General features: G+C 42.0%; 2 protein-coding genes and 1 pseudogene across 2 annotated transcripts; all 3 read right to left on the bottom strand.

The window, feature by feature from the left end:
* LOC139064854 (collagen alpha-1(XI) chain-like) overlaps nt 1-12,160 on the bottom strand; it is a 34,687-nt pseudogene extending 22,527 nt beyond the window's left edge.
* A 19,053-nt stretch (nt 12,161-31,213) lies between these two features.
* On the bottom strand, nt 31,214-82,778 carry LOC129161115 (collagen alpha-2(XI) chain-like). The gene is given in 67 exon segments (XM_070547837.1): nt 31,214-31,498; nt 31,581-31,817; nt 31,888-31,956; nt 32,036-32,142; nt 32,251-32,536; nt 32,602-32,655; nt 32,738-32,773; nt 32,845-32,898; nt 32,967-33,128; nt 33,219-33,272; nt 33,352-33,459; nt 34,328-34,381; nt 34,479-34,532; nt 34,608-34,661; nt 34,739-34,792; nt 34,872-34,979; nt 35,055-35,108; nt 35,194-35,247; nt 35,353-35,406; nt 35,475-35,528; nt 35,636-35,743; nt 35,824-35,877; nt 35,967-36,020; nt 36,947-37,054; nt 37,161-37,268; nt 38,207-38,260; nt 38,368-38,565; nt 38,648-38,701; nt 38,773-38,826; nt 38,929-38,982; nt 39,077-39,121; nt 39,280-39,333; nt 40,037-40,081; nt 40,205-40,258; nt 40,333-40,386; nt 41,450-41,557; nt 41,671-41,724; nt 41,809-41,853; nt 45,242-45,295; nt 45,428-45,472; nt 45,556-45,609; nt 49,801-49,845; nt 50,104-50,157; nt 50,778-50,822; nt 51,260-51,313; nt 52,029-52,073; nt 52,179-52,232; nt 52,357-52,410; nt 52,544-52,597; nt 54,566-54,619; nt 54,696-54,749; nt 54,979-55,035; nt 55,359-55,445; nt 55,697-55,771; nt 55,906-55,968; nt 56,101-56,142; nt 56,445-56,498; nt 58,446-58,661; nt 60,020-60,139; nt 61,216-62,223; nt 64,064-64,159; nt 77,163-77,285; nt 77,417-77,579; nt 77,745-77,955; nt 79,495-79,656; nt 80,289-80,340; nt 82,473-82,778. Coding segments are annotated over 67 exon segments (6,660 nt in total). The 3' UTR covers nt 31,214-31,351.
* Nucleotides 82,779-98,661: 15,883 nt separating this feature from the next.
* On the bottom strand, nt 98,662-141,885 carry LOC129161114 (collagen alpha-2(XI) chain-like; the record flags this gene model as incomplete). The annotated part of the gene is given in 67 exon segments (XM_070547852.1): nt 98,662-98,946; nt 99,028-99,264; nt 99,335-99,403; nt 99,483-99,589; nt 99,698-99,983; nt 100,049-100,102; nt 100,185-100,220; nt 100,292-100,345; nt 100,414-100,575; nt 100,666-100,719; nt 100,799-100,906; nt 101,773-101,826; nt 101,920-101,973; nt 102,049-102,102; nt 102,180-102,233; nt 102,313-102,420; nt 102,496-102,549; nt 102,635-102,688; nt 102,794-102,847; nt 102,916-102,969; nt 103,077-103,184; nt 103,265-103,318; nt 103,407-103,460; nt 104,371-104,478; nt 104,585-104,692; nt 105,624-105,677; nt 105,787-105,929; nt 107,612-107,666; nt 107,750-107,803; nt 107,875-107,928; nt 108,029-108,082; nt 108,177-108,221; nt 108,380-108,433; nt 109,135-109,179; nt 109,302-109,355; nt 109,429-109,482; nt 110,539-110,646; nt 110,760-110,813; nt 110,898-110,942; nt 115,459-115,512; nt 115,645-115,689; nt 115,773-115,826; nt 117,158-117,202; nt 117,461-117,514; nt 118,135-118,179; nt 118,617-118,670; nt 119,386-119,430; nt 119,536-119,589; nt 119,714-119,767; nt 119,901-119,954; nt 121,926-121,979; nt 122,064-122,117; nt 122,347-122,403; nt 122,727-122,800; nt 122,803-122,812; nt 123,064-123,138; nt 123,273-123,335; nt 123,468-123,509; nt 123,812-123,865; nt 125,821-126,036; nt 127,389-127,508; nt 128,587-129,594; nt 131,463-131,558; nt 139,341-139,463; nt 139,595-139,757; nt 139,926-140,136; nt 141,657-141,885. Coding segments are annotated over 67 exon segments (6,366 nt in total), but the record flags the coding sequence as incomplete, so codon positions are not given.
* Nucleotides 141,886-144,179: the final 2,294 nt, after the last annotated feature.

Here is a 144,179-nt window from a genome sequence, read left to right as displayed (position 1 = left end):
GAAGAAGTGCATAGACAAAAAACATAGAGAGGGTAGAAAATGACAAAGATACACAGAGGGATTGGGAGGGAGATGAAAAGCACAAACAAGGGATTGACAGAAAGAGAAAAAGACAAGAGTGGATGTTTTGAGACACAGTGACATAAAGATGGCTAAGGCTTGGACGATTTGCTGAGACTGTGCAGGCATTACTGGATACAGCAGACGATCAGGTTTTAAAATACATCTAAAATAAACAATATTATGAAAAACAAACCTATAATGCACAATAAACAATACAATTTCATTACTTTGACTTAAGTTCTAAACTGGTATTTTTGCTGTTCTCTCCAGTAATGCCATTCCCACTGTCACATGATAAAGCAGCATCTTTGTTCAGTTAGGAACTGGGCACCATGGTTTAGTAGAGGCACTGAGGATGTGAATGGTCAGGTAAAGGTGGCTGTTTAACACACACACACACACACACTAGTCACACAACACAAAAAGCTCACAAATTATTCACCTGTTGGGTAATAAAGCATGAAACAGTTGAACTGGAAAACAGAAAAGGTTCCAGCTGTTCAGCCATGCAAAAGAAACAACTCAGAAGACATGCAAACACGTGCTTTATAAAATGATAAAATGTGGGAAAAAAGACCATACACAGGTATTTTTTGTAAATCATGCCACTACTAATAAAAAGATAATATAGTTTAAGATCTAAACAAGCTTTCAAGGTGAAATGACAACCCATAGATGTAATACAGCACCAATGGATTTTTAAACTAGTATATAAGCATTCACAGTCCATCATACAAACCTTTGATGTAAAACTAGGCATTGAATATATCTCTATTTTGAAATCTATAAAAAAGATAATCAGATGATGCAAAACTAAAGTAAGTGCATGCGGTGTTCTTAAATCTCCGTCACAAACATGCAAGTAGCAGGACAATAAGGATCCTTCATTAAACAATCGTGCAAAATTAAGAACCCAAACAGAATAAGTTTATTTTAAAATAACATGCAAGGAAAGCAAGTAAAATGTGTGAAACACCAGAAAGAATCAGAAAACCAAAAGTATTAGTGTCTTCTTGTGTGGTTATGAAATGGTATTTATGTATAATGTAAAAAGGAAGATCAAATAACTCAGGTTTTCTAAACTTAGTTGTATTTGCATATTCTCTTTTTATATTACATTATATGATGGAAACTGTAATTATATTTTCTCAGAAATTTAATTTCAAAGACTTTTAGTTTAGGTCTAAATTGTAAAAGAACAAAATAAAATAGTTGGACAAATTACTTCTACAAGAGGGAGTAATAAAAAAACATAGAAAGTGTGTGTGTGTGTGTGTGTGTGTGTGTGTGTGTGTGTGTGTGTGTGTGTGTGTGTGTGTGTGTGTGTGTGTGTGTGTGTGTGTGTGTGTGTGTGTGTGTGTGTGTGTGTGAGACACAGCTGGACCTTCAGTTCCCCAGTGCCCTCACATGGCCACGTGTGAACACACATACTTAAAAGACAACATGTGGATGACATAAGGACAAAAATATCACAAGGTGCAAAAGTAATCCTGTGTGACACAAGTAGATGAAATAAGGCGAATGTGTAGGAGATCATTCTTAATGAGGAAATGAGACATTAAATAAAAGGGAAGTATGAAGTGATGAGAGGCTTTCAGAAGTTAAATTTAAACAACTTTTATAAACATTTCCAAAGAATTTTTTTCAGCAATTATGATAATTTGAATTATATTTAAATGATCAGAATGTGTTTTTGTTTGAATGCTCCTCTCATTCTCTCATTGCCCTTCCCTTCCACAAACCCAACTAGTGTCTTCCCTCTCTCTTGCTCCCACTTTACCTGCTGCTTGTGGTCCCCTGGTTGGGGAGAGGGGGATGAAGATGAGGAGGGAAGGCCTGTGGTTTCCTCATAATAATATGGATATTCATGGTCATCCTGCTCCTCATCAAAGTACCAAAAAGAAAGAAAAGGTGGAGGTTTTGTTTGGTTGTAAGCAAACAACCAAAGCAGTGGGTTGAATGGGGCAGGAGGATTCATGAAAGCAGGTGAAAAGCAGAAAGAATGAGAGACTGCAAAGGCCAAAGGTGAAAGACCAAAGTCATGTGTTGAAAGACTGCACCAGACAGCAAAATAGACAGACACAAATTAAAGCTGTAATTTCTCAGTTCATCAGAGTCTGCACAAGTAGCTTATAGGTGTTGACAAAAAGATGTCAGCAGAAAATCAACCCTGATGAAAGAGAAAATCATAAACAAACAAAGCCAATGAATATAACCACACTAACTTATATCCATTCAAGAAGCAGTCATCTCAACAGATTCAACATGACAGAGTAAGAGTCCTCTAGCAACCAAACGTTTATACTGGGTGTTTCTCAATGTCAAGGCGCCTGGCCTTGCGAGGCGATGTCTTGCGAGGGCAGGCGCCTTACTTACGAGGACGCTGCCCTTCCTTGGTCAACGAAAACGGTTAAATGGAACACAGTGTTTCCCTTACATAGGCATAGCCGTGGCAGCCTGCCATGGCTGAAATCCCAGCGCCACTCCTACAAGATCCTAAGTTTTATTGAAATTTTTTTGCGCTGTTTCCCAAAGAAGCAGCGGGAACTACTCTGTTGTTGCTTGTGATCACAGCCGGCAGGCAGCAAGGAGGAGGAGGCAGGGCAGGGTGGTTACAGCTAGGGATGAGCCGGATCCGGTATGCTCTAAGTGTTTTTCTCCCCAGAAGAAGCTACAGTGATGTTCTACTGAGCTGTGGTGGCCTCATGGAGGGGGCCATCGACTAGCACACTGCTGCTAACCACTTAAACATTCTCCCTCTCCTGATGATAACTTTTTGCTTTCCTTGACGTTGGATGTGCTACTACTAGTTTACCCGTTTAATTATAGATTCACTAGGATAAATACAATAAAGTTTATCTCTCACCAAGTAGAATATTTACTAAGAAATCACAATGTAACCACAGACACATTGTTTGGTGTGTGTGTGTGTGTGTGTGTGTGTGTGTGTGTGCGCGCGCGCTCTGTCTTCTCGATCCCCAGTGAGTCGTGGTGGATGGCTGCTTATACTGAGCCAGGATTCTCTGGAGATTTCTTCCTGTTAAAAGGGAGTTTTCCTCTCCACTGTCGCTATATGCTTGCTTAGTATGAGGATTGCTGTGAAGTCACTGACCCTAGTCAGTGACTTGATGCAATTTGCTGGGTTCCTTATATAGGAAACATTTTTTCTGATTGGCTTAATGAACTGACCTGGATTGGAATGTTTATTATGTGAAGAGCCTTGAGACGACTCTTGTCGTGATTTGGCGCTTTATAAATAAAATTGAATTGAATTGAATAAAGCATTTTTGACGAATACGAGCATTAAACAAGTAAAACTCGTAAAAATCTGTAACCGTGCTGAAGGAAAATCCTGATTGGGTAACTGACTGTCTTCACGCTCTGTGATTGGCCAGTCACATCGAGCGCCCGCCACGCACGCACACAGACAACGGATCTCTCTGCGCTTGCTTCACTGTTGCACATGTTTCTTCTGAACTCCCTAGGTTTTCTTCAGCTCGCCTCTTTTTCGGTTGAATATTTAAAGCTACTTTTTTTTTTGTAACGTATGTGGTGCATTTGACAAGACAGAGCTAAAAACGGATTGCGTCGCGTCAGTCACTGCCTCCGCTCCGGTCGGGTTTTTTAAATTTTAACTCTCTCTCTATCTCTCTTACACACACACACGCACGCGCGCACACAAACACACACACACCTTAATAAACATTGTTTTGTTTAACTGTGTGTGGGAAAAATGCCAACAACGTTAGGAAAAACTTCTGTTTAATCAAATTAAAATAAAAACAAAATTAAAAAGTTGTGTCTGGTTCTAGTATTTCATATTTCCTAGTTCCTACTGCATGAGTTCAGATGTATTAATTCATGCACTTAAATATTAATGTTCTTATTTAATTGAAAAACTTGTTCTGTAATAGTTCCTTTACTATTGTGATAAAAATGTTTAATCTCAATTCTGAGGCTGCTCTGTAAACTCTGTAAATAGTTTTCAAATAAACAATAGCTTATAAATAAACAACTTCTGATCAATCCATATCAATTTCAGATTTAAAATAATGTATTGATGTATACCACACCCACTAATTTCCAAATTATAAATAGGAGGTGCATTCATCGATGTCCTTTGATCCGCATTAGTGATGTTTTCAGCACCAGAACAATGAAGCAAAGAAACAGATTCCTGAGTTTGTTAGTTGTTAGTAATTTTATTTATTAGGTGCATCTGACCTGTTCTATTTTTCTCTGAAATGAGAACAAATCAGTGCTTCTATGGGTTGTTTCCTCTCGGCACTAGAAAAATGTACTTTATTATAATGTTCACTGTTATGTATCTTGATGTTCTTAACAAATAAATTAAATCAAAGGTATTGGTCAATAATGCCTAGGGCTGTAGCGAAGCCTTGACGAAGTCGACGGCTCGATTCTAAAAATTTGTCGACGTCAGATCCGGAAGTCGACGCACCGCGCTCACTTGTTGCATCCCCAGGAGTTTGTAAATAGAGGAGGAATCTGCCTGTTTTTCCTCTAGTTCGCCCTCTTCTCCACCTTCACTAACATCTCCGCCAAATACAGAAGACCCGGAACAACGTCCGTCCACTACTAGATTATTTTCCTGTTTTGCCCCTTCGTCTCCCAGCAACGGACAACTTCCGGGGTCAGATGCGCTGCTTCGTGTCTACCGCAGATGTAGAAAATCACCGGGAGTGCTTCTCCCTTCATTAAGGAGCTTCTTTCAGACACGAGGAGAGCTGTTTTGGTGGTAGCAGTCTCTCCTCCGTGCTGGTCTGTTTGCTGCCGGGTGTTTTTGGTTTATTTAAACTTGGTAACTTGAACTTAATGTTGGTAAAGCTACTGTTAGCATCTTCGCTAACAGCTTCTTGCGTTGGGATAAGCTGTTACGTTTTGGTTTAGAGTTCATCTTTTTTGTGGTGTAGATCTCCCTTTTATTACATTTAGAGTGTTGTGGGTTTTCGGTTTAGTGTAAAATATCACCTGAGTTTGGTTTAACCCGTAAGACCACTCGCCTCACGCACATAAGTGACCAAAACAAAGCAGCATGGAGACACTATATCTTCTACCACCTCTCAGGCAGCAGCCTGCACTCCCAAGTTCTACACGTCATCAGAACATAACCAACCAACACAAAAAAAGCAGTGTTATACAAAATGGAAGGCCTGTAGTGTTTATTCTCTTACAGTAAGAATTTATCAATTTTTTTGAGGAATTTATTTGAGATTTTCTGGTTTTTGTTAATTGTGCAATAGAAAAATAATCATTAGATTAATTTTCTAAATAGTCATTAGAATAGTCGACTATTCGATAAAATAATCGTCAGAATAATCGTTTTAAAAATAATCGTTTACCCCCAGCCCTAATAATGCCAAACATGTACATTTGTGTTTCAGTCATTTTTATACTGGCTTAAAAATACTTCATTAAGTCTACTAAGCATGGGTGTAGAAGGTTTTTAAGAGGGCCAGCCCAGTAATGATCTTGGACCAAAATAAAGGGGGCAGAAAGTCAAATAAAGGGGGCAGAAGGAGATGTTTTTCCCGACACCAAGAAAAATTAAACGCCAAATCCCCCTGCAAAGTGTGTCACAGAGTTTAAAACAAAAATTATTCTTGTGCAAATATTGGTGTAATCACCTTTAATACTAGTTATTAAAATGCAGCAGTTGCTGGATTGGTGCAGTTCAAAGTGGAGTGCATCAAATAAAACAATATTAACATAAAGGTGAGACGTGTCATAATTTCACCCCTCCCACCACCACCACCACAGCTGGAAAAATTCCTAGGGGAAAGACTAGAAAAGACTTGCATCACGTGACCGCAGCTTCCACAGCGGTCACGTAAAGTCATGTGGCACAGGAGATTACATTATATTTTATACGTATTAGTTTCAATATAAATATATAACGACTCGAGCCTTTTACTTTTTAAATTGTGTATATATTTGTTAAATAAAAAATATAAGTGAGTTACTAACTGCTAGCCACCGAAGCTGCAACTACTAAGCAACTAACCAACCATAGATAACTTCTTTGTAGGGCTGCTCGATTATGGCAAAAATAATAATCACGATTATGGTGACTGAAATTGAGATCACGATTATTTAGGACGATTTTTCAATTTATGTTGATTTTATTTGTTTTTATTCAGTCATAAAATTGCTCAGGGCACAATCAGGACAAAAATAAGAAACAAGATGATCACTAAAATAACTCCTGATTCCCAGTATAAAAAGACCAATATACTTATAGCTCATAGTTTATGACCCAAGGTCTATAGACCTTGGTTTAACTCATTTAAGTCTAACCAGTACAGACCCAAATACCAATATCTTGCAAATACTGACAGCAAGAATTATACAGTGGCATTTATAACAAATAAACACAAATAAATTGATGTTCACAAAATGTTGCATAATACGTTTTTAGTCGTGTCAAGGTGCTGCTGGAGAGTGCACTAGCACCGTGTCCTCAGAGAGATTAGTTATTATTTATCAGCGTGAGGAACTTATTTCTATCTATTTCTACCTTATTTATAAACTATTTATTTACAAGTCCATCAATTAATGTAATAATTGTCCCAACCACAGCTGCACCCCCCACCCCCCAACCCGGTCTCACAGCAATCAGGGCAAGCTGCTCGTGTGTTTAGCACGCCGCACGCGCACATTTAGCCGTTTTAGTGGCTCAGGAGTCCGCAGGTGCGGTGTGTGTGTCACTCGCTCTGGTTACTCCAACAGGGAGCCGGCTCTGAGAGCCGTCTCTTTAGCGACCGACACATCACTACATCATTCCCTTTCCTAATGTCCTGAAGAACGGTCCGGAGAGCAGGCGGAGTGTTTAGCTAACCTGCAGGAAATGTCGACGACAGTTATCCAGAAAGTAGCTAAGGGTTACCAGAGATGTTTCTGAGGTTTTCGCTAGGTACTTTTAAGTTAAAAAGTCAAGAAGGGGGTCTGAAAAGCTGCTAGAAATAGCGTCAAAGTCACAAAGTTGGCAACACTGTGGGAGGAGCGCTTAATTTGCAACTCGGCGCAGCGCAGGCGGGAGGAGCAAATAATCGGCTTGTTTTGTTTTTTATAATCGTTCAAAACTCAGATCGTAATCGTGATTAAAATTCGATTTATTGAGCAGCCCTACTTCTTTGGATCTAAAAAAAACATTTAAATTAGCGGACTTACTTTTAAATTTGAAAATTGTCCCTGAAGTAGCTGCCGGCTTCTGGTCCGCCGTCTTTTTGAAAATGCAGAGGTGTATTGTGGGCAATTTTTGACCAAGGCTAGGCTACAAGACACCTCCCGTGTATCCTGCTCAACTAGCGGCTAACAAACGGAGAACACACGCCTCGGTAGAACATGAACATTGGAACACGTCTTGGCGGCCGTTGATCAAATCAAATCAGATACTTTATTAATCCCAGAGGGAAATTAGAGTTTCAGTACACACAGTTCAAAGAGTTGGTGACTGTGGTCATTCGCAACCCTGAGTCGCGCTACCTTTCTATCTCCTAGGCAACCGGGGCGGGGCCAAGACATCAAGGCAAGGTTCCTTGGCATTGAGAAACACCCACTGATTCAGACCAGGCATGCAAGCTTGGAAACATGTATTTTGAATGAATGAATGCAGATGAAATTTATTTGTTTACATAAATCTGTGATAATGACGATGAGGAATGTCGACTCTGGGAAAAGCTTGCAAAGCCTATTATGCATGTGATGTGCACAACCAGTCTCAGAAGACCCCTCCTACATCAAACTTTAGCCAAATTTTATGTCACAACTTTACCAGAATAATCATCTGAATTTAATTTCCATAAATTATGTGTTCAGCTGGTTCTCTTCATTTCAATCTATCAGAATAAAACAAGGAGGGGTTCATGTTTTATTGTATCATCCTTTTCCCCTACCTTTCTGTGTTCCATTGCAGTAGAGCGGGAAACAGTGACAGCTAGTCCACTACTGAAAGTGTGTATCGTGATTAAAATGTCCATTATAGTGGGAAAAGTTTTGTAAGGAACATGACTATCCGGCTTTTCTAAATATCAGGAGCAAGCTTGTTTATGTGCAATATTTCAGTGATTACAATCTCAGATGATGTAATCACTGAAATATTGCACATAAATTCCCACTGCATGTTGGCAGTGTGCAGGAGTACTGTTCTGCCTCTTTGGATCTAGCTCGATCTGCATCTATTTGAAGTAAACGATGAGCAACATAAGTTTATTCTAAATACCACAGGACACACAGATTGTGATGGTGAGGGGAAAATCGGATGGATACAACCTGTTGCTGCTGATGAGACGAGGATGCACGAGGAAGACAGAAAGGGTGAGCAGGACTTTGATGATGTTATCAGATGACCCAATCTGAGCCTGAGGACCTTTTAACCAGCCTGTCCATCTGCTGAAGCTTTGTTACTAAATATAGTTAATGATAAATAAAAAATCTAAACAATTTTCCTTTAAAAAGGTAAAAGGAAAATGGCAAAATTACAAATATTTTTTTTTGTAATGGGAAACGTGAGTAAAAACCACTGGACCACACCACCAGTGGCAAAAAAGTGAATAGAAATGTCTACGCTGTTGGGTGGCCTCTGGTATTTTGTTGGACTTTTAACTTATTGTAAATATTTCTCTTCTTTTTTTTCCCCTGATCTTCCCTGGGGCCACACTGGGGGCATCAGTGGCGCTGAACAGCATCAGAACGTTGCAAATTCAAATATAATCCATACAGTCTATGGGTTTGATCCAAACTGGCAATGGCACCCAACTTTTCAGGTGGTGGTGTGCTGCTAAATGCATGACAGGGTTATATTTTAGCCGTGGGCCGCTTTTTGGGATGCGTCAATTTCAGCAAATAACACAGGGCTAGACAGGAATTCACACTTGGTATCAGTGTAATACGTCCGGTAATTTTCAAAATAAAAGCCTATTGCAGAGATGTGCTTTCTTATCTATGTAGATAAGATAACATCTATACGTGTGATCTCACGGCTTATTTAGTCCCAGTATCTTTCAAGAAGCGCAACAGCGTGTTTTTCTTCATGGATGTGATGTCCTTTTTCCTCTTCCTGCTTTAATGGTGAATTAAGTCTTAAGGGATTTGATGACTTCACAAGCCCAGCAAGGAGGACGTTAGAGATGCCGCATCGCTTGCAGTGTGGATTAACGCACCTAGTAAAAAAAAACGTCTTGCTGCAGTTTTGTGCCGCTGATGCCCCCGGTGTGGACCCAGGGTTACGCTACAAAAGCAGCCATTTATTTTCAAGGGAAAAAGGTTTAATAAAAAAATCCAATCTAGATGCAGTTAATTTTTGTCCTTACATTACTTTGTCATTCAAGTCTATGGAGAACATGACCCTCGTAAATAAAGTCCCCAGACTCTTATTGGGTCAGCTTTACTGGAGCTATAAATGAGCCTAAAATTAAAAGTGTACAGCGTACAATATCCGTCTGAGGATTTTTACTTTAGGTCAAATTACTCATTTGTCTTGCTAGTTCTAATTAGATTTCCATGTGGCTGTGTGACATTTTGTAACTACATAAATGTCGATCGAATTTGGGAAGAATAATGGTTATTCGAGCTATTCTACCTTGGTGAAACTTATATTTGCATGGACTTGTTCTGTGGTGTTACTCACGTATGTGTTTGGGTCCTGAGCCTGGGTCTTGGGAAGAGGGGAGTCACAGTCAGGACTGTAGTGTTCACAGAAGTCATAGGCCGCCTGAGGGTTGGAGGCAATTAACAGCTGCTGGATGTCTCCCTGTAAAACAAACAAAAACAATTATAATTTATTGATGATCTCAGACTCAACAGAAATGTTTAAACTTTGTAGAACCAGTGGAAGTGCTTTCAGTCACCTAACAATAAGGTTTACTTTCTCAAGATTCTGACCTGGAAAACCTCCTCATCAAGCAGACGAGCTCCAAACACTGTGATGCCATTGGTGTCAATCACAGCATTGTTGCCCCGGGGAAGAGGACGGGTCATCTTCTTCTTGCAGTCCAACAGCAGAGTCACGTTTTTCTTGGAAACGGAGAAGGCAATGCGATGCCACCTAGTGACAGAAGAAGAATCCGTGAGCAAACATTTATGTCAAATAAAGAATAAAGAAACCAACCATCTCCTACATCATGCAGATCATACTATTCCTAACCACCACCACCCACATAACCACAAATAACTCATCTCAATCAGTCACAAACTGGTGTTGCTGGTTACTGACTTGCCATCAGCCAGGTTGATGCCTTTGAAAAGCGGGTAGTCCTCAGGAGCTGGCTTTCCATTCTGGTCTTCGTACAGAAAAACAGGCGAGCGTCCCATTTCAATGCCCAGTTGCTGAATGCCCTGCTCACTGTAGATAGAGAGGAGGAAAGCTTGGAGACCAGCCTGGGCCTTTATCAGAGCCATGATGGAGAAGTTCTCTGGGAAACGCCCTAAAGGTGGAAGGAAAGATAAAAAACTTAATAAATATTAGCAGAAAAGGTAGAAATGCCCCAATAAAAAGATTTAATAAATCATATAAATGTGCCCTTTAGAAAAAAGTGTGTTTAGATTACCCATACCCTGTGTATAAAATATAGTGGCTCTCTGGTGCTGTGAATAAGTGACTATACTGAATACTTGAATAAGGGAAATAAAATAGAAAGAACTGATCAAAGATACAGGTAACATCTAAATGAGAAGTGATAGTTCACAAAAAAGTAGACAAGACACTAGGAGCTGTGTTTGGTGGCACCGCTGAAAATAAAGCAATGAGAGAAATTCACCCACACTAAAATGCATCAGAACGAATCAAGATGTGAGCTAATAATAACAGGCTGTACAAAAAAATAACAAACATAAAAAGAGCTGGAAATCATTTTGTACTTAAGAAGATTTTACTTAACATAAGTGAGGCTTTTTATTTTCTATTCACAAGTGCAGAATCACATAATTATCAAATTAACAAATCAGAACAAAGCACAAACTTTCTCTCTGAAATTTAAAAGGCTTCAAAATTAATTCAAAGCTAAGCTAGTTAGCAAGCTGCAATAATTACGTTTCACATTATAAAACAATCCAAATCAAATGTACGTTATTAATCCCAGAGGGAAATTAAGAGTATTCAAAATACTCTAGCCTCGAATTTATAAGCAAACCTTTGCTTCACAAAACAAACGTTCATCGTATCTTTCATCTAAATATATCATCATCATCAAAACTTACATGAATATATTAATGGGAGAAATCAGGACAAAGAAGGCGGAAAGTCGTTTAGCGATAGATAGCTAACATTAGCTGCTCGTTAGCTAGCTAGAAAGCATAAATGTTTGTATTCGCTACTATTTCCTGTCCTTTACTTAATATTACGCAGTTACTCACGGTAAAACAACAAAATAAATGTTAAAAAACCGCCAACTATCTATTATGACAAATATCTTGGCTTGTATCCGTGCCCATAAAAGCTAGCTTAGCCCTAGCCTGAAGTTGTCCTGAAGGTCACGTGCGCTTCCTCTGAAGTTCAACCAACGAATGAATGATTGAATGAATGAGGCGTTTTGATAAGATGTTTTTCATAATTCTTCTTACAAAAAAGTAAAGCATTACTGCACGTCTTAATGTTTATAAATATTAAATAACTTTTATTTTGACTCAAAAATTTTTTACTTAACAAAATTTCACATTTAAACTGGAATAGCCAGGTAATTTATGTTTTTCTATTTGTCATCCGTTCATATAAAGCATAAAGATTTGTTTCTATGACATTTAATGAGATTCACTACTTTGTCCACTACAAAAATAAAAATTCCATAAAAATTTTTACCATTAGAAAATATGAAGAAAAAACCATCAATTTAGTATCTCTTTATGTGAAATCATGAAACCTATATTAAAACATGACTTAGTATATACAAATAAATATCTTTATTGTGAAGCAGTCACCTTAAATACTATGCATCAGTCTGAGAACTACCTGAGAAGAGCTGCTTGGTGGGGGCAGAGATCTGGGCCTTCTTGGTGATGCGGTAAGCATGATCAGGGCTGCTGGAGCGACGGGATGTGCAGAAGCCAGGGACTTTCTTCACACCCTCGGGGAGAGAGGGAACCTGCAGAGCCCGCAGCACATCAACTGGATCTGATAAAAGAGAAACAAGTGAAGAAATTAATTTTATTGCTAAATAAACAAACAATGAACACTTTATCAAATGTTATGTAGCTTAAACTTGACGTACAATTACAATTTCATATCATACATACCATTAAGCAAGCTATTTAGTAGTTTGATGAATAATGTAGTTATTGTTTCCAACAACTTTACAGCTCTACTGACTCTGCTTTCAATAAAGTTGATGTTAAATGTTTCAGCTGTACTAATGTGATACGGGATGTAGTATAGGAGGTGTTCACTGAACATTTAGGTAAACTATAAGAAAGGATGCTCTGTGCTGGAGGAGATGGGCAACAGTCCAACCACCATTTATGAGCGAGTGCACGGTGGGCACAGCAAAGCTCAGCTTCCATCTGAATGAAGACGATCTCGTCTGTTAGCAGCTGGGACGAGTGGCTGTTGATGTGATAAAGTACTGAGTCAAATTAATATTTATTTGGTATCACAGTCATGTTACTGATTCATATCACATAAATATGGGATCTAAAATGTTGAAATCCACACAAACTCCAGTGATGCTCTAATATAACACTAATACAGAGTTAGACAGTGAGCCAGTCTATCATCCTGTCACACACTAAACTAGTTTGCTTACCCACCTCCAGTCTGAGCTGCAGCCTCCTGACACACTTCAAATAAACAATACCGACTCTTTAAAAAAGACAAATTTTATTTACACACAAGTGCTGACATAAAACAAATCATGCATCTCAGAACTAACTTGAACACACATTCCCATATTAACGCTGTTTTTTAAATAATTGCTCATTCTAACATGAATAGTTTCATCAGTATCTCTTCATGGCTACTCTGCCCTGCTGTCTAGGAACATCACTAATAACTAAAGCAAAATCAACAAAGGTTTAAAAACCAAACACTGGCATGCATTACAAAAGTTTGACTTAGGTCGTCGTCGTCTTCCTCCGCTTATCCGGGTCCGGGTCCGGGTCCGGGTCGCGGGGGCAACATCCCAACTAGGGAGCTCCAGACCGTCCTCTCCCCGGCCACCTCCACCAGCTCCTCCGGCAGGACCCCAAGGCGTTCCCGGACCAGATTGGAGATGTAACCTCTCCAACGTGTCCTGGGTCGACCCGGGGGCCTCCTGCCGGCAGGACATGCCCGAAACACCTCCCCAGGGAGGCGTACAGAAGGCATCCTGACCAGATACCCAAACCACCTCAACTGACTCCTTTCGATCCGGAGGAGCAGCGGTTCTACTCCGAGTCCCTCCCGAATGTCCGAGCTCCTCACCCTATCTCTAAGGCTGAGCCCGGCCACCCTACGGAGGAAACTCATTTTGGCCGCTTGTATTCGCGATCTCGTTCTTTCGGTCATTACCCAAAGCTCATGACCATAGGTGAGGATTGGGACGTAGATCGACCGGTAAATCGAGAGCCTGGCTTTCTGGCTCAGCTCCCTCTTCACCACGACAGATCGGCTCAGCGTCCGCATCACTGCAGATGCCGAACCAATCCGCCTGTCGATCTCCCGATCCCTCCTACCCTCACTCGTGAACAAGACCCCGAGATACTTAAACTCCTCCACTTGAGGTAGGACCTCTCTCCCAACCCAGAGTTGGCAAGCCACCCTTTTTCGTTCGAGAACCATGGTCTCAGATTTGGGGGTGCTGATCCTCATTCCAGCCGCTTCCCACTCGGCCGCAAACCTACCCAGCAAGAGCTGAAGGTCAGAGCTGGATGAAGCTAGGAGGACCACATCATCCGCAAAAAGCAGAGACGAGATTCTCCTGCCACCAAACTCGACACACTCCACACCACGGCTGCGCCTAGAAATTCTGTCCATAAAGGTAATGAACAGAACCGGTGACAAAGGGCAGCCCTGGCGGAGTCCAACCCTCACCGGGAACAGGTCCGACTTACTACCGGCTATGCGGACCAAACTCACGCTCCTCTGGTAAAGGGACTGAATGGCCCTTAACAGAAAGCCACCCACCCCATACTCCTGGAGCGTCCCCCACAGGGTGCCCCTGGGGACACGGTCATAAGCCTTCTCCAAATCCACAAAACACATGTGGATTGGTTGGGCAAACTCCCATGCCCCCTCCATCACCCTTGCAAGGGTATAGAGCTGGTCCACAGTTCCACGGCCAGGACGAAAACCACATTGCTCCTCCTCAATCTGAGATTCAACTATCGATCGGACCCTCCTCTCCAGTACCTTGGAGTAAACCTTTCCAGGGAGGCTGAGGAGTGTGATCCCCCTATAGTTGGAACACACCCTCAGGTCACCCGTCTTAAAGATGGGGACCACCACCCCGGTCTACCACTCTACAGGAACTTCCCCGATGACCACGCAATGTTGCAGAGACGTGTCAACCATGACAGCCTTACAACATCCATAGCCTTGAGATACCCAGGACGGACCTCATCCGCCCCCGGGGCTCCGCCGCTGTGTAATTGTTTGACTACCTCAGCAACTTCTGCCCCCGAGATTGGACAGTCCATCCCCAGGTCTCCCGGCTCTGGTTCCTCCTCGGAATGCGCGTAGGTGGGATTGAGGAGCTCCTCAAAGTATTCCTTCTATCGTCCGACCATAGCCCCAGTTGACGTCAGCAGCTCCCCATCCCCACTGTAAACAGTGTGAGCGAGTTGCTGCCTTCCTCTCCTGACAGTTTGCCAGAACCTCTTTGGAGCCGATCGATAGTCTTTCTCCATGGCCTCACCAAACTCCTCCCACGCCCGAGATTTTTCCTCGGCAACTGCCACTGCTGCACCCCGCTTGGCTATCCGGTACCTGTCTGCTGCCTCAGGAGATCCACAGACCAGCCACGCCCTGTAGGCCTCCTTCTTCAGCCTGACGGCTCCCCGAACCTCTGGTGTCCACCAGCGAGCACGGGGGTTGCCACCACGACTGACACCGGCCACCTTGCAACCACAGCTAGCAACAGCCGCCTCAACAATCGCAGAGTGGAACAAGGCCCACTCGGATTCGATGTCCCCCACTGCTCTTGGGACACGGTCAAAACTCTGCCGGTGGTGGGAGTTGAAGACCGTCTTGACAGGTTCTTCTGCCAGGCGTTCCCAGCAGACCCTCACTATGCGTTTGGGTCTGCCAGGTCTACGCAGCATCTTCCCCTGCCATCTGATCCAACTCACCACCAGGTGGTCAGTTGACAGCTCCTCTCTTCACTCGAGTGTCCAAAACATACGGCCACAGGTCAGATGATACGACTACAAAGTCTATCATCGACCTGCGACCTAGGCTGCCCTGGTACCAAGTGTACCGATGGGCATCCTTATGTTCGAACATGGTGTTCGTTATGGCCAAACTGCGGCTTGCACAGAAATCCAATAATGAAACACCACTTGAGTTCAGATCAGGCGGGCCGTTCCTCCCAATCACACCCCTCCAGGTCATGCTGTCATTGCCCACGTGAGCATTGAAGTCCCCCAGCAGCTCTAACCACTGTGCCACTGCGCAGCCACTAAATCTAATTATCCCAGTTAAACCAGTTACGGACAGGTTTAAAGTGAGGCATCCATAGAACTAAAACAGGAACCTGTATTCACATTTTCCCAGTTTTCCTCCCTCGGTCTGTGTTCGAGCTGCAGCAGAGAGCCAGTTTAGTTTTTAACAGTCAATTAAATCCATTTGCAGCCAGCCCTGCTGCGGCACTCCCCATAATAAACTCACAGGGTCACTGATGCTTTTCTCTGGTTAAATCAATGCAAGATCTAAAGCCACAATAATAAACTCTAGTGCCCCAAAAAGCTAAATATTTATATAGAAATGAAGTAATTTGACCTTGAGATGTGTAAAATCACAGCTAGCACAGCTGTTAGGGACCCCCTTTTACCACAGAGGACACTGCTGGGTTAATTATAACAAACTCTTGTAGAAAGTCAGAAATTTAAAAGTGAAAATCCACCAAACTTATTTTAGCTACAAAACTTAACTCAGGATTTCTTCAAAGCAGATTCTGAAAAAAGAGTTGAACCCACCTGCAACCCTGACAATAAAAGATGGATGAACGTAGTAATGCTATAACATCGGATGGAGTGAACATTTTACAGGAAAATAGGATAAAATTTGATGCGATGTTTCCTTGTTTTTGTTCTCATTTCCTGCAAATCCCTTCAGAGGTGCTTATGTTTGGGTAACCCCCAGTGTTTCAGAGCTAACAGTTATTCAGATGGGTCTGCAGATGATAATATTTACCCAGAGAGGCCAAATGGTGCAATGGGTGCCTAGACCTCCGCCAAATGTAACTCTACACCAGAGAGAAAAGGGGAGAGAAGCATCAGCGAGGGGAAGCAGGTAGGGGGAAAGGGAGGGTGCAAGATGAAGAAATTAAAATTATGCAGGTAAAATGGGTAATGTGAGTTTAAATGAACAAGCTCACGCAGAAATGTGAGAAAAGGTTGTCTGAATGGGTTTTTTAACAGAAGACTTGGTAGAGAGTGTGGAGTTATGATCAATGGAGATTTTATGTCGATTTAAAATCTGTTTTGAAACGAATTTTTAAGAATTTTGCAGATTTAGAAGAGAACATCATGTCTGAAGCATGGAAGGAAGGAGGTGTGTGTGTGTGTGTGTGTGTGTGTGTGTGTGTGTGTGTGTGTGTGTGTGTGCGTGCGTGTGTGCGCGCGTGCGTGTGCGTGTGTGTGTGCTGGGGTGGGGGGGTGAGGCAGTGACAGTAGACAGCATGGTTCTGTGATGGCAGGATCCTGGATCAGGTTGCAGCCTGAGCTCTCCCAGTATGTCCAGTACAATGTGCTGCTCTGTTCCCGCTCCCAGCCCAGCTCACATCTGCAGCTGAGGCCCTTCCTGCCTGGAGGACCACAATCACCACCAAAAATAACACTCAGAGCTGCAGAGGTGCTCACAGCGCAGCCAGGGTGAGGTGCACCTCTACGCCTCGTGGGACGAGGACGTGACACAAATGGAAGTAGACGAGGTAGGAAAGCAGACAGCTGAGGGCACAAACTCACTTTAACTCTCTTTTTCCTTCCTCTTCCATCTCCGTCATTTTAAGCATTCCCAGATGGCTCCACCCTTTTGATGTAAGTGTGGGCCAATTACTCTGCTGTTATTAAGACAGGAAACAGGCTTCCAGGTCCGCTGTGCCGCTTCAACCAGAGCTGTAAGGATTCCAGTAGCAGTCCAGTTAGAGCAAACGACAGCCAGACTGGCGAGAATCCAGTAAAAAGACAATTTCCCCAAGAAAATTATCAAAGGTAAATAGAAAGGATTTCAAGAACTCCGCCTTTCACACTAAAAACCAAATTCACCCGTTCACACAACATTCTTTGTCCCACAGTCCAGATGTGGTTTTTATATATTTTACAAACAATCATCACTACCTATTTCATATTCAGAGTCATTGTGGAAGGTTTCAGAAATATCTGAATAAAGCCATTAAATAAATGAAATGGGCTCACATTTAATTTAAACAGATTCTAACATTTTATTTGTTCATTTAGGTTTATTCTCATTCAGCTGAGCTATTAATAAAAATAGCTTTAAAAGGTAAAGCTAAATTATGACGTGTTGGTGAATAATAGAACACTAAACTATGGGATTAGCTTAATGAACTGACCTGTACCGGAATGTTTGCAGTGTGAAGTGCCTTGAGACGACTCTTGTCGTGATTTGGCGCAATAGAAATAAACTTGGATTGAATTGGGGTCAGTGAGACTTTAAACAATGTTTTCATGACTGAAGTTATCTCAGAGCTGTTCTCCAGACAACACCAGCCACATAACAACATTTACACATGGAGGCAGGTTCCTTATAAAAGGAGAAACTACTAAAGTTTGATGTTTATTTAACTGAAATTCGTCAAAATGACCGCTATATGGCAGTAAAACTGATTTAATTAACCCTTGTTGCATGGAAGGTTGCAGCCACACACACACACACACACACACACACACACACACACACACACACACACACACACGATGCTTCTGGTTAAATGACAAAAGTGTAAATTTAATAGCAAGAACATGTCAATAATTTAGATTAGCGCTCCATCTAGAGACAGGTTTGATCGATTATGTAAAAATGATCAGAGATCATCAATTAAAACAGAAAATAGTCATACCACTTTATTTGTCGAGCACATTTCAGTACAACATGAGAGACAACCAAAGCGCCTTACGTACAGAAGTACTAAAACATGGATCATATCAAAAACAGAGCAAAGGATAAAACAAGTAAAACTGCCAGAATGGCCATTCTAAAAAATGAGTTAAACCTAATAAAAATATGAATGAAAAGAACTAAAAGTAATAATTTAACAAGGAACAAGTCAAGATGTAAATAAAAGTGGGTTTTTAGTCGTGACTTTAAGGCTTCAATAGAAGCTGACTGGCGGATCGTAAGGTAAGACGTTCTAAAGAACAGGCGCCGCATGTAGAAACAAAAGGGGATGTGGCTATCCATCATCTAACATCTCAACATTCCTAAAATTATGAATAGAAGAGTGTAAAGAGGCTAATTTCATTCATAATAATGATAATGTCAATCTGCAAATCTTATTATCTTAGAGAACTTCTTCGTCCGGCTCTTGGAGAGCACATACGCTTTTTTCCTCCTCTCCTCCCTATCTTATCTTACAAGGCTCTTTGTCTGTCTTTGGGTGGACGGCGCTTCTGCATTTTTTCTGGAATCTGGAAATTATTAAAAATGGACCTGGTCAGTTGGTCTCTCAACGCGATTGACAAGATTTTTTCAACGATGAGAACGGGAGAAGGGGCTCCCAGATGCCCCTCTGGGACAGAGCCAGCTGGGCATATCATGGACTCCTGGAAACAGTGGAACCTGATCTGCCTCTCTCAACTGTCTGTAGAGGATTCTGAAGACGTCTGGATATTCGTGGTGTTGGTGTCAGGTTTCCTGCTTTTTGGCCTGAGTGGTTACCTGGCTTACCGGAAAATTAACGAGCTTTTGAGGAATATTGGCTCAATCCTGGAGCTCAGGGATGGATTGCACAGCGCTGTGAACGCACAAACTCAAATAATTGTCAAAATGAGTCATAAGCTTGGAACTTTGGCTGAGATTCAGGCTCTGGCACAGAAGGTGAATTCGATCAAGGAGAAAGTGGACGGATCAGCACGGATTGGGATAAATTAATTACGCCATTATTGGATTTAGAGGGGTTGAGGACCAACAGAACTTTAAGACAGAGAGGAAATTATCTGTCTGGCCCAAAACAAGTTCTTATCTGAATCTGGTGCCCTTGAGCCTGCGAAGCTGAAGTGATTACTCCCCCTCAGAAGAAATGTGGAATGCTGCCGTCGCCATGGCAACTCTGTCTCCCTATCCCAGCCTGGGCGGGACTGCGACCGGTGAAGGCCGTTGAATCGTTCCAGGAGTCACTGTGCTCTCTAAACCTAACGACCTCCCTCCCCTGTCCAAACGGAGGTGACGAGCGCTGCTCACCGCGGCTGCATGCACTGATGTGTGGAGAGTCCACAACCCTACCTCCCCACCTAGTGGACACTTCTTTTGTGTGATGTCTGAAGTCTGTTGCATTTCTGTCTGAGGTGTTTTTTTCATAGCAAAGCTGCCCTCCCTGTGGAGGGTAACTCTGAAGTGCCTTTTTTTCCTCCACCTGACCCAATCCTCATGTAAACCCCTCTGATCTCTATTAAGGTAACGCGACTCGGGTTGCGAATGACCACAGTCACCAATTCTTGTCATGTGTCTTTGCCTATGCATGTATGTCTAATCTCAGACTATAGTGTACTGAAACTCTAATTTCCCTCTGGGATTAATAAAGCATCTTTGAATTGAATTGAACAACTGGCCTGATGTAAAAAAGACAAACAAAAAACAAACCTGGAAAATTCATGAACAAATATTCTTGTTCATGACTTCAATAATTAGAGTTTAGTTTAAAAATTTCTTTAAAAATGTTTTATGCTTTCCAGTTTTAACATTAAACTGAGGTGTGTGTGTGTGTGTGTGTGTGTGTGTGTGTGTGTGTGTGTGTGTGTGTGTGTGTGTGTGTGTGTGTGTAGCGTTGTTGTAAATATAACACGTTCTTCCTGCTCTGTGTGAATGACAATATGGTTGTTGTGTAAAGGTGAGAGGTGACGAGGTCAACGTGTCAGCTGGAGTGTGTGTCTGGTATTTGGCAAAGTTCTGCCAAGAAAAGACGTGTGAGTACACACAAGCACACACACACACAAACACACACACAAGCACACACACACAAGCACACACACACAAGCGCACACACACACATGCACACACACACATGCACACACACATACAAGCACCCACACACAAACACACACACAAGCACACACACATGCACAAGCACACATGCACATGCACACACACACGCACGCACACATACACACACACAAGCACACACACTCGTACATTTGCAGGTGCACAACGACCTCCCTAAGCTGTAGCACGGAGCATCTCAGGCCCATCAGAGAATGCAGAGTTTTTTCTAAGTGAACTTTGATCTCAGCTCTGCCTTCATCCTCCCAGCCGACCACAGCGGTAAAAGTATGAGCAGCTCTCAAACTGCAGGTTATAATTTTCTAAACGGATTCTATAGTTATGACTTATTTATAAAGCCTCATACACACAGACAGCAAAGCTATTATGAGTGTCCACGCTGGACAGAAGGAGTTATTAAAACTTACACGACTTAAACCAGGGTTTGGTTTGTCGTTGTGGCTTTAATTATCATGCAGACGTTCCACCATGTAACAAAAGCTTCAGATTTAAGCAGGAGTTTGTCAGAAAGCCTCTGTTGTTTCATCTGTATATAAATAAAGGTTGATCTGACTAATTTACATATTATTGCTTTTCATCAGTTACATTAATGTTTAAAGAAAATACATTTGTAATTTTTTTTATCTAAAAAAACGTATTTAGTTACTAACTGTGTTTGCGGAATTATTTGTCACTTATCTTCCTCGGGGGTTTTTTTTTGCACAAAATATAATGTACAACAATTATAACAATCTCTACAAAGAATCAGTTTTACCAACATGAGATAGTACCAGAACAGGCTGAATTCCAACATATAGAAGAAGGATAATGAACAGGAAGTACTAACAACAACATATAAATAAACAAAATAAAAACAAACCCCAAACAGAACAAATAAGCAAACAAATGAACAAAAAGACTGATAATTAATTAAATCTTCCTCGGGTTTCATCGTGTCAAGTTAAATGTGTTACTTCCTGCCAGTAGTTTCAAAATAAAACTGGCAGACCGGGCCGGTGGTCGCCTTGGGCGCCCTCTGCTGGAGGGAAGCTGTCAGTCATCCTTCGTGACGTTGCTCTCTTCCTTCAGGTTAAAATAATAAATAATATAAATGACAGCTGAGACACGTGAGATTTAAAATATGTATTTTTAAATTATTGATTTTCTAAAAGGATATTAAATAGAAATGAATGGTGAAACTGATTTATTATTACCCTCTGGCGGGCCGAATTAAAAGCTAACGTTTATGTTTTATTAGCTAAATAAAACAGGTGAAATGTTTTACAAAAATCCGTGTTTGTTCAGCCAAAATGTATTTGTTTAACTAAAACAAATATAATTTTATTTATCCGTCTGCTTTTCCCGGTTGAGCCTCAAATTACCAAAACGTATTAAAATTACTTTACCAATAATTGAAAAACCTTTAGGATGGGAGTGTTTAAAGATCAAACCATTTCCATCTAGTTTGCACAGCCCACATTAACGACACAGGACTCCGAATATGGACATTCGTGTGGGGATCAGGGGTTTTCTGCCCTCTTGTGGCGAGAAAGGAGAACCGCAGCATTGATGTCAAGTTGGCCAAGACATGTAGAAGGTTCGCTTCCTGTTGGTACCTTCAAAATAAAACAGATTTGATGCGAGAGTTGAGACATTTTGTTGACTTTAACGTTGTTTATTTCACTTAGTAAGCGGTAAAATATGCACACATTAAATAAAATACGATGACTAGCCTTCACCAACCTAGAAAACCGTCGTACCAGACTCATAGGAAGGTTGACAAGGATTACACAGGTTAGTTTGTAATGTTTAATAATTTTATAAATGCTTGTTTCCTGGTTTTATATCGACTCAGACCACAGTAAAAAATACCAGAGAAACTACCGGCATGGTCCATCAAACTTGCAGAAAAAAAATATTTTCTTGTTTCCAAAAAGCCTTCAGTATTTTATAAAACCTGAAATTAAAAGTTTATAAAACTGTCAAATATTTGTACTTATTAGATCTACAGAAAGTTGAGTTAACAGGATTTCTTTTTCTCCATAGCTGAAGGACGAAGAGGAGTACTACCAACAAACATCCGCTAGATGGCGCCAATCCGCTGGATATTAAAGGTGAGCAGTAACGATTCCATACATTTTTACATGAACATGAGTGACTAATTTATTTACTTTCCTTCTGACATAAAACGTTGTTTCTCTGACTGAAGTAAAGAATCTTTTATTGTCATTTTTACAGCTGGGTTAACTTTAGTTGTGGGTTTGTTTAGCTCTACCTGTGTAAATGGTACAGTCTAAGGGAACCCACCTGGGTCATTAGGATAATTACTTGAACCTGTGCAGGAAGGAGGAAAAGCAGGTTGGTGTAGCTTTGTGCTTTTCATATTCGTATTTGTTATTTTAACTTTATTTGTGTCGAATGAACATTTAAATTAGGATCTTTCTCATTTTTTAACATAGATTGTTGGTTTAGTTGTAAAACTGAACACTTGTTTCACTCCGGCTAATTCACCACCACTTTAGTCGAGTTGCTACGCTCCATGATCACAGTTAGATCAAAAACAGGAAAAATAAATGATTTGAAGTTACACTAGATATACAGAACAGCAAACATGTCTATTCCTAACATCTGTGAGTTGATTTGAGCAATGATGATAAAATATAGATAGATAGATAGATAGATAGATAGATAGATAGATAGATAGATAGATAATCTTTATTGACAGACTCTTAGTTCCAGATAAAATGTATATAAAACAACAGATCAATGAAACAAAATAGATAAAATAGAAATAAAAAGATAACAGCATAAAACTAAATTAAAATCTAAATGTAATTTAAAAACTTTACTATACACTGTTCCACACAAGGTTAACCACACAAACACTTCAACCAGTGTTTCCTTATACTGGACAAATAGCGACAACTGCTCACAGTAGGATCAGTGATTGCTGAAATTATACTGCTGGCAGAGCTATCCAGTCAGCCTGTAAAAGTGCTTTAAAAGTACAAACGCCTGCTGTTACAAACATCTGGCTGGCACTGCCCCCTCTGGGTATTTTAAGTATGATCCTTAAGGCATCGTTGTGTGCAACTTGCAGCTTATTCATGCTGCTTTGATTGTAGGATGACCACAGTTGGGCTGTGTAGAGCGGAGTACAATATGCTTTAAATAAAGCCACCTTAACTGGAGGTGAACAAAAACTAAACTTACGTGCTATAGTGTTAGCTTGTGCATACAGCTTACAGCACTGTCTGTGGATGTCAGCATCATCACGCATTTGATCAGTTATAAAGTGGCCAAGGTATTTCACATTCTCACACACATTAAGATCACTATTAGACAGTTTGAACACAGGAAAGTTTAACTTTTTATCTGCTTAGTTCTACATATCAAGATAGCACTTTTAACAGCATTATACTGAATATCGTACTGCACACCATATTCAGAGCAGATATTTAGGAGCTGCTGTAAACCAGTATATATATATACTGTATATATATAATAATAATAATAATGATGATAATAATGATAATGATAATATTGCACATATTCAGTAACTGAATGCAGAACATAAACAATCCCAGAGGAGTTCATGTCTGCAGACCACAGAATAAAAGTAACCTGGTTAAACAGGAACTAGTTAGTTAAATGAGATTAAACTGGTGACTGTTCTCACCCACTTTATGACATGGTCTGACCCAGTCTGAAGTCTGAAACACATCAGATGTTTAACAGGAAAAGTGGAAGTTTGGGGTTTACAATAAAATATGTGTGTTTAAACATATTCTGGATTATTCATTTCCAGTATGTAGATGTAAAAACTGTCTTGGGGCAGCAGCAGCTCAGCAGGTAGAGTGGCTTGTTCAGTAATCAGAAGGTTGCAGGTTTGATCCTGACTCTGGACAGAGATTTCTGCTTTTGTGTCCTTGGGCAAGACACTTAACCCGCCTTACCTGCTGGTGGTGGTCTGAGGGACCGGTGGCGCCTCTGTCAATGCGCCCCAGGGCAGCCGCGCTACAACGTAGCTCATCACCACCGGGGTGTGAATGGATGAATGATACTCTGTGTAAAGCGCTTTGGTGTCCTCATTCTAGATATTGTGTGTGTGTGTGTGTGTGTGTGTGTGTGTGTGTGTGTGTGTGTGTGTGTGTGTGTGTGTGTGTGTACACCAGATATCCCTCAGGATGACTTCCTGCTCAACACGACAAGGAGCAAAGGGTCAACCTGAAGATAGGAGAGCTTTGAGACGCTCCACTGAGTGTCTAAAAAAACAGACTCAGAATTCAGGATAAAAGAAATTTAACATCAAAACACAGATTTAGATTTAACATCAAATCTAAAAGTACAACCAGTGATTAGAAACAACACATTCATTTCCTCATCTTTCCTTTCAGGGTTCATTCTTGGTGGCTCCGGCTCTGGTGGCCCGTGGAGCTCCTAAAGCATCCATCATTACTTTGGGCAGCGTCGTTGCACAGGCGAGGAACCAGCAGGTGTGACAAGTCTTGTGTCTTTACTCCACATTCAGTCATAATTAGATGTGTTTCTGGTTATGGTTCAGAGGAAAAACAAAACGAGTTCTGATCCGTAGTAGTGCTGGAGCTCAGTAGGGCAATAAAAATGTCATCATGAAGTTTATAATAAAAATTCAAATAAGTTATTTCTTTATTTGTCCAGATTTAGGATTTGTTCTAACTGAGCTGTGTGAAGTTTCAGCATGGTCCAACAGATGTAGAAAAATAACTGTTTATAATAATAATATTAATAAAAATAAAACAATACTATTATTATTATTGTTATTATTATTATTGAGTTATTTTTCTACATATGTTTGTTGGACCATGCTAACGACTTTACAATAATTGTATTTTTTTATTATTATTATTATTATTACTGATTAAAACTGTAAAATGGTTTAATCGGTTCACAGGACATTGTTTTGATAGATTTTTAATCAATCAAATCTAAAAATGTGGTACAAATATTGTACTTTAGGTCTGGTTTCACTAAACTTGTCATAAAACCAGACAAGAGGAGAAAGATCAGTTTAGCAAGCTTCGGTGCAAACAGAAAACAAGTGTTACTCTGCCCCCTTGTGGCCACGATGGAAATATCAAGTTACCAAGAAAAGTAAAGGGCTCATTTCCTGTTAGTAACTTAAGCATGTTTGGTTGGAGTTGAGACCTTTTGTTGATTTAAGACTTGTTTGGATCTCTTTATAACTAGCAAACTATAAACATATTAAAGTAAAAAATAAACAATAAAAAATGGTCGTAAAGGTAACAGACGCCCTCTAGCGGACAACTGAATATTACATAAACCCCAAAAAACTGTCATGGCGGCTACCGCCAGGCTGACTGGTCGCCGGTTAGTTTAAATTTAACAGAGGTGCTTTTATTAGATCAAGAGCGAAATGGCTTGAGGAAGGTGAACGCAATACCGCATACTTTTGTGGACTTGAAAAAAGACGACAGGAGAGGAATTTAATTAATTCACTTATCATCAACAATGTAGAATGCACGGATACCAAAATTATTGCTGAAGAAGTTTATACATTTTATAAAGACCTCTATTCATCATCTAGTGGCAATGAATCAAACCTATTGGATAATATTACACATCTCATCCCAAAAATCAGTCAGGAATTTAAAATGATATGTGATGCAGAGATTGAGATTTTTGAAGTAGAGGCAGCAGTCAAACAACTTTCCGTTGGGAAATCCCCTGGTCAAGATGGTCTGACATCTGACTTTTATAAACATTTTTGGAATAATATTAAAGATCAAACAAGGACTCATCTCTTTGATTCTGAAGAATGGCAAAGATAAAAAAAATTCTAAGCAATCTAAGACCAATTACGCTCCTTAATGTGGACTACAAAATACTCGCTCATGTTGTGGCTAATAGGCTCAAAGAAGGTATTTTACAAATCATCAGCGATTCCCAATCTGGGTTTATCAGGGGTCGCTCCATACATAACAACATTAGGTTGGTCCTAGATTTGTTAGATTACAGGGACACAATTGAGGATGATGGCTTTGTTCTTTTTTTGGATTTCTGCAAAGCCTTTGACCGAGTCAACCATTCCTTCATGTTAGACACGTTACACCATTTTGGCTTTGGAACAAAGTTGTGTGAAATTGTTCAAACCTTATACAGGGATATTAATAGTACTGTACTGTTGCCATCTGGAACCTGCAAACGTTTTAACATTGAAAGAGGCATCCGACGGGTGTCCAGCCTCCCCTCTTCTTTTTATCATGGTCGTGGAAATTCTCAGCATCATGATTAAGAATAGTCAGATAGAGAAATTAGATGTTTTTGGTAATTCGTTAGCTATAATTCAACTGGCAGACGATACTACGCTCTTCCTTAAAAATAAGGAACAGATCCCAATTGCTTTACAAGTAGTTAGTTGTTTTTCAGAAGCCTCAGACCTTTATTTAAACATAGATAAATGTGAATTAATGGCCATTCATAATCATCCTCAAATAACTGCATGGCATACCTGTTAAAGATCAAGTCAAGTATTTGGGGATTACAATCTCAAAAAACTTAGAAACGAGAGAAAAATGTAATTTTGAGAGCTTAATTAAAAAGAGTAAAAGTATTTTAAACATATGGCTACAAAGAGATCTCTCAATTTTTGGTAGATTACTTCTATCCAAGATGGAAGTATTGTCAAGAATTATCTATCCGGCTTATTCTCTAAGAATTCCTCAAAATATTATTAAAGAAATTAACCAAAACAATTTTAACTTTATATGGAAAAACAGACATCATTATATAAGAAGGAATGACATCATCAAATCAATAGAGGAAGGGGGTCTCAATGCAATCGATTTTGATATAATGAATGGTGCACTTAAGTTAAAATGGCTACAAAATTTTATAAAGAATATAAATAAGTTGTGGTTTAATCTTCCTGCTAAAATTTTCTCCAGTGTAGGCGGAATCCAATTGCTTCTTCAATGTGACTTTGAATTATCCAAGCTCCCTATTAAGTTATCCAAATTTCACGAGCAAGTTCTACAATATTGGAAATTAATGTATACACATAACTTCACACCGCACAACACGCCAATATGGAACAACCGTTATATCCTGATTAAAAGGAAATCTTTTTTTTTTAATGATTGACATCTCCATGGAGTATGGTCCATTTTGCATTTGATGGACCAGAATGGAGAATTTCTTAATTTTACGGCTTTCAATCGCAAATTTAACCTAACTTGTTCTTCTAAGCAATATGCCGAGGTAATCAAGGCAATCCCACCAGCTATATATGCTAATTTGAAAGGCACTTTGTTGTACTCTCGCCTTATTCCAATAATGCCTCCTTTAACAATTAAGAACTGTTCTTTTGTGGACAGGAACTGCAATAATAAAATCCTTAGATGTTGGCTCACTGACGTCCTCTTTCCCTTACCTCTTAGAAGACAGGAATTAGTACGTCAATTTAGTAATTCTGATGTTAAAAACATTAGATGCAACTATCTCAAATTCTCAATCCCTCCTAAAGCCAAGGAAGTTCATTTTAAAACTATAAACAGTATTTATCCTTGCAAAGATTTCTTGCAGTCTAAATTTAATATTGGAAAGAACGACTGTGCCTTTTGCACTTCTAATATAGAAACTGAGATACATTTATTCTTCACATGCATCTTTACCAAATGTTTCTGGGATAGTTTTCACTCGTGGTTAACGCATAACAATTTCATTATACGCTCCTTATCTTTTTCTGACATCAAGTATGGTATTATTTTGGAAAATAAAATGCAGCAATTCACTGTCAATGATTTGATTATTTTCGCTAAATTCTTAATACACAAATGTAAATTTGGCAATATCAAACCGATCTTTATTGTTGTTTTGAAAGAACTTGCATACTTTATGGATTCTCTTAAATTATGTAGTTCCAAGAAAGCCATTTGGCTCTATAACAATTTGGTGAATGTTTCCTTTACCCCTAATGTTGTTTGATGTAATATATAATTTTTTTTTGGTTATGATTTCTGCAGGTTGATATTGAGCTAGGTTAATATTATTGTTTCTGTTTGTACACCTGCTTTTTTTTTTGTTTTGTCATGCTCAGAATTCAACTGTAAATACTGATTCTTATGTAAGCCTGTAAGCTTCATTAGTTAAATAAAACTTGTTTAAAAAAAGTTTATATTTAACTTTATTTAAACAGCTTGTTTCCTGGTTTAATATCGAGTCCAATTACGGAAAGAACAGCGAAAGTAATCAGCAAGGTCTAAAAAAAACAAGTAGAAAAATATTTATTTGTTGTGTTCAAAAAGCTTTTGGTTTTTATTAAGTTTTGAAATCGCTAATTGTAAAATATGTAAACTACCATATGTATTTACATCTTAAAGATTAACAGAAATATATTTGATCGTTTTCCACTGTTTTTACAATTTTTTTTTATCAGCTCCAACAAATTGAAACAAGGAGCTGTGCCGCTGAATGTCCACCAGATGGCGCCGTTTCACCGTCTAGTAAAGGTAAGCAGACCCTTTCAGCCAGTGGAGACATAAAAATCCCTTCAGGACAATGAAGAGCAGTAGAAACTAATGTCGAGGAAAAAGCTAAAGCTAGCTTCTGTGTGATGAAGGTGAGTTTAACACTCTAGGCTCGTGATTTAAGACTTGTTTGGGTAACCTAAAACTAGTAAACTATAAACATTAAAGTAAAAAATAAACAATAAAAAATTGTCGTAAAGGTAACAGACGCCCTCTAGCGGACAACTGAATATTACATAAACAACAAAAAACTGTCATGGCGGCTACCGCCAGGCTGACTCTGGTCACCGGTTAGTTTATATTTAACTACTTTATTTAAACAGCTTGTTTCATTGTTTAATATCGAGTCCAATTACGGAAAAAACAGCGAAAGTAATCAACAAGGTCTAAAAAAACCAAGTAGAAAAATATTAGTTTTTTTTGTTGTGTTCAAAAAACTTTTGGTTTTTATTGTTTTGAAATCGCTAATTGTAAAATATGTAAACTACCATATGTATTTACATCTTAAAGATTAACAGAAATATATTTGATCGTTTTCCACTGTTTTTATCATTTTTTTTATTTATCAGCTGCGACAAATTGAAACGAGGAGCAGTGCCGCGGATGTCCACCAGATGGCGCAGTTTCACCGTCTAGTAAAGGTAAGCAGACCCTTTCAGCCAGTGGAGACATAAAAATCCCTTCAGGACAATGAAGAGCAGTAGAAACTAATGTCGAGGAAAAAGCTAAAGCTAGCTTCTGTGTGATGTGAGTCTAACACTCTAGGCTCATGGAAATTACACATTACAAATTCTTTAAAGTACATTTTCTTAAATTGACCCAAATTTAGTCAGAAGTTTTGATAAACTCAAAATAGCAACACTTAAAATTTTATCACTTCCACATTAAGTGTTAATAAAAACAAGAGTCAAGCAGCTCTTTTTAAAAAGATGATATATTACAGAAACACGATTTTAAAATTACTTACAGACGTAAAATACTTTTTTCTTCAGCACCATGTTTGTGTTGAAATGTCTTCAACACAATGAAAACAAATAGTTGAGGTCATTTTCTTTAAGGGACAGATTCTTTATGTTCTGACTGTCCCACCAGTTAATTATATAAAAAATTAAAACAAATAAAACTAAAACGGCCCCATAGAACCAGAAATCACTTTTCACTCAGTCCCTGCTGACGGATGTTCATCTCCACCGTGTCACTGCTCTTCTCTCACCCTCACTCCTCTCTAAATATTAAAATAATTAAGATTTTATTTAATAAATGTAGTTCGGTTTCACTAAACACAGGAACAAACCTGTTGAGTCAAACTGCAGCAAGAAAACAGGAATGTGAGAAGTGGAGTCACCGTTTAATCATGGCAGTGGAAACAGCACAGTACAGATGAAACTAGATAAGGGAGGGATTACAGTTTTAGTCACGGCCAGATTCTTTGGTTGGTGGAGGTGTGAACAGAAGCATCACAGCTGTGCAGTCGAGCTGCATCAAATAAATACAACTGAAAGTCACGTCTGCTAGAAATAATCCTCGGTTCTTATTTTAATCTCAAAGCACCCAGTTGGTTTTAAATAAATACAATAGAATATCACTATTTCTGTACAAATGTAATGCACATTTCCCTAGAAGAGACTAAAATGGAGGACTTTATTTTATAGAATTAGCACCTTTCCACAGTTTCACTCAGTAACGTGTGCATTTTTATTCTCTGCTGCAGGAACAGAAAACACCGGGTCTGGATCAGCACCGGAATACTGAAGTGGTGTCTGGAGGCCACTCAGGTACGTGATGGCTTTAGTCTCGCTTCACCGTCTCTCTGGTCTCACTAACCTTTAAAAAGCACCACATATATATATTCTAATGATCCGTTTGAGCTCTGAGGCACACTGTTAGATAATAAAGCTTTTAGAGCAGAAAGACGACTCCGATCAGAGCCTGATGGTGGCATGTGGTCCGTTCCCTGCTTGCTTTATTAGAAGTGACAGGATGTGACGTAACCGATGCTTAGATTAGGACAAATCTGGCTTTAGAAGAATAGATTCGGGAGTGAAACTGTTGGTCCTGTTGCTGCATGTGGGAATTACAGAAGTAGGGTAACGTCTGATCGTGGACCTTTTCTTAAAGAGGAGGGGAGGTGGAGCAGGAAGTGGATGAAGGTGTCAGCAGGGAGGAGTAAGCCTGGGTCCAGGCCCGTTGAAGAACACTTTGTTTGATTCCCAGGAACGTCGTTCTTCCTGTTTATTTTCCTCCCAGTCGATGTTTCCTCTGTTTGGTCCATGTTTTGCTGGGAGGGCTCCAGAGGCACGTAGGCGAGTGTGTGTGTGTGTTTATATCATTTACAAGTTAATTTACAAATTACTGGGCCTGTATGTTTATCGTGTGTGTGTGTGTGTGTGTGTGTGTGTGTTCAGCCTTGGAAACAGACAGGTCCAACTTCAAACCCAAACTGCTGGTTGCTCTCCCCAAAGTCTGACACCTTGATGTCCAGCAGAGGGAGGTGCTCCACCTGAGGCGTGTTGATCTCCAGGACCGTCCTGTCGAAGCCTTTCCGGTACTGTGGAGAGAGACGGGGACACGCGTCAGATTTCCAGGTGAACCCGCCCAGAACACACACTCAGAATCAGCTGTGAACTCACGGAGCAGCCGTCCACCAATGCTTTGATGTAAGGGCTGGTCTCGTAGCTCAGCTCTTCCTCGTTGGCGCCTCTGAAGTGCAGCGCCCTCTTGTGGTTGTTCTTGGCGCTTCGGTCGGCCCAGGCCACGGAGCGGTGGCAGTGGTAGGTGAGGTTCTGACGGGCCTGGACACTCAGGAGGCGCAGGAAGCCCAGCTGGACCACGCCCACGGGCTCGCCGTTCAAATCCACGTAAGAGAACTGAGATCAGGAAGTAAACGAGTGAAGGTCATGGCGGCGGCCATTTTTAACCTCTCCGAGTGTTACTGACCTTGCTACCAGTGGTGAACTGACTGTACCACGACCCTGGAGTCTCTTTGTCCCAGGAGCTCATCTTCACCTGCAGTCAGAAAGGTTCCCGTGGCATCAGTTAAACCAGTTTAGTTTGATGTTTCTATGATGATTTAGGTCTGACTGACCGTGTCGACGTCTCTGGGGTACAGGCACGTCTCTCCTTTAGTGAAATTACAGAAGACCTTGAAGGAGTCTCTGGAGCAGCCTTGGTTTGGGTCAATCCAGTACTCTCCTGCAGAAAGGTGAGAAGTTACAGAAGCTCTGGTGGTGTTTGTGTTGGTGGCTTTTACTCTAAAGGAAACCGAAAACAACCCGGATAAGCAGCATGTGATCCTCTCACCATCCTGGAGGTCCGGCTGGCTGAGCTGCAGGTCCTGGCAGGTGCGAGCCGGACTGTCCCGAGTCCCCAGAGGGAAACGCATCGTCTCGATCTCCTGCCTTAGTGAGTTCAGGGATCCGAAGATCTCCTCCATGCCTTCACTGCCCATCAGGAACTCCGTACCAGCGGTGTCGGAGGCTGGCGCGTCGGGGTCGAACTCAGGCAGCAGCTGGCTGGCATCGATGGAGCGTTTAGTCTTGGGACTCCTCAGAATGGGCAGAGGCTGAATGGCCTCGCCTGGGGGACCCTGGCACAGAAGAATCTAATTTAACTCAGACTTTTATGAAGTATTTAAACAAGTATTAAACTTACAGGAGGCCCAGGAGGTCCTTGCACACCCTTCTCTCCCTTTGGACCTGCTCCTCCCTAAAGCAGAAAGATTTTAGAATCAGCCATTTAAACAGTTTGTTAACACGCCTCAACTAAAGCCGTGCAAACACCAACTCACACTGGAGCCCTTTGCTCCTTTGACACCTTGCGGACCCTGAAAAACAGAGCAGACGTCAGTTTTCCAACAATGACAAGAAGATCTGAATAAGATGGTAAAAAACTCACAGGAAGCCCAGGAGGACCAGCAGGACCCAGAGGTCCAGTACCTCCAGCCATCCCCTGTAGGGAGACACGTTTTATAATAAATGATAACCGGCGTGGAGCTGCTGCTCATGACGTTAACTCACAGGTTCTCCTTTAGGTCCGGTGGATCCATGAGGCCCAGGCATGCCCCGGTCTCCTTTCTCTCCCTGCTCTCCTGAAGGTCCGATCAGACCGATGAGACCCTGGTGACCCTTCTCACCCTTTGCACCAGGATCTCCACGCAGGCCAGGTAGACCGGGAGGTCCCTGCAGCACATCAGAGGAGGAGGTGAGGAAAAGGTAAACTCACATTTAACCAACCAGCTTTAGTGAATAGTGATGATGTCATTGACTTACGATAGGTCCAGGTGGGCCCGTCTGTCCAGCAGATCCTGGAGATCCTTGCTCTCCCTGAAACATCAAACAGGATCAGCTGCTGGATTCTAACTAAATGCAAACGCTGCCGATTCTGATTCCCAGGAAAACCCACCACTGGTCCTGGAAGTCCTCTGAGACCTTCTGTTCACGGTTTTCCCGGCTGACCCTGAGGACCAACAGGGCCGGTCTTCCCTGGGGGCCCGACGGCACCTGGATCCCCCTAAAGGTGACGAGAACCATCAGCGTGTTAATTTTCCACTTCTGCATGAGAAACTCTGTAGGCTTAAAGTGTGTTTTATGTTGTAATCCAGGTCCTCCGCTACCCAGCATGTTTTAGTTGTTTCTCTGCTCCAACATCTGATTTTAGTCAGCAGGGAAACACCTGAAACACGCTGGTTAGCAGACCTCCAGGAGCAGGAATAGCCATCACTGCTTTGGAGGCTGATCTGAATCTAAATGTGCTGAAATGTATAATTTTATTTTGACGTTAGAGTTTGAGTAATAAAATCACAAAATTAATGTAATTTATTAATTTGACTGAAGCTTAGAACAATGAAGCTGTTTAAACAAAGCTCATAATTCCCAGCTTTACTTTTGTAAATGTAAAATTACTATTTTTATGGATGGAAATGATTTAACGGGATCAGGAGACTTGTCCTCTTTAACTCATTCACTGCATGTTTTTACTGTGTGGGCGTCGGACGAGCCCCCGCTCCGTGAGAACAAACATCTCGGCTCTAAAGCCGATCTTCATCCGCGTACGTCACACGTCACGTGATCAGGAAGCAGAACATCCATGTGTTAGGAGATCGTTTTGGGCCGCTGCTGTAAAAAAAGTGAGGCACGAACCGGAAAAGCGTCTGCCGATCACAATTCAACAACGGATCATGAAAGAACGGGTAACGCGCGGATTCTTCCTGATGTAAGAGGCGACTCTCCGCTTTGTTTTGGTAGCTTTGGCATCGACATCATCCTAGCGCGCAATGTCCTGTGACTCTTAAAAAACGGTGAGAAACGCCGGCAGCGAATGAGTTAAGGGTTTTCTAGTGTTTAAATCTGCATGTTGATCATCTGTAAAAACGACTCACTTTGGTTCCCTTCTCTCCTTGTCGGCCCTCCGGTCCTCTGGTCCCAGCAGGTCCCTGATGAATAAAATAGTTTAGGAATAATTTATCTATCGGATGCTTATTTAAAAGCGATAGGCGGATACATCCATCCATCTGGGCTATCAAACTTTACCCTTTTTCCTGGAGGACCAGGTGGTCCGTTCTCACCGGGAGGTCCTGGAGAACCCTGTAACAGGAAATGGATCCATGAGATTTAGGGGACAAACCGTGTTTGATGTTCCTGTTGCATCGTTTTACTCACCGACTCTCCTGCTTCACCGTCCTCTCCTCTCTCTCCTTTGGCGCCATCTTGACCCTGAAGTCAAAGCCGATCAGGATTAGATGAGATGTTCGGTGGTGCAGAAGATGGTCTGTAAAACTAAAGACACTTACTCTGGGTCCAACCTCACCAGGAGCACCAGGATCTCCAGGGGAACCAACTGGGCCCTGAAATTACAAAACCAGTCACGATAAGTGACAGGTCTGGGTGTCTGGATGGTAGAAGAACTGCTTCACTGCGTCTTACTGGGTTTCCTTTGGGTCCATCATCTCCAGGTCGTCCTCGTCCTCCAGCAGGTCCAGCAGTTCCAGGTTGTCCAGCTTCTCCCTTCTCTCCGCGTTCTCCACGAAGACCCTGACAACGAGAACACGGCTGTTGGCTAACCGGTCAGCGGGGCATCAGAAGACTTTGGCTCACTCAGGTACTCACCTTCTTTCCTGGTTCTCCAACAACTCCAGGTGCTCCCGCCTCACCAGGCTCTCCCTGTGGAGCAAACACTGAATGTCTTATAGCAGCTATTTTATGAGAGACTATTAAAGTCATGCAGGAAAATCCTCCAATGCTGCACCTTCTCTCCAAGAGGTCCAGGATTACCCAAACCACCAGGAGGACCTTGAGGTCCCTGAAATGCAACCATGAAACAAATGTAATGAGAGACAAAGTTCCTACTAACAGACCTGACTTGGTAAAAACTACAGAAGCAACTAGAAGAGCTCCAAGCACTCACGTCGGCTCCGTTGGGTCCAGCAGGTCCGCGGGGTCCCGGAGGTCCAGGAGGACCCTGGAGACATAAAAAAGTTGTATTGCTGTAGAAGAAAGAAGCCACATCTCCAGTTGTTTTAAGCTCACCAATGGCCCAACGTCTCCGGTCTCTCCCTTCTCACCCGATGGTCCAGGCAGGCCCTGTAGACCAGAAGAAGTTTAACCAAAAACTGGTTAGCAGCTTAGCGCAGGAACCTAAACACGAGCGACTCCAACAGAAAACTGTTTATTGGTTTTTCTTCTTTCACCTGAAGTCCGATAGGTCCCGGAGCTCCCGGGAATCCTCGAGTTCCTTCGTCACCTTTAGCTCCAAAAGGTCCCTGCTGCCCCCTTGGTCCCAGCTCTCCATCTGCCCCCTGCCCCACAGAGGAGATAAGAAATGGTATGCAGCCCACATCCAAGCACCAAATCAGCATTTTGATCTGTTTCTACTCACAGCAGGACCGGGTTGGCCAACTGGACCGTTTGGGCCAGGTGGACCAGGAGGACCCTAACATGAAAACACGCATTTTAGCTTTAAAACATGAATATTATTATTAATAATAATACGACACACGAGGGCTTCACTAAGTCACTCACATGCTCTCCTTTCCCCCCCTTGGCTCCCTTCTGACCGTGTTCTCCAACTTCACCCTGAAGACACGTTTTATCAAAGTTTGAGCACATACGACTATTATTGGTCAGGATAATAGATGCACGTTCATTTAGAATATTTAATAAGGAATATTAGAGGAGGTTCTTTTTGCTTCGGACATGAAGGTGTTTCTAGTTACCTTTACATGTTTCGACCGTCGTCTGCGGTCTTCTTCAGAAGTCTCACAGATGTTTGTGTGACGCGTCTTTATCAGCTGTTCTTCCGGTGGGCGTGGCCAACCCGGAGCTGGCTGGTCTTTGGAGAAGGGAATCCCAGGTGCAAGACAGCTGATAGGCTCCCTCGTCTCTGTTCATGCTCCCGTTTCCTCATTTCTATTGCCTCCCTGACCCAACGTTTGAACCGGTTGTTCTCGGTGTTGATAATTTTCCCTTGATCCCAGTCCATGATGTGATTATTTCGTTTGCAATGATCTGACATGGCTGACTTGAAGGTTTGCTCCTCTGCTTTTTTTTTGTTGTTGTCCTTGTGAGGCGACAGAAATAAGGAAACGGGAACATGAACAGAGACGAGGGGGCCTATCAGCTGTCTCGCACCTGGGATTCCCTTCTCCAAAGACCAGCCAGCGGAGGTGGGCGTGACCGACCCGGCGGATCTGACAGATCCGGCTTGGCCACGCCCACCGGAAGAACAGCTGATAGACGAGTCACACAAACACCTGTGACACTTCTGAAGAAGACCGCAGACGACGGTCGAAACATGTAAAGGTAACTAGAAACACCTTCATGTCCGAAGCAAAAGGAACCTCGTTTAATATTTAAAAAGAGGACATAATGAACATTGTAAAGGATTTAATAAGGAATATCTATAATTAGGATCTAAAATGTCCCATAACTAAAATAATGTAGAAGTCGGTTTTGTGTCGACTGTGACTAAAGTCTTGGGACGGTCATGTGGAGTTACTCACCTTATCTCCATCCTCTCCAGGTACTCCAGGTGATCCAGCAGGGCCGGGCAGACCCACTGGACCCTGGACTCCATCCCGCCCTGCTGGGCCAATGGGGCCTTTCTCGCCCTGTAAAGGAGAACGTCTGAAGTTATTCCGTCTTTAGCTCGCCACGCCGAGTTAAAGGATATATTTTAGGTTTGTGTTACTGATTAAAAACGTCCTGATAACTCACTGGAACGCCCTTCTCTCCAGCTTGTCCTGGTGGTCCTTGAGGACCTGGTCTGCCAGGAGGTCCCACAGGTCCAGCGGTTCCAGCAGAACCTCTCTCACCAGGAGAACCCTAGAAAGTACACATGTTGGTACACTTAACAGTGAGCGAGTACTTCTACCTTTGATTGGGTCTTCTGACATCAACATCAGCCTGACTCTGACAGAAATGACCTTAACCCTCAGGCTTCACTTTAACTTTCATACAAAAGAGTCATTAGAGGGCAAAAACGTCCGCTTGTAAGGGTTTTTAGCTTTCTCGCCTGGGCAACGTATGGAGAAATGACAGAATTTGGGAGTGAACAGTAAAAATCATAAATTTGACTACCTTTGTCCAAAATGAAACCATAACATCACAGAAAGCATGATTACTTGCTGCAGATGATGCAGGATCAAAAACTGTGGTTTGCATTGAAGTCAATGGGACGTTTTTGCCTCTAATGGCTCGAGTGTATAGTGAATTTTAAATCTGTTGCTATGTAAAAACTATAAATGCAAAAAATTCAAAATTTTAGATATTTCATAACATAATCAAGACTGATTGGAACTAAACACCCCCAGGCAAAAAAAAATGTCTTTTTTAGAAAATAACTCAGTTTTAGTGTTTTTTTCTTCTTCATAAATTACATCAATGACTGAGTATTCAAACTGGCATTTCAAGGGTTAAAAGCCTCAAAATGACTGATTTTTTTTTATGTTTGAGCAGGGCTGAAGTTGTTCAACAGATGTGTGAAAAAAAAAAAAAAACATTAAAAAAATTTTTATAGCCACTTTTACAAGCGGATGTTTTTGTCCTCTAAAGTCTCAAGTGTTTCTTTCATAGTGTTCCCTTGGTCTATTTTAAAAATTCCAAATTTGTCCAGAGAGCGGTTTTGCGACAACATTTTTTTACCGTATGCACAAACGGTGGTGAAATGGTGTCAAAACGAAAAACAAAAAACTGCCCAAATGGACAAAAAAGTCCCTAACGAAGCCTGAGGGCTAAGTTTCATAAGATTGTTCAAAACATACAGCAGGTCCAGGAGGTCCAGCAGGTCCTTCGCTTCCCTTCAGTCCTCCACCACCCTGGAAGGAAACATCAAAAGATCTCATCAGTTTCACCTGAGCTCCACTAAACCCTCTAGAGAAACATAAAGCATCAAACTCTGATGGTCTGAACTCGTTTCACTCACAGGGGTTCCAGGAAGTCCTCTCTCTCCAGGGAATCCTCTCAGACCAGGAGGCCCATCTTTACCAGGGCCTCCTGGAGGTCCGGGGTCTCCCTTGGTGCCCTCTTTTCCTGACGGACCAGAAAGTCCCTGCTCTCCTGGAGGACCTGGAGGTCCAGGGTGCCCACGCTCACCCATGGGGCCCGTTTCACCGGATGGACCCTAGGAGGATGGAGGGAAAAAAAGACTATGACTGCGTTGTTGCAAAAGCTGTGAAATGATGGAACCGGATGGATTAACCCACCTGAGGTCCTACAACTCCCGGAGGCCCAGGTGGACCCACTTTACCTTGGAACCCCTGTAGAAGAAGACTTGGTGAACCTAAAGATGCAGCAGAACACCTTTAACTAAGTTTATCTACAAACTTACGACTTCTCCTCTCTGTCCAGGATGTCCAGGCAGTCCGTCCTTTCCTGGAGGTCCCTGTGAAGTATTAGTTTACCTTAATTCCCCAAAAACTTCAGCTCCCATTTCAAAACAATAACCTAAAAGTCTTCAGCAGCAAAAAGCAGAAACCAGACTTACTGGAGGTCCCTTTGGTCCGGGGAAGCCGTTGGCTCCTTGAGGTCCGGGTAATCCCTGATCAGACCATGACATCGTATAAAATTAGAACATAAATTATAACCTAATTAAATCGTTTCATGATTTCCTGTAGCAGCAAATAAGAACTCACCCTCTCTCCAGGAGGACCAGGAGGGCCGTCACTTCCAGACGTTCCCTATGAGGAAATATAATATTTTAGGTCTGTTTGACACACAAAAATACTTTTAGATTATTGTATAAATAAGAAATTATTCATATGAAGATTTGATAAAAGGGAAAAGCGTACATTTGGAGAACGTTGCTAAGCCTGGGTGTTTCGATGTTTAGACAAACCTTTGCTCCTAGTTTTCCTGTTGATCCCCTCGGTCCTCTCTGCCCTCGAGGACCCTGGTGATCACAGACAAGAGTTAAAATAGATTTCCTGATCCAGAAAAAAATTTTATAAATGCAACCAAATTAACACATTAAACCATGATGTGCTACTACTAGTTTACCCGTTTAATTATAGATTCACTAGGAGAAATACAATAAAGTTTATCTCTCACCAAATAGACTATTTACTAAGAAATCACAATGTAACCATTGTGTGTGTGTGTGTGTGTGTGTGTGTGTCTTCTCGATCCCCAGTGAGTCGTGGAGGATGGCTGCTTACACTGAGCCAGGATTCTCTGGAGGTTTCTTCCTGTTTAAAAGGAGTTTTCCTCTCCACTGTCGTTGCATGCTTGCTTAGTATGAGGATTGCTGTAAAGACTCTTGACACTAGTCAGTGACTCGATGCAACCTGCTGGGTTTCTCATATAGGGAACATTTTTCTGATTGGCTTAATGAACTGACCTGGATTGGAATGTTTACTGTGTGAAGGTCCTTGAGACGACTCTGGTCGTGATTTGGCGCTTTATAAATAAACTTGAATTGAATCATTATAAGCACAGTGCAACACCACCTAAACTGTTACTGACCAAAGGTAGTCTCTGCTGACCCCCAGTGGTTATAATTGTAACTGCACTGGTGCTAAATGATGTCGACACAAATCAGCTTCTGTTTAGTTCCTCTGGTCTGACTAGGAGCTCTGAGTAAATGAGAACTTTACCGTTGGTCCTCTTTGTCCTCTTGGTCCTTGTTTTCCAGAAACACCCTGATTTAAAAAAGAAAACATGTTATAAACTAATAAAGCACAACTACGCCTGGGTAAAATCATCACTAGTTTTAATGTTTCAGGAAGGTAACTCCTGCTTTGATAACAAGTATAACAGCTCACCCGCGTTCCCTTCTCTCCATTAGAACCAGGAAATCCAGGGAATCCAAGAGATCCCTAAAAACAAAAATCTTTATATCAGTAATTATAGAAAACATTAACTAACTTCTGATGTACAAGTGTTTATTTACCTTGGGTCCTTGTCTTCCAGGGTATCCAGGAAGTCCAGGTACACCAAGTTTACCCTGGAAAAATGTCAACGATGTCATAAAATGCACAAAAAGTTTATTAGCGGGTTTCAGGTAAATGTTTAGGTAGAAAAGGAGACAAGCAGCTAGTTTTATTCTCAGATGCTGTAGTTGAGTTATTGTGTCCTGCAGTAAATTTAGAGGAAACATGTTTAGTTTAATAAAGCTAAAATAAACATTTAGAACAGGGGTGGGCGACATATTCTTATCTTATTTTCCACATCTGTTGATACTGATATACATCACCATATAAAACTAATCAATATTTATCAACCTTTAATGTTCCTGTTTAACCTGTTAAACCCTAACACCCCCCAACTGGGGGCCTCTACAGTTTCATGTCCCAGACATCTACAACTGTCCACATTCTCCAAACAACTACAACCACAATCAAACAGCTCAGATGGGAAACAAGGCCATTTTAAATTGTAATAAATTAAGAAACAATGATGTTTGAACTTTATTTTAGAAGAGCATCTGGCCTTCTCTGGTCTCTGCTGGAGAAAAAAAACCTTGAACAAATGTAGTTGAGGATCCCTGGAATAAATAAAACAATTGACTAAATTTCCTAAATGGAATTTGAACTCACAACCTCCATCCTGTCAGCACTTTCACACAGGGCAGCTCTTCTAAAATAAAGTTCAAGTATTATTTTATCTTAATGTGTCAAAAACCAAAAAGAGCTTTGTTTACAATCTAAACTGTTTTGATTGTAGCTGTAGCTGTGCTCGGGTAATGCAAACAACCACTGACACTTGGGACATGAAACTCCAAAGGCCCCTGATTGGGAGGCGCCAGGGCCCAAAGAAAAAAGGCCTAGGGCCTAAAGTTATTTTTGATTTAAAGCTGCAGCGCGCACGTGTGGTCGTTAGAGGAACTGCAGTCAGCACAACGCACGCCCATGACATTAAACCAGAAGTCCTGTATTATGTGACATCCTCTTTTAAAACTAATTAAAATGCCACAAAGTAAAAAATGTCACCCTTTTTTCCATAAACCACAAAAGGAAGTACAACAATGAGCTCATCTTTATATTCTTCTCTGATTTAAACGGTCGTACCTTCTCTCCAGCAAGCCCAATTGGTCCGAGTTCTCCAGGAGGTCCAACACGACCCTTTGGTCCCTCTGGGCCATCTTCTCCTCTGGGCCCTGAAACTCCAATCTCACCCTACCAGTGAGGAACATCAGATAACAACAGTCACAATAAAGCAAACATGAAACAGGACTGAAACATCATCTAATCTTATCCACCACAAACTTATTAGCCATCATTTATTTTACCCTCTCTCCCTTGATGCCAAAATCTCCCTTAATTCCTGGGAAGCCATCTTCTCCCTACAAACAAAAACAGTTATCTGTCAATCGAGGATATTTAGGACATTTCACATGACTGATTTTAGGCGGTAACGCAGGAGTTACCTTCTCTCCTTTGTGACCCTTTAGACCGCGGATTCCTTGCACTCCCTGCAATCAAAACAAAATGTTTGGTGGTTTAATCTTTTTAAATATGACATGAAAAAACTTTAAAATATATCATTAACTCATTCGCTGCCAGCGTTTCTCGCCATTTTTTGAGTCACAGAACGTTGCGCGCTAGGATGATGTCGACGCCAAAACAAAGCGGAGACCCACCTCTTACATCAGGAAGAATCCGCGCGTTTCGAGCGTTATCCGTTCTCTCATAATCCGTTGTTGAATTGTGATCGGCAGAAGCTTTTCCAGTTCGCGCCTCACTTTTTTTTTACAGCAGCGGCCCAAAACAATCTCCTAACACCTGGATGTTCTGCTTCCTGATCACGTGACGTACGCGGATGAAGATCGGCTTTAGAGCCGAGATGTTTGTTCTCACGGTGCGGGGGCTCGTCCGACGCCCACACAGTAAAAACATGCAAATGGCAGTGAACGGTTGGATTTAAAATGTTGACTTTTGTCATCATTGGCAGTATATGAGTTAATACACTGCTCAAAAAATAAAGGTAACACAAAAATAAGACTAGATCTGAAGCTGAACGTGCCGACAACAAACACAAAAATTATCAATGGAAATCAAACGTAACCCACAGAGGTTTGGATTTGGAGTCGTACTCAAAATAAAAGTGGAAAAACAACAGGCTGGTCCAGCTTTGATGTCACGTCCTTAAAACAAAAGAAAATGAGGCTCAGTAGTGGGTGTGGCCTCCACGTTTGTACGATCTCTACAACTCTTGGGCATGCTCCTGATGAGGTGGAGGATGGTCTCTTGAGGGATCTCCTCACAGGGTTCTACAACCTCACAACATAATCGGTCATTTACTCATTCACACGCTGGTGATGATGAGCTATATTGTAGCCACAGCTGCCCTGGGGCGCATTGACGGCAAAGACTGCCACACACTGGCACCACCAGTCTCTCCAACCACCACCATCAAGCAAGGCGGGTTAGGAGTCTTGCCCAGGGACACAACAGCAGCATTCTCTGGTGGGAGCCAGGATTGAACCTTGTAACTTACCAAAAGGTCAAATATTTAATCAAAAATTACCAGAAATTTACTTGTAGACACAAACTGCATCCCACATCCAGGGATGCATCACAACGCCTTTAAACGTGTCAAATTCTGATTTGTAAACATTGGATATAGACAAGGATCACTTCCTGATCTAGTTAGTTCTTCAGAGTTCACTCGGTTTAGGCCGACCAGTGAGCAAGCATTTGGGACCACCCTCTTATCTGACCTCAGGTCAAAACATTGCTCTGCAAAGCTTGCAAGTGACATCAGACACAACAGCCTCAGATGCAAAATAGACACTCCAGCTTCCTGCCGTCACCTGAAGGTATCTCAGACTAGATGGGTCATGCTCGGAGGTAGGGCTGCTCGATTATGGCAAAAACAATAATCACGATTATTGTGACTGAAATTGAGATCTCGATTATTTAGGACGATTTTTCAATTTATGTTGATTTTATTTGTTTTTATTCTGTCATAAAATTGCTCAGGGCACAATCGGACAAAATTAAATAAGAAACAAGATGATCACTAAAATAACTCCTGATTCCCAGTATAAAAAGACCAATGTACTTATAGCTCATAGTTTATGACCCAAGGGCTATAGACCTTGGTTTAATTCATTTAAGTCTAACCAGTACAGACCCAAATACCAATATCTTGCAAATTCTGACAGCAAGAATTATACAGTGGCATTTATAACAAATAAATGCAAATAAATTGATGTTCATAAAATGTTGTATAACATTTATTTAGTCATGTCAAGGTGCTGTAGGAGAGTGCACTAGCACCGTGTCCTCAGAGAGATTAGTTATTAGTTATCAGCGTGAGGAACTTATTTCTACCTTATTTATAAACTATTTATTTACAGGTCCATCAGTGAATGTAATAACTGTCCCAACCACAGCTGCACCCCCCCAACCCGGTTTCACAGCAATCATGGGCAAGCTGTACGTGTGTTTAGCGCGCAGCACGCGCACATTTAGCTGTTTTTAGCGGCTCAGGAGCCCGCAGTTACGGTGTGTGTCACTCACTCTGTTTAATCCAACAGGGAACCGGCTCTAAGAGCCGTTTCTTTAGCAACTGACACATCACTGCATCATTCCCTTTCCTAATGTCCTGAAGAACGGTCCGGAGCGCAGGCGGAGTGTTTAGCTAACCTGCAAGAAATGTCAACGGCGGTTATCCAGAAAGTAGCTAAGGTTACCAGAGATGTTTCTGAGGTGTTCGCTAGGTATTTTTACGATTTAAAAAGTCAAGAAGGGGGTCTGAAAAGCTGTTAGAAATAGCGTTTAAGTCGCTAAGTTGGCAACACTGTGGGAGGAGCGCTTCATTTGCAACTCAGGGCAGCGCAAGTGGGAGGAGCAAATAATCGGCTTGTTTTGTTTTTATAATCGTTCAAAACTCAGATCGTAATTGGGATAAAAATTTGATTAATTGAGCAGCCCTACTCAGAGGTCTCCATCCTGACCTCTTGACCCCCTGGATCTCACGTGGACCTTCATACAAGGGTGCGTAGACTCGACACAAATGGCATCGGATGGTTTTATGAACAATCTAGCTTATTAAACCATACAGCCAAACTGATTTTAAAACTCAGACATCTGAAACATGTAGCTCACATTCCACCATCTCATTCATCATCTGTTATCCTGTACAACCATCATCCATACTTTGTCATGTTTAATCATTAGTTTAGAAAATACAATTAAACTCATTTTTATAAACTATATCCTTGACTCTGTCTGAATGAATATGAAGTGTGTGTTCCCTGAAGAGTCAAAGAACCTAAAGGAACGTTAGTTCAAATATTCAAAGATCAATCAGATTGATATTTCATATTTATATGAAACACCACATCTTATTGATCATTTAATAAATACGAAGTCAATCCACACCGCTACAACCTTCTGATAACTGGACAACCCCCTCAACCTCCTGAGCTACTGCTGCTACCTGGACTAAAACATCTGCCAGCTCCTGGACTGTCTGTGGTGCAACGTGGTGTTGGTGGATGGAGCGAGACATGATGTCCTAGATGTGTTCAACTGGACTCGGGTCTGGGAAACGGGCGGAGCAGTCTATAGCATCAATGCCTTGCTCTTGCAGAAACTGCTGACACACTTTAGCCATGGGGTCCAACATTGTCTCACATTAGGAGGAACCCAGGGCCAACCGCATCAGCATGTGGTCTCACGGCAGTCTGACCACCTCTGGTGAGCACAACTCAGGTGTGTTCCCCCGTTTTCTTATTTTAATGCATTTTTAAAGTATTGGATATCGGCAGCCACTCATAATTAAGTGACATGAACAGAAAATGTGTTGGTATCTATGAACATTTTGATAAAATATTAAATAAATGTTCCGACCTTGATGCCACGAGGGCCAGGATAGCCGATGGCTCCTTGAGGACCGTTGGGACCCTGGAGATGATCAGGAAGATGAGTTAAAAGCATAAGACAACTAAAACCACAAAGATCTACTCTAATTATTCTAAATACACACAGAAAAAAGTTTAGGATGAAACAGATTAGGTGGTTTAAATCGACACCTACCTGGTTTCCTTTAGTGCCTGATGGACCCTCCTTTCCTGGGTGACCCTGAGAACAGAAAATGGGGCTCGAGTCTCTGGACAAATAAAAATACATAAAATCATATTTAATATTTTAAAAGGGAAACTTACAGGAGGGCCGTCCGCTCCAGGCATTCCTGGTAAACCCGGTTTTCCAGTGGGACCCTAGAAAGAAACACAAAGTGGTCATGAGCTTAATCCGAGTACCGTATTTTCTGGACTATAAGCCGCTACTTTTTTCCCACGCTTTGAACCCTGCGGCTTATAATGAGGTGCGGCTTTACTGCAGATTTTCCTTCACCTGCCACTAGGGGGCGCTTTAGCAGAAAGTGAAACAGGTGGAAGTCAAAAGTGGAAATCGAAGAAAGTGCTCATTTTAATTTAGCACATGCAAGCAGCCGGCACGATCCATACCCCCTCATCATGGTAACTACACGTATGAGTTCATATGATGCCGCATTTAAGCTGAAGGCCATCGATCTGGCAGTAAAGGAGGGAAACAGTGCTGCCGTACGTAAGCTTGGCATGAATGAATCCATGGTTCGGCGCTGGAGACGGCAGCGGAAAGAACTCATTCAAGCCAGCTTCACCCGGGGATGATGACAGCAACACGGACAGCGACACTGACATCGCCACAGAAAAGGTATGTGACGAAGCTCTTCTGAGGCTGTTCAACTCCGACACTGAAGAAGAGGACTTTAATGGCTTTAGTGCGCAAGAGGAAGATGAGAGCGAATGACTTCTTCTGGTAGGCAAGTGTGTTTTATTTACTAACCAGGCATGTTTTGTGTGCAGTTTTTATTTTCTAATCATCCAGGCCTTATTAATGCTGAGTCAGCGCTGTTCTTTTCTTCTAAACATGCAAATTACGGTAATAACGTGTCAGTGCTGTTTTTATTTTATAACCATCCAGAAATATGAATGCTATCAGTGCTGTTCTCTTTTCTAAACTTGCAGGCACGTTCACCCGTGTTTAAAATTCGTTTTGTTGAATTAAAACAACGACGAAAAACCTCCGTGTAGCGTCTTTCTGTCTAATTATCTCATGTTATGGCCGTACATGCGCTGTGCGCCAGAGACCTGCATGTGGCTGCTGTGCCGCGGCTTGTATTTGAGTGCGGTGTGTGTAGAAAACCTTTTTTTTTGTTGGTGGGCTCTATAGTCCGGAAATTACAGTAACTATATAATCCAAGACTAATCCTAATTTCTAGCATTCCCAGACCCAGTGGATATAGAGTCTCACATTCCTTAGTGGATATCTTCGTCTTCGTCTTCCTCCGCTTATCCGGGTCCGGGTCGCGGGGGCAGCATCCCAATTAGGGAGCTCCAGGCCGTCCTCTCCCCGGCCTTGTCCACCAGCTCCTCCGGCAGGACCCCAAGGCGTTCCCGGACCAGATTGGAGATGTAACCTCTCCAACGTGTCCTGGGTCGACCCGGGGGCCTTCTGCCGGCAGGACATGCCCGAAACACCTCCCCGGGGAGGCGTCCAGGAGGCATCCTGACCAGATGCCCAAACCACCTCAACTGGCTCCTTTCGATCCGGAGGAGCAGCGGTTCTACTCCGAGTCCCTCCCGAATGTCCGAGCTCTTCACCCTATCTCTAAGGCTGAGCCCGGCCACCCTACGGAGGAAACTCATTTCGGCCGCTTGTATCCGCGATCTCGTTCTTTCGGTCATTACCCAAAGCTCATGACCATAGGTGAGGATTGGGACATAGATCGACCGGTAAATCGAGAGCCTGGCATTCTGGCTCAGCTCCCTCTTCCCCACGACAGATCGGCTCAGCGTCCGCATCACTGCTGACGCCGAACCAATCCGCCTGTCGATCTCCCGATCCCTCCTACCCTCACTCGTGAACAAGACCCCGAGATACGTAAACTCCTCCACTTGAGGTAGGACCTCTCCCCCGACCCGGAGGTGGCAAGCCACCCTTTTCCGGTCGAGAACCATGGTCTCAGATTTGGAGGTGCTGATCCTCATCCCAGCCGCTTCACATTCGGCCGCGAACCTACCCAGCAAGAGCTGAAGGTCAGAGCTGGATGAAGCTAGGAGGACCACATCATCCGCAAAAAGCAGAGACGAGATTCTCCTGCCACCAAACTCGACACACTCCACACCACGGCTGCGTCTAGAAATTCTGTCCATAAAAGTGATGAACAGAACCGGTGACAAAGGGCAGCCCTGGCGGAGTCCAACCCTCACTGGGAACAGGTCCGACTTACTACCGGCTATGCGGACCAAACTCACGCTCCTCTGGTAAAGGGACTGAATGGCCCTTAACAGAAAGCCACCCACCCCATACTCCTGGAGCGTCCCCCACAGGGTGCCCCTGGGGACACGGTCATAAGCCTTCTCCAAATCCACAAAGCACATGTGGATTGGTTGGGCAAACTCCCATGCCCCCTCCATCACCCTTGCAAGGGTATAGAGCTGGTCCACAGTTCCACGGCCAGGACGAAAACCACATTGCTCCTCCTCTATCTGAGATTCAACTATCGATCGGACCCTCCTCTCCAGTACCTTGGCGTAGACCTTTCCCGGGAGGCTGAGGAGTGTGATCCCCCTATAGTTGGAACACACCCTCAGGTCACCCTTCTTAAAGATGGGGACCACCACCCCGGTCTGCCACTCCCTAGGAACTGCCACCGATGACCACGCAATGTTGTAGAGACGTGTCAACCATGACAGCCCTACAACATCCATAGCCTTGAGATACCCAGGACGAACCTCATCCGCCCCCGGGGCTCCGCCGCTGTGTAGTTGTTTGACTACCTCAGCAACTTCTGCCCCCGAGATCGGACAGTCCATCCCCAGGCCTCCCAGCTCTGGTTCCTCCTCGGAATGCGCATTGGTGGGATTGAGGAGCTCCTCAAAGTATTCCTTCCACCGTCCGACTATAGCCTCAGTTGACGTCAGCAGCTCCCCATCCCCACTGTAAACAGTGTGAGCGAGTTGCTGCCTTCCTCTCCTGAGGCGCCGGACAGTTTGCCAGAACCTCTTTGGAGCCGATCGATAGTCTTTCTCCATGGCCTCACCAAACTCCTCCCACGCCCGAGATTTTGCCTCGGCAACTGCCACTGCTGCACCCCGCTTGGCTATCCGGTACCTGTCTGCTGCCTCCGGAGACCCACAGACCAGCCACGCCCTGTAGGCCTCCTTCTTCAGCCTGACGGCTCCCCGAACCTCTGGTGTCCACCAGCGGGTACGGGGGTTGCCACCACGACTGGCACCGGCCACCTTACGACCACAGCTAGCAACAGCCGCCTCGACAATCGCAGAGTGGAACAAGGCCCACTCGGACTCAATGTCCCCCACTGCTCTCGGGACGTGGTCAAAGCTCTGCCGGAGGTGGGAGTTGAAGACCGTCTTGACAGGTTCTTCTGCCAGGCGTTCCCAGCAGACCCTCACTATGCGTTTGGGTCTGCCAGGTCTACGCGGCATGTTCCCTTGCCATCTGATCCAACTCACCACCAGGTGGTGATCAGTTGACAGCTCCGCCCCTCTCTTCACTCGGGTGTCCAAAACATACGGCCGCAGGTCAGATGATACGACTACAAAATCTATCATCGACCTGTGACCTAGGCTGCCCTGGTACCAAGTGTACCGGTGGGCATCCTTATGTTCGAACATGGTGTTCGTTATGGCCAAACTGCGGCTTGCACAGAAGTCCAATAACAAAACACCGCTCGAGTTCAGATTAGGTGGGCCGTTCCTCCCAATCACACCCCTCCAGGTCAAGCTGTCATTGCCCACGTGAGCATTGAAGTCCCCCAGCAGGACAATGGAGTCCCCTGATGGAGCACTATCTAGCACTCGTCCCAGGGACTCCAAAAAGGGTGGGTACTCTGAACTGATATTTGGCCCATAAGCACAAACAACAGTCAGGACCTGTTCCCCGACCCGAAGGCGCAAGGAAGCTACCCTCTTGTCCCCCGGGGTAAACCCCAACACACAGGCAGAGAGTCTCGGGGCTAACAAAAAGCCAACCCCAGCCCTCCGCCTCTCACCCGGAGCAACTCCAGCAAAGTAGAGTGTCCAACCCCTCTCCAGGTCTCGGGTTCCAGAGCCAATGCAATGTGTCGAGGTGAGTCCGACATCACCTGCTGCTGTAGTGGATATCAGTATTTCTATTCTTTTTGTGAAACCAGTTTAACATCTATACTGCTGCTGGTTTGTCCAAAATACAAGCTGAAAAATAAGGTTCATGGATATTTTAGATTTTTGTTATTGGGGCCTCTGGTTTATGAAGACAATAGTTAAACATGAGGAAGATCTGGAACTAGCAGCAGGGTCGTTGAGGATTTCACCATTTTAATGTAATTCTAGTATCTAGGACACAAATTCTGGGTTACTTACTTTCTCTCCTGGAGGTCCAATAGCTCCCTGAGGTCCTGGCATTCCCTGCAAAAACAACAAATATAAAACCAATTATGTATTCTTTACTCTAAACGTCGTATGCAAATGCAGAAAAGACACACTGCTCTCCCCAAAGGGGATGCAGCCTGTAAATTACTATAGAGCACACTAGAGCTGGGGATTCTTCAGCAACACAGGAACAATAAAACTGCAGAAACGTCGGTCTGTCACATAAAGGCAATGATACCAGTGATGCAGCTTCTTACTCCTAAAAAACATCAAATGGCAGGTAGGTTGTCTCACCTGAGTTCCTGGAGTTCCCTGCTGGCCTGGAGGTCCGGGCTCACCTTGAGGACCCTGAGAGATAAAATAAAAAGTGACTGGAAGGTACAAAAGGAGTAGTAAAATGTATGAAATTACTGGTTGTACAGTTCAGATCCTACTTGTAAATAATCTGATAATTTCATGATGACATGTTAAAGTTGCTTTCCGGAGTTTTCCCGTTTCAGAAATGATGTATAATTTGTCAGAAATCCGTAAAAGTGATTGTCTCATCCTGTGATAAAATGTAAGCGATACATCTTGTTTTTTGTTTTTTTTTGCAAACCACGCCCCCTGCCCTGCAGAGCGCCGTGCAATAGGAAACTGAGCGCCAACCAGAACTAACCAATAGCGTTAGACTACCGCGTACGTGCTTCAAATTTAAGGAATACCTCGGCTGATGCAGAGTTGAGGAACTTTTCACGGACAAGAAAGTCTCTAAAATATAAATATGTGAGACCACAAAGGAGAATAATACTCGTAAAACAACGTGTTTTTGCTGTTTGTCGCTACAGAAGCACATTTATAAACAGAAATGTGAAGTTGCCATCTTAAAAAAACAGGAACAGCATTTTTGTGTGATATGCTTGTCAGCCACTAGATGGTGCCATCGGATAAGAGAAATACTCCGGAAAGAAGCTTTAACCATTACTGACCAAATTTCCTTTGGGACCATGAGGGCCATCATTTCCTCGTACACCCTGGAAGGAGAGAGAGAGCACACAGTAAAAAAAAAATTGCTGCCCATGTGAACAACTTCCTCACTGGTTTATATCAGAGCACTTTTTTGCAGGTAGAAAGTGAAAATGCCCTTTTTATTCTTTAATCGCAGCAAATCAGACACTGGTGATGAGAAAGTCCATCATTTTAAACATCAATATCTATAAAGTTCTGCTGTAATATTCTGATTCATGAAAACAAGATAAAAGCAAAACAAAAAAGTCACACTACACTAAAACAGCTCTGTTAGATATAAATATATGGCGTAGATGTCAAAAATGGCTGCCAGAATCCTCCCTTCAGCAGAAACTGAAGAACATCACATCCTAATTTCTGGATCAGTAGCTTTCCCGGCCGTCATATCAGGATACAGACTGTTGCTTCAGACATGGCTGTGGGTGTTGTGTGGTTTACTTACAGGAGGTCCAGAGATTCCTGGAGGACCTTTAGGCCCGAGCAGACCACGGGGTCCCTAAAGACAAAGACAGAAACACATCTAGGGTAAGATAAAACTCAGTAACAGGGAAAACTCAAGGTCTAAAACAATACTCTCAAATTCAACTACCGTATTTTCCGCAGTATAAGTCGCACCAGCCATAAAATGTATAATGAAGAAAAAAACATATATAAGTCGCACTATAAGTCACATTTTGGGGGGAAACTTTATTACTTTTCTTACAAAATCTGAGACCAAGCGTTTCACATTGCAAGACAAGTACCGGTAATAATAACAGAATAAACAATCAGGGCGCAGCAGCGCGCCACGGTCTCCAGCAGAAGATGGCGGTGTTTCAAACCCTCCCAGTGGGTGGGGAGAGCGCCCGCAGTACCCCGCACGCCACAGGCTGCAGCAGGTGATGGCGGTGTTTGAAACCCTCCCAGCGGGGCAGAGGAGCTGAAACCTGGACCGGAGCCGGCCCGCAGCAGCGCGCAACGGTCTCCAGCAGGTGATGGCGGGGCAGGGGAGCTCATTCCTGGTCTGGAGCCGGCCCGCAGCAGCACGGTACACATAATTTGGTACATAAGTCACTTTGGTATATAAGTCGCAGGACCAGCCAGACTATGAAAAAAAGTGCAACTTATAGTCTGGAAAATACGGTATGTGAATAAATTATGTGTAAATATGCACAGCCAATAAAAATCAAAATGAGCTGGTAAATCTCTTTGGTTGCCATGGAAACACTCACGGGTTCACCTGGGAGACCCCTGGGTCCGACGTCTCCATCGTCTCCCTACAAACAGAAACAAGAGTGAATAAATGCTGACAAAACTGATATAAAGTAACACAAAGTAAGATTACTGAAGTATTTTAGATGTTTTTCTGTTTCAGTGCATACCCTCTCTCCATCTTCTCCTTGAGATCCTGGTGGTCCCATTGGTCCCGGGTCACCCTGACAAGATCCAAAGCAGAAGAAATCAGAACACAGAAAACTTCATCTACTTCCAAAAAACCCAAACAGTTATTCAAGCGTCGATGATATCACATGGATACATTACACATTACCAAGAACTTACCCTGTGTCCTTTGTCACCAGGCAAACCAGGAAGACCATCAAAGCCACGATCGCCCTGAGACGAACACACAAACCATAAGGCACAACGACTACACCAAACAGAATAGATAAAAAACACAAATAATTATTATTTAGGGAATAACCTGTGTTTTTATTTGACAAATATGATAACAGAGTGAATACTTTACTTTAGATCCGGGCTCTCCGGGCATTCCCCGAGGCCCATCAGCACCAGCGCGACCCTGAGAGCACAAGCAGACAATATTAAAATGTTTTAAAACAAACTTTAAATGTAAAGTTTGTTTTTACCAACTAAAACAACCCAAATAAGATTCTGTTTGGTCGTGTTTGCAAAAAAAGATTACAGGACCAAAACGACCTTATAAAAAAAAACACAAAGAGCTATCCTGGACCTCTGAAAAAACACAAGTGTTTGTTACAAACTATAATCTCTGTGTTAGCATGTGTAGAATCTGTGATAACAACTAGGGCTGCAACAAACGATTATTTGGATAATCGATTAATCGGATGGGGTCTCGACACGATTAATCGGATTACATAGGGACATTTTTAAAAACTGCTAGGGAAACGTTATTTTTCTCTTTCCTTCACTTTATTAAACACAACATTATTAGAAAACAGTTCAATAGCAGAAAAACAACATGCCATCACCTAAATTGTCTTATAAGGTGTATAGACAGAGACCCTAAGCTACACCTATCTGTGACCTAAAATGCTTGGTCCAAGTTAAACAGCTTAAAGAGCAAGTCAACCCCTACCAGAGTCTAACTCCACTCCCACTTCATGTTTGAAAAATGCAACACATGCTGTTGCCTGGCAGACCGAGAGGGCGGAGCCGCTAACAAATACACACACACTAAGGCTCACGACAGCATTGTGACATCATAATGTACCAGTTTACATCATAGCATACTTCTTAGCCAATAGCGGTGGCTGATTTAAATTAAAATACAGTGCAGAGTTTTTACCTGACAACGGCACAACACTGCCAGTTTTAGGCAGAATATTTACATTTTAACTAAGATGCACTGAAGTGCCAAATTATTGACGACACGTGTCTGCAGCACGATTAGACACTCGTTTATTTAGTTTATCAGCAAAAAAAAAGTTTATTTGGGGGTGACTTGCTCTTTAAGGGCAATTCTCATCTGTTTTGTTTGATCTCATCTGTAGACATTTATTATAATTGGGGATGTCAAACAACTAATTTTTAAATGTAATTAAACATAGGCTGTGAATTAATCAAAATTAATCACTATTTCCAAAAATGACTGAAAAAAACCCCAAATAAAACAAAAGTAAATGAATGCCATCCTCCTTGTGATGATGCCCTGGGCAACTGCCATAAAGTCACATCAAGAAATGCTGCTGATCATTCCAATGATCCCAAATAGACTCACATTAGGCCACATGAAAGCAACTGAACCCAAAAATATATTAACCAGTATATAACTGCACTCTCACACAACACGCCTGCAGCAACAGTTAGGACTCCTCCCTCCCTTTTAAAAGCGTTTTCGCTTCTGAGGACATTGTGAAGCCACATGTTAGTCTGGCCCCGGTGTGATCAACCAGTTTCTGCGGGAATGTGACGGCGGAACCGGTTCGCAGCGGCGCGAGTCCAGTCCGTCCCCCCCCCCCGCCTATCTAATAGCGTCGCGCTTACAATTTTATAGACTTTTTTTAACGAGCTTAGAGCATGTCTAGCCTGTGTAATAATCCGGGGCTTGGGTGAATCACTTTTGAAAAGTTTTTAACTTACCCGGACACCGAGCTCTCGCCTTCCTCGCTGATGATTCTGACATGCTTGCGTTTAAGACGCTGCATCATCACCGTTGTATCCCCGTGCCATGCTAAGTCTGACCTACAAACGTTGCATGTCTTCGCCTGATTTAACTGAAAATGCTCCCAAACTTTAGAAATTTTTACTTTTTGGGGGTCTCGCTGCTTCTGCCATGTTCCTCTTACAAACACCTGCCGGCTCTGCAGCGGTCTGCGCGCAACGGCGGGCAGGAGGGGAGGGGGCTTTTGGAAGAGTTGCGCAACACAACGAATCGATGACACAATTCGTTGCCAACGCTTTTAGTAATCGATTTTCATCGAATTTATCGATTCGTTGTTGCAGCCCTAATAACAACAAATACAACAAATAAAAACTAAACAGAAACAAAGTGGCTGTTTCTACTCACTCTTCTTCCTGATTTACCCGGAGGACCCAGCAACCCCTGTGATCCTCTGGGGCCCTAAAAACAAACAAATGTCTGTGATTGGTGGCCGGTATAAATGATCAACACCAGTTTGGAGAAGCGACTGGTTTACCTGAGGACCAGGATCTCCACTTTCTCCCTTCAGCCCAGAGCTTCCTGGACTTCCCTACAACAAATGAAACAATTAATTTGTTGACATCCATATTTAAATGAAAACAATTACATTTGCAACACAAAACAAAATCATAAAAAAATATATGTGTCTGAAATCTTTGGGCGGGCGCAGTTCAATGAAACATAACAATAAAGAGTTCATGAATAATCTGTTGAGTAAAACATTGTTAACAATAAAAAAAAACCTCTTGGTATAAACAACAAAACAAAGGGAAACATACCACAGGTCCAGGGCGCCCGGTGAATCCCACTGGTCCAGGAGGTCCTTTCAGTGCCATCTAAAGAAAGTTACATCTCTAAATCAATAGTGATGATGTGGCTGTTTATCAGGAATCTGTGGCAGAAATCTTCTTTCTAAATCAGAAATATTTTCTGTAGGTTTTACGTTAGCAGCCTGTATTAAACTTTCAGCCCAAGTTTCAATTGTCACAAATTTAATTTGTATTTTGGTGCATTTTTCTAATTAAAATGGCTTTTTCTATGCAAGGAAAAATAAAACCTGCCCAAAATGGTATAAATCTATTTCTAACTGGGTAACAGTAAAGCATCAGACATCCCCTAAGTGCACAGTGAACAGGTGACATAAAAGTTTCTGACTGACCCTAGCCTGAGACAAGATGGCGGCTGCCTGGGCCTCCTGTGCAGAGACAACGGGACCCTTATCGCCGCCGCCCTGCCCAAAACGGAACTGCAAAGAAAGGAAGAAAAACAGAAGATATGAAGCAGATCCGTGTGTCGAATCGGAGAAAATATAACTGAACAACAAAAACTAACAAACAGAACCCAAAATGTCTTTGTAAGATGTAGCTGATTGACCAAATTGTTTGGTTGAGCGACCATAATGAAAATTCCATATATCAGTCCGAGTTAAACACAAAACGACTAAATCTAGTGAAAATGCAGAATCACACCCATGATCAAAAGGTACAAGTGACTCACAGGAAGCATGACTGAGGTTCCAGGAGGTCCAGGGACTCCATCAGCCCCAGGCAGACCAGCTTTACCAGGAGGACCCTGCAGGGTGAAGAGGATTGATGAAGCTGACAGAAGTGCAGAAAAAGCTCTAAAATAGCAGTAATTACACATTCCTCAGAACTACTGATGCACAAATCTGCCCTGAATAGAATAAAGAAGAAAATATTACTTACCCTCTCTCCAGGATCTCCCACAGAACCAGGAGGTCCAGATGATCCAGGAGGTCCAGACGGTCCCTTGAAAAGGAAATGTAGGATTTGTATATTTTTCAGCAGAGTAGAAGTGCAACTTAAAAATACCAGTTGAAATGAGGAAAATCATAAGGTCTAATCATTTTCATAAAGACTAAATAAATATGACGGACTTACTGCAGGCCCTTCAGGCCCTGGGGGACCTTCTATTAACATGCCCTAAAATGGACAAAATAAATAAAACAACTGAGAATTAAAAAAAGAAAGAAAACAGAATGCACCTTGCAGAAATCTAATAATAGGAAATAATTTAAAATATAAACACAATAAAACAGAATACTTCTCAAATATGAGCTGAATAAATAACTGGCCAAAAACCTTGGAGTCTTTCTCCAATTTTAACTTCTAATTATTGGCTCCTTTAAAAACCCAGAATTCATATCTTATGATGGGGTAAAGTTTTCATCATTTTACAAAATCAGACCCTCTAAATAAAAAGCTCAAGAGAATTTGCGACTCACAGGCTCCAAAACAGCAGGTTCTCCCTTTTCTCCTTTCTGGCCTCTAAAGGCGGCCTGAGGGAAAACACAAGTACCCAGGAACATGGTTCTGTCATTATAAACATACTTACACAGGAAACTGCAAAGCAAAACAAAAGTCTAGTTCATTAAAATATACGACAGGCACCAAGAAAATAAACTAAAACGTTTCCTGTATTATAGTAAAAGAACAAATTTACAACCTGTGTTGTTGTGAAAGGCATGAAAGCCTTCCTTCAAACATCATTGACTATTATGTTTTCCACCGAGCGGGTCCATTACTTTTCAACACTTATTGCATGAAAAAGCTTAGCAATAACAATAAAAAGCCATACACTGAGAAAATGACATTATTGACCGTTTTACTTAAAAATGCCTTTTTTTTCAGTGTATGTGAGAGCTACTGCTTACATTTATTAGTATTCCCAACAGCTTTTACTTTGGTAACAGCTAAAGCATTATTGTCATTGAAAAAGTCAGTTTCAACCACTAACACACCTTCAAGGTCTTGAATTGCATTCAAATATGTGTTCCTCTTTGACTGATTGAGCTTGTCGTAGAAACAACTGAAATTTAAAGTTGAAAATTTTTAGCTTAAAAAACAAATTTTATCTAGTAAAATTTAACTAGAGCAATATCGTATGGACATCGGGGACAGTTCAACTGGATTGGCAGACCGGGGTGGTGGTCCCTCTATTTAACCCTCCCACTGTCCTAATGGGTATGACCCCGCGAGGAAAGTTGACCATTGAGCAGGGTTGATGGTTTATCCCTTGGGTCCATATGGCAGGGGTGAGGAGTGAGCACCACCTCACCCCCGTCACGTGGACCTCAAGGGATAAACCATCAATCCTGCCCAATGGTCAACTTTCCTCGCGAGGTCACCCATAAAGACAGTGGGAGGGTTTAAAAGGGGGACCGCAGAATGTGTTCCAACTACAGAGGGATATGGTTTCCATTCTGGCTTTGGAACACTGGACCGGCTCTTTACCCTTAGGGCGTCCTGGAGGGTGTGTGGGAGTTTTCCCAACTAATCTACAAGTGTTTTGTGGATTTGAAGGTGTTCGACCGCATACCTTGGGGGGGCCCTGTGGGGGGTACTTTCGGAGTATGGGGTACAAGGCCCTCTGATACGAGCTGTTAGGTCCCTGCATGACTGGTGTCAGAGCTTGGTACGCATTTCCCACAGTGTCAGGCTCGTTTTCCGTGAGAGTTAGACTCCGCCAAGGCTTCCCTTTGTCACCGATTCTGAAGCTCTTGATTAACTAGTTGATCTACGTTCCTACCCTCATCTATGGTCACAAGCTTTGGGTAGTGACCTAAAGAATGAGACTGCAGATACGAGCGGCCAAAATGAGTTATTTCCAGTGTCTGGGCTCTCCCATAGAGATAGGGCGAGAAGCTCGGTCATCCGGAAGGGGCTCAGAGGTGTAGACCCGCTGCTCCTCCACATCACGAGTAGCCAGTTGAGGTGGCTCGGGCATCTGGTTAGGATACCCTCTGGTGAGGTATTCCAGGTATGTCCAACTGGGAGAAGATTCAAGGGAACACCCAGGACACGCTTCAGGGACTATGTCTCTCGGCTGGTCAGGGAAGTCCTTGGGATTCCCTCGGAGCAGCTGGCCGAAGTTGCTAGGGAGGGGAAAGTCGGGGCCTCCCTGCTTAGGCTACTGCCCCCGCGACCCAACCCCGGATAAGTGGACGATAGTGAACGATTAAACAAAGCTTGTTGACATTATCGCTACTATGGCAGGTTTTGGAAAGAGGGGGTGGGGGAACACAATTTAAAGGCAAGTGCGGTCTTGTTAACCACTACAAATAAGAATTTCTGTCTCATTAAAAAAAAACTTAGTAAATTAAAGAAATATTTTCCTGTATTGAACTGTGACAGGTAAAAAACTCAATATCATCTTGGAGGACACTGAAAACAATTTGTTGGTTGAAACTGATTTTTCTTTTTGCCTCAGCAGCAAAATGACTTACGCCTCCCTCATCCGTCACAGCGGACAAGGCGGGCCCCATGTAGGCATCGACCTCTCCGGTCTCTGGTAAGGGCTCATTGTAGTCTCTGTAGGCATAGTCGTATTCCTTAAGGCCCACATCTCCAGTCACATACTCCTCAGTGAAGACTTCTTCACCAACACCGCCCACTTTGGTGGCATCTACCTCCTCTCCCACCAAGGCTGGTTCGACCTGGGGCTACGATGGGTTCAGTAAAGCCGCAATAGGAAGGATACAGAGGTCCGAAAAGGAAGAATTAAACAAGGGAAGAAAAGGATGGAAGAAGCAGTAAGGAGATGAGCAGGATGGAAAGATGTTAGTAAAAGAAGATGAACAGCAACAACAAGAAGGTATGAAAGAAAGGAGCACATTCAAATAAATTAATCTTACCTTTTGCAAATATAATGTGACATTAGGACAAAAAAAGACATGTAGATCTCAGAGATAGTGCCTAATGTTGATCCAGGCTGACTTTTTCAGATGTGTCCTGTCACTTTAAGTCTTATGTCAAGTACTTAATATTCGCTGACAGCAGCAGGTTTTCACCAAAGCCTTTCATTATCGATCCATGAGTATTCATATTTATTGATGAGTTTGAAAATAAAAGTACATTCTAATCAACTTAACTTAGGTTCTAGATATCACAGAAGAGATAAGAACAAACTTTGTGAAAACGGGCTTCTTCTATCTGCTGTACCATGCAAAGCCAAAAACGGTATCTTGCGTCTGTACTTACCATACATGGTATACTACAAATAAAAATCCATTGGGAATATATATTACATTTTCTCAAAAATAAACAGGCAGAATGTAGCACATTCAAAGCCTTTTGAACACAAACTTATTTGTTTTTTCTTTTTGTTGTTTTTACCCGAGTAAACATAGCTAAACGTTGTAGCATTCAAACTTAATATCAAAACAAATAAATCCAACAAACTAAAAAAATACAAATGTACTTTATGTTGCAAATGAGCTGTCAGATACCCATCTTATTTCTAAACATAAATACAACGAAGTAACTCATTAACAACTGTACTCTGTTAAGTACTTTCAAACAAGAATGCATTATATTCATCTGCTTTTGTTTCTGTGGTTAAATATGAACATCAAATACTCACATGTGGACCTGTTTTCCACAAGATTTTTGTTCTCATCTCAAGATGCCAACAATATCATCCAAGATTCTTGAGATGAGAACAAACAGCAAATCTTGTTAAGAGAAAAAGAGAACCACATAAAAATATCTGATGATAAACGCAGATGAATGTGGTACATTCTTTTTTAAAACACGTTTTCTCTCACATCTTGTTACAAGGCATCGGTGACTTTAACAGATTAGTGTGTGTTAGAAGAGTAAAGAGGAACAGAGGTATTACTACTTTGTTAATCTACTTAAGACTGGGCTCACAGTCATACAGGTACACCGTTTTCATTTGATTCAGTTGGTTCAGTTGTATTGTGTTAACTTTAGAGATCCTGGATTTTACTGAACTAATCCTATCTTATTCTCTAAGATATGTAAAAGCTAGATTTGATGTGTGTCCGTTTCTTTTTACCTGTACAGGTATTTCTTCTTGTCCAACCACCTCACCGTCTGGCTGTGGGACCATCTCTTCATAGTAATAATCAGTCTCTGTAGGGGTGTGGCCAGCCTCAGAATATTCTGTGTCTACATCCTGATTGGTCAGGTAGACAGGAAGTGGTGAGCAGGGAGGAAGTAAGCAGATTTGATTGAGAGCAGGGTTAGTTTATAATCTGCTTGTAGGTCATGAGTAAAAAAGAAGAAATTGGAAAGCAAAATAAAATTGTGATCGCCAGCCAGACACATTTTTGTTTCACTGGCAACTCACAATTTTAAACCTGTAAAAATTAATTTTAGAAAAGAAATTTCAATTAGGCTTGGATTGAATTATCAATGACTTTAAAATTTGCCAAATGCAGAATTTTAACAGTTATTGACTTTTCTTATCTGAAATTTCTTTTCATGCTTTTGTTAAACCATTTTCACTGTTTTAAGCTCACAAGCCAAGTTTCCAAAAAGGGTAAATATCCATCCCTTAAGATGGAAACATTACAGCTTGATGCTTCAGCATGTTTAGTTTCATCCATTGAAGACCAAATAACACAGAAACAAACAGCCTCACAGAACATTAACCAGCAACACATTTAACTTTATCAACTCCTGAACATACACATTTTTCCACCTTAAAAAAGAGGTCAAACTATGTAGTGTCATAAAGTTAGACTCAAAAGTTCTCTAGATTCTGTGAAGCTGTTTTTAAGAAAGACGTTTCTTAACCATAGAAATCCATGCTCATTTGTTTGACCATTACTTTAACTGTTTCCATAAAGAAGAAAAACGGAGTCCTCTAGCTGCTCAGGTTTTAAGATCCAGTTTTAGTATGAGATCAAGTAAAGAACAGTGAAGCCATGCTTCAATGTGCACCGCTGGATCATATCATACAAAGAAGTTGGGAAGGTTGTCAGAATGATAGGATATATGGAAAGATGAGAACGCAGTCAGCTTGTTAGCCTGATTTGAACCAACTTCCAATCTGACATCCAACTTGTGCATCATCAAAATGTGCATGGCTGTCGACCTAAAGCAGGATCAACTAGTCATGAAACACGACAAAATAAAGAGGCATATAAAGATTTTACTTTGATGATGGTCAAGGCTGATAAACAGACTGGGAAGACGGGACAAACATCTCTGGACATGTTGACCCAAACATGAATCTTCATGTTGTACCTGTTGGGGAATGTCGGTTCTCTTAGCTGGGACCGAAGCTCCCCGCAGTGCAGTCTCACCAAACGGTGGGAAAGGTCTGTGGTGGGACTTAACGTTGTTGTCCATGTCCTTGAACTTTGTGGGTCTGAGCAGCGTAGGTCGAACAGGGGCACGTGTTGGAGCTTCTTTTGTTGGGACAGAAAACTTTTTGGTTGTTGGTTTGATCGGAGGGACTTTGTTGAACACACTTTTAGCTATTGTCTTCTCTTTCAGCTCTGCTTTTTCTTCGATGTTTGCTTTTGGAGATTTGGTGGCAGAAACCTTTGTAGGTTCTGGTTTTGTTATTTTTGTGGGTTTCGGTGCTTTAGTAGCGACTACATTAACAGCTGACTTGGCCGTGCTATCTACAGAGTTCATTTTTGTAGTGGTTTCACTTTTTGCCTTATTTCCAGCCACTTTGCTAACATCTTTCTTTTTGGCTTCTGAAGAAACTTTGTTGTTCCCATTTGCTTTTGCTGCACCATTGACTTTATTTTCAGCTTTGCCATTGACTTCAGTGGTAGTTTTGCCATTTCCATTGGCTTTCTTTGTTGTAGTTTTACCTCTGCCATTTCCATTCACCTTAGACCCAACCGTAGCTTTTCCATTTCCATTGGTTTTCTTCTCAGCAGAGGCTTTTCCATTAACTTTTGTTTCACCTACAAGCTTCCCATTTTTGGCCTCAGTTTTGGCATTGCCATTACCTTTAGATGCACCACTGGGTTTCTTTGGAGAAGCTGTTTTACCAATGCCATTCTTAACTGGGACAGCTGTGGTTTTGGCTTTAGTTGCTGTTGTTGGTTTGATCTTTGACAAGAAGATGCCTGCAGCAGTGGGTTTAGCTTTGGATGGCTTAGCTGTAGAGGACTTGATAGCTTTGGTGGGCATGGGTGGCTTGACGACCAGTTTGTAAGGTCCAGACTTGGCTGACTTAGCTGGAGTGGGTTTAGTTGATTTAGTGGGAGCTGCTTTCCCACTGGGTGCCTTCTTCTAATATCCACGATTATAATGTTTAGTATGAAGAAGTGCATAGACAAAAAACATAGAGAGGGTAGAAAATGACAAAGATACACAGAGGGATTGGGAGGGAGATGAAAAGCACAAACAAGGGATTGACAGAAAGAGAAAAAGACAAGAGTGGATGTTTTGAGACACAGTGACATAAAGATGGCTAAGGCTTGGACGATTTGCTGAGACTGTGCAGGCATTACTGGATACAGCAGACGATCAGGTTTTAAAATACATCTAAAATAAACAATATTATGAAAAACAAACCTATAATGCACAATAAACAATACAATTTCATTACTTTGACTTAAGTTCTAAACTGGTATTTTTGCTGTTCTCTCCAGTAATGCCATTCCCACTGTCACATGATAAAGCAGCATCTTTGTTCAGTTAGGAACTGGGCACCATGGTTTAGTAGAGGCACTGAGGATGTGAATGGTCAGGTAAAGGTGGCTGTTTAACACACACACACACACACACACTAGCCACACAACACAAAAAGCTCACACATTATTGACCTGTTGGGTAATAAAGCATGAAACAGTTGAACTGGAAAACAGAAAAGGTTCCAGCTTTTCAGCCATGCAAAAGAAACAACTCAGAAGACATGCAAACACGTGCTTTATAAAATGATAAAATGTGGGATAAAAGACCATACACAGGTATTTTTTGTAAATCATGCCACTACTAATAAAAAGATATTATAGTTTAAGATCTAAACAAGCTTTCAAGGTGAACTTACGACCCATAGATGTAATACAGCACCAATGGATTTTTAAACTAGTATATAAGCATTCACAGTCCATCATACAAACCTTTGATGTAAAACTAGGCATTGAATATATCTCTATTTTGAAATCTATGAAAAAGATAATCAGATGATGCAAAACTAAAGTAAGTGCATGCGGTGTTCTTAAATCTCCGTCACAAACATGTAAGTAGCAGGACAATAAGGATCCTTCATTAAACAATCGTGCAAAATTAAGAACCCAAACAGAATAAGTTTATTTTAAAATAACATGCAAGGAAAGCAAGTAAAAATGTGTGAAACACCAGAAAGAATCAGAAAACCAAAAGTATTAGTGTCTTCTTGTGTGGTTATGAAATTATATTTATGTATAATGTAAAAGGAAGATCAAATAACTCAGGTTTTCTAAACTTAGTTGTATTTGCATATTCTCTTTTTATATTACATTATATGATGGAAACTTTAATTATATTTTCTCAGAAATTAATTTTCAAAGACTTTTAGTTTAGGTCTAAATTGTAAAAGAACAAAATAAAATGGACAAATTACTTCTACAAGAGGGAGTAATAAAAAAACGTAGAAAATGTGTGTGTGTGTGTGTGTGTGTGTGTGTGTGTGTGTGTGTGTGTGTGTGTGTGTGTGTGTGTGTGTGTGTGTGTGTGTGAGACACAGCTGGACCTTCAGTTCCCCAGTGCCCTCACATGGCCACGTGTGAACACACATACTTAAAAGACAACATGTGGATGACATAAGGACAAAAATATCACAAGGCGCAAAAGTAATCCTGTGTGACACAAGTAGATGAAATAAGGCGAATGTGTAGGAGATCATTCTTAATGAGGAAATGAGACATTAAATAAAAGGGAAGTATGAAGTGATGAGAGGCTTTCAGAAGTTAAATTTAAACAACTTTTATAAACATTTCCAAAGATTTTTTTTCAGCAATTATGATAACTTGAATTATATTTAAATGATCAGAATGTGTTTTTGTTTGAATGCTCCTCTCATTCTCTCATTGCCCTTCCCTTCCACAAACCCAACTAGTGTCTTCCCTCTCTCTTGCTCCCACTTTACCTGCTGCTTGTGGTCCCCAGGTTGGGGAGAGGGGGATGAAGATGAGGAGGGAAGGTCTGTGGTTTCCTCATAATAATATGGATATTCATGGTCATCCTGCTCCTCATCAAAGTACCAAAAAGAAAGAAAAGGTGGAGGTTTTGTTTGGTTGTAAGCAAACAACCAAAGCAGTGGGTTGAATGGGGCAGGAGGATTCATGAAAGCAGGTGAAAAGCAGAAAGAATGAGAGACTGCAAAGGCCAAAGGTAAAAGACCAAAGTCATGTGTTGAAAGACTGCACCAGACAGCAAAATAGACAGACACAAATTAAAGCTGTAATTTCTCAGTTCATCAGAGTCTGCACAAGTAGCTTATACAGGTGCTGGCCAGTAAATTAGAATATCATCAAAAGGTTGAAAATATTTCAGTAATTCCATTCAAAACGTGAAACTTGTACATTATATTCATGCAATGCACACAGACCAATGTATTTCCGATGTTTATTACGTTTAATTTTGATATTTATAGGTGACAACCAATGAAAACATCAAATCTGGTATCTCAGAAAATTAGAATATTCTAAAGGCCAATGAAAAAAAGTTTGTTTCTCTAATGTTGGCCAACTGAAAAGAATGAACATGAAAAGAATGTGCATGTATAGCACTCAATACTTAGTCGGGGCTCCTTTTGCCTCAATAACTGCAGTAATGCGGCGTGGCATGGACTCGATCAGTCTGTGGCACTGCTCAGGTGTTATGAGAGCCCAGGTTGCTCTGATAGTCGTCTTCAGCTCCTCTGCATTGTTGGGTCTAGCGTATTGCATCCTCCGCTTCACAATACCCCATAGATTTTCTATGGGGTTAAGGTCAGGCGAGTTTGCTGGCCAATCAAGGACAGGGATACCATGGTCCTTGAACCAGGTGCTGGTGGTTTTGGCACTGTGTGCAGGTGCCAAGTCCTGTTGAAAGGTGAAGTCTGCATCCCCATAAAGTTGGTCAGCAGCAGGAAGCATGAAGTGCTCTAAAACTTCCTGGTAGACGGCTGCATTGACCCTGGACCTCAGGAAACAGAGTGGGCCAACACCGGCAGATGACATGGCACCCCACACCATCACTGACGGTGGAAACTTTACACTGGACCTCATGCAACGTGGATTCTGTGCTTCTCCGCTCTTCCTCCAGACTCTGGGTCCTTGATTTCCAAAGGAAATGCAGAACTTGCGTTCATCAGTAAACATAACTTTGGACCACTCAGCATCAGTCCAGTCCTTTTTGTCCTTGGCCCAGGCGAGACGCTTCTTGCGCTGTTTCTTGTTCAAGAGTGGCTTGACACACGGAATGCGACACCTGAATCCCATGTCTTTCATGAGTCTCCTCGTGGTGGTTCTTGAAGCGCTGACTCCAGCTGCAGTCCACTCTTTGTGGATCTCCCCCACATTTTTGAATGGGTTTGTCGTCACAATTCTCTGCAGGGTGCGGTTATCCCTAGAGCTTGTACACTTTTTTCTACCACATTTTTTCCGTCCCTTCGCCTGTCTGTTAATGTGCTTGGACACAGAGCTCTGCGAACAGCCAGCTTCTTTAGCAATCACCTTTTGTGTCTTGCCCTCCTTGTGCAAGGTGTCAATGATTGTCTTTTGGACAGCTGTTAAGTCAGAAGTCTTCCCCATGATTGCGGTGCCTTCAAAACAAGACTGAGGGACCTTTTAAAGGCCTTTGCAGGTGTTTTGAGTAAATCAGCTGATTAGAGTGGCAGCAGGTGTCTTCTATATTCAGCCTTTTCAGAATATTCTAATTTTTTGAGATACCAAATTTGGAGTTTTCATTAGTTGTCACTTATGAATATCAAATTTAAATGTAATGAACATCGGAAATACATTGGTCTGTGTGCATTGCATGAATATAATGTACAAGTTTCACGTTTTGAATGGAATTACTGAAATATTTTCAACCTTTTGATGATATTCTAATTTACTGGCCAGCACCTGTAGGTGTTGACAAAAAGATGTCAGCAGAAAATCAACCCTGATGAAAGACAAAATCATAAACAAACAAAGCCAATGAATATAACCACACTAACTTATATTCATTCAAGAAGCAGTCATCTCAACAGATTCAACATGACAGAGTAAGAGTCCTCTAGCAACCAAACGTTTATACTGGGTGTTTCTCAATGTCAAGGCGCCTGGCCTTGCGAGGCGATGTCTTGCGAGGGCAGGCGCCTTACTTACGAGAACGCCGTCCTTCCTTGGTCAAAGAGAACGGTTAAATGGAACACAGTGTTTCCCTTACATAGGCGTAGCCGTGGCAGCCTGCCATGGCTGAAATCCCAGCGCCACGCCTACAAGATCCCAAGTTTTATTGATTTTATCTTTTTTTGCGCTGTTTCCCGAAGAAGCAGCGGCAACTACTCTGTTTTTGCTTGTGATCACAGCCGGCAGGCAGCAAGGAGGAGGAGGCAGGGCAGGGTGGTTACAGCTAGGGATGAGCCGGATACGGTATGCTCTAAGTGTTTTTCTCCCCAGAAGAAGCTACAGTGATGTTCTACTGAGCTGTGGTGGCCTCATGGAGGAGGCCATCGTCTAGCACACTGCTGCTAACCACTTAAACATTCTCCCTCTCCTGATAATAACTTTATGCTTTCCTTGACGTTGGATGTGCTACTACTAGTTTACCCGCTTAATTATAGATTCACTAGGATAAATACAATAAAGTTTATCTCTCACCAAGTAGAATATTTACTAAGAAATCACAATGTAACCACAGACACATTGTTTGGTGTGTGTGTGTGTGTGTGTGTGTGTGTGTGTGTGCGCGCGCGCGCGCTCTGTCTTCTCGATCCCCAGTGAGTCGTGGTGGATGGCTGCTTATACTGAGCCAGGATTCTCTGGAGATTTCTTCCTGTTAAAAGGGAGTTTTCCTCTCCACTGTCGCTATATGCTTGCTTAGTATGAGGATTGCTGTGAAGTCACTGACACTAGTCAGTGACTTGATGCAATTTGCTGGGTTCCTTATATAGGAAACATTTTTTCTGATTGGCTTAATGAACTGACCTGGATTGGAATGTTTATTATGTGAAGTGCCTTGAGACGACTCTTGTCGTGATTTGGCGCTATATAAATAAAATTGAATTGAATTGAATTGAATAAAGCATTTTTGACGAATACGAGCATTAAACAAGTAAAACTCGTAAAAATCTGTAACCGTGCTGAAGGAAAATCCTGATTGGGTAACTGACGGTCTTCACGCTCTGTGTTTGGCCAGTCACATCGAGCGCCCGCCACGCACGCACACAGACAACGGATCTCTCTGCGCTTGCTTCACTGTTGCACACGTTTCTTCAGAACTCCCTAGGTTTTCTTCAGCTCGCCTCTTTTTCGGTTGAATATTTAAAGCTACCTTTTTTTTGTAACGTACGTGGTGCATTTGACAAGACAGAGCTAAAAACGGATTGCGTCGCGTCAGTCACTGCCTCCGCTCCGGTCGGGTTTTTTAAATTTTTACTCTCTCTCTCTCTCTCTCTCTCTATCTCTCTTACACACACACACACACACACACACACACACACACACACACACACACACACACACACACACCTTAATAAACATTGTTTTGTTTAACTGTGTGTGGGAAAAATGCCAACAACGTTAGGAAAAAATTCTGTTTAATCAAATTAAAATAAAAACAAAATTAAAAAGTTGTGCCTGGTTCTAGTATTTCATATTTCCTAGTTCCTACTGCATGAGTTCAGATGTATTAATTCATGCACTTAAATATTAATGTTCTTATTTAATTGAAAAACTTGTTCTGTAATAGTTCCTTTACTATTGTGATAAAAATGTTTAATCTCAATTCTGAGGCTGCTCTGTAAACTCTGTAAATAGTTTTCAAATAAACAATAGCTTATAAATAAACAACTTCTGATCAATCCATATCAATTTCAGATTTAAAATAATGTATTGATGTAAACCACACCCACTAATTTCCAAATTATAAATAGGAGGTGCATTCATCGATGTCCTTTGATCCGCATTAGTGATGTTTTCAGCACCAGAACAGTGAAGCAAAGAAACAGATTCCTGAGTTTGTTAGTAATTTTATTTATTAGGTGCATCTGACCTGTTCTGTTTTTCTCTGAAATGAGATCAAATCAGTGCTTCTATGGGTCTCCTCTCTGCACTAGAAAAATGTACTTTATTACAATGTTCACTGTAAAGCATGTTGATGTTCTTAACAAATAAATTAAATCAAAAATATTGGTCAATAATGCCAAATATGTAAATTTGTGTTTCAGTCATTTTTATACTGGCTTAAAAATACTTCATTAAGTCTACTAAGCATGGGTGTAGAAGGTTTTTAAGAGGGCCAGCCCAGTAATGATCTTGGACCAAAATAAAGGGGGCAGAAGGAGATGTTTTTCCCAACGCCAAGAAAAATTAAATGCCAAATCCCCCCTGCAAAGTGTGTCACAGAGTTTAAAACAAAAATTATTCTTGTGCAAATATTGGTGTATTCACCTTTAATACTAGTTATTAAAATGCAGCAGTTGCTGGATTGGTGCAGTTCAAAGTGGAGTGCATCAAATAAAACAATATTAACATAAAGGTGAGACGTGTCATAATTTCACCCCTCCCACCACACACAAACACACACACACACACACACACACACACACACACACACACACACACACACACACACACCTTAATAAACATTGTTTTGTTTAACTGTGTGTGGGAAAAATGCCAACAACGTTAGGAAAAAATTCTGTTTAATCAAATTAAAATAAAATTTTAATTTTAATAAAATAAAAATTTTGGGACATGGAACGTCACCTCGCTGGCGGGGAAGGAGCCGGAGCTTGTGGCAGAGGTTGAGCGGTACCGGCTAGATATAGTCGGACTCACCTCGACACATTGCATTGGCTCTGGAACCCGAGACCTGGAGAGGGGTTGGACACTCTACTTTGCTGGAGTTGCTCCGGGTGAGAGGCGGAGGGCTGGGGTTGGCTTTTTGTTAGCCCCGAGACTCTCTGCCTGTGTGTTGGGGTTTACCCCGGGGGACAAGAGGGTAGCTTCCTTGCGCCTTCGGGTCGGGGAATGGGTCCTGACTGTTGTTTGTGCTTATGGGCCAAATATCAGTTCAGAGTACCCACCCTTTTTGGAGTCCCTGGGACGAGTGCTAGATAGTGCTCCATCAGGGGACTCCATTGTCCTGCTGGGGGACTTCAATGCTCACGTGGGCAATGACAGCTTGACCTGGAGGGGTGTGATTGGGAGGAACGGCCCACCTAATCTGAACTCGAGCGGTGTTTTGTTATTGGACTTCTGTGCAAGCCGCAGTTTGGCCATAACGAACACCATGTTCGAACATAAGGATGCCCACCGGTACACTTGGTACCAGGGCAGCCTAGGTCACAGGTCGATGATAGATTTTGTAGTCGTATCATCTGACCTGCGGCCGTATGTTTTGGACACCCGAGTGAAGAGAGGGGCGGAGCTGTCAACTGATCACCACCTGGTGGTGAGTTGGATCAGATGGCAAGGGAACATGCCGCGTAGACCTGGCAGACCCAAACGCATAGTGAGGGTCTGCTGGGAACGCCTGGCAGAAGAACCTGTCAAGACGGTCTTCAACTCCCACCTCCGGCAGAGCTTTGACCACGTCCCGAGAGCAGTGGGGGACATTGAGTCCGAGTGGGCCTTGTTCCACTCTGCGATTGTCGAGGCGGCTGTTGCTAGCTGTGGTCGTAAGGTGGCCGGTGCCAGTCGTGGTGGCAACCCCCGTACCCGCTGGTGGACACCAGAGGTTCGGGGAGCCGTCAGGCTGAAGAAGAAGGCCTACAGGGCGTAGCTGGTCTGTGGGTCTCCGGAGGCAGCAGGCAGGTACCGGATAGCCAAGCGGGGTGCAGCAGTGGCAGTTGCCGAGGCAAAATCTCGGGCGTGGGAGGAGTTTGGTGAGGCCATGGAGAAAGACTATCGATCGGCTCCAAAGAGGTTCTGGCAAACTGTCCGGCGCCTCAGGAGAGGAAGGCAGCAACTCGCTCACACTGTTTACAGTGGGGATGGGGAGCTGCTGACGTCAACTGAGGCTATAGTCGGACGGTGGAAGGAATACTTTGAGGAGCTCCTCAATCCCACCAATGCGCATTCCGAGGAGGAACCAGAGCTGGGAGGCCTGGGGATGGACTGTCCGATCTCGGGGGCAGAGGTTGCTGAGGTAGTCAAACAACTACACAGCGGCGGAGCCCCGGGGGCGGATGAGGTTCGTCCTGGGTATCTCAAGGCTATGGATGTTGTAGGGCTGTCATGGTTGACACGTCTCTACAGCATTGCGTGGTCATCGGGGGCAGTTCCTAGGGAGTGGCAGACCGGGGTGGTGGTCCCCATCTTTAAGAAGGGTGACCTGAGGGTGTGTTCCAACTATAGGGGGATCACACTCCTCAGCCTCCCTGGAAAGGTCTACGCCAAGGTACTGGAGAGGAGGGTCCGATCGATAGTTGAATCTCAGATAGAGGAGGAGCAATGTGGTTTTCGTCCTGGCCGTGGAACTGTGGACCAGCTCTATACCCTTGCAAGGGTGATGGAGGGGGCATGGGAGTTTGCCCAACCAATCCACATGTGCTTTGTGGATTTGGAGAAGGCTTATGACCGTGTCCCCAGGGGCACCCTGTGGGGGACGCTCCAGGAGTATGGGGTGGGTGGCTTTCTGTTAAGGGCCATTCAGTCCCTTTACCAGAGGAGCGTGAGTTTGGTCCGCATAGCCGGTAGTAAGTCGGACCTGTTCCCAGTGAGGGTTGGACTCCGCCAGGGCTGCCCTTTGTCACCGGTTCTGTTCATCACTTTTATGGACAGAATTTCTAGACGCAGCCGTGGTGTGGAGTGTGTCGAGTTTGGTGGCAGGAGAATCTCGTCTCTGCTTTTTGCAGATGATGTGGTCCTCCTAGCTTCATCCAGCTCTGACCTTCAGCTCTTGCTGGGTAGGTTCACGGCCGAATGTGAAGCGGCTGGGATGAGGATCAGCACCTCCAAATCTGAGACCATGGTTCTCGACCGGAAAAGGGTGGCTTGCCACCTCCGGGTCGGGGGAGAGGTCCTACCTCAAGTGGAGGAGTTTACGTATCTCGGGGTCTTGTTCACGAGTGAGGGTAGGAGGGATCGGGAGATCGACAGGCGGATTGGTTCGGCGTCTGCAGTGATGCGGACGCTGAGCCGATCTGTCGTGGGGAAGAGGGAGCTGAGCCAGAAAGCCAGGCTCTCAATTTACCGGTCGATCTACGTCCCAATCCTCACCTATGGTCATGAGCTTTGGGTAATGACCGAAAGAACGAGATCGCGGATACAAGCGGCCGAAATGAGTTTCCTCCGTAGGGTGGCCGGGCTCAGCCTTAGAGATAGGGTGAGGAGCTCGGACATTCGGGAGGGACTCGGAGTAGAACCGCTGCTCCTCCGGATCGAAAGGAGCCAGTTGAGGTGGTTTGGGCATCTGGTCAGGATGCCTCCTGGACGCCTCCCCGGGGAGGTGTTTCGGGCATGTCCTGCCGGCAGAAGGCCCCCGGGTCGACCCAGGACACGTTGGAGAGGTTACATCTCCAATCTGGTCCGGGAACGCCTTGGGGTCCTGCCGGAGGAGCTGGTGGACAAGGCCGGGGAGAGGACGGCCTGGAGCTCCCTAATTGGGATGCTGCCCCCGCGACCCGGACCCGGATAAGCGGAGGAAGACGAAGACGAAGACAAATTAAAATAAAAACAAAATTAAAAAGTTGTGTCTGGTTCTAGTATTTCATATTTCCTAGTTCCTACTGCATGAGTTCAGATGTATTAATTCATGCACTTAAATATTAATGTTCTTATTTAATTGAAAAACTTGTTCTGTAATAGTTCCTTTACTATTGTGATAAAAATGTTTAATCTCAATTCTGAGGCTGCTCTGTAAATAGTTTTCAAATAAACAATAGCTTATAAATAAACAACTTCTGATCAATCCATATCAATTTCAGATTTAAAATAATGTATTGATGTATACCACACCCACTAATTTCCAAATTATAAATAGGAGGTGCATTCATCGGTGTATGTCCTTTGATCCGCATTAGTGATGTTTTCAGCACCAGAACAATGAAGCAAAGAAACAGATTCCTGAGTTTGTTAGTTGTTAGTAATTTTATTTATTAGGTGCATCTGACCTGTTCTATTTTTCTCTGAAATGAGAACAAATCAGTGCTTCTATGGGTTGTTTCCTCTCGGCACTAGAAAAATGTACTTTATTATAATGTTCACTGTTATGTATCTTGATGTTCTTAACAAATAAATTAAATCAAAGGTATTGGTCAATAATGCCAAACATGTACATTTGTGTTTGTCATTTTTATACTGGCTTAAAAATACTTCATTAAGTCCACTAAGCATGGGTGCAGAAGGTTTTGAAGAGGGCCAGCCCAGTAATGATCTTGGACCAAAATAAAGGGGGCAGAAAGTCAAATAAAGGGGGGCAGAAGGAGATGTTTTTCCCCGACACCAAGAAAAATTAAATGCCAAATCCCCCCTGCAAAGTGTGTCACAGAGTTTAAAACAAAAATTATTCTTGTGCAAATATTGGTGTAATCACCTTTAATACTAGTTATTAAAATGCAGCAGTTGCTGGATTGGTGCAGTTCAAAGTGGAGTGCATCAAATAAAACAATATTAACATAAAGGTGAGACATCGTCATAATTTCACCCCTCCCACCACCACCACCACAGCTGGAAAAATTCCTAGGGGAAAGACTAGAAAAGACTTGCATCACGTGACCGCAGCTTCAACGGTGGTCACGTAAAGTCACGTGACACGGGAGATTACGTTATATTTTATACGTATTAGTTTCAATATAAATATATAACGAGCATTTTACTTTTTAAATTGTGAATATATTTGTTAAATTAAAAATATAAGTGAGTTACTACCCGCTAGCCACCGAAGCTGCAACTACTAAGCAACTAACCAACCATAGGTAACTTCTTTGGATCTAAAAAAAACATTTTAAATTAGCGGACTTACTTTTAAATTTGAAAATTGTCCCTGAAGTAGCTGCCGGCTTCTGGTCCGCCGTCTTTTTGAAAATGCAGCAGTGTATTGTGGGCAATTTTTGACCAAGGCTAGGCTACAAGACACCTCCCGTGTATCCTGCTCAGCTAGCTAAACGGCTAACAAACGGAGAACACACGCCTCGGTAGAACATGAACATTGGAACACGTCTTGGCGGCCGTTGATCAAATCAAATCAAAGATACTTTATTAATCCCAGAGGGAAATTAGAGTTTCAGTACACACAGTTCAAAGAATTGGTGACTGTGGTAATTCGCAACCCTGAGTCGCGCTACCTTTCAATCTCCTAGGCAACCGGGGCGGGGCCAAGACATCAAGGCAAGGTTCCTTGGCATTGAGAAACACCCACTGATTCAGACCAGGCATGCAAGCTTGGAAACATGTATTTTGAATGAATGAATGAATGCAGATGAAATTTATTTGTTTACATAAATCTGTGATAATGACGATGAGGAATGTCGACTCTGGGAAAAGCTTGCAAAGCCTATTATGCATGTGATGTGCACAATCAGTCTCAGAAGACCCCTCCTACATCAAACTTTAGCCAAATTTTATGTCACAACTTTACCAGAATAATCATCTGAATTTAATTTCCATAAATTATGTGTTCAGCTGGTTCTCTTCATTTCAATCTATCAGAATAAAACAAGGAGACGTTCATGTTTTATTGTATCATCCTTTTCCCCTACCTTTCTGTGTTCCATTGCAGTAGAGCGGGAAACAGTGACAGCTAGTCCACTACTGAAAGTGTGTATCGTGATTAAAATGTCCATTATAGTGGGAAAAGTTTTGTAAGGAACATGACTATCCTGCTTTTCTAAATATCAGGAGCAAGCTTGTTTATGTGAAATATTTCAGTGATTACAATCTCAGATGGTGTAATCACTGAAATATTGCACATAAATTCCCACTGCATGTTGGCAGTGTGCAGGAGTACTGTTCTGCCTCTTTGGATCTAGCTCGATCTGCATCTATTTGAAGTAAACGATGAGCAACATAAGTTTATTCTAAATACCACAGGACACACAGATTGTGATGGTGAGGGGAAAATCGGATGGATACAACCTGTTGCTGCTGATGAGACGAGGATGCACGAGGAAGACAGAAAGGGTGAGCAGGACTTTGATGATGTTATTAGATGACCCAATCTGAGCCTGAGGACCTTTTAACCACCCTGTCCATCTGCTGAAGCTTTGTTACTAAATATAGTTAATGATAAATAAAAAATCTAAACAATTTTCCTTTAAAAGGGTAAAAGGAAAACGGCTACATTACAAAGAATTTTTTTTTTTTTTTTGTAATGGGAAACGTGAGTAAAAACCACTGGACCACACCACCAGTGGCAAAAAAGTGAATAGGTCTACGCTGTTGGGTGGCCTCTGGTATTTTGTTGGACTTCTAACTTATTCTAAATATTTCTCTTCTTTTTTTCCCCTGATCTTCCCTGGGGCCACACTGGGGGCATCAGCGGCGCTGAACAGCAGCAGAACGTTGCAAATTCAAATATAATCCATACAGTCTATGGGTTTGATCCAAACTGGCAATGGCACCCAACTTTTCAGGTGGTGGTGTGCTGCTAAATACATGACAGGGTTATACAGGTGCTGGCCAGTAAATTAGAATATCATCAAAAGGTTGAAAATATTTCAGTAATTCCATTCAAAACGTGAAACTTGTACATTATATTCATGCAATGCACACAGACCAATGTATTTCCGATGTTTATTACGTTTAATTTTGATATTTATAGGTGACAACCAATGAAAACATCAAATCTGGTATCTCAGAAAATTAGAATATTCTAAAGGCCAATGAAAAAATGTTTGTTTCTCTAATGTTGGCCAACTGAAAAGAATGAACATGAAAAGAATGTGCATGTATAGCACTCAATACTTAGTCGGGGCTCCTTTTGCCTCAATAACTGCAGTAATGCGGCGTGGCATGGACTCGATCAGTCTGTGGCACTGCTCAGGTGTTATGAGAGCCCAGGTTGCTCTGATAGTCGTCTTCAGCTCCTCTGCATTGTTGGGTCTAGCGTATTGCATCCTCCGCTTCACAATACCCCATAGATTTTCTATGGGGTTAAGGTCAGGCGAGTTTGCTGGACAATCAAGGACAGGGATACCATGGTCTTTGAACCAGGTGCTGGTGGTTTTGGCACTGTGTGCAGGTGCCAAGTCCTGTTGAAAGGTGAAGTCTGCATCCCCATAAAGTTGGTCAGCAGCAGGAAGCATGAAGTGCTCTAAAACTTCCTGGTAGACGGCTGCATTGACCCTGGACCTCAGGAAACAGAGTGGGCCAACACCGGCAGATGACCTGGCACCCCACACCATCACTGACGGTGGAAACTTTACACTGGACCTCATGCAACGTGGATTCTGTGCTTCTCCGCTCTTCCTCCAGACTCTGGGTCCTTGATTTCCAAAGGAAATGCAGAACTTGCTTTCATCAGAAAACATAACTTTGGACCACTCAGCATCAGTCCAGTCCTTTTTGTCCTTGGCCCAGGCGAGACGCTTCTTGCGCTGTTTCATGTTCAAGAGTGGCTTGACACACGGAATGCGACACCTGAATCCCATGTCTTTCATGAGTCTCCTCGTGGTGGTTCTTGAAGCGCTGACTCCAGCTGCAGTCCACTCTTTGTGGATCTCCCCCACATTTTTGAATGGGTTTGTCGTCACAATTCTCTGCAGGGTGCGGTTATCCCTAGAGCTTGTACACTTTTTTCTACCACATTTTTTCCGTCCCTTCGCCTGTCTGTTAATGTGCTTGGACACAGAGCTCTGCGAACAGCCAGCTTCTTTAGCAATCACCTTTTGTGTCTTGCCCTCCTTGTGCAAGGTGTCAATGATTGTCTTTTGGACAGCTGTTAAGTCAGAAGTCTTCCCCATGATTGTGGTGCCTTCAAAACAAGACTGAGGGACCTTTTAAAGGCCCTTGCAGGTGTTTTGAGTAAATCAGCTGATTAGAGTGGCAGCAGGTGTCTTCTATATTCAGCCTTTTCAGAATATTCTAATTTTTTGAGATACCAAATTTGGAGTTTTCATTAGTTGTCACTTATGAATATCAAATTTAAATGTAATGAACATTGGAAATACATTGGTCTGTGTGCATTGCATGAATATAATGTACAAGTTTCACGTTTTGAATGGAATTACTGAAATATTTTCAACCTTTTGATGATATTATAATTTACTGGCCAGCACCTGTATTTTAGCCGTGGGCCGCTTTTTGGGATGCGTCAATTTCAGCAAATAACACAGGGCTAGACAGGAATTCACACTTGGTATCAGTGTAATACGTCCAGTAATTTTCAAAATAAAAGTCTATTGCAGAGATGTGCTTTCTTATCTATGTAGATAAGATAACATCTATACGTGTGATCTCACGGCTTATTTAGTCCCAGGATCTTTCAAGAAGTGCATTAGCGTGTTTTTCTTCATGGATGTGATGTCCATTTTCCTCTTCCTGCTTTAATGGTGAATTAAGTCTTGAGGGATTTGATGACTTCACAAGCCCAGCAAGGAGGACGTTAGAGATGCTGCATCGCTTGCAGTGTGGATTAACGCACCTAGTAAAAAAACCGTCTTGCTGCAGTTTTGTGCCGCTGATGCCCCCGGTGTGGACCCAGGGTTACGCTACAAAAGCGGCCATTTATTTTCAAGGGAAAAAGGTTTATTAAAAAAAATCCAATCTAGATGCAGTTAATTTTTGTCCTTACATTACTTTGTCATTCAAGTCTATGGAGAACATGACCCTTGTAAATAAAGTCCCCAGACTCTTATTGGGTCAGCTTTACTGGAGCTATAAATGAGCCTAAAATTAAAAGTGTACAGCGTACAATATCTGTCTGAGGATTTTTACTTTAGGTCAAATTACTCATTTGTCTTGCTAGTTCTAATTAGATTTCCATGTGGCTGTGTGACATTTTGTAACTACATAAATGTCGATCGAATTTGGGAAGAATAATGGTTATTCGAGCTATTCTACCTTGGTGAAACTTATATTTGCATGGACTTGTTCTGTGGTGTTACTCACGTATGTGTTTGGGTCCTGAGCCTGGGTCTTGGGAAGAGGGGAGTCACAGTCAGGACTGTAGTGTTCACAGAAGTCATAGGCCGCCTGAGGGTTGGAGGCAATTAACAGCTGCTGGATGTCTCCCTGTAAAACAAACAAAAACAATTATAATTTATTGATGATCTCAGACTCAACAGAAATGTTTAATCTTTGTAGAACCAGTGGAAGTGCTTTCAGTCACCTAACAATAAGGTTTACTTTCTCAAGATTCTGACCTGGAAAACCTCCTCATCAAGCAGACGAGCTCCAAACACTGTGATGCCATTGGTGTCAATCACAGCATTGTTGCCCCGGGGAAGAGGACGGGTCATCTTCTTCTTGCAGTCCAACAGCAGAGTCACGTTTTTCTTGGAAACAGAGAAGGCAATGCGATGCCACCTAGTGACAGAAGAATCCGTGAGCAAACATTTATGTCAAATAAAGAATAAAGAAACCAACCATCTCCTACATCATGCAGATCATACTATTCCTAACCACCACCACCCACATAACCACAAATAACTCATCTCAATCAGTCACAAACTGGTGTTGTTGGTTACTGACTTGCCATCAGCCAGGTTGATGCCTTTGAAAAGCGGGTAGTCCTCAGGAGCTGGCTTTCCATTCTGGTCTTCGTACAGAAAAACAGGCGAGCGTCCCATTTCAATGCCCAGTTGCTGAATGCCCTGCTCACTGTAGATAGAGAGGAGGAAAGCTTGGAGACCAGCCTGGGCCTTTATCAGAGCCATGATGGAGAAGTTCTCTGGGAAACGCCCTAAAGGTGGAAGGAAAGATAACAAACTTAATAAATATTAGCAGAAAGGAAAGGTAGAAATGCCCCAATAAAAAGATTTAATAAATCATATAAATGTGCCCTTTAGAAGAAAGTGTGTTTAGATTACCCAAACCCTGTGTATAAAATATAGTGGCTCTCTGGTGCTGTGAATAAGTGACTATAGTGAATACTTGAATAAGGGAAATAAAATAGAAAGAACTGATCAAAGATACAGGTAACATCTAAATGAGAAGTGATAGTTCACAAAAAAGTAGACAAGACACTAGGAGCTGTGTTTGGTGGCACCGCTGAAAATAAAGCAATGAGAGAAATTCACCCACACTAAAATGCATCAGAAAGAATCAAGATGTGAGCTAATAATAACAGGCTGTACAAAAAAATAACAAACATAAAAAGAGGTGGAAATCATTTTGTACTTAAGAAGATTTTACTTAACATAAGTGAGGCTTTTTATTTTCTATTCACAAGTGCAGAATCACATAATTATCAAATTAACAAATCAGAACAAAGCACAAACTTTCTCTCTGAAATTTAAAAGGCTTCAAAATTAATTCAAAGCTAAGCTAGTTAGCAAGCTGCAATAATTACGTTTCACATTATAAAACAATCAATCAATCAAATCAAAGATACGTTATTAATCCCAGAGGGAAATTAAGAGTATTCAAAATACTCTAGCCTCGAATTTATAAGCAAACCTTTGCTTCACAAAACAAACGTTCATCGTATCTTTCATCTAAATATATCATCATCATCAAAACTTACATGAATATATTAATGGGAGAAATCAGGACAAAGAAGGCGGAAAGTCGTTTAGCGATAGATAGCTAACATTAGCTGCTCGTTAGCTAGCTAGAAAGCATAAATGTTTGTATTCGCTACTATTTCCTGTATAAATTTACTTAACTATTTCGCAGTTATTCACGGTAAAACAACAAAATAAATGTTAGAAAACCGCCAACTATCTATTATGACAAATATCTTGGCTTGTATCCGTGCCCATAAAAGCTAGCTTAGCCCTAGCCTGAAGTTGTCCTGAAGGTCACGTGCGCTTCCTCTGAAGTTCAACCAACGAATGAATGATTGATTGAATGAATGAGGCGTTTTGATAAGATGTTTTTCATAATTCTTCTTACAAAAAAGTAAAGCATTACTGCACGTCTTAATGTTTATAAATATTAAATAACTTTTATTTTGACTCAAAAACTTTTTACTTAACAAAATTTCACATTTAAACTGGAATAGCCAGGTAATTTATGTTTTTCTATTTGTCATCCGTTCATATAAGCCTAAAAATTTGTTTCTATGACATTTAATGAGATTCACTACTTTGTCCACTATAAAAATAAAAATTCCATAAAAAATTTTTACCATTAGAAAATATGAAGAAAAAAACATCAATTTAGTATCTCTTTATGTGAAATCATGAAACCTATATTAAAACATGACTTAGTATATAAAAATAAATATCTTTATTGTGAAGCAGTCACCTTAAATACTATGCATCAGTCTGAGAACTACCTGAGAAGAGCTGCTTGGTGGGGGCAGAGATCTGGGCCTTCTTGGTGATGCGGTAAGCATGATCAGGGCTGCTGGAGCGACGGGATGTGCAGAAGCCAGGGACTTTCTTCACACCCTCGGGGAGAGAGGGAACCTGCAGAGCCCGCAGCACATCAACTGGATCTGATAAAAGAGAAACAAGTGAAGAAATTAATTTTATTGCTAAATAAACAAACAATGAACACTTTATCAAATGTTATGTAGCTTAAACTTGACATACAATTACAATTTCATATCATACATACCATTAAGCAAGCTATTTAGTAGTTTGATGAATAATGTAGTTATTGTTTCCAACAACTTTACAGCTCTACTGACTCTGCTTTCAATAAAGTTGATGTTAAATGTTTCAGCTGTACTAATGTGTTACGGGATGTAGTATCGGAGGTGTTCACTGAACATTTAGGTAAACTATAAGAAAGGATGCTCTGTGCTGGAGGAGATGGGCAACAGTCCAACCACCATTTATGAGCGAGTGCACGGTGGGCACAGCAAAGCTCAGCTTCCATCTGAATGAAGACGATCTCGTCTGTTAGCAGCTGGGACGAGTGGCTGTTGATGTGATAAAGTACTGAGTCAAATTAATATTTATTTGGTATCACAGTCATGTTACTGATTCATATCACATAAATATGGGATCTAAAATGTTGAAATCCACACAAACTCCAGTGATGCTCTAATATAACACTAATACAGAGTTAGACAGTGAGCCATTCTATCATCCTGTCACACACTAAACTAGTTTGCTTACCCACCTCCAGTCTGAGCTGCAGCCTCCTGACACACTTCAAATAAACAATACTGACTCTTTAAAAAAGACAAATTTTATTTACACACAAGTGCTGACATAAAACAAATCATGCATCTCAGAACTAACTTGAACACACATTCCCATATTAACGCTGTTTTTTAAATAATTGCTCATTCTAACATGAATAGTTTCATCAGTATCTCTTCATGGCTACTCTGCCCTGCTGTCTAGGAACATCACTAATAACTAAAGCAAAATCAACAAAGGTTTAAAAACCAAACACTGGCATGCATTACAAAAGTTTGACTTAGGTCGTCGTCGTCTTCCTCCGCTTATCCGGGTCCGGGTCCGGGTCCGGGTCGCGGGGGCAACATCCCAACTAGGGAGCTCCAGACCGTCCTCTCCCCGGCCACCTCCACCAGCTCCTCCGGCAGGACCCCAAGGCGTTCCCGGACCAGATTGGAGATGTAACCTCTCCAACGTGTCCTGGGTCGACCCGGGGGCCTCCTGCCGGCAGGACATGCCCGAAACACCTCCCCAGGGAGGCGTACAGAAGGCATCCTGACCAGATACCCAAACCACCTCAACTGACTCCTTTCGATCCGGAGGAGCAGCGGTTCTACTCCGAGTCCCTCCCGAATGTCCGAGCTCCTCACCCTATCTCTAAGGCTGAGCCCGGCCGCCCTACGGAGGAAACTCATTTTGGCCGCTTGTATTCGCGATCTCGTTCTTTCGGTCATTACCCAAAGCTCATGACCATAGGTGAGGATTGGGACGTAGATCGACCGGTAAATCGAGAGCCTGGCTTTCTGGCTCAGCTCCCTCTTCACCACGACAGATCGGCTCAGCGTCCGCATCACTGCAGATGCCGAACCAATACGCCTGTCGATCTCCTGATCCCTCCTACCCTCACTCGTGAACAAGACCCCGAGATACTTAAACTCCTCCACTTGAGGTAGGACCTCTCTCCCAACCCAGAGTTGGCAAGCCACCCTTTTTCGTTCGAGAACCATGGTCTCAGATTTGGGGGTGCTGATCCTCATTCCAGCCGCTTCCCACTCGGCCGCAAACCTACCCAGCAAGAGCTGAAGGTCAGAGCTGGATGAAGCTAGGAGGACCACATCATCCGCAAAAAGCAGAGACGAGATTCTCCTGCCACCAAACTCGACACACTCCACACCACGGCTGCGCCTAGAAATTCTGTCCATAAAGGTAATGAACAGAACCGGTGACAAAGGGCAGCCCTGGCGGAGTCCAACCCTCACCGGGAACAGGTCCGACTTACTACCGGCTATGCGGACCAAACTCACGCTCCTCTGGTAAAGGGACTGAATGGCCCTTAACAGAAAGCCACCCACCCCATACTCCTGGAGCGTCCCCCACAGGGTGCCCCTGGGGACACGGTCATAAGCCTTCTCCAAATCCACAAAACACATGTGGATTGGTTGGGCAAACTCCCATGCCCCCTCCATCACCCTTGCAAGGGTATAGAGCTGGTCCACAGTTCCACGGCCAGGACGAAAACCACATTGCTCCTCCTCAATCTGAGATTCAACTATCGATCGGACCCTCCTCTCCAGTACCTTGGAGTAGACCTTTCCAGGGAGGCTGAGGAGTGTGATCCCCCTATAGTTGGAACACACCCTCAGGTCACCCGTCTTAAAGATGGGGACCACCACCCCGGTCTACCACTCTACAGGAACTTCCCCGATGACCACGCAATGTTGCAGAGACGTGTCAACCATGACAGCCTTACAACATCCATAGCCTTGAGATACCCAGGACGGACCTCATCCGCCCCCGGGGCTCCGCCGCTGTGTAATTGTTTGACTACCTCAGCAACTTCTGCCCCCGAGATTGGACAGTCCATCCCCAGGTCTCCCGGCTCTGGTTCCTCCTCGGAATGCGCGTAGGTGGGATTGAGGAGCTCCTCAAAGTATTCCTTCTATCGTCCGACTATAGCCCCAGTTGACGTCAGCAGCTCCCCATCCCCACTGTAAACAGTGTGAGCGAGTTGCTGCCTTCCTCTCCTGACAGTTTGCCAGAACCTCTTTGGAGCCGATCGATAGTCTTTCTCCATGGCCTCACCAAACTCCTCCCACGCCCGAGATTTTTCCTCGGCAACTGCCACTGCTGCACCCCGCTTGGCTATCCGGTACCTGTCTGCTGCCGCAGGAGATCCACAGACCAGCCACGCCCTGTAGGCCTCCTTCTTCAGCCTGACGGCTCCCCGAACCTCTGGTTTCCACCAGCGAGCACGGGGGTTGCCACCACGACTGACACCGGCCACCTTGCAACCACAGCTAGCAACAGCCGCCTCAACAATCGCAGAGTGGAACAAGGCCCACTCGGATTCGATGACCCCCACTGCTCTTGGGACACGGTCAAAACTCTGTCGGTGGTGGGAGTTGAAGACCGTCTTGACAGGTTCTTCTGCCAGGCGTTCCCAGCAGACCCTCACTATGCGTTTGGGTCTGCCAGGGCTACGCAGCATCTTGCCCTGCCATCTGATCCAACTCACCACCAGGTGGTCAGTTGACAGCTCCTCTCTTCACTCGAGTGTCCAAAACATACGGCCACAGGTCAGATGATACGACTACAAAGTCTATCATCGACCTGCGACCTAGGCTGCCCTGGTACCAAGTGTACCGATGGGCATCCTTATGTTCGAACATGGTGTTCGTTATGGCCAAACTGCGGCTTGCACAGAAATCCAATAACGAAACACCACTTGAGTTCAGATCAGACGGGCCTTTTCCCTCAATCACACCCCTCCAGGTCATGCTGTCATTGCCCACGTGAGCATTGAAGTCCCCCAGCAGCTCTAACCACTGTGCCACTGCGCAGCCACTAAATCTAATTATCCCAGTTAAACCAGTTACGGACAGGTTTAAAGTGAGGCAGCCATAGAACTAAAACAGGAACCTGTATTCACATTTTCCCAGTTTTCCTCCCTCGGTCTGTGTTCGAGCTGCAGCAGAGAGCCAGTTTAGTTTTTAACAGTCAATTCAATCCATTTGCAGCCAGCCCTGCTGCGGCACTCCCCATAATAAACTCACAGGGTCACTGATGCTTTTCTCTGGTTAAATCAATGCAAGATCTAAAGCCACAATAATAAACTCTAGTGCCCCAAAAAGCTAAATATTTATATAGAAATGAAGTAATTTGACCCTGAGATGTGTAAAATCACAGCTAGCACAGCTGTTAGGGACCCCCTTTTACCACAGAGGACACTGCTGGGTTAATTATAACAAACTCTTGTAGAAAGTCAGAAATTTAAAAGTGAAAATCCACCAAACTTATTTTAGCTACAAAACTTAACTCAGGATTTCTTCAAAGCAGATTCTGAAAAAAGAGTTGAACCCACCTGCAAACCTGACAATAAAAGATGGATGAACGTAGTAATGCTATAACATCGGATGGAGTGAACATTTTACAGGAAAATAGGATAAAATTTGATGCGATGTTTCCTTGTTTTTGTTCTCATTTCCTGCAAATCCCTTCAGAGGTGCTTATGTTTGGGTAACCCCCAGTGTTTCAGAGCTAACAGTTATTCAGATGGGTCTGCAGATGATAATATTTACCCAGAGAGGCCAAATAGTGCAATGGGTGCCTAGACCTCTGCCAAATGTAACTCTACACCAGAGAGAAAAGGGAAGAGAAGCATCAGCGAGGGGAAGCAGGTAGGGGGAAAGGGAGGGTGCAAGATGAAGAAATTAAAATTATGCAGGTAAAATGGGTAATGTGAGTTTAAATGAACAAGCTCACGCAGAAATGTGAGAAAAGGTTGTCTGAATGGGTTTTTTAACAGAAGACTTGGTAGAGAGTGTGGAGTTATGATCAATGGAGATTTTATGTCGATTTAAAATCTGTTTTGAAACGAATTTTTAAGAATTTTGCAGATTTAGAAGAGAACATTATGTCTGAAGCATGGAAGGAAGGAGGTGTGTGTGTGTGTGTGTGTGTGTGTGTGTGTGTGTGTGTGTGTGTGTGTGTGTGTGTGTGTGTGTGTGCGTGCGTGTGTGTGTGTGTGCTTGCGTGCGCGCGTGCGTGTGTGTGTGCTGGGGTGGGGGGGTGAGGCAGTGACAGTAGACAGCATGGTTCTGTGATGGCAGGATCCTGGATCAGGTTGCAGCCTGAGCTCTCCCAGTATGTCCAGTACAATGTGCTGCTCTGTTCCCGCTCCCAGCCCAGCTCACATCTGCAGCTGAGGCCCTTCCTGCCTGGAGGACCACAATCACCACCAAAAATAACACTCAGAGCTGCAGAGGTGCTCACAGCGCAGGCAGGGTGAGGTGCACCTCTACGCCTCGTGGGACGAGGACGTGACACAAATGGAAGTAGACGAGGTAGGAAAGCAGACAGCTGAGGGCACAAACTCACTTTAACTCTCTTTTCCCTTCCTCTTCCATCTCCCTCATTTTAAGCATTCCCAGATGGCTTCACCCTTTTGATGTAAGTGTGGGCCAATTACTCTGCTGTTATTAAGACAGGAAACAGGCTTCCAGGTCCGCTGTGCCGCTTCAACCAGAGCTGTAAGGATTCCAGTAGCAGTCCAGTTAGAGCAAATGACAGCCAGACTGGCGAGAATCCAGTAAAAAGACAATTTCCCCAAGAAAATTATCAAAGGTAAATAGAAAGGATTTCAAGAACTCCACCTTTCACACTAAAAACCAAATTCACCCGTTCACACAACATTCTTTGTCCCACAGTCCAGATGTGGTTTTTATATATTTTACAAACAATCATCACTACCTATTTCATATTCACAGTCATTGTGGAAGGTTTCAGAAATATCTGAATAAAGCCATTAAATAAATGAAATGGGCTCACATTTAATTTAAACAGATTCTAACATTTTATTTGTTCATTTAGGTTTATTCTCATTCAGCTGAGCTATTAATAAAAATAGCTTTAAAAGGTAAAGCTAAATTATGACGTGTTGGTGAATAATAGAACACTAAACTATGGGATTAGCTTAATGAACTGACCTGTACCGGAATGTTTGCAGTGTGAAGTGCCTTGAGACGACTCTTGTCGTGATTTGGCGCAATAGAAATAAACTTGGATTGAATTGGGGTCAGTGAGACTTTAAACAGGGTTTTCATGACTGAAGTTATCTCAGAGCTGCTATCCAGACAACACCAGCCACATAACAACATCTACACATGGAGGCAGGTTCCTTATAAAAGGAGAAACTTCTAAAGTTTGTTTATTTAACTGAAATTCGTCAAAATGACCGCTAGATGGCAGTAAAACTGATTTAATTAACCCTTGTTGCATGGAAGGCTGCAGCCACACACACACACACACACACACCCACGATGCTTCCGGTTAAATGACAAAAGTGTAAGTTTAATAGCAAGAACATGTCAATAATTGAGATTAGCGCTCCATCTAGAGACAGGTTTGATCGATTATGTAAAAATGATCAGAGATCATCAATTAAATCAGAAAATAGTCATACCACTTTATTTGTCGAGCACATTTCAGTACAACATGAGAGACAACCAAAGCGCCTTATGTACAGAAGTACTAAAACATGGATCATATCAAAAACAGAGCAAAGGATAAAACAAGTAAAACTGCCAGAATGGCCATTCTAAAAAATGAGTTAAACCTAATAAAAATATGAATGAAAAGAACTAAAAGTAATACTTTAACAAGGAACAAGTCAAGATGTAAATAAAAGTGGGTTTTTAGTCGTGACTTTAAGGCTTCAATAGAAGCTGACTGGCGGATCGTAAGGTAAGACGTTCTAAAGAACAGGCGCCGCATGTAGAAACAAAAGGGGATGTGGCTATCCATCATCTAACATCTCAACATTCCTAAAATTATGAATAGAAGAGTGTAAAGAGGCTAATTTCATTGTTTAAATTATAATAATGATAATGTCAATCTACAAATCTTAATATCTTAGAGAACTTTTTCCGGCTCTTGGAGAGCACATACGCTTTTTTCCTCCTCTCCTCCCTATCGTATCCCAAGGCTCTTTGTCTGTCTTTGGGTGGACGGCGCTTCTGCATTTTTTCTGGAAACTGGAAATTATTAAAAATGGATCTGGTCAGTTGATCTCTCAACGCGAATGACAAGATTTTTTCAACGATGAGAACGGGAGAAGGGGCTCCCAGATGCCCCTCTGGGACAGAGCCAGCTGGGCATATCATGGACTCCTGGAAACAGTGGAACCTGATCTGCCTTTCTCAACTGTCTGTAGAGGATTCTGAAGACGTCTGGATATTCGTGGTGTTGGCCTCAGGTTTCCTGCTTTTTGGCCTGAGTGGTTACCTGGCTTACCGGAAAATTAACGAGCTGTTGAGAATTGGCTCAATCCTGGAGCTCAGGGATGGATTGCACAGCGCTGTGAATGCACAAACTCAAATAATTGTCAAAATGAGTCGTAAGCTTGGAACTTTGGCTGAGATTCAGGCTCTGGCACAGAAGGTGGATTCGATCAAGGAGAAAGTGGACGGATCAGCACGGATTGGGATAAATTAATTACGCCATTATTGGATTTAGAGGGGTTGAGGACCAACGGAACTTTAAGACAGAGAGGAAATTATCTGTCTGGCCCCAAAACAATTTCTATCTGAATCTGGTGCCCTTGAGCCTGTGAAGCTGAAGTGATTACTCCCCCTCAGAAGAAATGTGGAATGCTGCCGTCGCCATGGCAACTCTGTCTCCCTATCCCAGCCTGGGCGGGACTGCGACCGGTGAAGGCCGTTGAATCGTTCCAGGAGTCACTGTGCTCTCTAAACCTAACGACCTCCCTCCCCTGTCCAAACGGAGGTGACGAGCGCTGCTCACCGCGGCTGCATGCACTGATGTGTGGAGAGTCCACAACCCTACCTCCCCACCTAGTGGACACTTATTTTGTGTGATGTCTGAAGTCTGTTGCATTTCTGTCTGAGGTGTTTTTTTCATAGCAAAGCTGCCCTCCCTGTGGAGGGTAACTCTGAAGTGCCTTTTTTTCCTCCACCTGACCCAATCCTCATGTAACCCTCTGATCTCTATTAAGGTAGTGCGACTCGGGTTGCGAATGACCACAGTCACCAATTCTTGTCATGTGTCTTTGCCTATGTATGTATGTCTAATCTCAGACTAGTGTGTACTGAAACTCTAATTTCCCTCTGGGATTAATAAAGCATCTTTGAATTGAATTGAACAACTGGCCTGATGTCAAAAAGACAAACAAAAAACAAACCTGGAAAATTCATGAACAAATATTCTTGTTCATGACTTCAATAATTAGAGATTAGTTTAAAAATTTCTTTAAAAATGTTTTATGCTTTCCAGTTTTAACATTAAACTGAGGTGTGTGTGTGTGTGTGTGTGTGTGTGTGTGTGTGTGTGTGTGTGTGTGTGTGTGTGTGTGTGTAGCGTTGTTGTAAATATAACACGTTCTTCCTGCTCTGTGTGAATGACAATATGGTTGTTGTGTAAAGGTGAGAGGTGACGAGGTCAACGTGTCAGCTGGAGTGTGTGTCTGGTATTTGGCAAAGTTCTGCCAAGAAAAGACGTGTGAGTACACACAAGCACACACACACACAAACACACACACAAGCACACACACACAAGCACACACACACAAGCGCACACACACACATGCACACACACATACAAGCACCCACACACAAACACACACACAAGCACACACACATGCACAAGCACACATGCACATGCACACACACACGCACGCACACATACACACACACAAGCACACACACTCGTACATTTGCAGGTGCACAACGGCCTCCCTAAGCTGTAGCACGGAGCATCTCAGGCCCATCAGAGAATGCAGAGTTTTTTCTAAGTGAACTTTGATCTCAGCTCTGCCTTCATCCTCCCAGCCGACCACAGTGGTAAAAGTATGAGCAGCTCTCAAACTGCAGGTTATAATTTTCTAAACGGATTCTATAGTTATGACTTATTTATAAAGCCTCATACACACAGACAGCAAAGCTATTATGAGTGTCCACGCTGGACAGAAGGAGTTATTAAAACTTACACGACTTAAACCAGGGTTTGGTTTGTCGTTGTGGCTTTAATTATCATGCAGACGTTCCACCATGTGACAAAAGCTTCAGATTTAAGCAGGAGTTTGTCAGAAAGCCTCTGTTGTTTCATCTGTATATAAATAAAGGTTGATCTGACTAATTTACATATTATTGCTTTTCATCAGTTACATTAATGTTTAAAGAAAATACATTTGTAATTTTTTTTAATCTAAAAAAAACGTATTTAGTTACTAACTGTGTTTGCGGAATTATTTGTCACTTATCTTCCTCGGGTTTTTTTTTGCACAAAATATAATGTACAACAATTATAACAATCTCTACAAAGAATCAGTTTTACCAACATGAGATAGTACCAGAACAGGCTGAATTCCAACATATAGAAGAAGGATAATGAACAGGAAGTACTAACAACAACATATAAATAAACAAAATAAAAACAAACCCCAAACAGAACAAATAAGCAAACAAAAAGACTGATAATTAATTAAATCTTCCTCGGGTTTCATCGTGTCAAGTTAAATGTGTTACTTCCTGCTAGTAGTTTCAAAATAAAACTGGCAGACCGGGCCGGTGGTCGCCTTGGGCGCCCTCTGCTGGAGGGAAGCTGTCAGTCACCCTTCGTGACGTTGCTCTCTTCCTTCAGGTTAAAATAATAAATAATATAAATGACAGCTGAGAGACGTGAGATTTAAAATATGTATTTTTAAATTATTGATTTTCTAAAAGGATATTAAATAGAAATGAATGGTGAAACTGATTTATTATTACCCTCTGGCGGGCCGAATTAAAAGCTAACGTTTATGTTTTATTAGCTAAATAAAACAGGTGAAATGTTTTACAAAAATCCGTGTTTGTTCAGCCAAAATGTATTTGTTTAACTAAAACAAATATAATTTTATTTATCACTCTGCTTTTCCCGGTTGAGCCTCAAATTACCAAAACGTATTAAAATTACTTTACCAATAATTGAAAAACCTTTAGGATGGGAGTGTTTAAAGATCAAACCATTTCCATCTAGTTTGCACAGCCCACATTAACGACACAGGACTCCGAATATGGACATTCGTGTGGGGATCAGGGGTTTTCTGCCCTCTTGTGGCGAGAAAGGAGAACTGCAGCATTGATGTCAAGTTGGCCAAGACATGTAGAAGGTTCGCTTCCTGTTGGTGCCTTCAAAATAAAACAGATTTGATGCGAGAGTTGAGACATTTTGTTGACTTTAACGTTGTTTATTTCACTTAGTAAGCGGTAAAATATGCACACATTAAATAAAATACGATGACTAGCCTTCACCAACCTAGAAAACCGTCGTACCAGACTCATAGGAAGGTTGACAAGGATTACACAGGTTAGTTTGTAATTTTTAATAATTTTATAAATGCTTGTTGCCTGGTTTTATATCGACTCAGACCACAGTAAAAATACCAGAGAAACTACCGGCATGGTCCATCAAACTTGCAGAAAAAAAAAATCTTTTCTTGTTTCCAAAAAGCCTTCAGTATTTTATAAATCTTAAATTAAAAGTTTATAAAACTGTCAAATATTTGTACTTATTAGATCTACAGAAAGTTGACAGTTAACACGATTTCTCTTTTTCTCCACAGCTGAAGGACGAAGAGGAGTACTACCAACAAACGTCCGCTAGATGGCGCCAATCCGCTGGATATTAAAGGTGAGCAGTAACGATTCCATTCATTTTTACATAAACATGAGTGACTAATTTATTTACTTTCCTTCTGACATAAAACGTTGTTTCTCTGACTGAAGTAAAGAATCTTTTATTGTCATTTTTACAGCTGGGTTAACTTTAGTTGTGGGTTTGTTTTGCTCTACCTCTGTAAATGGTACAGTCTAAGGGAGCCCACCTGGGTCATTAGGATAATTACTTGAACCTGTGCAGGAAGGAGGAAAAGCAGGTTGGTGTAGCTTTGTGCTTTTCATATTCGTATTTGTTATTTTAACTTTATTTGCGTCGAATGAACATTTAAATTAGGATCTTTCTCATTTTTGAACATAGTTTGTTGGTTTAGTTGTAAAACTGAACACTTGATTCACTCCTGCTAATTCTCCACCACTTTAGTCGAGTTGCTACCCTCCATGATCACAGTTAGACCAAAAACAGGAAAAATAAATGATTTGAAGTTACACTAGATATACAGAACAGCAAACATGTCTATTCCTAACACCTGTGAGTTGATTTGAGCAATGATGATAAAATATAGATAGATAGATAGATAGATAGATAGATAGATAATCTTTATTGACAGACTCTTAGTTCCAGATAAAATGTATATAAAACAACAGATCAATGAAACAAAATAGATAAAATAGAAACAAAAAGATAACAGCATAAAACTAAAATAAAATCTAAATGTAATTTAAAAACTTTACTATACACTGTTCCACACAAGGTTAACCACACAAACACTTCAACCAGTGTTTCCTTATACTGGACAAATAGCGACAACTGCTCACAGTAGGATCAGTGATTGCTAAAAATGATACTGTTGGCAGAGCTATCCAGTCGGCCTGTAAAAGAGCTTTAAAAGTACAAACGCCTGCAGTTACAAACATCTGGCTGGCACTGCCCCCTCTGGGTATTTTAAGTATGATTCTTAAGGCATCGTTGTGTGCAACTTGCAGCTTATTCATGCTGCTTTGATTGTAGGATGACCACAGTTGGGCTGTGTAGAGCGGAGTACAATATGCTTTAAATAAAGCCACCTTAACTGGAGGTGAACAAAAACTAAACTTTCGTGCTATAGTGTTAGCTTGTGCATACAGCTTACAGCACTGTCTGTGGATGTCAGCATCATCACGCATTTGATCGGTTATAAAGTGGCCAACGTATTTCACATTCTCACACACATTAAGATCACTATTAGACAGTTTGAACACAGGAAAGTTTAACTTTTTATCTGCTTAGTTCTACATATCAAGATAGCACTTTTAACAGCATTATACTGAATATCGTACTGCACACCATATTCAGAGCAGATATTTAGGAGCTGCTGTAAACCAGTATATATATATATATATACTGTATATATATAATAATAATAATAATGATAATAATGATAATGATAATATTGCACATATTCAGTAACTGAATGCAGAACATAAACAATCCCAGAGGAGTTCATGTCTGCAGACCACAGAATAAAAGTAACCTGGTTAAACAGGAACTAGTTAGTTAAATGAGATTAAACTGGTGACTGTTCTCACCCACTTTATGACATGGTCTGACCCAGTCTGAAGTCTGAAACACATCAGATGTTTAACAGGAAAAGTGGAAGTTTGGGGTTTACAATAAAATATGTGTGTTTAAACATATTCTGGATTATTCATTTCCAGTATGTAGATGTAAAAACTGTCTTGGGGCAGCAGCAGCTCAGCAGGTAGAGTGGCTTGTTCAGTAATCAGAAGGTTGCAGGTTTGATCCTGACTCTTGACAGAGATTTCTGCTTTTGTGTCCTTGGGCAAGACACTTAACCCGCCTTACCTGCTGGTGGTGGTCTGAGGGACCGGTGGCGCCTCTGTCAATGCGCCCCAGGGCAGCCGCGCTACAACGTAGCTCATCACCACCGGGGTGTGAATGGATGAATGATACTCTGTGTAAAGCGCTTTGGTGTCCTCATTCTAGATATTGTGTGTGTGTGTGTGTGTGTGTGTACACCAGATATCCCTCAGGATGACTTCCTGCTCAACACGACGAGGAGCAAAGGGTCAACCTGAAGATAGGAGAGCTTTGAGACGCTCCACTGAGTGTCTAAAAAAACAGACTCAGAATTCAGGATAAAAGAAATTTAACATCAAAACACAGATTTAAATTTAACATCAAATCTAAAAGTACAACCAGTGATTAGAAACAACACATTCATTTCCTCATCTTTCCTTTCAGGGTTCATTCTTGGTGGCTCCGGCTCTGGTGGCCCGTGGAGCTCCTAAAGCATCCATCATTACTTTGGGAAGCGTCGATGCACAGGCGAGGAACCAGCAGGTGTGGCGAGTCTCGTGTCTTTACTCCACATTCAGTCATAATTAGATGTGTTTCTGGTTATGGTTCAGAGGAAAAACAAAACGAGTTCTGATCCGTAGTAGTGCTGGAGCTCAGTAGGGCAATAAAAATGTCATCATGAAGTTTATAATAAAAACTCAAATAAGTTATTTCTTTATTTGTCCAGATTTAGGATTTGTTCTAACTGAGCTGTGTGAAGTTTCAGCATGGTCCAACAGATGTAGATAAATAACTGTTTATAATAATAATATTAATAAAAATAAAACAATACTATTATTATTATTGTTATTATTATTATTTAGTTATTTTTCTACATATGTTTGTTTGACCATGCTAACGACTTTACAATAATTGTATTTTATTATTATTATTATTATTATTACTGATTAAAACTGTAAAATGGTTTAATCGGTTCACAGGACATTGTTTTGATAGATTTTTAATCAATCAAATCTAAAAATGTGGTACAAATATTGTACTTTAGGTCTGGTTTCACTAAACTTGTCATAAAACCAGACAAGAGGAGAAAGATCAGTTTAGCAAGCTTCGGTGCAAACAGAAAACAAGTGTTACTCTGCCCCCTTGTGGCCACGATGGAAATATCAAGTTACCAAGAAAAGTAAAGGGCTCATTTCCTGTTAGTAACTTAAGCATGTTTGGTTGGAGTTGAGACCTTTTGTTGATTTAAGACTTGTTTGGATCTCTTTATAACTAGCAAACTATAAACATATTAAAGTAAAAAATAAACAATAAAAAATGGTCGTAAAGGTAACAGACGCCCTCTAGCGGACAACTGAATATTACATAAACCACAAAAAACTGTCATGGCGGCTACCGCCAGGCTGACTGGTCGCCGGTTAGTTTAAATTTAACAGAGGTGCTTTTATTAGATCAAGAGCGAAATGGCTTGAGGAAGGTGAACGCAATACCGCATACTTTTGTGGACTTGAAAAAAGACGACAGGAGAGGAATTTAATTAATTCACTTATCATCAACAATGTAGAATGCACGGATACCAAAATTATTGCTGAAGAAGTTTATACATTTTATAAAGACCTCTATTCATCATCTAGTGGCAATGAATCAAACCTATTGGATAATATTACACATCTCATCCCAAAAATCAGTCAGGAATTTAAAATGATATGTGATGCAGCGATTGAGATTTTTGAAGTAGAGGCAGCAGTCAAACAACTTTCCGTTGGGAAATCCCCTGGTCAAGATGGTCTGACATCTGACTTTTATAAACATTTTTGGAATAATATTAAAGATCAAACAAGGACTCATCTCTTTGATTCTGAAGAATGGCAAAGATAAAAAAAATTCTAAGCAATCTAAGACCAATTACGCTCCTTAATGTGGACTACAAAATACTCGCTCATGTTGTGGCTAATAGGCTCAAAGAAGGTATTTTACAAATCATCAGCGATTCCCAATCTGGGTTTATCAGGGGTCGCTCCATACATAACAACATTAGGTTGGTCCTAGATTTGTTAGATTACAGGGACACAATTGAGAATGATGGCTTTGTTCTTTTTTTGGATTTCTGCAAAGCCTTTGACCGAGTCAACCATTCCTTCATGTTAGACACGTTACACCATTTTGGCTTTGGAACAAAGTTGTGTGAAATTGTTCAAACCTTATACAGGGATATTAATAGTACTGTACTGTTGCCATCTGGAACCTGCAAACGTTTTAACATTGAAAGAGGCATCCGACGGGTGTCCAGCCTCCCCTCTTCTTTTTATCATGGTCGTGGAAATTCTCAGCATCATGATTAAGAATAGTCAGATAGAGAAATTAGATGTTTTTGGTAATTCGTTAGCTATAATTCAACTGGCAGACGATACTACGCTCTTCCTTAAAAATAAGGAACAGATCCCAATTGCTTTACAAGTAGTTAGTTGTTTTTCAGAAGCCTCAGACCTTTATTTAAACATAGATAAATGTGAATTAATGGCCATTCATAATCATCCTCAAATAACTGCATGGCATACCTGTTAAAGATCAAGTCAAGTATTTGGGCATTACAATCTCAAAAAACTTAGAAATGAGAGAAAAATGTAATTTTGAGAGCTTAATTAAAAAGAGTAAAAGTATTTTAAACATATGGCTACAAAGAGATCTCTCAATTTTTGGTAGATTACTTCTATCCAAGATGGAAGGATTGTCAAGAATTATCTATCCGGTTTATTCTCTAAGAATTCCTCAAAATATTATTAAAGAAATTAACCAAAACAATTTTAACTTTATATGGAAAAACAGACATCATTATATAAGAAGGAATGACATCATCAAATCAATAGAGGAAGGGGGTCTCAATGCAATCGATTTTGATATAATGAATGGTGCACTTAAGTTAAAATGGCTACAAAATTTTATAAAGAATATAAATATGTTGTGGTTTAATCTTCCTGCTAAAATTTTCTCCAGTGTAGGCGGAATCCAATTGCTTCTTCAATGTGACTTTGAATTATCCAAACTCCCTATTAAGTTATCCAAATTTCACGAGCAAGTTCTACAATATTGGAAATTAATGTATGCACATAACTTCACACCGCGCAACACGCCAATATGGAACAACCGTTATATCCTGATTAAAAGGAAATCTTTTTTTTTTAAATGATTGACATGGAGTATGGTCCATTTTGCATTTGATGGACCAGAATGGAGAATTTCTTAATTTTACGGCTTTCAATCGCAAATTTAACCTAACTTGTTCTTCTAAGCAATATGCCGAGGTAATCAAGGCAATCCCACCAGCTATATATGCTAATTTGAAAGGCACTTTGTTGTACTCTCGCCTTATTCCAATAATGCCTCCTTTAACAATTAAGAACTGTTCTTTTGTGGACAGGAACTGCAATAATAAAATCCTTAGATGTTGGCTCACTGACGTCCTCTTTCCCTTACCTCTTAGAAGACAGGAATTAGTACGTCAATTTAGTAATTCTGATGTTAAAAACATTAGATGCAACTATCTCAAATTCTCAATCCCTCCTAAAGCCAAGGAAGTTCATTTTAAAACTATAAACAGTATTTATCCTTGCAAAGATTTCTTGCAGTCTAAATTTAATATTGGAGAGAACGACTGTGCCTTTTGCACTTCTAATATAGAAACTGAGATACATTTATTCTTCACATGCATCTTTACCAAATGTTTCTGGGATAGTTTTCACTCATGGTTAACGCATAACAATTTCATTATACGCTCCTTATCTTTTTCTGACATCAAGTATGGTATTATTTTGGAAAATAAAATGCAGCAATTCACTGTCAATGATTTGATTATTTTCGCTAAATTCTTAATACACAAATGTAAATTTGGCAATATCAAACCGATCTTTATTGTTGTTTTGAAAGAACTTGCATACTTTATGGATTCTCTTAAATTATGTAGTTCCAAGAAAGCCATTTGGCTCTATAACAATTTGGTGAATGTTTCCTTTACCCCTAATGTTGTTTGATGTAATATATAATTTTTTTTTTGGTTATGATTTCTGCAGGTTGATATTGAGCTAGGTTAATATTATTGTTTCTGTTTGTACACCTGCTTTTTTTTTGTTTTGTCATGCTCAGAATTCAACTGTAAATACTGATTCTTATGTAAGCCTGTAAGCTTCATTGGTTAAATAAAACTTGTTTAAAAAAAGTTTATATTTAACTATATTTAAACAGCTTGTTTCCTGGTTTAATATCGAGTCCAATTACGGAAAGAACAGCGAAAGTAATCAGCAAGGTCTAAAAAAAACAAGTAGAAAAATATTTATTTGTTGTGTTCAAAAAGCTTTTGGTTTTTATTAAGTTTTGAAATCGCTAATTGTAAAATATGTAAACTACCATATGTATTTACATCTTAAAGATTAACAGAAATATATTTGATCGTTTTCCACTGTTTTTACAAATTTTTTTTATCAGCTCCAACAAATTGAAACAAGGAGCTGTGCCGCTGAATGTCCACCAGATGGCGCCGTTTCACCGTCTAGTAAAGGTAAGCAGACCCTTTCAGCCAGTGGAGACATAAAAATCCCTTCAGGACAATGAAGAGCAGTAGAAACTAATGTCGAGGAAAAAGCTAAAGCTAGCTTCTGTGTGATGAAGGTGAGTTTAACACTCTAGGCTCGTGATTTAAGACTTGTTTGGGTAACTTAAAACTAGTAAACTATAAACATTAAAGTAAAAAATAAACAATAAAAAATTGTCGTAAAGGTAACAGACGCCCTCTAGCGGACAACTGAATATTACATAAACAACAAAAAACTGTCATGGCGGCTACCGCCAGGCTGACTCTGGTCACCGGTTAGTTTATATTTAACTACTTTATTTAAACAGCTTGTTTCATTGTTTAATATCGAGTCCAATTACGGAAAAAACAGCGAAAGTAATCAACAAGGTCTAAAAAAACCAAGTAGAAAAATATTAGTTTTTTTTGTTGTGTTCAAAAAACTTTTGGTTTTTATTAAGTTTTGAAATCGCTAATTGTAAAATATGTAAACTACCATATGTATTTACATCTTAAAGATTAACAGAAATATATTTGATCGTTTTCCACTGTTTTTATCATTTTTTTTATTTATCAGCTCCGACAAATTGAAACGAGGAGCAGTGCCGCGGATGTCCACCAGATGGCGCAGTTTCACCGTCTAGTAAAGGTAAGCAGACCCTTTCAGCCAGTGGAGACATAAAAATCCCTTCAGGACAATGAAGAGCAGTAGAAACTAATGTCGAGGAAAAAGCTAAAGCTAGCTTCTGTGTGATGTGAGTCTAACACTCTAGGCTCATGGAAATTACACATTACAAATTCTTTAAAGTACATTTTCTTAAATTGACCCAAATTTAGTCAGAAGTTTTGATAAACTCAAAATTTTATCACTTCCACATTAAGTGTTAATAAAAACAAGAGTCAAGCAGCTCTTTTTAAAAAGATGATATATTACAGAAACACGATTTTAAAATTACTTACAGACGTAAAATACTTTTTTCTTCAGCACCATGTTTGTGTTGAAATGTCTTCAACACAATGAAAACAAATAGTTGAGGTCATTTTCTTTAAGGGACAGATTCTTTATGTTCTGACTGTCCCGCCAGTTAATTATATAAAAAATTAAAACAAATAAAACTAAAACGACCCCGTAGAACCAGAAATCACTTTTCACTCAGTCCCTGCTGACGGATGTTCATCTCCACCGTGTCACTGCCCTTCTCTCACCCTCACTCCTCTCTAAATATTAAAATAATTAAGATTTTATTTAATAAATGTAGTTCGGTTTCACTTAACACAGGAACAAACCTGTTGAGTCAAACTGCAGCAAGAAAACAGGAATGTGAGAAGTGGAGTCACCGTTTAATCATGGCAGTGGAAACAGCACAGTACAGATGAAACTAGATAAGGGAGGGATTACAGTTTTAGTCACGGCCAGATTCTTTGGTTGGTGGGGGTGTGAACAGAAGCATCACAGCTGTGCAGTCGAGCTGCATCAAATAAATACAACTGAAAGTCACGTCTGCTAGAAATAATCCTCGGTTCTTATTTTAATCTCAAAGCACCCAGTTGGTTTTAAATGAATACAATAGAATATCACTATTTCTGTACAAATGTAATGCACATTTCCCTAGAAGAGACTAAAATGGAGGACTTTATTTTATAGAATTAGCACCTTTCCACAGTTTCACTCAGTAACGTGTGCATTTTTATTCTCTGCTGCAGGAACAGAAAACACCGGGTCTGGATCAGCACCGGAATACTGAAGTGGTGTCTGGAGGCCACTCAGGTACGTGATGGCTTTAGTCTCGCTTCACCGTCTCTCTGGTCTCACTAACCTTTAAAAAGCACCACATATATATATTCTAATGATCCGTTTGAGCTCTGAGGCACACTGTTAGATAATAAAGCTTTTAGAGCAGAAAGACGACTCCGATCAGAGCCTGATGGTGGCATGTGGTCCGTTCCCTGCTTGCTTTATTAGAAGTGACAGGATGTGACGTAAGCAACGAGGCTGACCACTTGGTTCATGTCTAACCGATGCTTAGATTAGGACAAATCTGGCTTTAGAAGAATAGATTCGGGTGTGAAACTGTTGGTCCTGTGGGAATTACAGAAGTAGGGTAACGTCTGATCGTGGACCTTTTCTTAAAGAGGAGGGGAGGTGGAGCAGGAAGTGGATGAAGGTGTCAGCAGGGAGGAGTAAGCCTGGGTCCAGGCCTGTTGAAGAACACTTTGTTTGATTCCCAGGAACGTCGTTCTTCCTGTTTATTTTCCTCCCAGTCGATGTTTCCTCTGTTTGGTCCATGTTTTGCTGGGAGGGCTCCAGAGGCACGTAGGCGAGTGTGTGTGTGTGTTTATATCATTTACAAGTTAATTTACAAATTACTGGGCCTGTATGTTTATCGTGTGTGTGTGTGTGTGTGTGTGTGTGTGTGTGTGTGTGTGTGTGTGTGTGTGTGTGTGTGAGTGAGAGAGAGTGAGTGAGTGTGAGTGTTCAGCCTTGGAAACAGACAGGTCCAACTTCAAACCCAAACTGCTGGTTGCTCTCCCCAAAGTCTGACACCTTGATGTCCAGCAGAGGGAGGTGCTCCACCTGAGGCGTGTTGATCTCCAGGACCGTCCTGTCGAAGCCTTTCCGGTACTGTGGAGAGAGACGGGGACACGCGTCAGATTTCCAGGTAACCCGCCCAGAACACACACTCAGAATCAGCTGTGAACTCACGGAGCAGCCGTCCACCAATGCTTTGATGTAAGGGCTGGTCTCGTAGCTCAGCTCTTCCTCGTTGGCGCCTCTGAAGTGCAGCGCCCTCTTGTGGTTGTTCTTGGCGCTTCGGTCGGCCCAGGCCACGGAGCGGTGGCAGTGGTAGGTGAGGTTCTGACGGGCCTGGACGCTCAGGAGGCGCAGGAAGCCCAGCTGGACCACGCCCACGGGCTCGCCGTTCAAATCCACGTAAGAGAACTGAGATCAGGAAGTAAACGAGTGAAGGTCATGGCGGCGGCCATTTTTAACCTCTCCGAGTGTTACTGACCTTGCTACCAGTGGTGAACTGACTGTACCACGACCCTGGAGTCTCTTTGTCCCAGGAGCTCATCTTCACCTGCAGTCAGAAAGGTTCCCGTGGCATCAGTTAAACCAGTTTAGTTTGATGTTTCTATGATGATTTAGGTCTGACTGACCGTGTCGACGTCTCTGGGGTACAGGCACGTCTCTCCTTTAGTGAAATTACAGAAGACCTTGAAGGAGTCTCTGGAGCAGCCTTGGTTTGGGTCAATCCAGTACTCTCCTGCAGAAAGGTGAGAAGTTACAGAAGCTCTGGTGTTGTTTGTGTTGGTGGCTTTTACTCTAAAGGAAACCGAAAACAACCCGAATAAGCAGCATGTGATCCTCTCACCATCCTGGAGGTCCGGCTGGCTGAGCTGCAGGTCCTGGCAGGTGCGAGCCGGACTGTCCCGAGTCCCCAGAGGGAAACGCATCGTCTCGATCTCCTGCCTTAGTGAGTTCAGGGATCCGAAGATCTCCTCCATGCCTTCACTGCCCATCAGGAACTCTGTACCAGCGGTGTCGGAGGCTGGCGCGTCGGGGTCGAACTCAGGCAGCAGCTGGCTGGCATCGATGGAGCGTTTAGTCTTGGGACTCCTCAGAATGGGCAGAGGCTGAATGGCCTCGCCTGGGGGACCCTGGCACAGAAGAATCTAACTTAACTCCGATTTTTATGAAGTATTTAAACAAGTATTAAACTTACAGGAGGCCCAGGAGGTCCTTGCACACCCTTCTCTCCCTTTGGACCTGCTCCTCCCTAAAGCAGAAAGATTTTAGAATCAGCCATTTAAACAGTTTGTTAACACGCCTCAACTAAAGCCGTGCAAACACCAACTCACACTGGAGCCCTTTGCTCCTTTGACACCTTGCGGACCCTGAAAAACAGAGCAGACGTCAGTTTTCCAACAATAACAAGAAGATCTGAATAAGATGGTAAAAAACTCACAGGAAGCCCAGGAGGACCAGCAGGACCCAGAGGTCCAGTACCTCCAGCCATCCCCTGTAGGGAGACACGTTTTATAATAAATGATAACAGGCGTGGAGCTGCTGCTCATGACGTTAACTCACAGGTTCTCCTTTAGGTCCGGTGGATCCATGAGGCCCAGGCATGCCCCGGTCTCCTTTCTCTCCCTGCTCTCCTGAAGGTCCGATCAGACCGATGAGACCCTGGTGACCCTTCTCACCCTTTGCACCAGGATCTCCACGCAGGCCAGGTAGACCGGGAGGTCCCTGCAGCACATCAGAGGAGGAGGTGAGGAAAAGGTAAACTCACATTTAACCAACCAGCTTTAGTGAATAGTGATGATGTCATTGACTTACGATAGGTCCAGGTGGGCCCGTCTGTCCAGCAGATCCTGGAGATCCTTGCTCTCCCTGAAACATCAAACAGGATCAGCTGCTGGATTCTAACTAAATGCAAACGCTGCTGATTCTGACTCCCAGGAAAACCCACCACTGATCCTGGAAGTCCTCTGAGACCTTCTGTTCCCGGTTTTCCCGGCTGACCCTGAGGACCAACAGGGCCGGTCTTCCCTGGGGGCCCGACGGCACCTGGATCCCCCTAAAGGTGACGAGAACCATCAGCGTGTTAATTTTCTACTTCTGCATGAGAAACTCTGTAGGCTTAAAGTGTGTTTTATGTTGTAATCCAGGTCCTCCGCTACCCAGCATGTTTTAGTTGTTTCTCTGCTCCAACATCTGATTTTAGTCAGCAGGGAAACACCTGAAACACGCTGGTTAGCAGACCTCCAGGAGCAGGAATAGCCATCACTGCTTTGGAGGCTGATCTGAATCTAAATGTGCTGAAATGTATAATTTTATTTTGACGTTAGTTTGAGTAATAAAATCACAAAATTAATGTAATTTATTAATTTGACTGAAGCTTAGAACAATGAAGCTGTTTAAACAAAGCTCATAATTCCCAGCTTTACTTTTGTAAATGTAAAATTACTATTTTTATGGATGGAAATGATTTACTTAACGGGATCAGGAGACGTCCTCTTTAACTCATTCACTGCATGTTTTTACTGTGTGGGCGTCGGACGAGCCCCCGCTCCGTGAGAACAAACATCTCAGCTCTAAAGCCGATCTTCATCCGCGTACGTCACACGTCACGTGATCAGGAAGCAGAACATCCATGCGTTAGATCGTTTTGGGCCGCTGCTGTAAAAAAAAGTGAGGCACGAACCGGAAAAGCGTCTGCCGATCACAATTCAACAACGGATCATGAAAGAACGGATAACGCTCGGATTCCTCCTGATGTAAGAGGCGGGTCTCCGCTTTGTTTTGGTAGCTTTGGCGTCGACATCATCCTAGCGCGCAATGTCCTGTGACTCTTAAAAAACGGTGAGAAACGCCGGCAGCGAATGAGTTAAGGGTTTTCTAGTGTTTAAATCTGCATGTTGATCATCTGTAAAAACGACTCACTTTGGTTCCCTTCTCTCCTTGTCGGCCCTCCGGTCCTCTGGTCCCAGCAGGTCCCTGATGAATAAAATAGTTTAGGAATTATTTATCTATCGGATGCTTATTTAAAAGCGATAGGCGGATCCATCCATCTGGGCTATCAAACTTTACCCTTTTTCCTGGAGGACCAGGTGGTCCGTTCTCACCGGGAGGTCCTGGAGAACCCTGTAACAGGAAATGGATCCATGAGATTTAGGGGACAAACCGTGTTTGATGTTCCTGTTGCATCGTTTTACTCACCGACTCTCCTGCTTCACCGTCCTCTCCTCTCTCTCCTTTGGCGCCATCTTGACCCTGAAGTCAAAGCCGATCAGGATTAGATGAGATGTTCGGTGGTGCAGAAGATGGTCTGTAAAACTAAAGACACTTACTCTGGGTCCAACCTCACCAGGAGCACCAGGATCTCCAGGGGAACCAACTGGGCCCTGAAATTACAGAACCAGTCACGATAAGTGACAGGTCTGGGTGTCTGGATGGTAGAAGAACTGCTTCACTGCGTCTTACTGGGTTTCCTTTGGGTCCATCATCTCCAGGTCGTCCTCGTCCTCCAGCAGGTCCAGCAGTTCCAGGTTGTCCAGCTTCTCCCTTCTCTCCGCGTTCTCCACGAAGACCCTGACAACGAGAACACGGCTGTTAGCTAACCGGTCAGCGGGGCATCAGAAGACTTTGGCTCACTCAGGTACTCACCTTCTTTCCTGGTTCTCCAACAACTCCAGGTGCTCCCGCCTCACCAGGCTCTCCCTGTGGAGCAAACACTGAATGTCTTATAGCAGCTATTTTATGAGAGACCATTAAAGTCATGCAGGAAAATCCTCCAATGCTGCACCTTCTCTCCAAGAGGTCCAGGATTACCCAAACCACCAGGAGGACCTTGAGGTCCCTGAAACGCAACCATGAAACAAATGTAATGAGAGACAAAGTTCCTACTAACAGACCTGACTTGGTAAAAATTACAGAAGCAACTAGAAGAGCTCCAAGCACTCACGTCGGCTCCGTTGGGTCCAGCAGGTCCGCGGGGTCCCGGAGGTCCAGGAGGACCCTGGAGACATAAAAAAGTTTTATTGCTGTAGAAGAAAGAAGCCACATCTCCAGTTGTTTTAAGCTCACCAATGGCCCAACGTCTCCGGTCTCTCCCTTCTCACCCGATGGTCCAGGCAGGCCCTGTAGACCAGAAGAAGTTTAACCAAAAACTGGTTAGCAGCTTAGCTCAGGAACCTAAACACGAGCGACTCCAACAGAAAACTGTTTATTGGTTTTTCTTCTTTCACCTGAAGTCCGATAGGTCCTGGAGCTCCCGGAAATCCTCGAGTTCCTTCGTCACCTTTAGCTCCAAAAGGTCCCTGCTGCCCCCTTGGTCCCAGCTCTCCATCTGCCCCCTGCCCCACAGAGGAGATAAGAAATGGTATGCAGCCCACATCCAAGCACCAAATCAGCATTTTGATCTGTTTCTACTCACAGCAGGACCGGGTTGGCCAACTGGACCGTTTGGGCCAGGTGGACCAGGAGGACCCTAACATGAAAACACACATTTACCTTTAAAACATGAATATTATTAATAATAATAATACGACACACGAGGGCTTCACTAAGTCACTCACATGCTCTCCTTTCCCCCCCTTGGCTCCCTTCTGACCGTGTTCTCCAACTTCACCCTGAAGACACGTTTTATCAAAGTTTGAGCACATACGACTATTATTGGTCAGGATAATAGATGCACGTTCATTTAGAATATTTAATAAGAAATATTAGAGGAGGTTCTTTTTGCTTCGGACATGAAGGTGTTTCTAGTTTCGACTGTTGTCTGCGGTCTTCTTCAGAAGTCTCACAGATGTTTGTGTGACGCGTCTTTATCAGCTGTTCTTCCGGTGGGCGTGGCCAACCCGGAGCGGGCTGGTCTTTGGAGAAGGGAATCCCAGGTGCGAGACAGCTGATAGGCTCCCTCGTCTCTGTTCATGCTCCCGTTTCCTCATTTCTATTGCCTCCCTGACCCAACGTTTGAACCGGTTGTTCTCGGTGTTGATAATTTTCCCTTGATCCCAGTCCATGATGTGATTATTTCGTTTGCAATGATCTGACATGGCTGACTTGAGGGTTTGCTCCTCTGCTTTTTTGTTGTTGTCCTTGTGAGGCAACAGAAATAAGGAAACGGGAACATGAACAGAGACGAGGGGGCCTATCAGCTGTCTCGCACCTGGGATTCCCTTCTCCAAAGACCAGCCAGCGGAGGTGGGCGTGACCGTCCCGGCGGATCTGACAGATCCGGCTTGGCCACGCCCACCGGAAGAACAGCTGATAGACGAGTCACACAAACACCTGTGACACTTCTGAAGAAGACCGCAGACGACGGTCGAAACATGTAAAGGTAACTAGAAACACCTTCATGTCCGAAGCAAAAGGAACCTCGTTTAATATTTAAAGAGAGGACATAATGAACATTGTAAAGGATTTAATAAGGAATATCTATAATTAGGATCTAAAATGTCCCATAACTAAAATAATGTAGAAGTCGGTTTTGTGTCGACTGTGACTAAAGTCTTGGGACGGTCATGTGGAGTTACTCACCTTATCTCCATCCTCTCCAGGTACTCCAGGTGATCCAGCAGGGCCGGGCAGACCCACTGGACCCTGGACTCCATCCCGCCCTGCTGGGCCAATGGGGCCTTTCTCGCCCTGTAAAGGAGAACGTCTGAAGTTATTCCGTCTTTGGCTCGCCACGCCGAGTTAAAGGATATATTTTAGGTTTGTGTTACTGATTAAAAACGTCCTGATAACTCACTGGAACACCCTTCTCTCCAGCTTGTCCTGGTGGTCCTTGAGGACCTGGTCTGCCAGGAGGTCCCACAGGTCCAGCGGTTCCAGCAGAACCTCTCTCACCAGGAGAACCCTAGAAAGTACACATGTTGGTACACTTAACAGTGAGCGAGTACTTCTACCTTTGATTGGGTCTTCTGACATCAACATCAGCCTGACTCTGACAGAAACGACCTTAACCCTCAGGCTTCACTTTAACTTTCATACAAAAGAGTCATTAGAGGGCAAAAACGTCCGCTTGTAAGGGTTTTTTTAGCTTTCTCGCCTGGGCAACGTATGGAGAAATGACAGAATTTGGTGGTGAACAGTAAAAATCATAAATTTGACTACTTTTGTCCAAAATGAAACCATAACATCACAGAAAGCATGACTATTTGCTGCAGATGATGCAGGATCAAAAACTGTGGTTTGCATTGAAGTCAATGGGACGTTTTTGCCTCTAATGGCTCGAGTGTATAGTGAATTTTAAATCTGTTGCTATGTAAAAACTATAAATGTAAAAAATTCTAAATTTTAGATATTTCATAACATAATCAAGACTGATTGGAACTAAACACCCCCAGGCAAAAAAAAATGTCTTTTTTAGAAAATAACTCAGTTTTAGTGTTTTTTTCTTCTTCATAAATTACATCAATGACTGAGTATTTAAACTAGCATTTCAAGGGTTAAAAGCCTCAAAATGACTGAATTTTTTTTTTATGTTTTAGCAGGGCTGAAGTTGTTCAACAGGTGTGTGAAAAAAAGTAATTTTTTTTTATAGCCACTATTACAAGCGGATGTTTTTGTCCTCTAAAGTCTCAAGTGTTTCTTTCATAGTGTTCCCTTGGTCTATTTTAAAAATTCCAAATTTGTCCAGAGAGCGGTTTTGCGACAACATTTTTTTACCGTATGCACAAACGGTGGTGAAATGGTGTCAAAACGAAAAACAAAAAACTGCCCAAATGGACAAAAAAGTCCCTAACGAAGCCTGAGGGATAAGTTTCATGAGATTGTTCAAAACATACAGCAGGTCCAGGAGGTCCAGCAGGTCCTTCGCTTCCCTTCAGTCCTCCACCACCCTGGAAGGAAACATCAAAAGATCTCATCACGGTTTCACCTGAGCTCCACTAAACCCTCTAGAGAAACATAAAGCATCAAACTCGGATGGTCTGAACTCGTTTCACTCACAGGGGTTCCAGGAAGTCCTCTCTCTCCAGGGAATCCTCTCAGACCAGGAGGCCCATCTTTACCAGGGCCTCCTGGAGGTCCGGGGTCTCCCTTGGTGCCCTCTTTTCCTGACGGACCAGAAAGTCCCTGCTCTCCTGGAGGACCTGGAGGCAGTGGCGGTTCTACATCGAATTACTCCCCGGGCGAGGCCCCCTTTGAGCGCCCCCCCCCCCCCCCCCACCACCACCACCACCCCACCTGCATGAACACACGCATGTTTTCTACAAACAGGCATGTTTTATTAGAACAACTATTGAACATTAATTTTTCTAAGTTGCACATATTTACATTAATTACTATGAAGTTGTCAGAATGTAAATCACTATACATTATATACTGTATCAAAATATATAGAATCAACTATACAAAAACAAACAATAACTAAATATTAAGAATATATGAACATAATAGATAATAAATATTCTAAATAGCAAAAATATTTCACACATAACAAACTAAAGATAATCACTACAGCATTGCACTTAGAATAGAAAACACAAACTAAAATTAAAACCTAACCTTGATGCAACATCATCAATAATGTCATCACATGAAATCTGCTCCCCTACTGAGTGATTGATACTAATCAGAGCCAGGTTAGTGAGCCGCCCCTGAAACATAGGTGACCTCAGGCATGACTTGATCAAGTTTTGAAAAGCTCCTCTCAGCTTGAGCCACAGTGACTGGCAGAGCAGTCCAAAAGTTGGGGTAGATCTCCAATAGATCTCATGATCCATAATATTTTAGAATTGCCTCTGAAATTGTAATTTAAACTGACATAAAAAACTGTAGATTACCAAAAATGCCAACTTTTACAGAACAAATCATGTAAAAAATAATCAGTGCAGCCATCTGCAATAAATAAACAGGATAGTTAGTGGTGACTGGGGTGTTTTCTTCAGCTTGTAGAATTGTTTTATTTATTATTATGTGAACATGATCAACATGTGTTTGTTGTTGTTCAGGCAGGCCACGGGCTGCAGTGAGCATTTAACAAATCCTAGTTTGAATCAGTAAAAAACGATTCAAGGACTTTTTTCAAACCATTTGAATATTTGTTTCAATATTTCAGCCCTATTAGCTCTGTTAGCAATTAGTTGACCGCATTTAACCGTTAAAATCCCAGTTAACTGGTTCAAATAATTGAAAACATGCATCATGAGAGCTACATACCTTTATCTTTCTCCTCTTTTTTCTTTTTTTCCCCCTGAATGGGGCACCTGGTGGTTTTAGCTTTTTTATGTTCATCTTTTCTGTTTGGCTCTTGACTCAATAAGTTTCCTTTAGTCAGGACTAAACAGTTTGACCTTGATGGGGGGGTGACCACAAAATCATTTTGTTTTTCCTTTTTTTATTCGGCCATTTCACACAATTCAGAGAAACCTGAAAGAATGATAGGCCTGTGTTTATGATATTATGAATGAAATATGGAAGAACGTTAAGATGTGATTGACTTTAGCCATCTTAATACAGTTGATTCAGCCCCTACCCGCTCATTTATTTGGGAAAGACGCAGAGGTGAATTCCCCCGCCGCACCCCTCCCCTTCCTGTTCTTCATAGACACACGGAGCACGTGAACGTTCAGCGCCTGCAGCTGCAGGGGGCGCCAACTTGCTGTTTCCAATCCAGACACTGTCATATGACAGATAATAGAAAACCTCGGTGCGGCGCAGATTTCCTGTTTTTTTTTTTTTTTTACTCCGCGCTTGTGCGCCCCTTTTGTGTCATGAAAAAATGCCGCCCCGGGCAACTGCCCTGTCTGCCCGTGCCTAAAACCGCTACTGCCTGGAGGTCCAAGGTGCCCACGCTCACCCATGGGGCCCGTTTCACCTGATGGACCCTAGGAGGATGGAGGGAAAAGACTAAATATGACTGCGTTGTTGCAAAAGCTGTGAAATGATGGAACCGGATGGATTAACCCACCTGAGGCCCTACAACTCCAGGAGGCCCAGGTGGACCCACTTTACCTTGGAACCCCTGTAGAAGAAGACTTGGTGAACCTAAAGATGCAGCAGAACACCTTTAACTAAGTTTATCTACAAACTTACGACTTCTCCTCTCTGTCCAGGATGTCCAGGCAGTCCGTCCTTTCCTGGTGGTCCCTGTGAAGTATTAGTTTTCCTTAATTCCCCAAAAACTTCAGCTCCCATTTCAAAACAATAACCTAAGTCTTCAGCAGCAAAAAGCAGAAACCAGACTTACTGGAGGTCCCTTTGGTCCGGGGAAGCCGTTGGCTCCTTGAGGTCCGGGTAATCCCTGATCAGACCACGACATCGTATAAAATTAGAACATAAATTATAACCTAATTAAAACGTTTCATGATTTCCTGTAGCAGCAAATAAGAACTCACCCTCTCTCCAGGAGGACCAGGAGGGCCGTCACTTCCAGACGTTCCCTATGAGGAAATATAATATTTTAGGTCTGTTTGACACACAAAAATACTTTTAGATTATTGTATAAATAAGAAATTATTCATATGAAGATTTGATAAAAGGGAAAAGCGTACATTTGTAGAACGTTGCTAAGCCTGGGTGTTTCGATGTTTAGACAAACCTTTGCTCCTAGTTTTCCTGTTGATCCCCTCGGTCCTCTCTGCCCTCGAGGACCCTGGTGATCACAGACAAGAATTAAAATAGATTTCCTGATCCAGAAAAATAAATTATAAATGCAACCAAATTAACACATTAAACCATGACGTGCTACTACTAGTTTACCCGTTTAATTATAGATTCACTAGGAGAAATACAATAAAGTTTATCTCTCACCAAATAGACTATTTACTAAGAAATCACAATGTAACGTGTGTGTGTGTGTGTGTGTGCGTGCTCTGTCTTCTCGATCCCCAGTGAGTCGTGGTGGATGGCTGCTTACACTGAGCCAGGATTCTCTGGAGGTTTCTTCCTGTTAAAAGGGAGTTTTCCTCTCCACTGTCGTTGCATGCTTGCTTAGTATGAGGATTGCTGTAAAGACTCTGACACTAGTCAGTGACTCGATGCAACCTGCTGGGTTCCTTATATAGGAAACTTTTTTCTGATTGGCTTAATGAACTGACCTGGATTGGAATGTTTACTGTGTGAAGGTCCTTGAGACGACTCTGGTCGTGATTTGGCGCTTTATAAATAAACTTGAATTGAATCATTGTAAGCACAGTGCAACACCACCTAAACTGTTACTGACCAAAGGTCGTCTCTGCTGACCCCCAGTGGTTATAATTGTAACTGCACTGGTGCTAAATGATGTCGACACAAATCAGCTTCTGTTTAGTTCCTCTGGTCTGACTAGGAGCTCTGAGTAAATGAGAACTTTACCGTTGGTCCTCTTTGTCCTCTTGGTCCTTGTTTTCCAGAAACACCCTGATTTAAAAAGAAAACAAGTTATAAACTAATAAAGCACAACTACGTCTGGGTAAAATCATCACTAGTTTTAATGTTTCAGGAAGGTAACTCCTGCTTTGATAACAAGTATAACAGCTCACCCGCGTTCCCTTCTCTCCATTAGAACCAGGAAATCCAGGGAATCCAAGAGATCCCTAAAAACAAACATCTTTATATCAGTAATTATAGAAACATTAACTAACTTCTGATGTACAAGTGTTTATTTACCTTGGGTCCTTGTCTTCCAGGGTATCCAGGAAGTCCAGGTACACCAAGTTTACCCTGGAAAAATGTCAACGATGTCATAAAATGCACAAAAAGTTTATTAGCGGGTTTCAGGTAAATGTTTAGGTAGAAAAGGAGACAAGCAGCTAGTTTTATTCTCAGATGCTGTAGTTGTGTTATTGTGTCCTGCAGTAAATTTAGAGGAAACATGTTTAGTTTAATAAAGCTAAAATAAAACATTTAGAACAGGGGTGGGCGACATATTCTTATCTTATTTTCCACATCTGTTGATACTGATATACATCACCATATAAAACTAATCAATATTTATCTACCTTTAATGTTCCTGTTTAACCTGTTAAACCCTAACACCCCCCAACTGGGGGCCTCTACAGTTTCATGTCCCAGACATCTACAACTGTCCACATTCTCCAAACAACTACAACCACAATCAAACAGCTCAGATGGGAAGCATGGCCATTTTAAATTGTAATAAATTAAGAAACAATGATGTTTGAACTTTATTTTAGAAGAGCATCTGGCCTTCTCTGGTCTCTGCTGAAAAAAAAAACTTGAACAAATGTAGTTGAGGATCCCTGGAATAAATAAAACAATTGACTAAATTTTCTAAATGGAATTTGAACTCACAACCTCCATCCTGTCAGCACGTTCACACAGGGCAGCTCTTCTAAAATAAAGTTCAAGTATTATTTTATCTTAATGTATCAGAAACCAAAAAGAGCTTTGTTTACAATCTAAACTGTTTTGATTGTAGCTGTGCTCGGGTAATGCAAACAACCACTGACACTTGGGACATGAAACTCCAAAGGCCCCTGATTGGGAGGCGCCAGGGCCCAAAGAAAAAAGGCCTAGGGCCTAAAGTTATTTTTGATTTAAAGCTGCAGCGCGCACGTGTGGTCGTTAGAGGAACTGCAGTCAGCACAACGCACGCCCGTGACATTAAACCAGAAGTCCTGTATTATGTAACATCCTCTTTTAAAACTAATTAAAATGCCACAAAGTAAAAAATGTCACCCTTTTTTCCATAAACCACAAAAGGAAGTACAACAATGAGCTCATCTTTATATTCTTCTCTGATTTAAACGGTCGTACCTTCTCTCCAGCAAGCCCAATTGGTCCGAGTTCTCCAGGAGGTCCAACACGACCCTTTGGTCCCTCTGGGCCATCTTCTCCTCTGGGCCCTGAAACTCCAATCTCACCCTACCAGTGAGGAACATCAGATAACAACAGTCACAATAAAGCAAACATGAAACAGGACTGAAACATCATCTAATCTTATCCACCACAAACTTATTAGCCATCATTTATTTTACCCTCTCTCCCTTGATGCCAAAATCTCCCTTAATTCCTGGGAAGCCATCTTCTCCCTACAAACAAAAACAGTTATCTGTCAATCGAGGATATTTAGGACATTTCACATGACTGATTTTAGGCGGTAACGGAGGAGTTACCTTCTCTCCTTTGTGACCCTTTAGACCGCGGATTCCTTGCACTCCCTGCAATCAAAACAAAATGTTTGGTGGTTTAATCTTTTCAAATATGACATGAAAAAAACTTTAAAATATATCATTAACTCATTCGCTGACAGCGTTTCTCGCCATTTTTTAAGAGTCACAGAACGTTGCGCGCTAGGATGATGTCGACGCCAAAACAAAGCGGAGACCCACCTCTTACATCAGGAAGAGTCCGCGCGTTTCGACCGTTATCCGTTCTTTCATAATCCGTTGTTGAATTGTGATCGGCAGAAGCTTTTCCAGTTCGCTCCTCACTTTTTGTTTTTTTACAGCAGCGGCCCAAAACGATCTCCTAACACCTGGATGTTCTGCTTCCTGATCACGTGACGTACGCGGATGAAGATCGGCTTTAGAGCCGAGATGTTTGTTCTCACGGTGCGGGGGCTCGTCCGACGCCCACACAGTAAAAACATGCAAATGGCAGTGAACGGTTGGATTTAAAATGTTGACTTTTGTCATCATTGGCAGTATATGAGTTAATACACTGCTCAAAAAATAAAGGTAACACAAAAATAAGACTAGATCTGAATGTTCTTTAGCTGAACGTGCCGACAACAAACACAAAAATTATCAATGGAAATCAAACGTAACCCACGGAGGTCTGGATTTGGAGTCGTACTCAAAATAAAAGTGGAAAAACAACAGGCTGGTCCAGCTTTGATGTCACGTCCTTAAAACAAAAGAAAATGAGGCTCAGTAGTGGGTGTGGCCTCCACGTTTGTACGATCTCTACAACTCTTGGGCATGCTCCTGATGAGGTGGAGGATGGTCTCTTGAGGGATCTCCTCACAGGGTTCTACAACCTCACAACATAATCGGTCATTCACTCATTCACACGCTGGTGATGATGAGCTATATTGTAGCCACAGCTGCCCTGGGGCGCATTGACGGCAGAGACTGCCACACACTGGCACCACCAGTCTCTCCAACCACCACCATCAAGCAAGGCGGGTTAGGAGTTTTGCCCAGGGACACAACAGCAGCATTCTCTGGTGGGAGCCAGGATTGAACCTTGTAACTTACCAAAAGGTCAAATATTTCATCAAAAATTACCAGAAATTTACTTGTAGACACAAACTGCATCCCACATCCAGGAATGCATCACATCTGTCTGGCAACGCCTTTAAACGTGTCAAATTCTGATTTGTTAACATTTGATATAGACAAGGATCACTTCCTGATCTAGTTAGTTCTTCAGAGTTCACTCGGTTTAGGCCGACCAGTGAGCAGATGTAACCCAGAAGCTAGAACCTTAATGAGGTATTAACTAATTGGCTTACTAATATGATCCATCCTCAATTTAGATAAAATATAAAATATAAATTAAGGAAATTAACAATACTAATTAATAGATATCTAATTAACTAATAGATAATTTCATAATGAATTATTGGAAGAGTGAATAACTAAAATAACGAGTTTAATATTAAACATCGGTTAAAACAAGAATCTTGAACATCACTAACAGAAACAGAAGAGGAAAGCTGTATACTATTGGTCCAGGTGGGAATCTGAAATTTCATTGGCTGAGAGAAATAAGTCCCGCCTCCGCGAAATAAAACCGTGCAACGCAGCTGAGCGAGAGGAGAGACAAACGGCTGTGCAGCACGCAGATACAGAAAGCAAAGACTGAGCGGTTAGAGAGAGAGAGAGAGAAAAAAAAAAAACAACGGTCGAGGCCGTGAAGAACCCTGATTTGGGTGCCGCATAGATAGAGGGAGAGGCGGACTTGACTCCTTCTAATAAGAGCTAGGAACTTGGAACCAACGCGATTTGTGTGGAGACGACAGAGTGAACCAATCCTCTGTAGGAGGGAACCGTTGGAGCGCGTTGGCTGGGTTTTTTTTTCCTTGGGTTTGATCCCGACTCCTATGATCACTCACTTGGAACGAGAACTGGATTTCTTCCTGACGAGGGAGATGGCGAGCCTTAACCACTGAACGAACCAGGACATCTCAAGTAACTGAAGAGCAGACTGCTCTCTTCTGTGAACAATCTCAACGGTGCGGTAGGAAAAAATCGCACCACCGGACTCTGACTTTCACCCCAAGCGTGGGGATTTGACTTGACGCCGGCTGACTTGTGACTCATATGATCAAATCTCATACCGAGCATTTTACTATTGTCGATTGTTTTCATCTGTTTTTGTGTGTTATCTTTATGTGTTATATTTCCCATTATTATTAAAATTTAGTATATAAACCGTTTCATGCTATACCCGTGACTCCAGTCATTCTTAAACAACCTCCAATTCTCCCCGAACCTAATTATTGGCCCATTTGTTTATTTTTTCTTTTAATTATCTTATTGTATCCTGTAATCCGGTTACACAAGCATTTGGGACCACCCTCTTATCTGACCTCAGGTCAAAACATTGCTCTGCAAAGCTTGCAAGTGACATCAGACACAACAGCCTCAGATGCAAAATAGACACTCCAGCTTCCTGCCGTCATCTGAAGGTATCTCAGACTAGATGGGTCATGCTTGGAGGTAGGGCTGCTCGATTATGACAAAAATAATAATCACGATTATTGTGACTGAAATAGAGATCTCGATTATTTAAGATGATTTTTCAATTTATGTTGATTTTATTTGTTTTTATTCTGTCATAAAATTGCTCAGGGCACAATCGGACAAAAATAAATAACAAGATGATCACTAAAATAACTCCTGATTCCCAGTATAAAAAGACCAATATACTTATAGCTCATAGTTTATGACCCAAGGGCTATAGACCTTGGTTTAACTCATTTAAGTCTAACCAGTACAGACCCAAATACCAATATCTTGCAAATACTGACAGCAAGAATTATACAGTGGCATTTATAATAAATACATGCAAATAAATTGATGTTCATAAAATGTTGTATAACATTTATTTAGTCATGTCAAGGTGCTGTAGGAGCGTGCACTAGCACCGTGTCCTCAGAGAGGTTAGTAATTATTTATCAAGAGTGAGGAACTTATTTCTACCTTATTTATAAACTATGTATTTACAGGTCCATCAGTTAATGTAATAATTGTCCCAACCACAGCTGCACCCCCCCAACCCGGTTTCACAGCAATCATGGGCAAGCTGTACGTGTGTTTAGCACGCAGCACGCGCACATTTAGCTGTTTTTAGCAGCTCAGGAGCCCGCAGTTACGGTGTGTGTCACTCACTCTGTTTAATCCAACAGGGAACCGGCTCTGAGAGCTGTTTCTTTAGCGACTGACACATCACTACATCATTCCCTTTCCTAATGTCCTGAAGAACGGTCCGGAGCGCAGGCGGAGTGTTTAGCTAACCTGCAAGAAATGTCAACGACAGTTATCCAGAAAGTAGCTAAGGGTTACCAGAGATGTTTCTGAGGTGTTCGCTAGGTATTTTTACGATTTAAAAAGTCAAGAAGGGGGTCTGAAAAGCTGTTAGAAATAGCGTTTAAGTCGCTAAGTTGGCAACACTGTGGGAGGAGCGCTTCATTTGCAACTCAGGGCAGCGCAAGTGGGAGGAGCAAATAATCGGCTTGTTTTGTTTTTATAATCGTTCAAAACTCAGATCGTAATTGGGATAAAAATTTGATTAATTGAGCAGCCCTACTCGGAGGTCTCCATCCTGACCTCTTGACCCCCTGGATCTCACGTGGACCTTCATACAAGGGTGCGTAGACTCAGCACAAATGGCATCGGATGGTTTTATGAACAATCTAGCTTATTAAACCATACAGCCAAACTGATTTTAAAACTCAGACATCTGAAACATGTAGCTCACATTCCACCATCTCATTCATCATCTGTTATCCTGTACAACCATCATCCATACTTTGTCATGTTTAATCATTAGTTTAGAAAATACAATTAAACTCATTTTTATAAACTATATCCTTGACTCTGTCTGAATGAATATGAAGTGTGTGTTCCCTGAAGAGTCAAAGAACCTAAAGGAACGTTAGTTCAAATATTCAAAGATCAATCAGATTGATATTTCATATTTATATGAAACACCACATCTTATTGATCATTTAATAAATACGAAGTCAATCCACACCGCTACAACCTTCTGATAACTGGACAACCCCCTCAACCTCCTGAGCTACTGCTGCTACCTGGACTAAAACATCTGCCAGCTCCTGGACTGTCTGTGGTGCAACGTGGTGTTGGTGGATGGAGCGAGACATGATGTCCTAGAAGTGTTCAACTGGACTCGGGTCTGGGAAACGGGCGGAGCAGTCTATAGCATCAATGCCTTGCTCTTGCAGAAACTGCTGACACACTTTAGCCATGGGGTCCAACATTGTCTCACATTAGGAGGAACCCAGGGCCAACCGCATCAGCATGTGGTCTCACGGCAGTCTGACCACCTCTGGTGAGCACAACTCAGGTGTGTTCCCCCGTTTTCTTATTTGAATGCATTTTTAAAGTATTGGATATCGGCAGCCACTCATAATTAAGTGACATGAACAGAAAATGTGTTGGTATCTATGAACATTTTGATAAAATATTAAATAAATGTTCCGACCTTGATGCCACGAGGGCCAGGATAGCCGATGGCTCCTTGAGGACCGTTGGGACCCTGGAGATGATCAGGAAGATGAGTTAAAAGCATAAGACAACTAAAACCACAAAGATCTACTCTAATTATTCTAAATACACACAGAAAAAAGTTTAGGATGAAACAGATTAGGTGGTTTAAATCGACACCTACCTGGTTTCCTTTAGTGCCTGATGGACCCTCCTTTCCTGGGTGACCCTGAGAACAGAAAATGGGGCTCAAGTCTCTGGACAAATAAAAATACATAAAATCATATTTAATATTTTAAAAGGGAAACTTACAGGAGGGCCGTCCGCTCCAGGCATTCCTGGTAAACCCGGTTTTCCAGTGGGACCCTAGAAAGAAACACAAAGTGGTCATGAGCTTAATCCGAGTACCGTATTTTCTGGACTATAAGCCGCTACTTTTTTCCCACGCTTTGAACCCTGCGGCTTATAATGAGGTGCGGCTTTACTGCAGATTTTCCTTCACCTGCCACTAGGGGGCGCTTTAGCAGAAAGTGAAACAGGTGGAAGTCAAAAGTGGAAATCGAAGAAAGTGCTCATTTTAATTTAGCACATGCAAGCAGCCGGCACGATCCATACCCCCTCATCATGGTAACTACACGTATGAGTTCATATGATGCCGCATTTAAGCTGAAGGCCATTGATCTGGCAGTAAAGGAGGGAAACAGTGCTGCCGTACGTAAGCTTGGCATGAATGAATCCATGGTTCGGCGCTGGAGACGGCAGCGGGAAGAACTCATTCAAGCCAGCTTCACCCGGGGATGATGACAGCAACACGGACAGCGACACTGACATCGCCACAGAAAAGGTATGTGACGAAGCTCTTCTGAGGCTGTCCAACTCCGACACTGAAGAAGAGGACTTTAATGGCTTTAGTGCGCAAGAGGAAGATGAGAGCGAATTACTTCTTCTGGTAGGCAAGTGTGTTTTATTTACTAACCAGGCATGTTTTGTGTGCAGTTTTTATTTTCTAATCATCCAGGCCTTATTAATGCTGAGTCAGCGCTGTTCTTTTCTTCTAAACATGCAAATTACGGTAATAACGTGTCAGTGCTGTTTTTATTTTATAACCATCCAGAAATATGAATGCTATCAGTGCTGTTCTCTTTTCTAAACTTGCAGGCACGTTCACCCGTGTTTAAAATTCGTTTTGTTGAATTAAAACAACGATGAAAAACCTCCGTGTAGCGACTTTCTGTCTAATTATCTCATGTTATGGCCGTACATGCGCTGTGCGCCAGAGACCTGCATGTGGCTGCTGTGCCGCAGCTTGTATTTGAGTGCGGTGTGTGTAGAAAACCTTTTTTTTTGTTGGTGGGCTCTATAGTCCGGAAATTACACTAACTATATAATCCAAGACTAATCCTAATTTCTAGCATTCCCAGACCCAGTGGATATAGAGTCTCACATTCCTTAGTGGATATCAGTATTTCTATTCTTTTTGTGAAACCAGTTTAACATCTATACTGCTGCTGGTTTGTCCAAAATACAAGCTGAAAAATAAGGTTCATGGATATTTTAGATTTTTGTTATTGGGGCCTCTGGTTTATGAAGACAATAGTTAAACATGAGGAAGATCTGGAACTAGCAGCAGGGTCGTTGAGGATTTCACCATTTTAATGTAATTCTAGTATCTAGGACACAAATTCTGGGTTACTTACTTTCTCTCCTGGAGGTCCAATAGCTCCCTGAGGTCCTGGCATTCCCTGCAAAAACAACAAATATAAAACCAATTATGTATTCTTTACTCTAAACGTCGTATGCAAATGCAGAAAAGACACACTGCTCTCCCCAAAGGGGATGCAGCCTGTAAATTACTATAGAGCACACTAGAGCTGGGGATTCTTCAGCAACACAGGAACAATAAAACTGCAGAAACGTCGGTCTGTCACATAAAGGCAATGATACCAGTGATGCAGCTTCTTACTCCTAAAAAACATCAAATGGCAGGTAGGTTGTCTCACCTGAGTTCCTGGAGTTCCCTGCTGGCCTGGAGGTCCGGGCTCACCTTGAGGACCCTGAGAGATAAAATAAAAAGTGACTGGAAGGTACAAAAGGAGTAGTAAAATGTATGAAATTACTGGTTGTACAGTTCAGATCCTACTTGTAAATAATCTGATAATTTCATGATGACATGTTAAAGTTGCTTTCCGGAGTTTTCCCGTTTCAGAAATGATGTATAACTTGTCAGAAATCCGTAAAAGTGATTGTCTCATCCTGTGATAAAATGTAAGCGATACATCTTGTTTTTTGTTTTTTTTTGCTAACCACGCCCCCTGCCCTGCAGAGCGCCGTGCAATAGGAAACTGAGCGCCAACCAGAACTAACCAATAGCGTTAGACTACCGCGTACGTGCTTCAAATTTAAGGAATACCTCGGCTGATGCAGAGTTGAGGAACTTTTCACGGACAAGAAAGTCTCTAAAATATAAATATGTGAGACCACAAAGGAGAATAATACTCGTAAAACAACGTGTTTTTGCTGTTTGTCGCTACAGAAGCACATTTATAAACAGAAATGTGAAGTCGCCATCTTAAAAAAACAGGAACAGCGTTCTTGAGTGATATGCTTGTCAGCCACTAGATGGTGCCATCGGATAAGAGAAATACTCCGGAAAGAAGCTTTAACCATTACTGACCAAATTTCCTTTGGGACCATGAGGGCCATCATTTCCTCGTACACCCTGGAAGGAGAGAGAGAGAGCATACAGTAAAAAACATTTGCTGCCCATGTGAACAACTTCCTCACTGGTTTATATCAGAGCACTTTTTTGCAGGTAGAAAGTGAAAATGCCCTTTTTATTCTTTAATCGCAGCAAATCAGACACTGGTGATGAGAAAGTCCATCATTTTGAACATCAATATCTATAAAGTTCTGCTGTATTATTCTGATTCATGAAAACAAGATAAAAACAAAACAAAAAAGTCACACTACACTAAACAGCTCTGTTAGATATAAATATATGGCGTAGATGTCAAAAATGGCTGCCAGAATCCTCCCTTCAGCAGAAACTGAAGAACATCACATCCTAATTTCTGGATCAGTAGCTTTCCCGGCCGTCATATCAGGATACAGACTGTTGCTTCAGGCATGGCTGTGGGTGTTGTGTGGTTTACTTACAGGAGGTCCAGAGATTCCTGGAGGACCTTTAGGCCCGAGCAGACCACGGGGTCCCTAAAGACAAAGACAGAAACACATCTAGGGTAAGATAAAACTCAGTAACAGGGAAAACTCAAGGTCTAAAACAATACTCTCAAATTCAACTACCGTATTTTCCGCAGTATAAGTCGCACCAGCCATAAAATGTATAATGAAGAAAAAAACATATATAAGTCGCACTATAAGTCGCATTTTGGGGGGAAACTTTATTACTTTTCTTACAAAATCTGAGACCAAGCGTTTCACATTGCAAGACAAGTACCGGTAATAATAACAGAATAAACAATCAGGGCGCAGCAGCGCGCCACGGTCTCCAGCAGAAGATGGCGGTGTTTCAAACCCTCCCAGTGGGTGGGGAGAGCGCCCGCAGTACCCCGCACGCCACAGGCTGCAGCAGGTGATGGCGGTGTTTGAAACCCTCCCAGCGGGGCAGAGGAGCTGAAACCTGGACCGGAGCCGGCCCGCAGCAGCGCGCAACGGTCTCCAGCAGGTGATGGCGGGGCAGGGGAGCTCATTCCTGGTCTGGAGCCGGCCCGCAGCAGCACGGTATACATAATTTGGTACATAAGTCACTTTGGTATATAAGTCGCAGGACCAGCCAGACTATGAAAAAAAGTGCAACTTATAGTCTGGAAAATACGGTATGTGAATAAATTATGTGTAAATATGCACAGCCAATAAAAATCAAAATGAGCTGTTAAATCTCTTTGGTTGCCATGGAAACACTCACGGGTTCACCTGGGAGACCCCTGGGTCCGACGTCTCCATCGTCTCCCTACAAACAGAAACAAGAGTGAATAAATGCTGACAAAACTGATATAAAGTAACACAAAGTAAGATTACTGAAGTATTTTAGATGTTTTTCTGTTTCAGTGCATACCCTCTCTCCATCTTCTCCTTGAGATCCTGGTGGTCCCATTGGTCCCGGGTCACCCTGACAAGATCCAAAGCAGAAGAAATCAGAACACAGAAAACTTCATCTACTTCCAAAAAACCCAAACAGTTATTCAAGCGTCGATGATATCACATGGATACATTACACATTACCAAGAACTTACCCTGTGTCCTTTGTCACCAGGCAAACCAGGAAGACCATCAAAGCCACGATCGCCCTGAGACGAACACACAAACCATAAGGCACAACGACTACACCAAACAGAATAGATAAAAAACACAAATAATTATTATTTAGGGAATAACCTGTGTTTTTATTTGACAAATATGATAACAGAGTGAATACTTTACTTTAGATCCGGGCTCTCCGGGCATTCCCCGAGGCCCATCAGCACCAGCGCGACCCTGAGAGCACAAGCAGACAATATTAAAATGTTTTAAAACAAACTTTAAATGTAAAGTTTGTTTTTACCAACTAAAACAACCCAAATAAGATTCTGTTTGGTCGTGTTTGCAAAAAAAGATTACAGGACCAAAACGACCTTATAAAAAAAAACACAGAGCTATCCTGGACCTCTGAAAAAACACAAGTGTTTGTTACAAATTATAATCTCTGTGTTAGCATGTGTAGAATCTGTGATAACAACTAGGGCTGCAACAAACGATTATTTGGATAATCGATTAATCGGATGGGGTCTCGACACGATTAATCGGATTACATAGGGACATTTTTAAAAACTGCTAGGGAAACGTTATTTTTCTCTTTCCTTCACTTTATTAAACACAACATTATTAGAAAACAGTTCAATAGCAGAAAAACAACATGCCATCACCTAAATTGTCTTATAAGGTGTATAGACAGAGACCCTAAGCTACACCTATCTGTGACCTAAAATGCTTGGTCCAAGTTAAACAGCTTAAAGAGCAAGTCAACCCCTACCAGAGTCTAACTCCACTCCCACTTCATGTTTGAAAAATGCAACACATGCTGTTGCCTGGCAGACCGAGAGGGCGGAGCCGCTAACAAATACACACACACTAAGGCTCACGACAGCATTGTGACATCATAATGTACCAGTTTACATCATAGCATACTTCTTAGCCAATAGCGGTGGCTGATTTAAATTAAAATACAGTGCAGAGTTTTTACCTGACAACGGCACAACACTGCCAGTTTTAGGCAGAATATTTAAATTTTAACTAAGATGCACTGAAGTGCCAAATTATTGACGATACGTGTCTGCAGCACGATTAGACACTCGTTTATTTAGTTTATCAGCAAAAAAAAAAGTTTATTTGGGGGTGACTTGCTCTTTAAGGGCAATTCTCATCTGTTTTGTTTGATCTCATCTGTAGACATTTATTATAATTGGGGATGTCAAACAACTAATTTTTAAATGTAATTAAACATAGGCTGTGAATTAATCAAAATTAATCACTATTTCCAAAAATGACTGAAAAAAACCCCAAATAAAACAAAAGTAAATGAATGCCATCCTCCTTGTGATGATGCCCTGGGCAACTGCCATAAAGTCACATCAAGAAATGCTGCTGATCATTCCAATGATCCCAAATAGACTCACATTAGGCCACATGAAAGCAACTGAACCCAAAAATATATTAACCAGTATATAACTGCACTCTCACACAACACGCCTGCAGCAACAGTTAGGACTCCTCCCTCCCTTTTAAAAGCGTTTTCGCTTCTGAGGACATTGTGAAGCCACATGTTAGTAGTCTGGCCCCGGTGTGATCAACCAGTTTCTGCGGGAATGTGACGGCGGAACCGGTTCGCAGCGGCGCGAGTCCAGTCCGTCCCCCCCCCCCCGCCTATCTAATAGCGTCGCGCTTACAATTTTATAGACTTTTTTTAACGAGCTTAGAGCATGTCTAGCCTGTGTAATAATCCGGGGCTTGGGTGAATCACTTTTGAAAAGTTTTTAACTTACCCGGACACCGAGCTCTCGCCTTCCTCGCTGATGATTCTGACATGCTTGCGTTTAAGACGCTGCATCATCACCGTTGTATCCCCGTGCCATGCTAAGTCTGACCTACAAACGTTGCATGTCTTCGCCTGATTTAACTGAAAATGCTCCCAAACTTTAGAAATTTTTACTTTTTGGGGGTCTCGCTGCTTCTGCCATGTTCCTCTTACAAACACCTGCCGGCTCTGCACCGGTCTGCGCGCAACGGCGGGCAGGAGGGGAGGGGGCTTTTGGAAGAGTTGCGCAACACAACGAATCGATGACGCAATTCGTTGCCAACGCTTTTAGTAATCGATTTTCATCGAATTTATCGATTCGTTGTTGCAGCCCTAATAACAACAAATACAACAAATAAAAACTAAACAGAAACAAAGTGGCTGTTTCTACTCACTCTTCTTCCTGATTTACCCGGAGGACCCAGCAACCCCTGTGATCCTCTGGGGCCCTAAAAACAAACAAACAAACAAATGTCTGTGATTGGTGGCCGGTATAAATGATCAACACCAGTTTGGAGAAGCGACTGGTTTACCTGAGGACCAGGATCTCCACTTTCTCCCTTCAGCCCAGAGCTTCCTGGACTTCCCTACAACAAATGAAACAATTAATTTGTTGACATCCATATTTAAATGAAAACAATTACATTTGCAACACAAAACAAAATCATAAAAAAATATATGTGTCTGAAATCTTTGGGCGGGCGCAGTTCAATGAAACATAACAATAAAGAGTTCATGAATAATCTGTTGAGTAAAACATTGTTAACAATAAAAAAAAACCTCTTGGTATAAACAACAAAACAAAGGGAAACATACCACAGGTCCAGGGCGCCCGGTGAATCCCATTGGTCCAGGAGGTCCTTTCAGTGCCATCTAAAGAAAATTACATCTCTAAATCAATAGTGATGATATGGCTGTTTATCAGGAATCTGTGGCAGAAATCTTCTTTCTAAATCAGAAATATTTTCTGTAGGTTTTACGTTAGCAGCCTGTATTAAACTTTCAGCCCAAGTTTCAATTGTCACAAATTTAATTTGTATTTTGGTGCATTTTTCTAATTAAAATGGCTTTTTCTATGCAAGGAAAAATAAAACCTGCCCAAAATGGTATAAATCTATTTCTAACTGGGTAACAGTAAAGCATCAGACATCCCCTAAGTGCACAGTGAACAGGTGACATAAAAGTTTCTGACTGACCCTAGCCTGAGACAAGATGGCGGCTGCCTGGGCCTCCTGTGCAGAGACAACGGGACCCTTATCGCCGCCGCCCTGCCAAAACGGAACTGCAAAGAAAGGAAGAAAAACAGAAGATATGAAGCAGATCCGTGTGTCGAATCGGAGAAAATATAACTGAACAACAAAAACTAACAAACAGAACCCAAAATGTCTTTGTAAGATGTAGCTGATTGACCAAATTGTTTGGTTGAGCGACCATAATGAAAATTCCATATATCAGTCCGAGTTAAACACAAAACGACTAAATCTAGTGAAAATGCAGAATCACACCCATGATCAAAAGGTACAAGTGACTCACAGGAAGCATGACTGAGGTTCCAGGAGGTCCAGGGACTCCATCAGCCCCAGGCAGACCAGCTTTACCAGGAGGACCCTGCAGGGTGAAGAGGATTGATGAAGCTGACAGAAGTGCAGAAAAAGCTCTAAAATAGCAGTAATTACACATTCCTCAGAACTACTGATGCACAAATCTGCCCTGAATAGAATAAAGAAGAAAATATTACTTACCCTCTCTCCAGGGTCTCCCACAGAACCAGGAGGTCCAGATGATCCAGGTGGTCCAGACGGTCCCTTGAAAAGGAAATGTAGGATTTTTATATTTTTCAGCAGAGTAGAAGTGCAACTTAAAAATACCAGTTGAAATGAGGAAAATCATAAGGTCTAATAATTTTCATAAAGACTAAATAAATATGACGGACTTACTGCAGGCCCTTCAGGCCCTGGGGGACCTTCTATTAACATGCCCTAAAATGGACAAAATAAATAAAACAACTGAGAATTAAAAAAAGAAAGAAAACAGAATGCACCTTGCAGAAATCTAATAATAGGAAATAATTTAAAATATAAACACAATAAAACAGAATACTTCTCAAATATGAGCTGAATAAATAACTGGCCAAAAACCTTGGAGTCTTTCTCCAATTTTAACTTCTAATTATTGGCTCCTTTAAAAACCCAGAATTCATATCTTATGATGGAGTAAAGTTTTCATCATTTAACAAAATCAGACCCTCTAAATAAAAAGCTCAAGAGAATTTGCGACTCACAGGCTCCAAAACAGCAGGTTCTCCCTTTTCTCCTTTCTGGCCTCTAAAGGCGGCCTGAGGGAAAACACAAGTACCCAGGAACATAGTTCTGTCATTATAAACATACTTACACAGGAAACTGCAAAGCAAAACAAAAGTCTAGTTCATTCAAATATACGACAGGCACCAAGAAAATAAACTAAAACGTTTCCTGTATTATAGTAAAAGAACAAATTTACAACCTGTGTTGTTGTGAAAGGCATGAAAGCCTTCCTTCAAACATCATTGACTATTATGTTTTCCACCGAGCGGGTCCATTACTTTTCAACACTTATTGCATGAAAAAGCTTAGCAATAACAATAAAAAGCCATACACTGAGAAAATGACATTATTGACAGTTTTACTTAAAAATGCCTTTTTTTCAGTGTATGTGAGAGCTACTGCTTACATTTATTAGTATTCCCAACAGCTTTTACTTTGGTAACAGCTAAAGCATTATTGTCATTGAAAAAGTCAGTTTCAACCACTAACACACCTTCAAGGTCTTGAATTGCATTCAAATATGTGTTCCTCTTTGACTGATTGAGCTTGCCGTAGAAACAACTGAAATTTAAAGTTGAACATTTTTAGCTTAAAAAACAAATTTTATTTAGTAAAATTTAACTAGAGCAATATCGTATGGACATCGGGGACAGTTCAACTGGATTGGCAGACCGGGGTGGTGGTCCCTCTATTTAACCCTCCCACTGTCCTAATGGGTATGACCCCGCGAGGAAAGTTGACCATTGAGCAGGGTTGATGGTTTATCCCTTGAGGTCCACGTGACGGGGGTGAGGAGTGAGCACCACCTCACCCCCGTCACGTGGACCTCAAGGGATAAACCATCAATCCTGCCCAATGGTCAACTTTCCTCGCGAGGTCACCCATAAAGACAGTGGGAGGGTTTAAAAGGGGGACCGCAGAATGTGTTCCAACTACAGAGGGAGGAGCAATATGGTTTCCATTCTAGCTTTGGAACACTGGACCGGCTCTTTACCCTTAGGGCATCCTGGAGGGTGTGTGGGAGTTTTCCCAACTAATCTACAAGTGTTTTGTGGATTTGAAGGTGTTCGACCGCGTACCTTGGGGGGGCCCTGTGGGGGGTACTTTCGGAGTATGGGGTACAAGACCCTCTGATACGAGCGGTTAGGTCCCTGCATGACCGGTGTCAGAGCTTGGTACGCATTTCCCACAGTGTCAGGCTCGTTTTCCGTGAGAGTTGGACTCCGCCAAGGCTGCCCTTTGTCACCGATTCTGAAGCTCTTGATTTACTAGTTGATCTACGTTCCTACCCTCATCTATGGTCACAAGCTTTGGGTAGTGACCTAAAGAATGAGACTGCAGATACGAGCGGCCAAAATGAGTTATTTCCACAGTGTCTGGGCTCTCCCATAGAGATGGGGCGAGAAGCTCGGTCATCCGGAAGGGGCTCAGCGGTGTAGACCCGCTGCTCCTCCACATCACGAGTAGCCAGTTGAGGTGGCTCGGGCATCTGGTTAGGATACCCTCTGGTGAGGTATTCTGGGTAAGTCCAACTGGGAGAAGATTCAAGGGAACACCCAGGACACGCTTGAGGGACTATGTCTCTCAGCTGGTCAGGGAAGTCCTTGGGATTCCCTCGGAGCAGCTGGCCGAAGTTGCTAGGGAGGGGAAAGTCGGGGCCTCCCTGCTTAGGCTACTGCCCCCGCGACCCAACCCCGGATAAGTGGACGATAGTGAACGATTAAACAAAGCTTGTTGACATTATCGCTACTATGGCAGGTTTTGGAAAGAGGGGGTGGGGGAACACAATTTAAAGGCAAGTGTGGTGTTGTTAACCACTACAAATAAGAATTTCTGTCTCATTAAAAAAAACTTAGTAAATTTAAAAAATATTTTCCTGTATTGAACTGTGACAGGTAAAAAACTCAATATCATCTTGGAGGACACTGAAAACAATTTGTTGGTTGAAACTGATTTTTCTTTTTGCCTCAGCAGCAAAATGACTTACGCCTCCCTCATCCGTCACAGCGGACAAGGCGGGCCCCATGTAGGCATCGACCTCTCCGGTCTCTGGTAAGGGCTCATTGTAGTCTCTGTAGGCATAGTCGTATTCCTTAAGGCCCACATCTCCAGTCACATACTCCTCAGTGAAGACTTCTTCACCAACATCGCCCGCTTTGGTGGCATCTACCTCCTCTCCCACCAAGGCTGGTTCGACCTGGGGCTACGATGGGTTCAGTAAAGCCGCAATAGGAAGGATACAGAGGTCCGAAAAGGAAGAATTAAACAAGGGAAGAAAAGGATGGAAGAAGCAGTAAGGAGATGAGCAGGATGGAAAGATGTTAGTAAAAGAAGATGAACAGCAACAACAAGAAGGTATGAAAGAAAGGAGCACATTCAAATAAATTAATCTTACCTTTTGCAAATATAATGTGACATTAGGACAAAAAAAGACATGTAGAGCTCAGAGATAGTGCCTAATGTTGATCCAGGCTGACTTTTTCAGATGTGTCCTGTCACTTTAAGTCTTATGTCAATTACTTAATATTCTCTAACAGCAGCAGGTTTTCACCAAAGCCTTTCATTATCGATCCATGAGTATTCATATTTATTTATGAGTTTGAAAATAAAAGTACATTCTAATCAACTTAACTTAGGTTCAAGATATCACAGAAGAGATAAGAACAAACTTTGTGAAAACGGGCTTCTTCTATCTGCTGTACCATGCAAAGCCAAAAACGGTATCTTGCGTCTGTACTTACCATACATGGTATACTACAAATAAAAATCCATTGGGAATATATATTACATTTTCTCAAAAATAAACAGGCAGAATGTAGCACATTCAAAGCCTTTTGAACACAAACATGTTAGATTTTTCTTTTTGTTGTTTTTACCCGAGTAAACATAGCTAAACATTGTAGCATTAAAACGTAATATCAAAATAAATCCAACAAACTAAAAAAATACAAACGTGCTTTATGTTGCAAATGAGCTGTCAGATACCCATCTTATTTCTAAACATAAATACAACGAAGTAACTCATTAACAACTGTGTTCTGTTAAGTACTTTCAAACAAGAATGCATTATATTCATCTGCTTTTGTTTCTGTGGTTAAATATGAACATCAAATACTCACATGTGGACCTGTTTTCCACAAGATTTTTGTTCTCATCTCAAGATGCCAACAATATCAACCAAGATTCTTGAGATGAGAACAAACAGCAAATCTTGTTAGAGAAAAAGAGAACCACATAAAAATATCTGATGATAAACGCAGATGAATGTGGTACATTCTTTTTTAAAACACGTTTTCTCTCACATCTTGTTACAAGGCATCGGTGCCTTTAATAGATTAGTGTGTGTTAGAAGAGTAAAGAGGAACAGAGGTATTACTACTTTGTTAATCTACTTAAGACTGGGCTCACAGTCATACAGGTACACCGTTTTCATTTGATTCAGTTGGTTCAGTTGTATTGGTTAACTTTAGAGATCCTGGATTTTACTAACCTAATCCTATCTTATTCTCTAAGATATGTAAAAGCTAGATTTGATGTGTGTCCGTTTCTTTTTACCTGTACAGGTATTTCTTCTTGTCCAACCACCTCACCGTCTGGCTGTGGGACCATCTCTTCATAGTAATAATCAGTCTCTGTAGGGGTGTGGCCAGCCTCAGAATATTCTGTGTCTACATCCTGATTGGTCAGGTAGACAGGAAGTGGTGAGCAGGGAGGAAGTAAGCAGATTTGATTGAGAGCAGGGTTAGTTTATAATCTGCTTGTAGGTCATGAGTAAAAAAGAAGAAATTGGAAAGCAAAATAAAATTGTGATTGCCAGACAGACACATTTTTGTTTCACTGGCAACTCACAATTTTAAACCTGTAAAAATTAATTTTAGAAAAGAAATTTCAATTAGGCTTGGATTGAATTATCAATGACTTTAAAATTTGCCAGATGCAGAATTTTAACAGTTATTGACTTTTCTCATCTGAAATTTCTTTTCATGCTTTTGTTAAACCATTTTCACTGTTTTAAGCTCACAAGCCAAGTTTCCAAAAAGGGTAAATATCCATCCCTTAAGATGGAAACATTACAGCTTGATGCTTCAGCATGTTTAGTTTCATCCATTGAAGACCAAATAACACAGAAACCAACAGCCTCACAGAACATTAACCAGCAACACATTTAACTTGATCAACTCCTGAACATACACATTTTTCACCTTAAAAAAAGAGGTCAAACTATGTAGTGTCATAAAGTTAAGACTCAAAAGTTCTCTAGATTCTGTGAAGCTGTTTTTAAGAAAGACGTTTCTTAACCATAGAAATCCATGCTCATTTGTTTGACCATTACTTTAACTGTTTCCATAAAGAAGAAAAACAGAGTCCTCTAGCTGCTCAGGTTTTAAGATCCAGTTTTAGTATGAGATCAAGTAAAGAACAGTGAAGCCATGCTTCAATGTGCACCGCTGGATCATATCATACAAAGAAGTTGGGAAGGTTGTCAGAATGATAGGATATATGGAAAGATGAGAACGCAGTCAGCTTGTTAGCCTGATTTGAACCAACTTCCAATCTGACATCCAACTTGTGCATCATCAAAATGTGCATGGCTGTCGACCTAAAGCAGGATCGACTAGTCATGAAACACGACAAAAATAAAGAGGCATATAAAGATTTTACTTTGATGATGGTCAAGGCTGATAAACAGACTGGGAAGACGGGACAAACATCTCTGGACATGTTGACCCAAACATGAATCTTCATGTTGTACCTGTTGGGGAATGTCGGTTCTCTTAGCTGGGACCGAAGCTCCCCGCAGTGCAGTCTCACCAAACGGTGGGAAAGGTCTGTGGTGGGACTTAACGTTGTTGTCCATGTCCTTGAACTTTGTGGGTCTGAGCAGCGTAGGTCGAACAGGGGCACGTGTTGGAGCTTCTTTTGTTGGGACAGAAAACTTTTTGGTTGTTGGTTTGATCGGAGGGACTTTGTTGAACACACTTTTAGCTATTGTCTTCTCTTTCAGCTCTGCTTTTTCTTCGATGTTTGCTTTTGGAGATTTGGTGGCAGAAACCTTTGTAGGTTCTGGTTTTGTTATTTTTGTGGGTTTCGGTGCTTTAGTAGCGACTACATTAACAGCTGACTTGGCCGTGCTATCTACAGAGTTCATTTTTGTAGTGGTTTCACTTTTTGCCTTATTTCCAGCCACTTTGCTAACATCTTTCTTTTTGGCTTCTGAAGAAACTTTGTTGTTCCCATTTGCTTTTGCTGCACCATTGACTTTATTTTCAGCTTTGCCATTGACTTCAGTGGTAGTTTTGCCATTTCCATTGGCTTTCTTTGTTGTAGTTTTACCTCCGCCATTTCCATTCACCTTAGACCCAACCGTAGCTTTTCCATTTCCATTGGTTTTCTTCTCGGCAGAGGCTTTTCCATTAACTTTTGTTTCACCTACAAGCTTCCCATTTTTGGCCTCAGTTTTGGCATTGCCATTACCTTTAGATGCACCACTGGGTTTCTTTGGAGAAGCTGTTTTACCATTGCCATTCTTAACTGGGACAGCTGTGGTTTTGGCTTTAGTTGCTGTTGTTGGTTTGATCTTTGACAAGAAGATGCCTGCAGCAGTGGGTTTAGCTTTGGATGGCTTAGCTGTAGAGGACTTGACAGCTTTGGTGGGCATGGGTGGCTTGACGACCAGTTTGTAAGGTCCAGACTTGGCTGACTTAGCTGGAGTGGGTTTAGTTGATTTAGTGGGAGCTGCTTTCCCACTGGGTGCCTTCTTCTAATATCCACGATTATAATGTTTAGTATGAAGAAGTGCATAGACAAAAAACATAGAGAGGGTAGAAAATGACAAAGATACACAGAGGGATTGGGAGGGAGATGAAAAGCACAAACAAGGGATTGACAGAAAGAGAAAAAGACAAGAGTGGATGTTTTGAGACACAGTGACATAAAGATGGCTAAGGCTTGGACGATTTGCTGAGACTGTGCAGGCATTACTGGATACAGCAGACGATCAGGTTTTAAAATACATCTAAAATAAACAATATTATGAAAAACAAACCTATAATGCACAATAAACAATACAATTTCATTACTTTGACTTAAGTTCTAAACTGGTATTTTTGCTGTTCTCTCCAGTAATGCCATTCCCACTGTCACATGATAAAGCAGCATCTTTGTTCAGTTAGGAACTGGGCACCATGGTTTAGTAGAGGCACTGAGGATGTGAATGGTCAGGTAAAGGTGGCTGTTTAACACACACACACACACACACTAGTCACACAACACAAAAAGCTCACAAATTATTCACCTGTTGGGTAATAAAGCATGAAACAGTTGAACTGGAAAACAGAAAAGGTTCCAGCTGTTCAGCCATGCAAAAGAAACAACTCAGAAGACATGCAAACACGTGCTTTATAAAATGATAAAATGTGGGAAAAAAGACCATACACAGGTATTTTTTGTAAATCATGCCACTACTAATAAAAAGATAATATAGTTTAAGATCTAAACAAGCTTTCAAGGTGAAATGACAACCCATAGATGTAATACAGCACCAATGGATTTTTAAACTAGTATATAAGCATTCACAGTCCATCATACAAACCTTTGATGTAAAACTAGGCATTGAATATATCTCTATTTTGAAATCTATAAAAAAGATAATCAGATGATGCAAAACTAAAGTAAGTGCATGCGGTGTTCTTAAATCTCCGTCACAAACATGCAAGTAGCAGGACAATAAGGATCCTTCATTAAACAATCGTGCAAAATTAAGAACCCAAACAGAATAAGTTTATTTTAAAATAACATGCAAGGAAAGCAAGTAAAATGTGTGAAACACCAGAAAGAATCAGAAAACCAAAAGTATTAGTGTCTTCTTGTGTGGTTATGAAATGGTATTTATGTATAATGTAAAAAGGAAGATCAAATAACTCAGGTTTTCTAAACTTAGTTGTATTTGCATATTCTCTTTTTATATTACATTATATGATGGAAACTGTAATTATATTTTCTCAGAAATTTAATTTCAAAGACTTTTAGTTTAGGTCTAAATTGTAAAAGAACAAAATAAAATAGTTGGACAAATTACTTCTACAAGAGGGAGTAATAAAAAAACATAGAAAGTGTGTGTGTGTGTGTGTGTGTGTGTGTGTGTGTGTGTGTGTGTGTGTGTGTGTGTGTGTGTGTGTGTGTGTGTGTGTGTGTGTGTGTGTGTGTGTGTGTGTGTGTGAGACACAGCTGGACCTTCAGTTCCCCAGTGCCCTCACATGGCCACGTGTGAACACACATACTTAAAAGACAACATGTGGATGACATAAGGACAAAAATATCACAAGGTGCAAAAGTAATCCTGTGTGACACAAGTAGATGAAATAAGGCGAATGTGTAGGAGATCATTCTTAATGAGGAAATGAGACATTAAATAAAAGGGAAGTATGAAGTGATGAGAGGCTTTCAGAAGTTAAATTTAAACAACTTTTATAAACATTTCCAAAGAATTTTTTTCAGCAATTATGATAATTTGAATTATATTTAAATGATCAGAATGTGTTTTTGTTTGAATGCTCCTCTCATTCTCTCATTGCCCTTCCCTTCCACAAACCCAACTAGTGTCTTCCCTCTCTCTTGCTCCCACTTTACCTGCTGCTTGTGGTCCCCTGGTTGGGGAGAGGGGGATGAAGATGAGGAGGGAAGGCCTGTGGTTTCCTCATAATAATATGGATATTCATGGTCATCCTGCTCCTCATCAAAGTACCAAAAAGAAAGAAAAGGTGGAGGTTTTGTTTGGTTGTAAGCAAACAACCAAAGCAGTGGGTTGAATGGGGCAGGAGGATTCATGAAAGCAGGTGAAAAGCAGAAAGAATGAGAGACTGCAAAGGCCAAAGGTGAAAGACCAAAGTCATGTGTTGAAAGACTGCACCAGACAGCAAAATAGACAGACACAAATTAAAGCTGTAATTTCTCAGTTCATCAGAGTCTGCACAAGTAGCTTATAGGTGTTGACAAAAAGATGTCAGCAGAAAATCAACCCTGATGAAAGAGAAAATCATAAACAAACAAAGCCAATGAATATAACCACACTAACTTATATCCATTCAAGAAGCAGTCATCTCAACAGATTCAACATGACAGAGTAAGAGTCCTCTAGCAACCAAACGTTTATACTGGGTGTTTCTCAATGTCAAGGCGCCTGGCCTTGCGAGGCGATGTCTTGCGAGGGCAGGCGCCTTACTTACGAGGACGCTGCCCTTCCTTGGTCAACGAAAACGGTTAAATGGAACACAGTGTTTCCCTTACATAGGCATAGCCGTGGCAGCCTGCCATGGCTGAAATCCCAGCGCCACTCCTACAAGATCCTAAGTTTTATTGAAATTTTTTTGCGCTGTTTCCCAAAGAAGCAGCGGGAACTACTCTGTTGTTGCTTGTGATCACAGCCGGCAGGCAGCAAGGAGGAGGAGGCAGGGCAGGGTGGTTACAGCTAGGGATGAGCCGGATCCGGTATGCTCTAAGTGTTTTTCTCCCCAGAAGAAGCTACAGTGATGTTCTACTGAGCTGTGGTGGCCTCATGGAGGGGGCCATCGACTAGCACACTGCTGCTAACCACTTAAACATTCTCCCTCTCCTGATGATAACTTTTTGCTTTCCTTGACGTTGGATGTGCTACTACTAGTTTACCCGTTTAATTATAGATTCACTAGGATAAATACAATAAAGTTTATCTCTCACCAAGTAGAATATTTACTAAGAAATCACAATGTAACCACAGACACATTGTTTGGTGTGTGTGTGTGTGTGTGTGTGTGTGTGTGTGTGCGCGCGCGCTCTGTCTTCTCGATCCCCAGTGAGTCGTGGTGGATGGCTGCTTATACTGAGCCAGGATTCTCTGGAGATTTCTTCCTGTTAAAAGGGAGTTTTCCTCTCCACTGTCGCTATATGCTTGCTTAGTATGAGGATTGCTGTGAAGTCACTGACCCTAGTCAGTGACTTGATGCAATTTGCTGGGTTCCTTATATAGGAAACATTTTTTCTGATTGGCTTAATGAACTGACCTGGATTGGAATGTTTATTATGTGAAGAGCCTTGAGACGACTCTTGTCGTGATTTGGCGCTTTATAAATAAAATTGAATTGAATTGAATAAAGCATTTTTGACGAATACGAGCATTAAACAAGTAAAACTCGTAAAAATCTGTAACCGTGCTGAAGGAAAATCCTGATTGGGTAACTGACTGTCTTCACGCTCTGTGATTGGCCAGTCACATCGAGCGCCCGCCACGCACGCACACAGACAACGGATCTCTCTGCGCTTGCTTCACTGTTGCACATGTTTCTTCTGAACTCCCTAGGTTTTCTTCAGCTCGCCTCTTTTTCGGTTGAATATTTAAAGCTACTTTTTTTTTTGTAACGTACGTGGTGCATTTGACAAGACAGAGCTAAAAACGGATTGCGTCGCGTCAGTCACTGCCTCCGCTCCGGTCGGGTTTTTTAAATTTTAACTCTCTCTCTCTCTATCTCTCTTACACACACACACGCACGCGCGCACGCGCGCACACAAACACACACACACCTTAATAAACATTGTTTTGTTTAACTGTGTGTGGGAAAAATGCCAACAACGTTAGGAAAAACTTCTGTTTAATCAAATTAAAATAAAAACAAAATTAAAAAGTTGTGTCTGGTTCTAGTATTTCATATTTCCTAGTTCCTACTGCATGAGTTCAGATGTATTAATTCATGCACTTAAATATTAATGTTCTTATTTAATTGAAAAACTTGTTCTGTAATAGTTCCTTTACTATTGTGATAAAAATGTTTAATCTCAATTCTGAGGCTGCTCTGTAAACTCTGTAAATAGTTTTCAAATAAACAATAGCTTATAAATAAACAACTTCTGATCAATCCATATCAATTTCAGATTTAAAATAATGTATTGATGTATACCACACCCACTAATTTCCAAATTATAAATAGGAGGTGCATTCATCGATGTCCTTTGATCCGCATTAGTGATGTTTTCAGCACCAGAACAATGAAGCAAAGAAACAGATTCCTGAGTTTGTTAGTTGTTAGTAATTTTATTTATTAGGTGCATCTGACCTGTTCTATTTTTCTCTGAAATGAGAACAAATCAGTGCTTCTATGGGTTGTTTCCTCTCGGCACTAGAAAAATGTACTTTATTATAATGTTCACTGTTATGTATCTTGATGTTCTTAACAAATAAATTAAATCAAAGGTATTGGTCAATAATGCCTAGGGCTGTAGCGAAGCCTTGACGAAGTCGACGGCTCGATTCTAAAAATTTGTCGACGTCAGATCCGGAAGTCGACGCACCGCGCTCACTTGTTGCATCCCCAGGAGTTTGTAAATAGAGGAGGAATCTGCCTGTTTTTCCTCTAGTTCGCCCTCTTCTCCACCTTCACTAACATCTCCGCCAAATACAGAAGACCCGGAACAACGTCCGTCCACTACTAGATTATTTTCCTGTTTTGCCCCTTCGTCTCCCAGCAACGGACAACTTCCGGGGTCAGATGCGCTGCTTCGTGTCTACCGCAGATGTAGAAAATCACCGGGAGTGCTTCTCCCTTCATTAAGGAGCTTCTTTCAGACACGAGGAGAGCTGTTTTGGTGGTAGCAGTCTCTCCTCCGTGCTGGTCTGTTTGCTGCCGGGTGTTTTTGGTTTATTTAAACTTGGTAACTTGAACTTAATGTTGGTAAAGCTACTGTTAGCATCTTCGCTAACAGCTTCTTGCGTTGGGATAAGCTGTTACGTTTTGGTTTAGAGTTCATCTTTTTTGTGGTGTAGATCTCCCTTTTATTACATTTAGAGTGTTGTGGGTTTTCGGTTTAGTGTAAAATATCACCTGAGTTTGGTTTAACCCGTAAGACCACTCGCCTCACGCACATAAGTGACCAAAACAAAGCAGCATGGAGACACTATATCTTCTACCACCTCTCAGGCAGCAGCCTGCACTCCCAAGTTCTACACGTCATCAGAACATAACCAACCAACACAAAAAAAGCAGTGTTATACAAAATGGAAGGCCTGTAGTGTTTATTCTCTTACAGTAAGAATTTATCAATTTTTTTGAGGAATTTATTTGAGATTTTCTGGTTTTTGTTAATTGTGCAATAGAAAAATAATCATTAGATTAATTTTCTAAATAGTCATTAGAATAGTCGACTATTCGATAAAATAATCGTCAGAATAATCGTTTTAAAAATAATCGTTTACCCCCAGCCCTAATAATGCCAAACATGTACATTTGTGTTTCAGTCATTTTTATACTGGCTTAAAAATACTTCATTAAGTCTACTAAGCATGGGTGTAGAAGGTTTTTAAGAGGGCCAGCCCAGTAATGATCTTGGACCAAAATAAAGGGGGCAGAAAGTCAAATAAAGGGGGCAGAAGGAGATGTTTTTCCCGACACCAAGAAAAATTAAACGCCAAATCCCCCTGCAAAGTGTGTCACAGAGTTTAAAACAAAAATTATTCTTGTGCAAATATTGGTGTAATCACCTTTAATACTAGTTATTAAAATGCAGCAGTTGCTGGATTGGTGCAGTTCAAAGTGGAGTGCATCAAATAAAACAATATTAACATAAAGGTGAGACGTGTCATAATTTCACCCCTCCCACCACCACCACCACAGCTGGAAAAATTCCTAGGGGAAAGACTAGAAAAGACTTGCATCACGTGACCGCAGCTTCCACAGCGGTCACGTAAAGTCATGTGGCACAGGAGATTACATTATATTTTATACGTATTAGTTTCAATATAAATATATAACGACTCGAGCCTTTTACTTTTTAAATTGTGTATATATTTGTTAAATAAAAAATATAAGTGAGTTACTAACTGCTAGCCACCGAAGCTGCAACTACTAAGCAACTAACCAACCATAGATAACTTCTTTGTAGGGCTGCTCGATTATGGCAAAAATAATAATCACGATTATGGTGACTGAAATTGAGATCACGATTATTTAGGACGATTTTTCAATTTATGTTGATTTTATTTGTTTTTATTCAGTCATAAAATTGCTCAGGGCACAATCAGGACAAAAATAAGAAACAAGATGATCACTAAAATAACTCCTGATTCCCAGTATAAAAAGACCAATATACTTATAGCTCATAGTTTATGACCCAAGGTCTATAGACCTTGGTTTAACTCATTTAAGTCTAACCAGTACAGACCCAAATACCAATATCTTGCAAATACTGACAGCAAGAATTATACAGTGGCATTTATAACAAATAAACACAAATAAATTGATGTTCACAAAATGTTGCATAATACGTTTTTAGTCGTGTCAAGGTGCTGCTGGAGAGTGCACTAGCACCGTGTCCTCAGAGAGATTAGTTATTATTTATCAGCGTGAGGAACTTATTTCTATCTATTTCTACCTTATTTATAAACTATTTATTTACAAGTCCATCAATTAATGTAATAATTGTCCCAACCACAGCTGCACCCCCCACCCCCCAACCCGGTCTCACAGCAATCAGGGCAAGCTGCTCGTGTGTTTAGCACGCCGCACGCGCACATTTAGCCGTTTTAGTGGCTCAGGAGTCCGCAGGTGCGGTGTGTGTGTCACTCGCTCTGGTTACTCCAACAGGGAGCCGGCTCTGAGAGCCGTCTCTTTAGCGACCGACACATCACTACATCATTCCCTTTCCTAATGTCCTGAAGAACGGTCCGGAGAGCAGGCGGAGTGTTTAGCTAACCTGCAGGAAATGTCGACGACAGTTATCCAGAAAGTAGCTAAGGGTTACCAGAGATGTTTCTGAGGTTTTCGCTAGGTACTTTTAAGTTAAAAAGTCAAGAAGGGGGTCTGAAAAGCTGCTAGAAATAGCGTCAAAGTCACAAAGTTGGCAACACTGTGGGAGGAGCGCTTAATTTGCAACTCGGCGCAGCGCAGGCGGGAGGAGCAAATAATCGGCTTGTTTTGTTTTTTATAATCGTTCAAAACTCAGATCGTAATCGTGATTAAAATTCGATTTATTGAGCAGCCCTACTTCTTTGGATCTAAAAAAAACATTTAAATTAGCGGACTTACTTTTAAATTTGAAAATTGTCCCTGAAGTAGCTGCCGGCTTCTGGTCCGCCGTCTTTTTGAAAATGCAGAGGTGTATTGTGGGCAATTTTTGACCAAGGCTAGGCTACAAGACACCTCCCGTGTATCCTGCTCAACTAGCGGCTAACAAACGGAGAACACACGCCTCGGTAGAACATGAACATTGGAACACGTCTTGGCGGCCGTTGATCAAATCAAATCAGATACTTTATTAATCCCAGAGGGAAATTAGAGTTTCAGTACACACAGTTCAAAGAGTTGGTGACTGTGGTCATTCGCAACCCTGAGTCGCGCTACCTTTCTATCTCCTAGGCAACCGGGGCGGGGCCAAGACATCAAGGCAAGGTTCCTTGGCATTGAGAAACACCCACTGATTCAGACCAGGCATGCAAGCTTGGAAACATGTATTTTGAATGAATGAATGCAGATGAAATTTATTTGTTTACATAAATCTGTGATAATGACGATGAGGAATGTCGACTCTGGGAAAAGCTTGCAAAGCCTATTATGCATGTGATGTGCACAACCAGTCTCAGAAGACCCCTCCTACATCAAACTTTAGCCAAATTTTATGTCACAACTTTACCAGAATAATCATCTGAATTTAATTTCCATAAATTATGTGTTCAGCTGGTTCTCTTCATTTCAATCTATCAGAATAAAACAAGGAGGGGTTCATGTTTTATTGTATCATCCTTTTCCCCTACCTTTCTGTGTTCCATTGCAGTAGAGCGGGAAACAGTGACAGCTAGTCCACTACTGAAAGTGTGTATCGTGATTAAAATGTCCATTATAGTGGGAAAAGTTTTGTAAGGAACATGACTATCCGGCTTTTCTAAATATCAGGAGCAAGCTTGTTTATGTGCAATATTTCAGTGATTACAATCTCAGATGATGTAATCACTGAAATATTGCACATAAATTCCCACTGCATGTTGGCAGTGTGCAGGAGTACTGTTCTGCCTCTTTGGATCTAGCTCGATCTGCATCTATTTGAAGTAAACGATGAGCAACATAAGTTTATTCTAAATACCACAGGACACACAGATTGTGATGGTGAGGGGAAAATCGGATGGATACAACCTGTTGCTGCTGATGAGACGAGGATGCACGAGGAAGACAGAAAGGGTGAGCAGGACTTTGATGATGTTATCAGATGACCCAATCTGAGCCTGAGGACCTTTTAACCAGCCTGTCCATCTGCTGAAGCTTTGTTACTAAATATAGTTAATGATAAATAAAAAATCTAAACAATTTTCCTTTAAAAAGGTAAAAGGAAAATGGCAAAATTACAAATATTTTTTTTTGTAATGGGAAACGTGAGTAAAAACCACTGGACCACACCACCAGTGGCAAAAAAGTGAATAGAAATGTCTACGCTGTTGGGTGGCCTCTGGTATTTTGTTGGACTTTTAACTTATTGTAAATATTTCTCTTCTTTTTTTTCCCCTGATCTTCCCTGGGGCCACACTGGGGGCATCAGTGGCGCTGAACAGCATCAGAACGTTGCAAATTCAAATATAATCCATACAGTCTATGGGTTTGATCCAAACTGGCAATGGCACCCAACTTTTCAGGTGGTGGTGTGCTGCTAAATGCATGACAGGGTTATATTTTAGCCGTGGGCCGCTTTTTGGGATGCGTCAATTTCAGCAAATAACACAGGGCTAGACAGGAATTCACACTTGGTATCAGTGTAATACGTCCGGTAATTTTCAAAATAAAAGCCTATTGCAGAGATGTGCTTTCTTATCTATGTAGATAAGATAACATCTATACGTGTGATCTCACGGCTTATTTAGTCCCAGTATCTTTCAAGAAGCGCAACAGCGTGTTTTTCTTCATGGATGTGATGTCCTTTTTCCTCTTCCTGCTTTAATGGTGAATTAAGTCTTAAGGGATTTGATGACTTCACAAGCCCAGCAAGGAGGACGTTAGAGATGCCGCATCGCTTGCAGTGTGGATTAACGCACCTAGTAAAAAAAAACGTCTTGCTGCAGTTTTGTGCCGCTGATGCCCCCGGTGTGGACCCAGGGTTACGCTACAAAAGCAGCCATTTATTTTCAAGGGAAAAAGGTTTAATAAAAAAATCCAATCTAGATGCAGTTAATTTTTGTCCTTACATTACTTTGTCATTCAAGTCTATGGAGAACATGACCCTCGTAAATAAAGTCCCCAGACTCTTATTGGGTCAGCTTTACTGGAGCTATAAATGAGCCTAAAATTAAAAGTGTACAGCGTACAATATCCGTCTGAGGATTTTTACTTTAGGTCAAATTACTCATTTGTCTTGCTAGTTCTAATTAGATTTCCATGTGGCTGTGTGACATTTTGTAACTACATAAATGTCGATCGAATTTGGGAAGAATAATGGTTATTCGAGCTATTCTACCTTGGTGAAACTTATATTTGCATGGACTTGTTCTGTGGTGTTACTCACGTATGTGTTTGGGTCCTGAGCCTGGGTCTTGGGAAGAGGGGAGTCACAGTCAGGACTGTAGTGTTCACAGAAGTCATAGGCCGCCTGAGGGTTGGAGGCAATTAACAGCTGCTGGATGTCTCCCTGTAAAACAAACAAAAACAATTATAATTTATTGATGATCTCAGACTCAACAGAAATGTTTAAACTTTGTAGAACCAGTGGAAGTGCTTTCAGTCACCTAACAATAAGGTTTACTTTCTCAAGATTCTGACCTGGAAAACCTCCTCATCAAGCAGACGAGCTCCAAACACTGTGATGCCATTGGTGTCAATCACAGCATTGTTGCCCCGGGGAAGAGGACGGGTCATCTTCTTCTTGCAGTCCAACAGCAGAGTCACGTTTTTCTTGGAAACGGAGAAGGCAATGCGATGCCACCTAGTGACAGAAGAAGAATCCGTGAGCAAACATTTATGTCAAATAAAGAATAAAGAAACCAACCATCTCCTACATCATGCAGATCATACTATTCCTAACCACCACCACCCACATAACCACAAATAACTCATCTCAATCAGTCACAAACTGGTGTTGCTGGTTACTGACTTGCCATCAGCCAGGTTGATGCCTTTGAAAAGCGGGTAGTCCTCAGGAGCTGGCTTTCCATTCTGGTCTTCGTACAGAAAAACAGGCGAGCGTCCCATTTCAATGCCCAGTTGCTGAATGCCCTGCTCACTGTAGATAGAGAGGAGGAAAGCTTGGAGACCAGCCTGGGCCTTTATCAGAGCCATGATGGAGAAGTTCTCTGGGAAACGCCCTAAAGGTGGAAGGAAAGATAAAAAACTTAATAAATATTAGCAGAAAAGGTAGAAATGCCCCAATAAAAAGATTTAATAAATCATATAAATGTGCCCTTTAGAAAAAAGTGTGTTTAGATTACCCATACCCTGTGTATAAAATATAGTGGCTCTCTGGTGCTGTGAATAAGTGACTATACTGAATACTTGAATAAGGGAAATAAAATAGAAAGAACTGATCAAAGATACAGGTAACATCTAAATGAGAAGTGATAGTTCACAAAAAAGTAGACAAGACACTAGGAGCTGTGTTTGGTGGCACCGCTGAAAATAAAGCAATGAGAGAAATTCACCCACACTAAAATGCATCAGAACGAATCAAGATGTGAGCTAATAATAACAGGCTGTACAAAAAAATAACAAACATAAAAAGAGCTGGAAATCATTTTGTACTTAAGAAGATTTTACTTAACATAAGTGAGGCTTTTTATTTTCTATTCACAAGTGCAGAATCACATAATTATCAAATTAACAAATCAGAACAAAGCACAAACTTTCTCTCTGAAATTTAAAAGGCTTCAAAATTAATTCAAAGCTAAGCTAGTTAGCAAGCTGCAATAATTACGTTTCACATTATAAAACAATCCAAATCAAATGTACGTTATTAATCCCAGAGGGAAATTAAGAGTATTCAAAATACTCTAGCCTCGAATTTATAAGCAAACCTTTGCTTCACAAAACAAACGTTCATCGTATCTTTCATCTAAATATATCATCATCATCAAAACTTACATGAATATATTAATGGGAGAAATCAGGACAAAGAAGGCGGAAAGTCGTTTAGCGATAGATAGCTAACATTAGCTGCTCGTTAGCTAGCTAGAAAGCATAAATGTTTGTATTCGCTACTATTTCCTGTCCTTTACTTAATATTACGCAGTTACTCACGGTAAAACAACAAAATAAATGTTAAAAAACCGCCAACTATCTATTATGACAAATATCTTGGCTTGTATCCGTGCCCATAAAAGCTAGCTTAGCCCTAGCCTGAAGTTGTCCTGAAGGTCACGTGCGCTTCCTCTGAAGTTCAACCAACGAATGAATGATTGAATGAATGAGGCGTTTTGATAAGATGTTTTTCATAATTCTTCTTACAAAAAAGTAAAGCATTACTGCACGTCTTAATGTTTATAAATATTAAATAACTTTTATTTTGACTCAAAAATTTTTTACTTAACAAAATTTCACATTTAAACTGGAATAGCCAGGTAATTTATGTTTTTCTATTTGTCATCCGTTCATATAAAGCATAAAGATTTGTTTCTATGACATTTAATGAGATTCACTACTTTGTCCACTACAAAAATAAAAATTCCATAAAAATTTTTACCATTAGAAAATATGAAGAAAAAACCATCAATTTAGTATCTCTTTATGTGAAATCATGAAACCTATATTAAAACATGACTTAGTATATACAAATAAATATCTTTATTGTGAAGCAGTCACCTTAAATACTATGCATCAGTCTGAGAACTACCTGAGAAGAGCTGCTTGGTGGGGGCAGAGATCTGGGCCTTCTTGGTGATGCGGTAAGCATGATCAGGGCTGCTGGAGCGACGGGATGTGCAGAAGCCAGGGACTTTCTTCACACCCTCGGGGAGAGAGGGAACCTGCAGAGCCCGCAGCACATCAACTGGATCTGATAAAAGAGAAACAAGTGAAGAAATTAATTTTATTGCTAAATAAACAAACAATGAACACTTAATCAAATGTTATGTAGCTTAAACTTGACGTACAATTACAATTTCATACATACCATTAAGCAAGCTATAGTTTGATGAATAATGCAGCTATTGTTTCCAACAACTTTACAGCTCTACTGACCCTGCTTTTAATAAAGTTGATGTTAAATGTTTCAGCTGTACTAATGTGATACGGGATGTAGTATGGGAGGTGTTCACTGAACATTTAGGTAAACTATAAGAAAGGATGCTCTGTGCTGGAGGAGATGGGCAACAGTCCAACCACCATTTATGAGCGAGTGCACGGTGGGCACAGCAAAGCTCAGCTTCCATCTGAATGAAGACGATCTCGTCTGTTAGCAGCTGGGACGAGTGGCTGTTGATGTGATAAAGTACTGAGTCAAATTAATATTTATTTGGTATCACAGTCATGTTACTATTCATATGACATAAATATGGGATCTAAAATGTTGAAATCCACACAAACTCCTGTGATGCTCTAATATAACACTAATACAGAGTTAGACAGTGAGCCAGTCTATCATCCTGTCACACTCTAAACTAGTTTGCTTACCCACCTCCAGTCTGAGCTGCAGCCTCCTGACACACTTCAAATAAACAATACCGACTCTTTAAAAAAGACAAATTTTATTTACACACAAGTGCTGACATAAAACAAAACATGCATCTCAGAACTAACTTGAACACACATTCCCATATTAACGCTGTTTTTTAAATAATTGCTCATTCTAACATGAATAGTTTCATCAGTATCTCTTCATGGCTACTCTGCCCTGCTGTCTAGGAACATCACTAATAACTAAAGCAAAATCAACAAAGGTTTAAAAACCAAACACTGGCATGCATTACAAAAGTATAACTTAGGTCGTCGTCGTCTTCCTCCGCTTATCCGGGTCCGGGTCGCGGGGGCAGCATCCCAACTAGGGAGCTCCAGACCGTCCTCTCCCCGGCCTTCTCCACCAGCTCCTCCGGCAGGACCCCAAGGCGTTCCCGGACCAGATTGGAGATGTAACCTCTCCAACGTGTCCTGGGTCGACCCAGGGGCCTCCTGCCGGCAGGACATGCCCGAAAAACTTCCCCAGGGAGGCATCCAGAAGGCATCCTGACCAGATACCCAAACCACCTCAACTGACTCCTTTCGATCCGGAGGAGCAGCGGTTCTACTCCGAGTCCCTCCCGAATGTCCAAGCTCCTCACCCTATCTCTAAGGCTGAGCCCGGCCACCCTACGGAGGAAACTCATTTTGGCCGCTTGTATTCGCGATCTCGTTCTTTCGGTCATTACCCAAAGCTCATGACCATAGGTGAGGATTGGGACGTAGATCGACCGGTAAATCGAGAGCCTGGCTTTCTGGCTCAGCTCCCTCTTCACCACGACAGATCGGCTCAGCGTCCGCATCACTGCAGACGCCGAACCAATCCGCCTGTCGATCTCCTGATCCCTCCTACCCTCACTCGTGAACAAGACCCCGAGATACTTAAACTCCTCCACTTGAGGTAGGACCTCTCCCCCGACCCGGAGGTGGCAAGCCACCCTTTTCCGGTCGAGAACCATGGTCTCAGATTTGGAGGTGCTGATCCTCATCCCAGCCGCTTCACATTCGGCCGCAAACCTACCCAGCAAGAGCTGAAGGTCAGAGCTGGATGAAGCTAGGAGGACCACATCATCCGCAAAAAGCAGAGACGAGATTCTCCTGCCACCAAACTCGACACACTCCACACCACGGCTGCGCCTAGAAATTCTGTCCATAAAGGTAATGAACAGAACCGGTGAAAAAGGGCAGCCCTGGCGGAGTCCAACCCTCACCGGGAACAGGTCCGACTTACTACCGGCTATGCGGACCAAACTCACGCTCCTCTGGTAAAGGGACTGAATGGCCCTTAACAGAAAGCCACCCACCCCATACTCCTGGAGCGTCCCCCACAGGGTGCCCCTGGGGACACGGTCATAAGCCTTCTCCAAATCCACAAAGCACATGTGGATTGGTTGGGCAAACTCCCATGCCCCCTCCATCACCCTTGCAAGGGTGTAGAGCTGGTCCACAGTTCCACGGCCAGGACGAAAACCACATTGCTCCTCCTCAATCTGAAATTCAACTATCGATCGGACCCTCCTCTCCAGTACCTTGGAGTAGACCTTTCCAGGGAGGCTGAGGAGTGCGATCCCCCTATAGTTGGAACACACCCTCAGGTCACCCGTCTTAAAGATGGGGACCACCACCCCGGTCTGCCACTCCACAGGAACTGCTCCCGATGACCACGCAATGTTGTAGAGACGTGTCAACCATGACAGCCCTA

The sequence above is a fragment of the Nothobranchius furzeri genome, unplaced genomic scaffold, assembly GCF_043380555.1.
Source record: "Nothobranchius furzeri strain GRZ-AD unplaced genomic scaffold, NfurGRZ-RIMD1 Scf054, whole genome shotgun sequence".
Lineage (NCBI taxonomy): Eukaryota > Metazoa > Chordata > Actinopteri > Cyprinodontiformes > Nothobranchiidae > Nothobranchius > Nothobranchius furzeri.
The sequence above is the reverse complement of the archived record's forward strand: the minus strand, read 5'-3'. Positions and strand labels throughout refer to the sequence as shown.